The sequence below is a fragment of the Lontra canadensis genome, unplaced genomic scaffold, assembly GCF_010015895.1.
Source record: "Lontra canadensis isolate GAN:19392208 unplaced genomic scaffold, GSC_riverotter_1.0 scaffold56, whole genome shotgun sequence".
Lineage (NCBI taxonomy): Eukaryota > Metazoa > Chordata > Mammalia > Carnivora > Mustelidae > Lontra > Lontra canadensis.
In genome coordinates, this window is record NW_022631050.1 from 2,699,660 (window position 1) to 2,843,838 (window position 144,179).

General features: G+C 35.9%; 1 long non-coding RNA gene across 1 annotated transcript; it reads right to left on the bottom strand.

The window, feature by feature from the left end:
• Window positions 1–26,951: 26,951 nt before the first annotated feature.
• Window positions 26,952–117,197, bottom strand: LOC116878190. Its single transcript, XR_004384788.1, has 3 exons — window positions 117,154–117,197; window positions 95,826–95,911; window positions 26,952–26,999 (listed from the first exon to the last, which is right to left on the bottom strand). It is a non-coding gene; the product is annotated as an uncharacterized LOC116878190 (long non-coding RNA).
• Between the last annotated feature and the right edge of the window lie 26,982 nt (window positions 117,198–144,179).

The following is a 144,179-nucleotide window of genomic DNA, read 5'->3' on the forward strand; positions in this document are numbered from 1 at the left end:
AGTAAGAAAGTCTCTTGCAAGAGGCTACTTGCTGCTCCAGCAGGACACTTGACCCTTCTCTTCTACATGCTGCAATAACTCTTGGACCCTATGAGCTGAGGCAAAAATAACCCAGATTAGCTCTCCACCTCTAATGCAGGGTGGCTGTCTCCATCCAGTCTTTCCTTCACTTGGCACTGCAGCAGCTGGAAGGTAACTGACATGCCTTTGGCTGCTTTGTAACTTCCAACCACACCCTACAAGTTCATTAAATTCAATGCCCCCAGCCCCACTCATTCCCTAGAACTAGCCAGAAGAAAGCTGCTACCAGTCGATGAGTAGATTCATTACCGTATCCAGAAAGAGAAAGGCTGAATTTAAAAATGTTAGCGTGAACTTTGGGCAATGTTATGAGAAAGAATTACTCTTCTTAGACTCCCCAAGAGCTGCTGAGGAAGAAGAATGAGGTCTTTGAAATGTTTGTTTTAGAACTTAAAATTAAACTCATTGCTTGGTCACTCAGCTGTTACTTTCTTTAGTCTAGAATATCATCCCAAATGAAGATTAAAACCAAACACAACTTGTCACAGGGATTGATTTGAAATAATATAATACCTAACATGATTTCACATTAACCTTAGTAGTTATTTTAAAAATACAGGCACTGGTTTTCTTAAATAAGAAACATTTCAAAAAAATTGAAAATAATCTCTGAGTACATATACACTGATTTGTTTGTTTTCATTCATCCTATATCCATGTATTGAACATTTACAGCAGCCTCACATCACTAAGTCAAGAATAGTGTGGTATAGAGAATCTTCCTATTCAAAGTGTGGCTCCAAACCAAAATATGGGCATCAGCAGAGAGTTTGTTTAAAATGTAGAATCTGAACTAGTATTTACCAAAATTCCCAGGTGATTTATATGCATGTTAATGTTCATAAAGCACCAGTGTAGAACAGCAGTCTCTAGGTTTTTTTTTAAGCTTGTATCCTTATCCATTTTCTAAAAGTAATATTCTCCAATACACGTGTATATATTTACAAATTACATATGTACTACTATAACAAAGCATATTGTATATATTATAAAGATTGCACAAAAATAAAAATTAAAGTATTAAGTTAAAAATAGGTATTCTAGTAATTTCTTGCCATTGTCTCAATGGATTGTCTTGAGCACACACCCATTTGCAGATCTCTGGCCATGAGGTCAGGGTACTTGGGCTTAAGATATGAAAACTTGGGTTTGACTCCTGAATTTATCACTTCTTAGCTCTAGTTCTCATGAGGACTTGGGATAATCCACAGCACAACTCTAGTTGCACAGCATTTGGGGTTACTGAAGGAATAGGTGAGAAAGAAGGGAAGCTAGCTGGAAGAGGAGTCATGGTTAAGAAGAGGCTGATAATCATAAATCAAGTCCCAGCAAGAGAAAGGCATCCCTAGTTTGGTTATAAGTGGGTTTGCAATCTAAGGGCAGTCCACACCTTTAGAAGTTGTGAGTAGTAGTGGGTGGTGTTGAAAGGCAGGTATCAACTGGGAGACTAAACAGGAAATAGAAAACTAGTGAGAAATAGAAGCAGGTGCCTCATGGGAAGAATGGAAAAAGTGAAAGTTTGAAGACTAGTAGAACTGAGTTTAAATGCTAGGTCCGTCCTTTATAATCCTGGCAAGTTACTTAAACTCTCAGAGTCTCCACTTATTATCAAGGCTAGTAAGAGGCTACCTTGGACTGTGGAGAAGTTTCAGTAACCTCAAGTCACTCCAAAGAGACCCACCTTGGCTTGAGGTCTTTCATGAGAAAATAGACAGAAAAGGCAAACCATTCTTTTTTTTTTTTTTTTTTTTTTTAATAAACATATAATATATTTTTTCCCCAGGGGTACAGGTCTGTGAATCACCAGGTTTACACACTTCACAGCACTCACCATAGCACATACCCTACCCAATGTCCATAACCCCACCCCCCCTCTCCCAAGGCCCTTCCCCCAGCAACCCTCAGTTTGTTTTGTGAGATTAAGAGTCACTTATGGTTTATCTCCCTCCCAATCCCATCTTGCTTCATTTACTCTTCTCCTACCCCCTTAACCCCCCATGTTGCATCTCCTCTCCCTCATATCAGGGAGATCATATGATAGTTGTCTTTCTCCGATTGACTTATTTCGCTAAGCATGATACCCTCTAGTTCCATCCACGTTGTCACAAATGGCAAGATTTCATTTCTTTTGATGGCTGCATAGTACACCATTGTGTATATATACCACATCTTCTTTATCCATTCGTCTGTTGATGGACATCTAGGTTCTTTCCATAGTTTGGCTATTGTAGACATTGCTGCTATAAACATTTGGGTGCACGTGCCCCTTCGGATCACTACGTTTGTATCTTTAGGGTAAATACCCAGCAGTGCAATTGCTGGGTCATAGGGTAGTTCTATTTTCAACATTTTGAGGAACCTCCATGCTGTTTTCCAGAGTGGTTGCACCAGCTAAGGCAAACCATTCTTAATTAGAACAACCTATTTTTCCCAAACCATCCCAAATATGATAGTTAATTTTATATGTAAACTTGCCTAGGCCATAAGATGCCCAGATATTTGGTCAAATATTATTCTGGGTATTTCTGTGAAGTTGTTTTGGATGAGCATAACATTTAACTAGCTAGATTGAGTTAAGCAGATTGCACTTCCCAGTAGGGGTGGCCCTATCCAATTAGTTAAAGGCCTGAATAGAATAAAAAGGCTGACTCTCCCATTAATAAGAAGTAATTCTTCCTGCCTGACTTTGAGCTGGGATATTCACTTTTTTCTGACTTTGGACTCAAACTGAAACATCCCTTCTTCTTGAGTCCCAAGCCAGCTGACCTTAGAGACAGAACTACACTATCAGCTCTCCTGGCTCTCCAGCTCCAGATCATGGAACTTGTCAGCCATCATAATTACACAGGGCAATTCCTTACAATAAATTTATATTTACATGTATACACACACACACACGAGACATATGTATATATAGCACATGTATATATAAACTATAATTATTATATATTAAATATGTATATAAATATATAACTAAATAAACAGGGTATTTTTGTTTTTGTTAACTCAGGGCACAGGGTCCTTTCCCAAAAAAGCAGAATGGAAAGGCAGTCCCTCCCTGATCGGGATTAAGACCTCTGACTTGCAAGGTGTTAGAAATCCATTCTCATGGTCTTGGTGCCCCCTGCTTTCACCTGGTGATCATGAATCCAACTGTTATGTGGCCACTTCATGATTAATAATCTACTTTGCACTCCTGTCCCCACATCCTCTTAGAAACTGTAGAGTGGAGTAGATAAGAGTGCCCATTTGGAGACAGACAGATGTGGGCTTGAGTGCTTGAAAATGCTTAACACACAGCGCCCAAAGATGGGTTGCACTTTTTTCAGAGTCATAAATGAATTTGGCAGGTCCCAGCTATAGCTGACCAGAGAGTTAGTTCCTGCTGGTACCACATTCCTGAGAGAACAGAGCAGTTCCAAGTTGTTGAGATACTAGGACAGGAGGAGAGCAGAGGGAAAAGGCTTGATGGGAAGGAGGAGATGTAGGGTTGGGCTTAGATTTGTGAAATTGCAAGCGTATAGGGTCCTTAAAATGTTCAAGCCATCAAACAGTTCCCCATGTTCTTTAATCCCTTAGAAGCAGAGTATCAGACCATTTCCAAATTCCCTCAGTTAATGAAGCAAAAGTGATTGTCCTCCTGCTCAGTGGTTTTTCATTAGCTCTGACAGAGAGTTGCCCAACCCTCTTCTTTCTTTCATCTACTGGGTATTAACAGCATTCACATGGGCAGGGGCTGACAATGAGAATGTGCCACTTTAATTCTCAGAGAAGTAATACAACACTGGTGGATTGCACTAGATTCTGGTCTCAGTCAGATACTCCTTTGACTTGTAGCCCCACCACTTACTAACTGTGTGATCTTGACAAAGTAATTAACCTGTCTGAGCCTCAGGTTTTATTCTGTACAGTGGAGATCATTATAATAGTTAATCTTCATGGATAGTTTCCTAGGTGCCAGATACAGTGTTATTTGCTTTATGTGAATTATCTCCCTTTATTCTTCTGGCAATTCTGAGTTCTGTACTAAAACAACTCTCCTATTTTATGGATTGGGAAATCGAAGCTAAGAGAAGTTTAAAAATTATTCAAGGTTACATCTACAAAGTGATGAAGTTAAGATTCTTTCTCAGATGGTAAAACCATATAAACAAGATGATGTCTAAAAGCACTTAGTGCCTTACAAGTGTAAAATTGGAACTACCATAATGAAAGCCTCAGTTTCCTCCTCGGTGTTTCCTCCTCGGTGTTGTGAGGAAGACGGGGCAGGGAAAGTACTTTGTAAACAATAAAGTGCTAAAGCCATGTGAAGGATTCTTGCTAAAACAACATGTTGCATTCTGCATTTCTCCCCTGACCCTGAGAGCAGAGAGGACAGTCCAGGAGAGGTCAGTGGGGGAGACAGCCAGTGAAGATAAGAAAACTGATCTAGGCCTTGAAAAAGTGGGTTTGGGTTTGTCTCAGCCAACTTTATGTAATCTACCTGTGCATCAGCTTCATGGTGTCATGCAAATTGTTGAAATGTTTCATTCATTCGCAGAGAAGCTCTATGTTTCCTTACAACACAAAAGCAAATTGGTGATGAGGTTCTATTAGCACAAAGAGAATCTTTCTGAATTAATGACTGGGTTGAACAATTCTCAGAATTGGAATTGTCGATGTTCCTTGAATATGAGAGAAAGTCTCTAAATGGGGAAAGCAAATGTTAATTAGCCTCATCTATGCCTAGTGAGGAAAGCATGATCATTCTATTTCCAAAACAAGGGGAAGGATGAAAACACAACTTTATTTACAGAACTGAAAAATTACTTTTAAGAGACTAGTTTGCTTTATTTGTGAATCACTTGTTCATTCTTTCATTCATTCAAAGAACATTTACTAAGTATCTTACATGTGCCAGGCTCTGTGGTAGTCTAGTGCTCAGTTTCTGTTTTTCTTGAATTTTGCAGAAATTCCAGTGAGAAGCATTGTGAGAAACAAAATATAAAAGAGTTTTAATCTGTCACAAAACAGGCTTAACTGGTCATTTCCAAGTCATGGTCTGAAAATTACCAATCAAATGTAACACGTTAGTATGTTGGGTGAAATGCCTCTACTGCAACAAAGCTAGGGGGACACACCTTAGGGCTCATAGGAAATGTGTGTATGTCACAGCAGATTTGCTGCTGTAGTCTCCTATGAAGAACCACACTAACATAAAATTAGGTGTTTAAATAGCTGTTCTGAAGCAGAAAAGTCCTTTGACTTAAACTTCCAGAATAGAAGATCTGTGGGAGATTTTCTACATTTCCAACCTGCTTTGCATTTATATAGGACAAATCAGAATCTCCTCTTTAAGTTAATATCTTAAGTTACTTTTAGGAAATCTAGGATAGATAAGTAACAGTACCACTTTTCTAAGGTCACCTTACTAGTAGAAGGCATTTTGTGCTCTCCAGACATTTGTCTATATGGTTGTTGTTGTTGTTGTTGTTATTATTATTATTTTAGCAGTCATATATCTCATGCAGTGTATGAAGGCAGTTGTCCATTGAAGAAACATTCTGAGCTGAAGTCAGGCTGTGTATCATTTTCACATTTGAAAACAATGCTTCAGAATACACTAAACCTAAGATCAAGTAAATTGTGAGTGGCAGAACATTATATACAGTATATAATCTGTGATGACATTTTGACAAGAACACATAAAATCTCAAAAACCAATACTATATATTTTTTGTGGGTGCACGTAAATCTACAGGACAAGTATGAAGTTTCTACAGCAAACCATAGACAGTGTTACCTTGAGATGAGAGTGGGATAGCTCACAGATGGGATCTAAATAGTGATGATAATCTTTCAGGGTTGGTTTTAGCATTATGTGACAGAAAATCTATTTAATAGTGACTTATTCTCTCATATAAGGGAAGTCCAGAGATGGACAGTACAAGTATGAAGATTCCATAAAGCTAAGGAGAGTGGCTATTTTCAGTGTTCTTCTCTCTCATCCTTAGGGTGTGACCTCATTCTCATGCCCAAAATGACTGCTCAAGTGCCAGCCACCACTTCTAAATTCCAGGACATATAATGGAGGAATGAAGAAAAAAAAAAAAAGAATACAGACATGTATCAGCTTTCCTTTAAGGCAATTTCACAGATACCATGATATAATATTTTCATCTACTTTATCAGCCTGAATTTTGTCATTTGGTAGATTCTAGTTACAAGAGAGGCTGGACAATGCTGTTGATATTTTACCTGGTCATGTCTCCAGGTCAAATGAGGGATTTCATTACTAAGTCAAAAAGGGAGGATGAATGTTGGAGTAGGCACCTGAGGTCTAATTGCCTCAGTCATCGAAGGTCTTTGACCTAATCTGTAATATCTTAATGTTTTACAAGGGCATAATTTACCCATTACTTGCATAACTAAAAATCATTTCACAGTTAAAAAAAAAAGAGGGGTAATTCCTTTATTTTGAGATACTACTAACCTGAAAATGTTTATGACCCATTCAAGATGTGTCTAATTGACCAAGACTAATTTTGCACAGGAGGAAAATCAAGTATTCTTTTTTTTTTTAAATGAACTATAATGTATTATTTGCCCCAGGGGTACAGGTCTGTGAATTGTCAGGCTTACACATTTCACAGCACTCACCATAGCACATACCATCCCCAATGTCCATAACCCAGCCACCCTATCCCCCCCTATCTCCCAGGAACCCTCAGATTGCTTTGTGAGATTAAGAGTCTTTTATGGTTTGTCTCCCTCCTGATCCCATCTTGTTTCACTTTTTCCTTCCCTATCCCCCAAAACCCCTCTGCCCTGCCTCTCAAATTCCTCATATCAGAGAGATCACATGATAATTGTCTTTCTCTGATTGACTTATTTTGCTCAGCATAATACCCTCAAGTTCCATCCACGTCATTGCAAATGGCAAGATTTCATTTCTTTTGATGGCTGCATAGTATATCATTATATATATATACACCACACCTTCTTCATTCTTCCATCTGTTGATGGAAATCTAGGTTCCTTCCATAGTTTGGCTATTGTGGACATTGCTGCTATAAACATTCGGGTGCCAGAGGAATGTCGAAGAAGAAAACCAAAGTTTGTGGCATTACAATTCCAGACTTCAAGCTTTATTACAAAGCTATAATCATCAAGACAGTATGGTACTGGCACAAAAACAGACATATAGATCAATGGAACAGAAGAGAAAGCCCAGAAATAGACCCTCAACTCTATGGTCAACTAATCTTTGACAAAGCAGGAAAGAATGTCTAACGGAAAAAAGACAGTCTCGTCAACAAATGATGTTGGGAAAACTGGACAGCCACATGCAGAAGAATGAAACTGGACCATTTCCTTACACCACACACAAAAATAGATTCAAAATGGATGAAAGACCTCAATGTGAGACAGGAATCCATCAAAATCCTTGAGAAGAACGCAGGCAGCAACCTTTTCGACGTCAGCCATAGCAACTTCTTCCTAGGAACGTCACCAAAGTCAAGGGAAGCAAGGGCAAAAATGAACTGTTGAGATTTGATCAAGATCAAAAGCTTTTGCACAGCAAAGGAAACAGTCAACAAAACCAAAAGACAACTGGCAGAATGGGAGAAGATACGTCACAAATGACATATCAGATTAAGGGCTAGTATCCAAATTCTATAAAGAACTTTCCAACTCAACACCCAAAGAACAAATAATCCAATCAAGAAATGGGCAGATGACATGAACAGACATTTCTGCAAAGAAGACATTCAGATGGCCAACAGACACATGAAAAATTGCTCAATATCACTTGTCATCAAGGAAATACATATCAAAACCACAATGAGATACCATCTCACATCAGTCAGAATGACTAAAATTAATAAGTCGGGAAATGACAGATGTTGGCGAGGATGGGGAGAAAGGGGAAATCAAGTATTCTTCTTGAGTCCTCTGTGATTAGGTGGAGTGAGAGAAGCCTTGGAGACTGAAATGGAGATTAGCTTTGGGGCTCAGGATTATAAACTCCTGAGTTGCACTTCACTTTGACAACCTGACCACGTTCTATTCTTCCCTGTCTTGTGTGTTTTTTTCAAACTGTAGTCAAATACACATAAAAGTTTCCCTCTTAATCATTTTTAAAGTATACTGTTCCATAGTACTAAGTACATTCACATTGTTGTGCAGCCCTGATTTTTAGAACTCTTTTCATCTTGCAAAACTTAAACTCTATACCCATTAAACAACTACTTCTTATTGCTCCCTTCCCTCAGCCTCTGGAAACTACCATTTTACTTTCTATCTCCATGATTTTGACTACTCTAGATACCTTATATAAGTAGAATCACACAGCATTTCTTTTTGTGACTGGCTTATCACACTTAGCATATTGTCCTCAAGGTTCATTCATGTTGTAGCATGTGTCAGAATTCCTTTTTTAAGGCTAATATTTCGTTGTATGTATATCCCGCTTTTGTTTATCCATTCATCCAACAATGGACACTTGGGTTGCTTCTATCTTTTAGCTCTTGTAAATAATGCTATTATAAACATGGTGTGCAAATATCTCTTTGAGATACTGCTTTCAGTTCTTTTGGATATATACCCAGAAGTGGAATTGGAAGATCATATGGTAATTCTGCTTTTAAATTTTTTAGGAACTTCCATACTGTTTTCCATAGTGACTACACCATTTTACATTCTCACCAACAGTGCACAGGGACCCGATTTCTCTACATCCTTGTAAAACTTCTTTTCTTTCTTTCTTTATTTTAAAATCTTTTGACTATTTCTTAATCAGGTTTTTTCTTCTTTTTCTTTTTTTAAAAAGATTTTATTTATTTATTTGAGAAAGAGTGAGAGAGCATGAGCAGCGGGAGGAGCAGAGAGAGAAGCAGCCTTCCAGCCAAGCAGGGAGCCTGACATGGGCTTTGATCCCAGGGCTTTGAGGACCTGAGTCAGAGGAAGAGGCCTAACTGACTGAGCCACCCAGGCGCCCCTAGGTTGAATTTTTCATGTTGAGTTATGAGTTCTTTATATATTCAAGATATTAATTCTTTTTCAAGTACACAGTTTACAGATATTTTCCCCCATTCTGTGGCTGTCTTTTTACTCTGTTGACTGTGTCCTTTGATAACTCTGCCTGTTGTTTTGCTACCATGACTGACCTCACCCTAAGATGGCTCTTTTTTGCTTTCTACTGATTCTTACTTCAGTTTTAAAACAATGAGCTCAGGCTTCTATAATAATACCCCAGATTTCCCATCTGATTTCAGTCTTGGATCCCCCCCTTTCTTATCTTTTAATGAAGACCTTGAAACTAACTTAGGAGCGTGTTTTGTCTTTAAATTCTCCATGCTTTTAGTTACTGCAATTAATTTTAAAGATTAAAAATGTGTCATTACTGGTAAATTATTATGTGTATTTTACCAACACAAAAACATACAGATGAAAAGATGTCTTATGTACACAGTATTATATAAAAGAACTGTACTACATTTGTAAAAAAATCTGTAGAAAGTGAAGCCATAAAATGTATCATCATTCTGTTCATTCTGAGATGATATTTGACTTTTTAACTTTTAAAAGACACCTAAAATAAATAAAATAAAATGACATTCAAGAGCCATGTAATCTAGGGAAGGAAAGAATCACATCAGAAACCTAGATTAGGATTTTGAATATAAGAATATGAAGGCCTGTCAAGAGTCTGAGGTTTTAACCTACTTGGCTGGATAATAATTAGCCTGCCACAGTTTCATGTATGTTGGGGGAATTCATGAAACTCCTCAGTCAGAGAAAAGTACTCTTACTCACAGGATTTGTAGTAGCCAAGTTACCTACATTTTCCTGCACTAGTCCTTGAGCCTCAGCTGCCACAAGGTGGTGCAAAGAAAGCCAGGTGATACCTACACAGACAATGGGTTACATGGCAGGACAGGAACTCTGTGCTCAGAGAACCCAAATCTTTTATAATGGGCAAAAGTCTGCCTGTACTTTGCTCCAGAGGGAAGAAAGATGTCTATCTTTCAAGGGTGTTCAGTATAAAAACATCCTTAAAAAAATAACCTAGGACAATGAGTAGTTAGTGCCTCACCTGAATGAAAGACATGCAGAAACATGAGAAAGCCATGGAATTGTCTTCTAACAATGAGCCTTACCTTTTATTTTGTTTGTCAGAGCTTCCTAGCTACCAACCCAAGAGGTTCATATTCCTACAAATAAATACATAGCTCTCCTTAAAAATAGAGCGTGGCAGGTAACTGATATAAGCTTTTATTCTAGCCTGAAGTTATAAGGTAAAACAGGCATTTGGAATCTTACCTAGAACATAAATGAAACAACATAATAGTGCATCCAGAGTTTTACACAATATGGAGAATTTTTTTCATGCAGCCATTTCTTACACTGGTGTGAGAAAAAAACAAGGAAAAAATTAAATCAAATCTCTGTTAAGATATCTTTATGAAGACATTCTATGCATTTCAACATTTTTAAATGCCTATATTTCCAACATAGTAATATTTATCAGTATGTATGAATAGCCAAAGTTTAGTCCAATGCAAATCACGGACAAGAGAACATAGTCAACTGTTTTTTGTTTGTTTAATATTTGTGGACTTCAGATGTTTGGATTTGTCCCTAATTTTGACAAATAGAGACATACCTTATTCAAAATATTAAAAGTAAACATTGACCACTTATTCTATTCTGGGAACAGCACTACTTACTGCATATATGAGATGAATAATATGCAACACTCACATTCAAGAAACAATCCTAAACATCTCAAATACCTTGTGTGTCTTCCACTCATTATCTTTCCTGTCACCAATCCATGTGGATGGCTTACTTCTGTACAAGGGAAGTGAAGCTCAGCTTGTTCATATGCCAGCAGTAGATAAGCAAATGGAGTCTTTCCAACTTGTATTGCATTCCATCATTATCATCTCCTGAGCTTCCTTACTTTAAAGCTGTACTGCCCTATATGGTGGTAATAGATAACAGTTAATTTTGATTAAAATTAAAGAAAATATATTAAATTAGTTTTTCAGTCACACTCACCATATGTTTTTATTGTTTTGTTTTGGTTTTGCATTTCCAACATGTTTCAAAGGCTCAATAGCTACATGTGGCTAGTGGCTAAGGGGTTGAATGGTGCAGACAGAATAATTCCATCACTGCAGAATGTTCTATTAAGCAGAACTGTTGTAGAGTATGGCTTTGCTTGATAAGGTGTAGTCATTGGTTATAAACTGGATACTCTTCAGAAATGGCAGTCTTCACAATTTTCCGTAGCAACAGATTATTCAATTTGTCAGTCTGCAGCCCAAATTTTACTTACATGCAGATATACAAATATATGTACAGATATAGATATTGATATTTATTCTACACAGATACCCAACTTCTCACATTCATTCTAAGGAGGAAAAGATCAGTCAGTCTTTATCAGCAGAATTTTACATCTGAGTAGGAGATGGTTTCAGTAATTCTTTGTGGCTTTTCCCCCATGATTGAAATTTTCCTGGCTGCTATATTCTCAATGCTGATTTTGTTGGAAAGTGTAACATCTGTAATTACTGTATTAGCTCACAGAAGGGTATGTGCTTTTGTAAATGTCATTTGATATTTGCATGTAGCATTTAAATTCCTCCTAGTGTTAATGCATCACAGAGATTTTTGCATTATTTCTGGGTTGTTTCTTTTGCTAATTTTGATTCTCCCTGCAGCAGGCATTTTAGGAATTAGTGGAAAAGTTAGACTTTTTGTTTTATAATGCCATTGACACTCAATAAGCTTAATAAAGAAATGAGAATTCAAGAATTACGTGAGGAGATTTTTAATCTCTGGTTTACTGTTTCCTTGAATTAATTATTGGAGAAATAGAATGGGGTCCCAAATATCTGATCCTCAGAGTTCAAGGGAGGGCAAGAATGAAGACAAGTGCAGGCAGACATAGTAAACTGCAATACAAGTTGATTAAATATCATAACAAATACATCTTACCATGCAATCTCTTTTGAATTTCACATTTAGTTTTTATAGTTTCTATGAATGATGTCACTGGGATGGCTAATTTCCCCAGACTTAGAAGTGAAAGCATGTGGGGTACATGAAGTTTCACTTACATGTGGAATCTTCCTTATATTTGTATATCATCTATTTTGGCATTTGGCACAATTTCTTACTAGTATCTTCAGTGACCAGGTGTTTATTTCCATGAATGGAGTTGTTCATCTTACAAATCTTATCCGACTTTAAATATTTTTAATTTTATTTTTGATTTTTTGAGGAACCTCCATAGTGTTTTCCACAGTGGCTACACCAGTTTATATTCCTACTCACAGTGCTGGGGTGTTCCCTTTTCTCCACATCCTCACCAACACTTGTTATTTTTTGTCTTTTTTGGGAATTAGTCTGAGTCACTCCAACAATTCTGAGGTGATATCTCAATGTGGTTTTGATTTGCATTTTTCTGATGATGAGTGATGTTGAGCATCTTTTCATATGGCTGTTGGCCATCTGGATATCTTCTTTGAAGAAATGTCTGTTCATGTCTTCTGCCCATTTTTTAACTGGGTTATTTGTTTTTGTTTTCATCTTGTTTTTGTCTTAAGTTGTAGAAGTTTTCTTACACATTTTGGATACTAACCCTTTATTGGATGTGTCATTTGCAAATACCTTCTCCTATTCGGTATGTTGTCCTTTAGTCTTGTCCTTTAGTCTTTTCCCTCGCTGCACAGAAGGTCTTTATTTTACTGTAGTCTGATAGTTTATTTTTGCATTTGTTTCCCTTGCCTCAGGAGATATATCCAGCAAAATGTTACTACGGTCATTGTGAGAGAAGTCACAGGCAGTCCTGTGCCCTCTTCTAGGATTTTTATGGTTTCAGGTCTCATGTTAAACCTTTATCCATTTTGGGTTTATTATTGTATATGGTATGAGAAAATCAACTAGTTTCATTCTTTTCCATGTAGTTGTCCACTTTTCCCAACACCACTTGTTGAAGAGACTCTTTTCCCACATTGCATATTCTTGGCTCCTTAGTCAAGGATTAATTGACCATATAAATATAGGTTTATTTCTGGGCTCTCTATTCTGTTCTGTCAATCTATGTGTCTACTTCTGTGCCAATACCATACTTTTTTTTAAATTTTTTAAATTTATTTTCAGCGTAACAGTATTTATTGTTTTGCACTACACCCAGTGCTCCATGCAATCTGTGCCCTCTCCAATACCCACCACCTGGTTCCCCCAACCTCCCACCCCCCACCCATTCAAAACCCTCAGATTGTTTTTCAGAGTCCATAGTCTCTCATGGTTCACCTCCCCTTCCAATTTCCCCCAACTCCCTTCTCCTCTCTAACTCCCCTTGTCCTCCATGCTATTTGTTATGCTCCACAAATCAGTGAAACCATATGATAATTGACTCTCTCTGCTTGACTTATTTCACTCAGCATACTGTTTTGATGACTACAGCTTTGCAGTACATCTTGATATCTGGGATGTGATACCTCCAGCTTTTTTTCTTCTTTTTGAAGATTATTTTGTTTCTTCTTTTTGAAGATTATTTTGGTGGTTCTATACGTATTTTAAGATTATTTGTTCTAGTTCTATGAAAAATACTGTTGGTATTTTGACATGGATTGAGTTAAATCTGTAGATTGCTTTGGGCACTAGGGGCATTTTAACAATATTTGTTCTTCCAGTTCATCTGCATGGAATATCTTTCCATTTATACTCATGTCATCTTCAGTTTCTTTCATCAGTATTTTAGTTTTCAAAGTACAGGTCTTTTACCTCCTTAGTTAAATGTATTCCTAGGTATTTTATTATTTTGGTGCAATTATAAATGGGATTGTTTTCTTAATTTCCCTTTTGTTATCCCATTTTTAGTTAATAACAAATTTCTGTATATTGATTTTGTATCCTGCAACCTTACAGAATTCATTTATCAGTTCTAGTCACTTTTTGGTGGAGTCTTTGGGGTTTTCTATAAATAGTATCATGTCATCTGCAAATAGTGAACATTTTACTTCTTCCTTACCATTTTGGATACCTATTATTCCTTTTTCTTGACTGACTGCTGTGGCTAGGGCTTCCAGTACTATGTCGATTAAAAGTTATGAGCGTGCACAACCCTGTGTTTTTCCTGATCTTAGGGGAAAAGCTCTCAATGTTTCACCATTGAGGGTGATGGTAGCTGTGGGTGTTTCCTATATGGCCTTTATTATGTTGGGGGATATTCCTGCTACATCAGCTTTATTAAGGGTTTTTATCATGAATGGATGTTGTACTTTGTCTAATACTTTTTCTGCATCTATTGAAATGATCATATGGTTTTTATCCTTTCTCTTGTTTATGTAATGTATCATGCTGATTTGTGAATACTGAACCACACTTGCAGCCCAGGAATAAATCCCATTCGATTATCTGAATGATTTATTAAAATCTATTATTGGATTCAGTTTGCTAATATTTTGTTGAGGATTTTTGCATCTATGTTCATCAGAGAGAGATATTGACCTGGAGTTCTTTTTGTTGCAGTGTCTTTATCTCACTTTATAATCAGGGCAATGCTGGTTCACAGAATGAATTTGGAAACTTTTCTTCCTCTTCTATTTTGTGGAAGAGTTTGAAAAGAATAGGTATTAACTCTTCTTTTAAATGTTTGGTAGAATTCCCCTGTGAAGCCACTTAGTCCTGAACTATTTTCTGTTGGAATATTTTTTTATCATGATTTAATTTTATTGCTGGTAATTGGTCTGTTCAAATTTTCTATTTCTTCTTGATTTGGTTTTGGGAGCTCTTCTGTTTCTAGATATTTATCCATTTCTTCTAGGTTGTCTAATTTGTTGGCATACAATTTTTCATAATATTTTCTTATAATCCTTTTTATTTCTGCAGTGTTGGTTGCTATTTCTCCTCTTTCATTTCTGATTTTGTTTACTTGGTCCTCTCTCTTTTTTCTGATGAATCTGGCTAAAGGTTTATCAGTTTTGTTGATTTTTTCAAAAAACTAACTCCTGGTTTCATTGATCTTATCTACTGTATTTTTTTAGTTTCTATTTCATTTAATCCTTGCTCTAATCTTTATTATTTCCTTAATTTTATTGTTTTTGGGTTTACCATATAATTCAGTAGTTCCACTACTGGGTATTTACCCAAAGAATATAAAACACTAATTTAAAAAGATGAATTCACCTCTATGTTTATTGCAGCATTATTTACAATAGCCAAATTATAGAAGCAGATTCACTGTCCATTGATAGATGAAAAGTAAAGAAGTGGTATATAAGTATAATGGAATATTACTCAGCCAAAAAAAGGAATGAAATCTTGCCCTTTGCAACAACATGGATGGATCTAGAGCATAATGCTAAGTGAAATAAATCAGTTAGAGAGACAAATACCACATGATTTCATTCATATGTGGAATTTAAGAAACAAAACAAAGAAAAAAAAGAGAGACAAACCAAAAAACAGACTCTTAACTATAGAGAACAAACTGATGGTTACCAGAGGAGAGGTGGGAGGGATGGGTAAAATAGGTGAAAGGGATTAAGAGTACACCTATCATAATGAGCACTGAGTAATGTTTAGAATTGAGGAATCACTATGTTATACACCTGAAACTAATACAAAACTGTATGTTAACTACATTGGAATTAAAATTTAAAAATATTAAAAATAAGTAAAAAAGTATTTTAAGATTATGTGGATGAATCTGTTTGTTTTTGTCATATAAAGGATCTTGCATAGTAATCCTTTGACCAACTTTGACACTTCTGTTCTTTGTGAAACCTCACTGGGGCTCTTAGTCAGGTACTCATTAAGACATTCACCCTCATATCCCCTTAAAATTAATAATTCAATGTGATCTTACAGAATGCCTTAGGATTTTATAACTTCTAACTGGACTTCCTTTAAAAAGCTTATAAAATTTTAAAATTGTAATTCAAAAAAAATCAAAGAACATAGATAAAAAATTTTATCTGTTTAAAATGAATGTTCATAGTTTCTTTCCCCAATTCGTGCAAAGATATGCACTATCAGTACCAGGGTTAGATCTTTTTTCTATAAATATAGATATATTCTATAAACATGTATTTATGTATATATGCATTATATATTATACAAATATTTATTTGTATATATACTAATATTTGTAGAAAAGTTATATTTATATATTTAAACATATATTATATATAAATATATGCATATTTATATACATCTTTGTAGAGATACATATATATTTATATATGTATATATATATACATATACACATGTTTTTCACAAATCTAGGATCATATATGTATTTTATTTTACTTAATTTATTTATTTACTTATTTTATTTATTTATTTTTATTTTTTCAACATAACAGTATTCATTGTTTTTGTACCACACCCAGTGCTCCATGCAATCCGTGCCCTCTCCAATACCCACCACCTGGTTCCCCCAACCTCCCACCCCCTGCCCCTTCAAAACCTTCAGATTGTTTTTCAGAGTCCATAGTCTCTCATGGTTCACCTCCCCTTCCAATTTCCCTCAACTCCCTTCTCCTCTCCATCTCCCCCTTGTCCTCCATGCTATTTGTTATGCTCCACAAATAAGTGAAACCATATGATAATTGAGTCTCTCTGCTTGACTTATTTCACTCAGCATAATCTCTTCCAGTCCTGTCCATGTTGATACAAAAGTTGGGTATTCATCCTTTCTGATGGAGGCATAATACTCCATAGTGTATATGGACCACATCTTCCTTATCCATTTGTCCGTTGAAGGACATCTTGGTTCTTTCCACAGTTTGGCGACTGTCGCCATTGCTGCTATAAACATTGGGGTACAGATGGCCCTTCTTTTCACTACATCTGTATCTTTGGGGTAAATACCCAGTAGTGCAATGGCAGGGTCATAGGGAAGCTCTATTTTTTTATTTCTTGAGGAATCTCCACACTGTACTTTGTTTTATTTTTAAAGAAGAAGAGGTAAAGAATCTCCAGCAGACTCCCTGCTGAGCATGGAGCCTGATGTGGGGCTCAATCTTATGACCCTGAGATCATGACCTGAGCTGAAACCAAGAGTCGGACACTTAGACTGACCCACCCAGGTGCCCCAATATACGTTACTTTATAAGATGAATTTTTTACTCTACTATTTATCCTGAATATATTTCCTATCTTATAACAACTTAAGAACTTAGACTGTCCTAGAACATCATTCGTACTAGTTGCAAAGAAGTCCACTGTTTGTAAATATCATAATTTAATTGAACTACTCCCATCATTGGATAATTTGGTTGTCTCTAACATAGTGGTTTTATCACAAATGACCTTTTGATTTGCTTACTTTACTACTTTCTATATTAGGACAGAAATTTTTGAAAATTATTAGAAATAGCCAACTTTTAGTATTCTTTGATTCTTACATTACAGACCACATTAATTATGCTCATCCTAAACAATAATCCATAACTCATTTGAGTAGACCCTTGTGGAATCACCTGTTTGCTCAGTATTCAACTCAACTTTTTGCCTACACGCCAATGCCTCTTTTCTACACTCCCTCTTGCTCTTATCCTCTATCTTCCTAAAAAATCTACTCCTATGAATTTCATTAATAAAAAAGCATATTTAATGAATAATAACTTACTGTTTTTCTTCCTGAGGTTATTTGCATTTTAACAGGGATCAGACCCCTATATTAATATGATGACACTCTACTGGAGGAATTGTAGGCATCTGCCAGAAGGCTGGGAAACAAACCTTATAAACACATCATATAATGTATTGCTTATTCTTCTTATTTTAAGATTTCGGGAGCAAATGTTAGCTGCTTTCTATTTATTCATTAGTTAAGTTTTAAATATGTTTCTTATGTGGGTCAAGGTGGCAAACTAGAAAGTTAACATCTTAGGCAAAAATTATATGATGTTGTAATGCTGGAATGTCCATTATGGTGCCATTAATAGAACAGATACATAATAAATACCTGTTGTTTAATTGATCAATTAATTGTACTTCAAGCTATGCTCATCAATCTCTAGATTGTTGACTTTATTTACTTTTGCTGCCAATCTTGCAATTCCATTACAGATCACATGCAGGAGATGCCCTTGAGCTAAGTTAATGGTTCCTTCATGTACAGGAGAAAGCATGGTCTTACAAAATCAGGAAAATTTGTACTGGGTCCAAATAGGGGAAATGAGAAATCATGGTAAACAGGAAAAATTTCATTTCCATTATGCAAAAAAAAAAAATAAAACAAAAAAAGATGAACGTAATAAGACCCTACCAATAGTCCAATATGAAGCCCATTATTTAAGTGATTTATTAGTATAAATATAATGATAGAATAATATACATAGTAAAATGGAACCAGAATCGTCTTGAAGAGGTCAGTTAAATCCTCACACAAGGGACACTGCTTGATCATGGTATTGAAGGATAAATGAGTTTGCTAGTTATCTGGGAAGAGAGAAGGAATACAATGTGCAAAAGGGTGAAAGAATGTATCAAGTTCAACTAACTGCAATATAACGATCTTCAAGTACAAAGTGTCAGGCACAGAGTAGCAGAGGATCATATTGGAGATGTGGGCCTGGCATTATCACACGGATTCTGTGTACTGTGTTTAAGGAGCTGGGGTTCAATTCTCTAGTCCAGTGCTTCATCATCTTAGCTACATGTCAATAATGTGCAGGGAGATTCTAAAAATACAGATGTCCACCCCCACCTACATGTGTTTGAGGGTGGGGAGCAGAGATGTTAGTTCAAGTTTGGATGTGGCAAGCTGGGGATACCTATGAGGCAATAAATGTGGAGATGGAGAAATCTCATGAGTAGTTGGATATATGTCTGGAGCTTTGCAAAAGTCTATGAGATCTGAATTTCTGTGGATACAGAGAATGCATGGTTCATTAGCCCAAGTATAGGTAAAGCTATATTTGAGCCCCATTATAACAAAATATTAGTTCTGTGATCTTGGGAAATTTCCTTCTTCTTTGAGCCTCTGTTTCCTAATTTGGAAAGGCAGATGCTTGGGAACCAAATGAGATCATAAATAAGAGAATGCTTTATAAAGTTTTATGCGGCCATTTAGCCTTATTATTATCTTTAACAACTTATATGTATATATACGCAGAAGAAAATATCAGACCGGTATCAAGTGATCTGTCTTCAAGTCTCATTGTCATTCTCTACCCTGGTGCTTGACATCATTCCTTACATTCATAAATGAAAGCTGAACAAGATCAGAGGTTTTGAAACTTTGCTCAATGGAGCATTAGCATTTTTCAGCGAGATATCTCAGGGCTCCCAAGAGATGGAAGAGTAGCGCATGAGGAAACTGTAGTAGTCTTACTTTTAGTTGGCTTATTATATATTGGACTTTTTTGTAAAGTTCTTTAAAAGAAAATGTTCTGAAGCTAAAAACAAAATTCTGAAAACTTCAGAGTTAGGTACTCTCAAGAAAACCTCCTTTCTGGAACATCCTATGGTTCTACAGTTTTCTAAATGATCTGCTCTCTCCAAATCCAGGCTCTCAACACAATGTTGTTTGAATGAATATTTATGAAAAGGCTCCCAAAGCTATGAGATGATTTTCTAAAGTTGTTTCCTGACCGTATCCAGAAACCAGATAATATTATACCTACATCTATATTCTGCCACACTATTGAATATTTTGTTTGTTATGTTTTATGTAGAAATATTATAGGTCAGGGATGGCAAACATTCATCACACATGCCAACTTTAGTGGTTGTACAGGCTCTGTGATGATCTGATATCTGCTCCTGCATTTGGCCCAGTTCCCTGGGAAAGAATGCTTGATTGACTATTAATTTCTACCATAAGCATAGAAAGAAGAACACAGGCATGTGTATCAATTTTTTTCCATTCCTCTCACAGAAGCAAAAATTTGATTCCAGAGTCACCAGTATAGCTTGATTCCATACATGCTTCCAACTTTCACTTTTGTATATATAGTTCTATGACTGTGGGGAATGCTAATGTTACAGATAAGATCTCTCCTACGGCACAAGGGAATTCTGTTCTAGTATTAAAAAAAAGAAGTTGTATTAAATAAATGTAAGGGAACTTCCTTGACTTGATAAATGGTATCACCTTGGGGGTGAAAGGCTTATCCCTAAGGTCAAGAAGAAGGTAAGGATGTCTGATCTCATCACTTGCATTCAACAGTGTATTGGAAGTTTTTGCTAGCATGAGAAAGCAAAATAAAGTTTCTGACAAAAGCCTTTTATCCAGAATATGTAATGAATTCTTACAATTCAATAATAAGTACATAACCTAATTAAACATTGGGCAAAAGATCATAACAGACATTTTGTTAAAGAAGATATATAGATGGCAAATAAGCACAAGAAAATATGCTCAATATCACTGAGAAATGCAAATAAAAACTGCAATGACATACCCCTATACATCAACTAGGATGGCTAAAATAAAAAAAGATTGGCTGGGACGCCTGGGTGGCTCAGTTGGTTAAGCAGCTGCCTTCGGCTCAGGTCACGATCCCAGCGTCCTGGGATCGAGTCCCACATCGGGCTCCTTGCTCGGCGGGGAGCCTGCTTCTCCCTCTGCCTCTGCCTGCCATTCTGTCTGCCTGTGCTCATTCTCTCTCCCTCTCTCTCTCTGACAAATAAATAAAATCTTTAAAAAAAAAAAAAGATTGGCTATACAAAATATTGGTGAAGACATGGAGCTACTGGATGTCTCATATGCTGTTGGGAAAGGTATAACAACAGTGGGAGACAGTTTGGCAGTTTCTTAAAAAGTTAAACACATACCTATCATTTGACTCAAATATATCACCCAGTCCTAGGTATTTACCCAAGAAAAGCAAAAGCAAGGTTGACTCAAAGACTTGTATACAATGCTCATGGCTACTTTATTTTTAACAGCCCAAAACTGGAAAAAACCCCAAATGTCTACCATCACCACTTGTGCACTAGGTAAATGAATAATAAATTGTAGTACATTCACAGAATGAGATACTTCTCAGTAATAAAAGGGTACAAAAATGATATATGCAAAACCAGAGATAAATCTCAAAATAATTTCTTGAGGTGAAAGAAGACAAAATATGGATACTATGAAATTATTCATAAGAATTCTAGAAAATGCAAATTAAACTGTAATAATAGATCAATTGTTGCCTTGGAACAAAAGGGGTGGGGGGATGGCAAGGAGCAAAGAAGAACAGCAGGAAAGGATTAAAAAAAAGACATGAGAAATTTTGGGGGAATTTGATGGATTTTGATGGGTATGTTCATTGTTTCTATTGTGGTGATGGCTTTATTAGTCTATACATATATAAAAACTAATCAAAATATTACCTTTATATATATGCAGTTTGCTATATGTCAATTAGTTCTCAATAAAGTTGTAACACAAATTAATTACCCATCGTTCTTGGTGACCATATTAATCTTCTACTTTTATTTCATTAGAAAGAAGCCCATAACTTGCTATGGAACTTGAGCAAATTACTAACATCACTGGGATTCAATTTTCTCAATTTGAAGAAAGAGTTCACTTCTACCCTGAGAAAAAATATTTTTCATCATCTCTAGTCTATGATATGTAAGCCACACTCAGGAAGATGGAGGAAGTCCTAAACTCTAATACTTACATCTTGATGATGAAAATTTTCCAGGGTAAAGTTAAGAGTGGCAACATTACCTATTCGACACACAGACTATGATTTAGGCTCTTGTACCGTTAGTTCCCATGGGTTCTTCCAGTAATTCCTCAGTTTGTAAGGCATCTGTAAAAGGTTATGTCCCAACCTGGCCAACTCAGTCCCAAGATGAAAATCCAATTGGCAGGAGGGTAAGAGGGGATCTGAGGTCCTTGGGTCATTTGAGATTTCTGTTTAGGCTTCATACGTTACTATATATTTTTAGTATTCATGAGATTGACATTGATGTGGGCTGAAAAATCTAAAGGTTTTAAAATTCTGTTCCAAAAATCTTTCTCAAAATTTAAAGACAATGCCCTTAGGAATGATGACAATAAAAAGGAATGTGAATAATTTTACTAATATTAGTTTATTCTCCGAATAATAATTTTAAAGCCAAACAAATAAATAATGCTAGCATTCACTGAATGCTTACTTCGTTCCAGGCACTGTGCTTAACATTTTGCATGTCATGTTATTTAATCCTCAAAACTATTCAAGGTTATTATTTACTGTCTTAACAAACAAAAACAACAACAAAACAAAACTTGAAGCATTACACTGCTGAAATCCATGCCTAGAATTACACAACTAGTGAAACACCAGGCATGAACAAGTCTTACTACAGTATTTACAGATCTTGACCTAACCCAACCATGGCTTTTGGATTCTTTTCCATTCCACATCCCAGTGCCAGCACACATATCCACAGAGGACATAAAAAATATGTCATAGGGACACCTGGGTGGCTCAGTGGGTTAAAGCCTCTGCCTTCCACTCAGGTCATGATCCTAACGTCCTGGGATCGAGCCCGGCATCCGGCTCTCCGCTCTGTGGGGAGCCTGCTTCCTCCTCTCTCTCTGCCTGCTTCTCTGCTTACTTGTGATCTCTGTCTGTCAAATAAATAAATAAAGTCATATCAGATGACAAAGTCATTTTTTTTTTAAAGTCATTTTTTTTAAAAAGTCATTTTTTTAAAAAAAGTCATAATCAGATGACAAAGAAAACACCTGCATTGATAGTGCCACCTTCCATAAAAGTTTCAAAAATAATTTTTATAGGTCTTGTACTTATCATTTATAGGTATAGCCCAAATGTCAACCAAATTAATATTGATTTTTTAAGATCAACATAATATTGACTCAACACTTCTATCCCTTCAGGAAGTGGGAAATCCATGCCCTTTCTCCACCTCCCCACCTTCTGGGAGATGTTTATTAACTGGTGCTTTCATGTAGGTCAGCAGTTCTCATTTTCTATTCTTGCTGGACTCTGAGTCTTACTGTTTTCTCATCCCCAGTAATGATTCTTTTTGCTCTGTATTACAAAAAACAGGAAGCGGTAAAGTCTTTTCCTTGATTTCTTCAAAATCATTCAGTTATTTGTGTAGATGATTTCTCTGAAGTTTTAAGGCAATGGAAGAAGGCAGGTACAGCACAAAGTTGCATAGAAAACATTTTAAAACTGAGTATTAGATAATCCCTTCCTTAAAATTCCTTCAGTTGCCCTAAGAAATTATTCATCGACTAGCTCTCGTCAGGCTCCAGTCTCTGCCATATAATTTGGGCACTTCCCTTGTGTGACTAATCCCTCTCTTACTTTTCTCATCCTCATTGAAACTCCTTAATTTGTGATAACTCTTCAAGCTGAACAGTTAGCTAATACTTCCACATATTTCCTTTCAGAGTATAAGCCTTGGTCCTCATCTTCTACACCACAGGCAGTTTCCTTTTCAAAAACATTTAGTTCCCTAAGAAAAATTCAGATGCCTACCACTAATATACACTTTTAAAAAATCTCATTTCATATTTAATTTACTAATACTGTGCTAATTTTGAAGTTACTTGTTTGGTGACCTTAAAACAAACCAGAAAGTAAGCATAAATGGCCCCTGGGAAGCCAAAGTTACCACCTCAGGCAATTTACTCATAAAATTAAAATGGTAGGAGAAGTACAAGGAATGATCAAAATGATAATAAAAACATTTAAAGAGTTTGTCTTAAATGAAAAAAAAAAAACCTCAAGAGCCGAAGTTCCTTTAGTAAAAATGAATAACTTCCATTTTTTAAAAAACAGCTGTAACAAAGAACTATAAGAAAAGGTCCTGGATATGACATGCTCTCAAATATGATAATACATCAGTGGATTAACCTATCATATGATGAATCTTGGAAAATAGCAATCATGATAAAATAAGATGCACACAAAGATAAGTCTGCTATAGAAAGTAATAGGAAAGAAAAAGGAAACTAAGACATTACTGTGGAAAAAAAGAAAAAAGCAACCATCATTGGAATAAAAGAGCCTAGATTTCTTTTTTTAACTAGTAAGTAGCAGAGGCACTATGAAATTTTTAATTCAAATCTTTGAAATTCACTGCTGGTTTTATTTTTTGTTTTAAAGATTTTATTTATTTGTCAGTAAGAGACAGCACAAACAGGGAGAATAGCAAGCAGAGGGAGAGGGGGAAGACTCCCCACAGAGAGCAGAGAGCTGGATGTGGGGCTCCATCCATCCTAGGACCCCAGGATCATGACCTGAGCTGAACTGAGTTTAACCAACTGAGCCACCCAGGCACCCCAATATTAGTTTAAAATCCTGCACCACCATCTATAAATCAGCAACTATATGATGTAAATTTTGGGGGAAAAAATCTGGTTGATTTACATATTTGGCCACACATTTTAATAAACATAAACATTAATTATTGACTGCCTACTCTGCACAGCAAAATCTTTAAGAAGAAGATGTCATTGAATAACATTTACTATGTTTAGAGCCATGGGCATTCCAGGAGGAGGGAGCACACTAGGAAAGGCATAAATGCGCCAATTTTTATTCCATCAGGAGGACACAAGATCACCATAAATGGGTAGAGTATAGCTCCTATAATGAAAAGCCAAGGGGTCACTTCTCCAAATGAACAAGTGATTGAACAATTCATTTAAATTAAAATAAGTACTTCTTAGGAATCCTTATAGAGTAGATAAAAGATGAATTTTCTCTCTCTCTCTCTTTTTTTTTCTTTTTTTTTTTTTTTTTGAGCATGTTAGGTTTGCAGGAGGATTCAACACGCAGGCCAGTTACTAACAAAGGTATGTACAAAGACATCTAAACAAATTTACAGGTATGTCTTGTGATATGAGTAATATCATTGTCTAATAAAATATCCAGAACACATTTTTCTTTATGTATTTATACGAATAATTATTATTTACTATATGCATGTTATATTACTTATGTTACTTATCAAGTAACTCCAGATACCTGCATCATCTAGACTTAGTACACAAGGAAATAAATAATCCTCAAGTAGTCTAGTGCCCATTCCCACAAAGCATACATGCACCATATCCCTAAAATTTCAGTTGCTCTTTCCATTCTCCTTCAGCTGAAAGACCTTGTTTAGCCAGACTTTAGAACTAGAAGTGGTCTAGGGAATTTTATTCTTAGCAACTCACCTTAGTGCTCTGTCTATCCCACTTATTTTTAAGTAATATGCTAATGTTTGAATGTTGATGTTTCAAAACAATAGCTTTCTACAAATGATGTAGGCACAAGTACACAAAGTATCAGCAATCTGTTATATTTCATTTTGACTCAAGAGTGCTTTATACCAAGTCCTAATAATTTATTCTGAAAAGTATTGTAGTCTACCTTTTGATATTTTAAGAGTGCATTCCTTTCTCTTATGAATTCAAATGCTGTACTCTCTGGGCTTAACCTCTATCTCAAGCTGTCAAGATGATAACCATCTGTTTGATTGGTAACTGTTCTTTTTATTATGTTTGACACACTTTTAATTGTTTATATTGACTTATTCTTCCTAGCAACTGTTTGTGGTGATCAGAATATTTAATAAATGACTTTCCTTCTTTGTCTTTGAGGAGATGGTGTAAATCAAGTTCAAAATGTATTTAAAAAAATCATTACCAAGACAGTATAGTGAACTTTGTACATGAAAAATGTAAAAAGTTTTTTGTAAATTTGCCCTTGCTCCCATATAGAAACTTTAAGAACAGGATTTAAAATAGATAGTAATCTAAAAAACACACACACAAACAAAATCAACTGAACAAGCAATAGAGAAAGATAAAAATGTGATGATCAACAAAAATTTCCATAGTGAGCTCAGAAAATTAGTGACCAGTTTGCTGAATTAAACAAACTTGTAAGGCAATTATGTTTTCCACTTGGATTGTCCCATCTATCACTTTCTGCTTCCCCCCTTTTTCTCAGCCAGGAACGGAACAATAGTGGAAACTCTGCCAAAATTCTTACACATTGCAAAAATTGCCAAAACAGCTTTCTAGAAGCTGTAGAATCCCAATTACCATCAGATATCTATAGGTTTTAGACACATATTTACACAAATTTTATCTAGTTGCCACTTACAGCAAAACCGGACAAGTTTCTGTCCTCAACTATACATCTGAGTTTTTGTACCACAAAAATGTACACTATATCAGGTTCTTTTCTAGAACATTTTCCTGAAACCCAGTGATGTTCTTCCCTCTCCCACCACAATATCCCACTGCTATGTGATGTGACTGTCTCCTTTAATCCCCCAGCACAGCAGTGCCAATAGGACTTTTCATGGAGGAAGTACATGGGAAACTCTTGAAGAACCAACTCTCCTGCAGACTGACTTATTGAAACTGAGGAAGAAGATCAAACCCCTCAATCTTTTTTATAGAACTAAAAACATATAATGTGTGTATGCTTACCTAATGTCAGTCAGTAATGCTCTCTCTGTGCAATGAAATTAATCTCAAAGCTGGTGGGAACTATGCCTGACTTCAGAACACCAGTTCCTTCTGCTGTTGTCTGCTATAATAGCCCTTCAGAGATTCTTCTGGCTTTGTGCTGTGGACATTTGCTTCCTGTAAAGATGGTTGAATACATGGCTTTCTTTTGTGAAGGTTGGGCAATTTTAATCATATTGTGTTTTCATAAAACATGAAACATAAAACAGTTTCATGTGAAACTGAAATTGGACATAATTAAGAGAATCACTTTCTACCCATTTACTTACCCTTTGCATCATAGAGCAGGTGCTGATATCTCAGGATCAGAGGTACTCTACATTTTAAGTCATTTGGGATGTTGAAGTAAGTCCTGAGTGAACAGGAAGGTTGGATGAGTCAACTAGAATTTCAGAATTGTCTGGACTTACTTTGGAGTGAGGACTTGCAGCTGGCAACTGGGCAGTGATTCAGGAGATAGCTACTGCTAAAAGAAAAAAATAAAATAAAGTATGAGACTTACATGCTTATAATCAGCTTCTAACCTTTTTAAAGACAACCTTCATCCCTTGTGGTGGTTTCTTTTTCCATCCAGAGGGTTTCTGGATGTTAATTTTAACCTGATCTCATCAGGACACAAATGTGGGATGAATAAAGGGCAAAACAGATGAGTAGCAGAGGGATTTTATCTGAACCTCAATCACTCACTGGTGTCTCTGGCTGAAAATACCAGAAAAATGAAAGTGACAGAAATAGCTAAGAGCAGATTTAAGAAGAGATGCTGGAATGCTCAAATCTAAAGACAGTTATTAGAGGAAGGAGAAACTTAGAAATCAGTAAATGTAATGTGAGAAGAAGTTTGTAGAAGAGGAGGTGGAGGAGAGAGGAGGGAATCATGGAGAGAGGAGAAGAGACATAAGAGGAAAAGGTATGGATTTAATTACTTGATTAGAGCTAGGTCCTCAGCTCTGATTAGAGCAATGTCCTAAGCTGTTTGCTGTCATAAAATGACCCCAGTATCTCAGTATGCTACAATAACATTTTTTTCTCTTATGCTACATGTCTATGGCAGGTTAACTGCCAAAGGGCAATTCGTTGACTTCATCTAGGATTTGGACTGAATGAAAAAGAGGCCTTCGCAGAGGTTTCAGAGGGGAACAGCATGATAAAAATCACAGTACAGAAAGCACTGAAAGACATACTTCACAACTGCTCACATTTCATTTGTCAAAGCAAATCACATGGCCAAACCTAATGTCGTTAGGGTGGGAATGTATATTTTGAACAATATATAATTGTCTAACATTATGCAATATCTAAAAATGTTTTGATTTTCATAATAAGATAAATAAATGCCACTTCCCTCTAGGGTGGTCTTGGCTGGGCATTTTGTACAATGTCCTAGAGTTTAGGTTTTTCTGGTGATTTTCTCATAATTAGACTGGGGTTATGGGTTTTGTGGGGAGGAAGATCACAGAGGAAAAGTGTCATTCTTATCACATGATATCAGGGTATGTTTTATCAACATGACTCATCATTGTTGATGTTAACCTTGGGGGAAGCCTTGTCAGATTTTTCCGCTGTAAAGTCCTTGGTTTTTCCTCTTTTCTACGCTGCACTCTGGATGGAAAAAGAAACCACCATAAGGGAAATGACCACTATGCACAGCCCACACTTAAGGAGTGTGGAGTTATGTTGCACCTACTTGGGGGCATTTCCCCCTCTTCACAGGTGAGGATTTAAGATTTAAAGAGTTTAAGAGCAAGTTGACATAATTAAGTTGCATCAAGATTGAAACCCACATCTATCTGACTTATAAAATTATTCTTTTTTCAGTACAGTGCAAAAAAGAAGCCTAAGAATCGGGAAATGGTTAGAAAAGCAGAAGGATACATCTATGAGTTGTTTCAGTGAAGCATGTTGAAAGGCATGGCCCCTTGATACTAGAGACATTCAGATAATGATTCCTTAAATTGCTACTCACTAGCACTGGACTGGAGAGTTATATTCATTGATATTTATAGCACTATGCCATTATTGTGCTGATATGGCCTTCTAGTCTTTCTACAAATATACCCTGACTCCATTCTAATCACTAAACCACTTTTCAAAGGGAAACCAAGTCCTTGCAGCACTGTGAGGGGGAGCAGAGGATAAAAGTGATTTTATCTTCACTTTGTAGGGCCAGAGGATATCTTCTAAGCTTCTAAATAATTTTTTTAAAGAGAGTTATAACCCTAGATCTGTCTAATAAAGAGAAGGAATATTTCTGTCACAGAAATAGTTTTTAGACAAATGAGAAAATGTCACTGAGGCTGAGAAGCAGACCAATAGCATATTGGGGGCGGGTGAAAATTCTGTGAAGTTTTTCCTTTTTATGTGGAGATACAACATAATGTTGACATTTTCATGTATGTGTCAGGTTCCATACCCAGTTTCTTATGAAGTGTCATTGACAACAACTGCATAACAGTATTGAATTGTGTTTTCTGAACTAGGATAATATGCCTCTTCTGACAAAAACTAAGTTACAGAGAATGTACAAAGATAAAACAGAGTTTGGGGAGATTTTCTATATTTCATATGATGAAAAGTCTTTTTTTCTATCAATTTTCATAAACAGAATAGAAAGTACGTGGTGTCTGAGTCATAAGTGCACATTATATATTTAACTGTAATATTGTTACAGGATTTTTTTTCTCTGTCTGTGCCCATGGCTCTTGGTCAAGCTGCTTGGAAGAACAAAGAGATAGACCAGCAATGGTGGGCAGCCAAGCAAGGTTTATTGAACAATAGCAAAATGATAGTACAAAGCTCCAGGAGAGGGAGGGGACCCAAGAGGGTTCCACTGGAGTTTCTACACACAGGGGTTTTTATAGGCTTGTTGGGGGACTGTTTTAATCTGATTAACCCTCCATGCACTTGTCATCCAAGCAACATTTTGTCACATGGGAAAGAGTGGAAGGCTCCTTCCAGGGTAGTATAAAATCCTTTTAAAGGTGGTTTCCTCTTGGTTGGGGGGGAGGGTTGGTCCTTGTCACTGCCTGCTTGTCTTCCAACTATCCTTCACCAATATGATACTTCTGTATATGATTAGTTTAAATATTCTAAAGTGCAGTAATTTCCAAGTGAACTGAGATTTCGGCAGACAATAAGAAGTCTGTTTCTTATACTATAGAGACATTTATACTTTCAGAAATAATTTTCTTCTTCAATTGCCAAGATTATATGGACTTTCTAAGGTTACATTAATCCTATACAAGCATTGAGGTTTTAGGGCAGTGACTGTTTTGTTTATCATTGTGTCCCAGCACTTGGTACATTCTAGAACACTATACACTTAAATGTTTGTTAAATGAATATTGCATAAATATTTTCAAGAGAAAAGCACTGTGTAAATTTAAGATAGTCTTAAAATTCACAACTACATCTAATATGAAAGGCTAAAGGCTAGATCATTAATTTTCCTCAGATCAGACCAGAACTTATTTTTATGAGACTGAAGTGGTACAGGGTGAGACAACCCATAATGTGCCACTTGGCATAAAGATTATTTTGAGTTAAAAGTAATAAATACTCAGCAGATGCAGGAAAAGCTGTCTGCCTCCCCCATAACTGCCTAAATTTAAGTTGGAAAAGCAGAGCCTGCAACAGGAAGAGAGCTATTAATGGAGACTCTCTGCTTAAGGAACCTATCTGCAGAACAGGGCAACCTGGTTTTTCCAAACATCTCTTTCCGCTTTCTTGCTAATAAGATTTCTCCCTTCTGTGTCCTCAGAACTTCCACCTCTCCGTAGCTCCAGTAAACTTCCTGTGGCCTCATTGTCTTTGGAATTTCTTCTCTGTGTAGATTCCCCATACATATGTGATTACACTGGATTTTCTCCTGTCAATCTGTCTCATGTCAAGTTAATTCTAAGTCCAGCAAGAAGGACAACATGGCAGAGGAGGGTCTTTGTCCCCTACGAGACCAAGTATAACAGAGTCTGTATCACATAACTTGTGTGACAACATGTCTTCTTCCAAATATCCTGACCAATGGCAAGAATCCCAAAGGTAAATACTGATTGATGTGGGAAAGAAAAGCAAAAGAAAAAAATTGTATTTTCTTATTACTTATAAGCCATTGTCAAGTCTTAGAAACAGGCAGAGTGATCTTCCTCTGGGAGCTCAGCTGCCTTGATGTTGACAGTTTACCAAGGGCAAAAGGCAATCTTAGCCTGATCCCTCCCAGGATCCTGTAAATCTACTTCAAACATAGAAATTCCTTTGGAAACTTCCTTTATCTTCCCCCTCCAAGACATATGTTAGTAAGCATCCTCCAAGCATACGGCCCACTGATACACATCTGAAGGATCTCAAGAGTGAGTTTTTACTAAACAGTGATAACTTCTAGATATTTATCAAAAATAAATAATCAGGGGTGCCTGGGTGGCTCAGTGGGTTAAGGCCTCAGTGGGTTAAGGCTCAGGTCATGATCCCAGGGTCCTGGGATCGAGCCCTACATTGGGCTCTCAGCTCAGCAGGGAGCCTTCTTCCTCCTCTCTCTCTCTGCCTCTCTCTCTGCCTGTCTTTCCAGTTACTTGTGATCTCTGTATGTCAAATAAATAAATAAAATCTTTAATAAATAAATAAATAAATAATCAGAGATTTTGTCAGTGATTAACATTTGAAGATATAAGGGTGTTTGTTACATAATACTGAAGATTTTGAATAAAACATAAATGGTTAATAATAGGGGATTGCCTAAATAAATTAGGAAATATTCATTCAATAGGTTATTATCCACCCCTTAAAATGAAGTATCTGTATATGCAGAGGAGTGGTGTTGAATCCTTGTTTTTCCACTTTCAGGTTCTATGACTTTGAACAAATGTCTTAACTTGATTGTGCTCTAATCAAATTCACACACAATCATAATTTTAAGAATCAAATTGTTTTATAGGCTTATTACAGAAGAATTCTGTTCTTATTCTTATTACAGAAGAATTCTGACTGACTTTTTCCAATTTTTATTCCTTAGAGGCACCACTTTCAGCTCTTTTAACTGATTCTTTGGGTATTTGCCTCCATACTTCCACCACTCTAAAGGCAAAGAAAGAAACAAACAAGCTTGATTTTTTAGTTTAAGGCATTATCTACTGACTTCCTACTATGGAAACAAAATTTAGCTCTCCTTCACTGCCTCTATTCCCAGCATGCACACACACACACACACACACACACACACTCACTCTCTCTACCCTTTACTCTCTACCCTTTATTCCCAACAGAGCTTTATCATAATTTTGATTACATCACTGCATCACTGTATATAGCATTATGACATAAACATGAGCCTTAATGAGTCATACTGGGTATTATTATTACTTTCATTTTTCTAAGCAAGTTTTGGTTTTCTTAGTTGCCTTTAATTTTTTTTTTCTTTTTGGGGTGTTGTTTATTCTTAGCTTCCTATTTATTTGCAATTCTTTTATTCACAAATATTTCCCCAGTTATGCAAGTCTTTTTTTGATACACACATATACATTAAGCATTAATTCCATCCTCCTAGAGTCCCATGCGCCTTCTGACTTCCCACATCTGGACCAGCTAACTCTCAGCTGTTTTTCTGGGGCCTCCCTTCACCATAAGCCTAGGAATTCTCTTTCTATCTTTTGCATGAGATTTCCTTTTTTCCTGGATCCCATGTCTTCCTCTCTTAGTTTTCCTTGTTATGTCAGAGCACAGATCCCCCAAAGATGCTCATAGAAGATAAACTTTTTAACACCACATGTATCTGAAATATAAAAAACTTCACTCATATTTAACTAATAGTTGGCTGGGAGTGGAATACTAGACAAGAAATCACATATCCTCAGAATTATGAAGGCTTTGATATATTGCTTTCTAATGTCTAGAGTTGCAAATAAGAGATTCAATAACAAAGACTAACATTTTATCAGCACTATGTGTCAGTTACACTTCTGTATATATTGATGGTTATTATCTTATGTAATCCTCACAGCAAATGTTTAAGGTAGGTGATATGTTTAATCTCCATTTTACAGATAATGGAACCTGAGACACAAGTTTAGAGTAACTTTACCAGGGTTTTAGAGCTACTGAGTCTGGGATTAGAATCCAGGTAAACCAGGTGGAAAGTTAATGCTCTTAATCATGATTTACTGACAATTAATTAGTGAACTTTTCAATGAAACGTGAACCTTTAATTTGAATATTTTTATTATTATTTTGCAGTCAGTGTCCCGAAATGTCACAATGCTATGTCTTGTGGTAGGTCTTTTCTCATTCATTATCACATGCATGTAGTGAGCCATTTCAATCTGGAAATGCTGTGTGCTTCGATGCTGGAGAAAGTTCTTGAATTATTTCTATATTCTATTTTCTCTATTCTCTGTTCCTAGATTCATGGACTGGTCCCCCTAATTTTCCTGTACTCTGTTCTATTTTATATAGCTTTACCTTTTTGCTCTACCCTGTACAATATTTCTCTGACTTTATCTTCCAAAATTTCTTATGAATTTCTTAAATTCTCCTATTATATATTAATATCCAAGAACTTTTCTTTGTGTTCTCTGAATGTACTTCTTTAAAGCATTCAAGTTTATTTTCCCTCATAGGTTTATTATCTCATGGATATATCTCATATTATTCATATTCACAGCAATCAGAATATTTTGAGTTTTTAAAAGCATTTCACCCAAGTTGCTGATCTTATTTCCATCTGTGTTTTATTTGCGTAATACCTGGTGTCCATAGACTATTTGTAATAGAAATGTGACCAGAAGCTTTGTGCAGGTGGGTGAAACTTGTTGGCAGGACATCTGTGTAGTGAAATGACTGGGCTGTTTCATTAGACTATTTTTGATGTCTGTGTCTTTCAGTTTTTCTCTTGGGCTTGGCTGATTCTTTTTTTTTTTTTTTTTAGATTTTATTTATTTGACAGACAGAGACACAGTGAGAGAGGGGGAACATAAGTAGGGAGTGGGAGAGGGAGAAGCAGGCTTCCCACCAAGCAGGGAGCCCTAGCAGAGAGCCCGATGCAGGGCATGATCCCAGGACCTGGGATCATGACCTGAGCTGAAGGGAGATGCTTAATGACCAAGCCACCTAGGCACCCAGGTCTTGACTGATTCCTAAGTGATAAGTATTCTAGTCACCTACCCACATGGTTAAGTGTCTGGCTGCTAGCATTTTGGAAGGCAAGTAGGTAAAGAGAGCCTTGGCATACACAAGGTATCCATTTCCCTGCTTATAACATAGCCCCCTACCTTAAATGTAGTAGTGTTTCCCATTTGAGGGATCCTCTGTTTTACCCTTTCCCTGGACTTAACATTCAGTATATTTCTGGGGAGGGGTTAGGGAAAGGAGAGGGAGAAGCAGGTATCTCCATGTATGGACCAGGAGTCCATGTCCGGGGCTTGAAATGCTGCTTCAACACTATCACCCATTTCTCCAGGCTTTTTTGCTGCATCTTCCCTTCTTTTTGTTGTCTCCCCTGAGTTTTGAGGTCAGTTACAAAAGGCAAAATAAACTGCTTTTCTAATTTTCTCTCTACCAGGTTGACATTCAGCTTTCTGAATTTATGCAGATCAATTACACTTGTTCATCTTCCTTTTACTGCTCTCATATTCTTGGTCATGGTGTATATAAGCATTTTCAAAAACTCCCCTTTTGGGGCGCCTGGGTGGTTCCGTGGGTTAAAGCCTCTGCCTTCGGCTCAGGTCGTGATCCCAGGGTCCTGGGCTCAAGCCCCGCATCGGGCTTGCTGCTCCTGGGCTCAAGCCCCATCGGGCTCTCTCTCAGCAGGGAGCCTGCTTCCTCCTCTCTCTCTGCCTGCCTCTCTGCCTACTTGTGATCACTCTGTCAAATAAATAAATAAAATCTTAAAAAAAAAACCTCCCCTTTTGTCATTTTAGTCAGGTGTGAAGAGGTGACAAAGGCAAAAAGTGTATGTGTGTGTGTGTGTGTGTGTGTGCATGTGCGTTAGGGGGGAGGACAGTAAACCTGCTATTCCTAAATAGTACTCTCTGTTTAAGTGCTTTAAGCTTTGTTTCCTCATATGAAAATGAAGACAATACCTTTTAGGGTTGATAAGAAAATTAAGAGACATTAAATGAGAGAAATGAGCAAAAACAGACTAATGCCTTTTATGTAGCAAGTTGGTCATTATTAATATACTCTGACAAGGTATTCTAAGGATAGACACTTATTTATTTATATATCTATCTATTTATTATTTTTTTAACTGAAACTTATTTAAATTAAAAATGTGTTCAAAGTAAAGATACGGAGAAGAGTTTGGGTATCCATTTGGAAGAACATAGCAGGATCTTCCTGCAACTGGAGATGCCTCTAGGCTGTTATTCTATTCTATCCTATTCTATCCCCCTCTCTCCCTGGACACAAGAATGTCCAATTTCTCTAGCTTCTTTTCATCTCTGGGCGTCTCCTCTATTCTCTTCTTTCTCCCTCCAGACAAGCTTTCTCTTCTTAAGGTGCTTACAGTTGAAAATGGCCTCAAGCTTCAGCATAGATCTTAACCTGCCTGCCTCTTTCTGTTCCTCAATTCCATTTTCTCGGGCAGCATTGGTGGATTGGTCCTACTTGGCAAAGAGTTCATTCTTGTTCAGTTAGCCAGAAGTTGGGACCAGGTCATAGTGCTACCCCTTCAGGCTATGGAATGAGGGTACCATGGAGTAACGGGTACCTGAGATACTGTAATTTATAAGAAAAATAAATATTTGGTCGTTCAGATGACCAAAATAGATTTCTCATATATTTGGTCTTTCTCCATAGTCCCTCACTTATGGCTCCCAAAACTCTGGGTATTTTCTAAGTGTTGAATGTGATAAAGGTGTCTTTTCTTAAGTTTATAAGGTGACTTTGGAAAACCGCCTAATGGGAACTTGTTGCCAGTGAACCTAACCAAGTGATTAGAGACTGGAACTTCTAGTCCCCAACCCCAGATCTCCTTGGAGGAGAGACAGGCTAGAGATTGAGTCGAATTTTCCATGGCCAATGATGTTTATCAATCATGGCTGTGTAATGAAGCCTCCATGAAAATTCAGAAAGCTTCTGGGTTGGTAAATACGTGGAGATTTGGGGAGAATGGTGCACCTGGAGAGGGCATGGAAGCTCCATGCTCTTTCCATATACCATACCTTGCCATGTGCGTCTCTTGCATCTGGCTGTTCCTGAGTTATTTGATTTTATAATACATTCATGATATAGTAAATAAAACATTTCTCTGAGTTCTGTGAGCCACTCTAGCAAATTAATTAAACCTGAGGAGGGGTTCATGGGAGCCTCTGATTTACAGTCAGTCAGTCAGTCAGAAGTATAGTAACAATCTAGGCTTATGACTGGCTTCCTGAAATGGGGAGAGCAATTTTGTAGGATGGAATACTTAACCTGTGGAATCTAATGCTATCTCTGGGTAGATAGTGTCAGAATTGAGTCTAATTGAGTTAAATTCTTGGACATCCTGCTGGTGTCTGAGCATTGTCTGTCAAAGGTATAGGGAACTACCTTCCCCAAACGTTAGAAATTTGGATTCCAGAGCACCAAAAGAGTACCTTTAGTGCTGCTCATAATATAATCTTAAGAAAAAAGAGAAGAATTTAAAATGAAATTAAATTAAATTGGTACATATGGTACATTACATGTTTAGTATGTATATGTGTATATATATATGTGCATATATATAATAATAAATACACACTCATGAGATTGTCAAAAGAGTTAAATGAGAGAATGCATACAAAGTATTTAGCATAATTTGTGACACATTATAAATATGATAAGTGTTTTATGTTATTTAAAAAGTGCTAGAGGGAAGATAGTATTCGTGATTCCCCCCCCCAGGAAGTATAGATATGGATTTTTATTTTCTTATTTGTACTTCTTTCCAATTTCTTTTACAATGAACATGTATTTTTTTATAATCAGAAAAATAACTTTATAAACCTATTGATATAAAAAAAAGAAATGGATATATAAAAGTATAGCAGTTGTCTTTAATTTTATCTTCGAACTACTAGATCATTTACTTATTTGACAGCTTGAAAACACTTTCTAAAATAACTCATTTCTTGCTATTTTCTTATTTTTTCCAGTTTTTGAAGTTTTTATGGTAAGGTGAGGGAACTTGAGAGTATGTGAGCTTTGTGATATTTGTGATAGGATAATTTACAAAGTTTGATTTTTCAGTTCTATGTATCAGTTTCCCAGTTAATAAAGCTTTGAGCAAATATTCAAAAATAAAGAGTTGCAACATAGGAAGAACTATGTCTAAAATCTTTTTACCAAAATTATGTATTTTAAAACATGACAGAATTAATACATTAATACATATAATGAATCAGTGTTATCTTTTTTCTGTTACTCTGGCATTCATTATCATCTTGAATATTATTTTCCTTCTTCAAGACAACCTACCTTGTTTATCCAATTCCAGAGTATAATTATAAACTCAGAGTCTCAGAAAGGTAGATTAAATCTCATCTCTGAAAATCAGAAATTTTCTGATGAAAAAGTTCAGGCTAAGAATCCCCCCCCACCTTTTCTTGGTAATAAAACTAATAATAAGCAATGGTATCAAATATAAAACCATGGTTTCAGATTTTAGCTTGATACCCTTTCCGTTGTAAGCCTCTCCTACTTCCCTGTGGTTTGTTCATCATAAATTTCCAGGTCATTACAGACTTTGCTAAGTTAGATTGCTTTTTGAAATGTTTACTAAGGCACAGGTGATCTTTGTGGCACCAGTGGATTGTACAGGTTGATTCTAAATTTCAAAACTCATAACCAAGTGGGTAACCACAGCATTTTATGAGAAAAGGAAATGTTAGCCTATACCATTCAAGTTGTATCTACTTACCCAAATATGTTTCTTTTGGGGAAAACAAAACACAGTAACAACAAAAATCCCCACATTAAAGCAGATTGCTTTGGGGTGCCTGGGTGGCTCAGTTGGTTGAAGGATTGACTCTTGGTTTCTGCTGAGGTCATGATCTCATGATCTCATAGGATCATGGGATCAAGCCCCACTTGGGGCTCCATGCTCAGTGGGAAATCTGCTTGGAAATCTGCCTCTCCTATGCACACACACATTCTTTCTCTCTCATAAATAAATCTTTAAAAAATTTATAAAAAATAAAGCAAATTGATTTGCTTTCATAAAATTGACTCTGTGACTCATAACTCATGCTTCCTTTTATGCTGGGCCTTCCAGGAAGCTCAGAACTAATCAAATCCCTAGTGAGGTATTTGGGCTTTAGTGTTTTTTTAGTAATGTGGCCTCCCAGCTTCATATTCTTTTCTTACCTTCATTTTCTCTGTTCCTTGACCATATCATTTTTACTGACATTGTTTCATAAAAAATTTCAAGTACTTTTCTGGAATAAGGCATTATCTAAACAAACAATTGAAATAATTTCCATATGTTTTTTCCAATGTACCTGCTGATATAGGTGTATACAATTTTTTAAAAACCCATTACACTTTATTAAATAATAAGTGTATCTTCACGCCTTACTCAGTGTTCACTATAGAAAGGTTCTATATTACCTTTTGTGAGGTTATGAAATAAAATGAATAATTTTAAGACTTAAAGTTCTTTAGCTGTATAAATCAGCATTGCCCTTGAATCTTTGTTCAGTTCAATTTTATCCATAAGGCATATCTCTTTCTATAGTTCTTGATAGATATTTATAATTCAAGATAGAATATATATGAAGTTATATAAATATCAGATATACAAACATGCCCTCAAAGATTATTTTAATTTATCTTGAACAGAAATTATATAATTTGTATTTATGCAGATATCTCACAGAAAAATTAACAAGGGTATCCAGAAAATCTTTTGGTTAAATTAAATCACCCACTGAGCCTTTTTTTTTTAACCCACATGTTCTTCTAATAGAGGCTCATTAATTGTTGTCGTGTTTACTTGTGTCAGCAAATCATACTAGATAAGGTATATCACAGGTCATTTTATTCTAATTATAATTATATGTATTGTGATATTAAGATATATGAAAATTATAGCTTTAATTCTCACTAATGTGTGAGTATACAGCTCTTACTGTTAAGAAAACTGTTTTATGTATGTAATTCCACCATTAGCATATTTGTATGATACAATATAATAAAAAATGTGATTCCTCTATAACTCATAGGCCATATATATATATATATATAATCTATAGTTTCATTTGCCTAAAAGTATTTTCATATATATTATGAATATTATTCACACATATACATAATACATATTATTGTTGAATCCTCAAAACAGTCCTATAAGCTATATAAGCAAAATAGTGTAAACACAACTTCAGAAGTATAGACACTGAATGCCAGAGCAATCATGTGACTGATGGCCACGCAATAGTAAAGTGACAGTTCCAGAACTGGAAGGCAGGTCTCTTCACTCCGGGTCCAGGATGTTTCCACTGTAAACCACTATAGCTAGCTTCTATGCTTCTAAAAACCACATTCTCCTTAAAATGACACAGAACTTCTTATGACCTCATCCTGTTCTTTCTCTTGTTAATACTAAACAGGAATAACTAAGGAAATGGAGAGAGGTTTATATATCTGTCCATCACTACCAATCTTCCCACATTGCATTTACACTGGGAGAAGACTAGTCATTTTTTAAAATTAAGGCCTGGACTTTCTTGGAGTCTTCTCAGCCATGTATATTTAAATCCTGTACAGAAACTTTCAGTTTGCATACAATGAAACTTTTCATAGAATTCCCTCCAAACATCAAAACATCATCTAATATAGTGTCATACATGAGTTCAAAGAACATAATTCTTTTGAAATAAGGTAGATTCAAAGCTAAATCAATCATATGAAGTGCATATATTCAGAAAGAAAAAAAAACTATAATGCTAATAGGTGTAAGGGCCTACTTAGCCAGAGGGAGCCGTTTTGTGTTTATGCAGTGAACTTAGATTGACCCTGCCCCTCCCAGAGGAACTTACTTGCAAAGCCCAGATACAAGGGCGGGTCAGGCCAGGTGGAGACATCCAATCAGTGTGGCGCACATATATCTACTAGGGTAAATTGAAATTCAATTGGCCACCCGTGTGTGACCTAGCATGACTGTGCAGTTTTCTCTGTGTGTTGCTGACCTAGCATGACTGTGCAGTTTTCTCTGTGTATTGCAATCTCATTGGCCACCTGTGTATAGCCAGGCTCAACCACCTCTATAAAAGTTAGTCTGTAAGGCTGGGAGCGGTCCCCTCTTTGTAAGACACGGCCCTGATGGGTCAGTTTGATTCTCAATGCTTGGCGTGAAATAAAGCTTTGCTTGACCTTTGCTTTGCATCAGTCTCGCTCCTTTGATTATGGACCCTAACAATAGGTATTTGAGATTCTTTTTTTATTTGTTTATTTGGTTTGTTTTTGTTTTGAGATTCTTTAAATGTTTTTTCATTCTTTTGAATTTTCCAAGCCTAGCATCTCAAATTTACATGTAATCAGAACTCTTGAATTTCTTCCCTGCCACCACACAAACCAGGTATGTGCAGCCTTCCAGGCTTCTACAAATTGTCAATGTCCTCTCCATCCTCTTGCTCAGTCTGAAAACCTAATCTCATTCTTGACTCTTCTTTTTAGAGGAGTACACATTAGAGAAAATACATCCTGAATTTGACCACTTCTGATAACCTGTACTGCCATCCTTCAAATTTTACCTAAATTTTACCTCACTAGCCACCTATTTGGCTTCCCTCTTTCCATTCTTGCCTATTCCTGTTTTCCCACAAACCCCAGCCAGTTCCCCGTGCAGCAGCTGGAAGAGTCGTATTGTTACATAATTCAGATCATATCATTCTGTTCTTCTTCTCCAGTGGCTTCTTAAATTTTTCCCCAGGGCTGTATAAGATCTGGCCTTGGCCAGCATCTCCACCTTTCTACCACTCCCCTCTTGCACCATTCCTCAGTCACAGTGGCCTTCCTGTTCAACATTTCTCAGCCTCTCTTCCTGGCATATACTTCCCCAGGTCTTTACAGAGTCCATTTCCTCAATTTATTCCTATCTCTGCTCAATTTAGAGAGTTTCTCCTGACTCTACTCAAAATATTGCTCTTTCACCTTTCTGTTCTTGTCTGTTCTCTGCCTTGCTTTGTTTTTCTTCATTGCACTATCACTACCTCACTTCTATTGAATGTACATTAATTTATAATCTGCTGTCCCCTCGAGGATGTTAGTGCCACTGAGGATAGGGACAACATTGCTCAGTGCTCCATCCATAATGCTTACAGCAGTTCCTACTCAACAAATATTTTCTTTCCAGTTATAAAGTAGTACTTTCTAATTAGAAATAACATGCATACTTTTGCTAAGCATAAACCAAAACTCAAATTATAGACTGGAAACATTCTGCAAAGTGCAGCTTTGACAAAGGAAAAGAATGAGCTGTCAGTAGAATTGAGAGGTTAAGTGAAGAAAGTGGAAGCTGAGCAGAGCTTGACCTGAAACAAGGCATTATAGAAGCTAAGGAGAACAGAAATAATGGAAGAAGGAAAATAAGACTTCAATTAAAAATAGAAAGGTCACTGAAGGCCAATTTCTGTGTTAGGAGTGACTGAGTTCCAGAGAGGACCAAATCTATAACAGGCTGTGGAAAGGGTTTTGAAACTAGGCACAGACTGCCAAGGTTATTACTCTGTAACAGAGCTCTGTGGACCCTTTAATGATGATGGCAGCCACTCAGTTGAAAGGTTAGCTGCAGAGGACACCTGAGATGGAAAGTGAACAGCAAAGTGCATGACATGATTCGGCTTAAATCTAGTAACTGCACGGCAGAAGACTGAAATGTTCATTGCATAGATAGAGATTTCAATTAGAACAGGCACATGAGATAGGGCCCCAACTGTTTTTAAAGATCAGGTTTACTGGAATCTAAAAGGAGGTTAAATCCAAAATATCCACAAAAAGAAACTATTCAAAGAGAAATGGAACTGGTAAAGGAAGGAAGGTAAGGGAGAGGTGGTTCACACACATATGTATATTGAGTTGACTATCCGTGGGCAAATGGTGTTGTGAGGGGAGAATAATAAGAAATCTGAAAATGGCATCAGAAATACTGCACATGCGTGCACATACACACACACACACTCTCTCACACATGGTGTGAAACAGATGAACCAGTTTAAGATCTCTTGATAACTATTTGGCAGCACTGTGAATTCAAAGCCAGAATTCCTGGGGTCTAAAACAGGTCAGATTACAAATTAGTTGAGAGATCTTATGTGAGTCATTTCATTCCTCTAAGCTTAACTCTTCTCATGGGTAAAATAAGAGGATTTAATTACATGATTCCTAAAGTCTATTGCAATTCTAACAATCCCTGTAATTATAACCATTGGCATTGATTTGAGGTAGGTGAAGTAAATCACAAGTGTAACACAGCTCCTAAGGATTAACTCTTTTCCTTATTCTGCTTGTAGTCAATCAAATAATCATTCACCATCCACCTATCCTTCATTCAACAAACATTTTCTCGTAACTCCTATAAGCCAAGTACCACTCTAGGAGTTTCAACAAGGTCCCTGACCTTAAAGACCTTAATATAATAATCCTCTACCAAAGGAGTTTAACACTGTAGTTTTTAAAAGTTAATTGTTTTCAACACTTAGGTAAGACTCATTTGGTCAACTGATAAATTTGTTTTTTTGCCAACATGCAGATTTACATATATATATGTGTGTTTGCATCTGTGTCATCTCGTGAATCATACCGTAATTTTATCTGCCAAGTTTATGCATATGTGTGTATGTGTGTGTGTGTGTGTGTATACACATGCATATATATGTATATATATACACAAGACTATATATGTGCATGTGTGTGTGTATATATATATATATATATATATATATACATACAAAGTATATATACACATGGATATATGTCCACATTTTTCCATAGTATTTATAGCTTAGTCCTACTGACTTATACAAAGGACTCTAGCCCCCATTGCATTCCATACTTGGGTATGGACAAAAGAATACTATTACTTGAGCAAGAAACCTCTGTGTCCTCATTGAGTTGAGTCTATTGGGTGGCTCGTGTAGAGCAAAGCCCCCTCCCAGGGTCTTAAGTTGTGCATTAGCCTCTCTTAAGAGTCTATTCATTTCTGCCACAGTTGCCCATATATTGAAGAATGAACTCATTTCTCATTCCTTCCTCATCTTGAGAATGGCTCCTATGACTTGGAGATTTTTTAACAGTCCTCTCTGGCAAGTTGTCTTCTCATTATTCTGATTTGCCACATACCTAGCATTCACTCAATTTTACCAGGACTCTGTTTCACTTTGAAGTTTTTATTATCAGAAAAATAACTGATTCCTAAACATCTAGACAAGACTATTTTGTTTATGGGATTTATGCCTCTTTTTTAAGGAATGAAGAAAGACACCTCTCTTTATGTAAAACCACCTGCTAAATAAAAAACTCATACTTATTTAAGAGTCAGATAGTCATTTCCTCCTGTTCTGTTCTATCTGGTAATCCAGAGATGTCTGGTTTTAAAGATAAATCTAAAATTTTGAATAAGAAACATTATTATTTGCTTTACTTAAAAATAAATATATGAATACCAGGTAATAGACAAATTACTATTCCAACATAAATTATATTTTTCTTATCCTTTTGTGGAAGGTGCTTAATACCACTGTTCAATGGCAGACATGGAAATGCACTGCTCAGATCTGCCTTCAAAGAAGGACTTGCTGTAAATGTAGAGAACGTGGTCAGCTGACAGCCTCCATGCCCTGGGTCTGGGTTGTGCTACCAGGCAGCTGTGGAGAAGAGCAGATCTGGAAGCTAAGGATGAGGGGACTCTGGAAAGTTGAGTGGAGGAGCAGTTGTTTTCCTGAGACCAACGTTACCTGTGGCAGCTACAGCCTATCCTACTAACCTCTGTTTTCTAAGCTTCTTTTAGGAAAAGAAGTCCACCAGAATACCAGAGGATATGCTGCCAAAAGAAGCGGAGAAGGAGATGGAGGGAGTATACAAATGGACTGTGGTAGACACAGAAACGTACTGTCCATCCTTCCTCAAGAAATATATTTCTGCCCAGGTACAAGGAAGCAGAGGATAGCAGACAGCCCCTCTTCATTGGCTTCTTCAGAATTTGCCTCAACTTCAGGGAACCAGGGCCTCAGTATTTGAGTGGTTGGCAACCAGTGATTGAACAACATGAAGGTATAAGCACCTGTCCATTTCAGCCCATTGCAAATTCCTTTGATGGTCAATATTTGCTCTGGACTTCCCATTAGGTGTGCAGAGGCCCTGACAGACCTGCATCATGATCTGAAGCCCTCCCCAATCTTGCTTCCTGCCCACCCTCACCCCCCACCCACTTCTTTCTTGAAGAGGTTTTGCTTGTCTTATTCCATCTCAGGACCTGCTTTCAGGGGACACAACCTATGGCACTCACCCCCTCTCTCACTCACATGTGACAGTGTCTCTTTGCATCCTCACTTCTTAGGCTAGAGGAACAAGGAATGTTCAAGGTAGCCAACAGCACAGAGCTCTGATGGTCAGAGTCTGGCAGAGTGGGAAAAGGCAAAGGGCAGGAATAAAATCATTTCAGTACTTTTTTACTTTTTATCTCAGTCACCAGGTACAGATACCATTGTTAGTGGCATGGAGATTTTTGATGGTCTGAAGTATAGATACCTTGCTGCTTGGGGTAATAGACAAATCTTTAAGAAATTGACCCATCTTCAAATGTTCTGAGGGTACTGGTTGGTTAAAAAAATTTGCAGTGACTCCTTTAGTTAAACAAACAAAAAAAAAAGATGGCCTTTTAATCTATCTGTTTTACAAATCTAAAATTTCATATGTCAGAATTACATAAATTATATTTAAAAAAAACTAAAATAAAGCGACTATTCTAATTAATGCTATCTCAAGGTTTGGGGAGTGGGGGTTGTAAGAAAACAACTTTTACTGTTAGCCAAAATGTATTTTTAAAAATACATGAACTTAATGTCTTCACATTGAAGATAACGTTCCTTCCTCTTCTCCAACCTCTTAAGTAGCTCCTGCTCCCACACCTGTTACTGGTGTTTACTCTTTTTCATGGAACTTAGCACTGCTCCCTTGGCCTACCACACACAATTCTGGAGAGTGGCTTACAGTGCCTGCTTTGCCCAGGACCAGCCCAAGAAGGAAAGGAGACAGGCCAGTTGGTTCAAGCACTTCTGTAGCTGAGAACCACACAGATGGAGCACAGCTTCTCTCCACTCTGGGCTTTTCCACTTTTCCAAAAAACATTCCAAGTGAGAGCTGAATAGGCTGATCTTTTCTCCATGTTTATTTCTTCATCTGTGTATTGAGGACTTTCACAGGCACAGGCTTGCTTAACTGAGACGGCAGGTCCCACACAATGCCTGGCACACAAAAGCTGCTCAAAAAGTGTGTGTGCTTGTTTAATTATTCTTGGCCTTCTATCAGGAATGTATGAAGATATAATGCATGTTCCTATCTGAGCCCATGTACCAGTCACAGCTAACAAGGAAAGGGAAGGGAACCAATCCTTACGGAGATTTCCTTTTGGACTTAAGCTATCGTGCCTTTGCTTTAAAACTGCCCCACCCCATTCCCATCCTTTCTGATTACAAGCTCTCCATTATAATAATTCCAAGGAGCTCTCAGCTCAAGGGGATGGTAAAAAGTGGCCTACCCTAACTGTCTTAAAAAGAAAACCAAAAAACGTTCACAGCCTGTAAGAGTTTGGATAGCACCTACTATAATCAAATACATAAAATGGCACTGGTTTACAAAGTGTAATAATTATTTTTTATTTGCCATTTATTATTCATTGTACACTAGGCACTGACATTTTATTTCCATTCTTTCATCTTCCTTATAAGCCTGTGCACTGGAGAAATGGTTGCTAGAGAAGTGAGGTATATAGCGTGAGGTCACACAACCAGTCTGCTATCGATTTTCTGTAAAGCTAATGCTGTTTAGGTTGCATTTTGTTCCTTTCATCTTCTCTTGTTATCTTTCTTTATTATTTGAAAATTTTTTATAGTGATTTGCTTTGGTTCTTTTGTCTTTTTTTTTTGTCTCTATTATAGGTTTTTCCTGATGGTTCATTCATGGCTTGCATAAATTATTTTATAGTAGTTACGTCTTTCTATTTAAGTTGATACCAAGTTAACTTCAGTTGTACTGCAGATGTTCAGTGGTGGCTGCTGGGATATTCCTGGTCTCTTCTCCTCCCCATCCCACCCTGTGAACCAGTCATGCCTGAGGGGATCCCTCTTGGTGTCAAGACCAGGAGCATAGGTACCTGCACGGCAGCAGCAGTACCAGTCTGGGGGCATGGACACCCACGCTGTGGCACCAGGACTTAGGGGAAGTAGGTGAGAAAGGGAAAGGTGTGGCCCTGAGGGGGATGAGGAACAGCTCCTGCTTAGGGAGCACACAGTGGCATGGACTGTGGGCAGCTCTGTCAGCTGAAGTCCCTGGTAGTGAAAGTCATAGGTGCCCATGGTGGTGGTGAGAGCTTTTGGGGTCCTCAGTGGTGAAGGCTGTTGAAGTTCTTCTGGTCTCCTTTTCCCCTATTGGAGATATTTGGTAAGGGGATCCCTCTTGGCCCCAAGCTGTGCCAGCCTGTGGGAGGGGGGTGTGCAGATAAAAGTCTTCTCATAGTTTTCTAGGTAGTCATCTTCTATTTTTTGTGTTCCACTGGGTTCCCACAGCTTTGCAATTGTTCACTAGAACTATTCTCATCAGTGAGTAGTTATAATATTGTGGGGATTTTTGAGAGGAGGCATGAGGGCTAGGACCTCCTAGTCTGCCATCTTTCCAGTGTCACTCCTCATGTTATTTTTCTTAAAGTGAGCATCTAAAATTGGATCAACTCCTACAGCAGTAAGTGGCAAAGCTGATTCAAACCCAGATCTGTGATTTCAAAGCTACTCCTTGCAGTTTTTTTCTTCTCATTTGTTTATAGCTTTGTTCTGTTCCTCCCCTATTATCACTCCCATGAGCCCCTGCTCTCTTTTCATTGAAACCCTTCCCCCATTGCCAGAAAACATTACGGAGTCACTCGTTTTATCTTCTCACCAAAAATGAGATGTGATGCTTCACTGACAATTCCTTTTTCCTGATAATACTCTCTTCTGGAAGCAACACCTTATACCATTTGTCAAAATTCTCAGAATATGAATAGTAAGCTCCTTGCTCCCTACGACCATCCACAGACAAAGCTGACCTCCAGAATAACCCCCTACCTTCTGCAAATAGCATTTGTCTCCAGTGTCTTCTACAGCTACATTTCTTAGTAATTTTAACCTCTTCCCCTACTGGCGTCACAGTTTGACGACCTTCTGAATACATATGGTCTGCTTCTCTACTCCATTTAAGCCACCCACAGGCATGACCACATCCTGAAACTTGGCATGCCTCGGAATAACTCTATATTCCAGTTCTTCAAAACAAAATTTTCCCTCCTCCCACCCTAGGCTCTTTTTCATTCTTCAATTATCCTAAAGCTACTAATTATCTTCCTATAGAAAGGCAATAAGCTGGTTCATTTTGTTCCACAGTGGGTTCTTGCTGCCTCAAATGTATTAAATCTTAAATCTACTTGGTATTTTTAAAAATAATCTACATTTGTCTACTTATGACATTTTTTAAAAAACCTTTTTCTCGATTTTTTTTCTCCCTCCTCAAAGATTAGCTAACTGGTATTAACTTTCTAAATAAAACCTCAGCTCCTACTTTACAGGAAAGATTGAAAGCAACAGGCTATATAATCTTCTCTCTCCTTCTCAACAGTTTGGCTTTACAAGCTTTTATTTTCCCATCCATCTCAGAGGAAGAGATTCTGTTTCAAGGCATCCCTTCAACTGTGGCCCCTATCCCCTCCTTTGTCACCCCATTCTGACAACTTGCTCCATCCATTATTTTTGTATTTTCTATTACTCTCCTCCCTGAATCATTCTCCTATGTCCTAGATTGTGCTTTCTACCATTCACTTGAAATGACTTTTAATGGCATCCTCTAGGATTGACGGTGTAACCTGGGCTTCAAATATGTCAATCTCTTCAGTCCTAATGAAAGATCAAGGAGGGTACAAGGTGTTAGGGGGGACTTCAACAAGGTTCCAGAGTGCACAAGAATACAGGGACCTACCTAATCTTTAAGGTAACCAACATTATGATAAGTAATAGAAGTTTATCCAAAATTGGGATGATTATTTCCATTAATTTTTAGATTTTAAGACATAAGCCAGGTAATCAGGAAAGAGTGCTAAAGCTGCTGAAGAATTTCCTGGCTAAGGAAGGTTACTGGTAACTGCCCTGGACCTCAGCCAAGGTACATAAATCCCTTCAGGCAAGAAAGCAGGTGTAGGAAAAGGAGCAGCACTACGCACAGGTGTCTCAGTCTTAGAAGCACAACTGTGCCTCCATATATCATTTTCAAAAGGTGAATAACTGAAAGGACATTTGAGATTCATCCAGCCCAGAAGTGAGTAATAACCTGTGGGCTATATTCTGCCGATAGCTGATAAGCTTCCTTTGGCCTGCATTGTGTCTCTCAGAATAATTGTACCAATACATTAAGATTTGGAGAATTCACATAAATGTCATCTTTTGGTTCTTAGGAAATGTTGGGAGATTTCACAGGCTAAGAGTGAAATTTCAGCCAGAAAACCATTGGTTGGATCTGAGTAATGACTGCCTCATTTGATGGGATATGTGCTCTTCTGTTCACCCTCATCCTTATCATTCATTCAGGAGGCATCAACATCTGGATTTCCAATTTCTGACTAAGTCCAATGTCCTAATATTACAAATGATGAAATTAGAACCCAAGGAATTTTTGTGGTAACTCCAAAGCCATATAAGCTAGTCAGAGGTAGTGTCATGCCTGCTTCCTAGTGCTGTGTTCACATTCTACATTGGTTCAAAAGCTTATTTAGCCTAACATTTTTGATGTATAGAGCAATGAACCTAATGCTATTGGAGGTACAGAATTCAGGTGACACTTTTTGCCATTATTAGCTTTCAAGCCATCCATTTGGAATAATGCAATTCACTCAGGAAGTCTTGTCACTGGGCAGATCAATAGCTCTGACCTACTTGATTATGTAACTTGCAATTGTGTTTCCATTATAAAACTCATTACCTAGTACAGAGAGAAAAAAAAAATCCTCACTTATCTTTTTTAGAATCTTTTCTCAAGCAACGTATGCTAAAGGTCAGGGTTCCTTATCAGCTTTATAGCAACTTCCTGGTTTTCGATTGGGCAAAGAAAAAGTAAGACCGTAAGTCTGATTCAACGATTTATTCTCATACTGAATACTTAAATTCATATTTAGATGGCTTTATGTATGTCATCCTGGGAATTCTTTATTTCTTTAGCAGCTTTATACATTTTATTTGTTGTTGCTGTAAGAAGTAAAAAGAAGGGAGACTTCTCCATTCCAAATAATGATATAGGATTCATCCTTATCTTTCCCTTCCCTCCACTCCCTTCCATGCATTTCTCTTTCTCTCCTTCCTCTCCCTTTCTTTCTTTTTCTTTCTTTTTAAAATTCTCTTCCCTCCCCTTCCTTCTTTAATCATTTATTGGTTGCTCACTGCATGGTAGTCATTGTGCAAGAAAATCTAAGGTGAAAGGAGACTGATAAAGAACAAGGTCAGATGAATGAATCCACAAAAAAGGTAATACATTTAATTAATGAAAAAATATTTAAGACCTATATAGCAGACATTCTCAGTGTTCCACTCCTATTCTCTCAGATCCTCTTACTATGCATCAGCTTGACTTGCAAAGGCAGCACTGATATCTTTGTTGGTGGGCTGCCCACAGAAGCCAAAAATGCCTATACTGGTACAGGGGTAGCTTGTAACCAATGACTAATCAGTGTAGGAATAAAAATACCCAGATCCCACCTTCCTGGATAAATTTTGCGGTTTTCCAGAGTTTCCCAATGGGATAGTAATTTTCAGTTACCCACAATAGTTGACTTAATAACATACCTCTTAAAGGCTGTCTTCCTTCCCTGACTGCTTCCTTCCTTATCTGTACATGCCTCTTGCACCTCTCAAAAGACTGCTTAACTCAAATCCTTGTCCCAGACTGCTTTGGAGGACCACCCAACTAAAGTCCTATGGGAACTTAGGAGAAAACAATTCTGCGTGGAAGAGTTGGAGAAGATGCCAATTTAGGAGGTGACATTTGAACTAGGTTTTAAAAAATAAGTGGAGGGGCGCCTGGGTGGCTCAGTGGGTTAAGCCTCTGCCTTTGGCTCAGGTCATGATCTCGGGGGTCCTGGGATCCAGCCCCACATAGGGCTCTCTGCTCAGCAGGGAGCCTGCTTCCCCCTCCCCGCTGCTTGCCTCTGTCTACTTGTGATCTCTCTCTCTCTGTCTGTCAAATAAATAAATAAAATCTTTAAAAAAAAATAAGTGGAGTTTGCCAAGTACAGGTTATGAGATTAATAATACTAGCAGCTAAAACACTTTATATCTGCTTTCCCCTTTGTTTCCCAGAAAAGTTTGGGTTTTTTTTGTTTTTTGTTTTTTGGTTGTTTTTTTGTTTTGTTTTGTTTTTGTTTGTTTGTTTGTTTTGTGGTTTTTTTTTTTTTTGTAAAAATTCTCCATTTTTACAAATGAGGAAACTGGGGTTTAGAGAGATTAATCAAGTTACATAAGGTTATTCTGTCTATAAATGTCAGGGCTAAGATTTAAACACAGTATCATATGGGTCCAAAGGCATAGCTCTTTGTGACAATATACTACCTAGAAGAAAGAAAGCAGGCTTTCAAAGCAGACACATTTGAACTTCAATCCTCTTTTGTATTAGCTGTGGGTCCTTAAGTGAAAATTAACCTCTAAATCTGTTTTCTCCACTTAAATTTGAGATTACTCGGAAATACTCTGAAGAATGTTTTCATAAAGTTTAATGGAAGTATAACATGTAAAGTACTTACTAAAATGCTTGACATAAGAAGGCACTCAGTAAATATAGTAGTAGTTGTTATCATGATATATGACTATTATAAGCAGATGAAACTATAATACAAAATAAAAAACAAAATCTTTTTAAAATTAAAAAACAAAACAATAAACTAAATCTTTTAAAAAATGATGATTCCAATTTGAAAAATAGTGTGTGCAAAATTTAAATATGGATGCTAAATGTGTGTGCATGTGCACGCACCTGTGTGTGTGTATGTGTGTGAGTCTGTGTGTGTGTGTGTGAGATAGAGAGAGAGAGAGAGAGAACAAAGGAGGTAAAGAGAGGAAGGTTAGGCTTAGGTAGCCCAAAAAGGAATACTTTAAGGTGAAAGAGGAAAGCAGTCCAGTTAGTTTGACTGAAGTGTATGTGGTCAGCATTTTCTCTGAGGAAATCAATATCTAACTGTGATAGCCAGCAATAAAGTTTTGAGGTCGCCTGACTCCCGTCCAGTGCTCCTTCCACTGAGTTAAATTTTGATTGAGGAAACAGAACAAGGAGAGGCTGGGGGCAGAACTGGCAAGGACAAAATGGCAAAGACTTCATAAATACTATCTTTTTTGGGGAGGTGGGTAAGAGAAGGTAGGACTGAGAGAAGGAATAAAGTAGGATAAAGAAAAAAGAAAACCCACTATTTGGATGAGAATTGGTGAAGAGCTTTAAAGCAAAAATGGAATTGCCATGAGAGGCAACTGGAAGCTAGTGCCAACTAGTAATTTATTACTGAGGGCTTTTAAATGTCCAGCCCCACCATGTGAAGTTTAGGAACACTCAAAAAACAATGCTCTGTTGGCGTATGTGTGACTGGATTAAGCTGGATAGAAAGAATAGGTAATGATGAACCAGCTGCTGTCTGGAATCTGATGGCAGTTATAAAAATATATCTCTGTTCCTAAAAAAGTTGTTTATTAGTTTTTTAAATTAAATTTAATTTTTTTTTCAGTTTTCTAAGATTCACTGTTTATGCACCACACTCAGTGCTCCATGCAATACGTGCCCTCCTTAATACCCACCACTGGTTGTTTATTAAATTTAAGAGTTTGCTCCTTCTTAAAACTTTCACTAAGAAGACTTCTGCCTTTCCTTACGAAGAATTCTTATTCATGTTATTTGCAAACCTCTAAGGTTTCATAAATATTCACATATACAAACTGAGTACTGATAGAGTGATAAAACTGCACGCATGAGTCAACACCTTGGAATTTATTTCCATATTCTACAATTTGTAAACCAGAAAACAGCTTGATTTCTCATCTGCACCTTCTAAGGTTTCAGAAGCATGACTGATTAACTCCTTGATAAGAGAATCATGGTTTGGTACCAATAGCAAACATGTTTCTAGTTTAAAAAGGAAAAGCATGATTGAAAAGCAAAAGCTCCTCATATTGACAATTATACTATAATCTATAATCATATTTCTGGAGAAAACTTCTTTCTGATATATTATTTTCCTTTAGTTAGTAAATATCTAAAGAAATAAATCCATGTGGTCATGAAAGGACAAACCAATATATATTTTCATCACTTAGACAACTGGCCATGTGTCTTTTAAAAAAAAATATTTAAGTGTAGTTGACACACAATATTACATTAATTTTAAGAATACAACATAGTGATTCAACATTTCTATATACAGCATGCCTCTCTATGCTATGCTCACCACAAGTATAGCTACCTTCTGTCACCATATGAAGCAATTATGATATCATTCAGTATATTCCTTATGCTGCACCTTTTATTCCTGTGACTTATTCATTTCACAACTGGAAGCCTGTATCTCCCAATTTCCTTTGCCCATTTTGCCCATCTCTCCAACCCCCTTCCCTGTGGCAACCATTAGTCTGTTCTCTGTATTTATAGGTCAGATTCTGCTTTTTGTATGTTTATTCATTTGTTTTGCTTTTTTAGATCCACATATGAGTGAAGTCATAGGGTGTTTTTTTTCTCAGTCTGACTTATTTCACTTAGTGTAATACCTGCCAGGTCCATCTATGTTTTCGCAAATGGCACGATATCGTTCCTTTTTATGCTTGCATAATATTCCTCTGTGTGTGTGTGTGTGTGTGTGTGTGTGTGTGTCTGTACCACATATTCTTTATTCATTCATTTCTTTTTAAGATTTTATTTATTCATTTGACAGATAGAGATTACAAGTAGGCAGACAGGCAGGCAGGGAGAGAGGAGGAAGCAGGCTCCCTGCTGAGCAGAGAGCCCGATGTGGGGCTTGATCCCAGGACCCTGAGCTCATGACCTGAGCATAAGGCAGCGGCTTTAACCCACTGAGCCACCCAGGCGCCCCTCATCTTTTGATCACATGTCCTTTTCCCCCCATTTTATTTTATTTTATTTTCAGTGTTCCAAAATTCATTTTTTAAGCACCACACCCAGTGCTCCATACAATACATGCCCTCCATAAGACTCACCAATTTTGAAAATTATGTATAAGAGGCTTTATGGACAAGTTCTAAAAGGATATACATCACCTTTAATCTCATTCTATTGGCCAAAGTTTACTCACAAGGCCCCATCTAGCTGCAAGGAGGCTGGGAGATATAGTCTCCTGAATATCCAGCAAGAAAAGGAAAGATGTGGTGGTATCACCCAGCAATTTTTGCCTCAACAGCCAACTTCTTTATACTTCAATGCTGGAGTCTAAATGAATAGAAAATTTGTATTTACCAATATTTTAGGTGAAGAAATATAAAACCACCAGCTGATTTTTCCAAGTGCTTTGATTTGTCATTGTCTGGTTTTCAGGAATGAGAATGAGACCACTTCTCAGACTTTATATTACTATTGATGGAATTACTTAGATTTACTTATTTTAGTTTGCCTAAACCATATAATCATGAGCTCTTAATTTGTAAAGTGATTTCCATTATTGATCTGAGTAGAAATCAAAAAGTAGTTTATGATACCAAATTATCTCATTTATGTTGGCTGCGGAAACTCTTCAATCATAATAGCACCAAAACAAGAAAACTTCTGACCCCTCCTTTCTAAAAAATACTCTAAGAGTTTTCTTTCTTCTTTTTTTTTTTTTTTTGTCTCTAAGTTACTCTCTGAAATCTGTACTATGCTATAATTAAAAGAAGCAGCATTCTTTGGTAATGGGAATCATGGGAGTGTTCTCAGACCAATTTATTTCTCAGCTCAAGTTTACCGTAAGAGATGTTTTTGGTTCAGGGACTCTCAAGGGAAATCAAGAGAACCTCAGGAACTTGTTCAGAATTTCCAGGTTAAGTGGAATGGGAAGGCTGTGACAAGTGACTGTGCCACCTGCAATCTGATGAGCAGCCAGGGGCCCAAACCAGAAGCATCTTCCCGGATATCTGCTAATTGCTCCTCTAAGCACACACATAAGTCTTATTTCAACTTGGCCCACCAGTGAGCCAGAACTTTAGATGGTCTATTTCATTAAGATGTTATCATTACTGTCATTAAAAAATTTCAAAACTATCATTGGAAAATAAACTACAGAAGAAAAATGTTTGTTATGTACTATGTCAATAATTCTTTGTCCACTGAATGCCTTGAGTAACAGAAGTTAGTCTTCTCAGACTACAATGGCCATAAAATATGTCCTTCTGGGAAGTGTCACAGAACATTTTGTCATAGCACTCAACTCATAATTTTCATTTACTGTTTCTAAATTAATGATAATTAAAGAATTTTTCAACAGAAAACACACAATCTTACCATCCTAACTATTAACTATTTCTAATTTTTCTAATTTATTTCTCATCCTTATTTATATGTATTTAAGTTCTTGTTAGTGTTGTTGGTGGAGCTGGTGTTCCTGTTGATATCTGCCAACCTTGTGTTTTGTTTTGTTTTACCATTTAGTATACTACAAAAGCCTAGTTTTGAACAGAGTAAGTATTTTTGTTGACAACTATTTATTGAGCTCCTGCTATGTGCTAGGCATTATGTCAAGTCCTGGGAGACAACAATAACAAATATAAATCTTGCCTCATGTAGCTTACATTCTAGGAGTAGGGATGCAGAGATAGTCAATAAGATGTAAAGATGTAAATAAGACAGTGCCAAGTGTGGAGAATTGAGACTTGAATGATGAAAAAGATGTAGCTATGTGAAGACCCAGGGAAGAGTGGTTGGTCCATGCAGAAAATAACACTGAAAAAGGTGCAGGTTTGGTATGCTCCAGGTGCAGAACAAAGGCCATAGTAAAAAAATAACATAAATGAAGAGACAAGAACAGACAAAGTGGAAGAAGTCAATGAGGGATTTTGGAGTCCTTGTAGATGATACTAAAGAATTTATTAAGAAGCCACAGAAAGTTATTAAGCAGAGGCATGGTAAGATTCAAATTATGCTTTGATCACTCCAGTGTCCATGTTTCTATGCAGACATAGAGAAAGGCAAGAAGAGGAAAGCCTGAGTAGACAGATAAGTCTGGTCTTAAGCCAGGAATGTATTAGGGGAGATACTGAGAAATGCTGGGACTCTGGGTATATTTTGAAAGTAGAGACAAAAGGGTTACCATGAATTAAATGTGTGCTGTGAGAAATAAAATGGAATCAAGGAATATTCCTAAGCATGTGGGAATGTGGTACCATTTATTATAATAGAGATGATTTGATGATATTCATTCATTCAAACATTTATTAAATGATTATTTTGTGTCAGTTACTATGCTAGGTTCTGTGGGCAGGAAGAATCCCCTAAGGAATCTTAATCTCAGTAAGAAGTGACAAGGGATGGCAATAAGGCAGAGGGAGAAGGATAAAGAGGAAATGACAAATTTAAGAAGTATGTGGGAGGTGGATTTGGCAGACTATGGTGCCTGATGTTCAGAGTGGTAAGAGATTCTGGGATGACTGGAAATTTATGATTTAAGTAGGTAGATGACAATGCCATTAACAAAGTTGGGGAATTTATAATAAGAAATTAGTTTGTGGAGGAAGTCCTTATTAAATTAAAAATGGAAGTTAATGTTACTGATCACTTCTTATATACCAGGTACTGTGCTTCCTGCTTAACATAAACAACCTCATTTAATTCTCAAAACACTTCTTTTACATTATTGTATCAGTATTGATATACTATTTCTGGCACTATTTTAATAGAGAGGTGATCTGAAAATTACCTCTGGAGGTTAAATAACTTGCTCAGTGCTACATACGTAGTAAGTGGGAGGACCTTTGAATCCATGACACCAGTATTTGTAGATGTTGGGTTTGAGATGCCATAGATATTTGGCTAGGGGCATTTAGTAGACTTAGAAATAAAGACCTGTATAATTTGGGAATGACCTAGAGATACAGATTTGAGGACAAGCAGCCTAAAAGGGAGTGATTACACACTGTGGATCAGCATTCTTCTCTTCCACATTATGCTTTCTTCTACCCCTAATGTGTTGTCTGCAATCAACTTGCAAAGAATCTGTTTGCACTTGCATCCTTGTCTCAGAGTCTGCTTTTGAAGGAACTCAAACCCAGACAGAACAAGTTAAAAAAATATATAGAAGGTGAGGAAGAAAAAACAACAAACTCTTTCTTAGGAGCTTCACCATGAAAGGAGGGAATTCATAGGTAAGCAACCATAAGAGAACATACAACTACGTTTTAAGAAGGGAAAACAACCAAATATATGCTGAGAGGAAAGTTAGTCAATAGGGAAACACTGAAGAGGTCTGAGTAAAAAAAAATCTATTATTTTCTGTGAGGTTGAAAAAGTTTTCTGTTCAGCAGAAGGAGTGAGAGAGAGAAGGTAGAGTGGGGTTTTGGGAGACTGATGAAGGATTGAGAGCACAGGACTTTGCTGATATCAGTTTGAGTGTTTGCATGATTTTTACCCTCAGAATTTGGCACCACAGAATAGAATTGAAGATGATTGGAGTAATATGAAACTGGGTTAAAACTTCCAGGGCTGACTTATTTGAGTAATACAAGCGTCTAGGGTAGAAACAACAGTGGCCAGGTGAAAGTGAAAACAGCCCAGGCATTTTTTAGCAATTCTAGTTCTTGCTGACCTGGTTGGTCACAGACCACTTGACTGAGACCTCAAACCCCCAACCGTCCTTGCTTTCTTTGTCTTCTTAAATCCTTTTTGCCTGACTACTTTCTGACCTATGACTTCCCTGATCTTCAGATTTCATGAATAGTCTTTTTTTTTTTTTTAAATAAAAGGAGTTATGGAGTCACTGAGTTGAAGAGTTGCTAAAGTTAGAAACACTTTTGCATACAACAAAAAAGTGCCAGAGAGTTTCTCACTTGCCAAGGTTATAAAAAACAGTTATGGGAAAACCAAGAGACTGCTTTTTCTACTACACTGAGATGTCTATGGTAAAGGTAGGAACAATGAGACAAAAGCAGAGAAGGTAATATGCAAAAAGGAAAGTATATGGACTTTGTCCTTTTTTAAATATTAGAATTTGCATTTTTTTTCTTAATTTTTGCTAGCTATTTTTATTTCCGTGATTTATTACTTTGATTTTCATCAGGGATAAGATACAGTCACCTCATAACCCTGTTTCTCACCAGAATCATCATCACTTTGTCTTTCAAGGAATGACCTTCCTTCAGCTAAAAAGGAGGGGTAATAAAGTGGCTAAGACTGTCGAGGTCAGTTGAAGAGCTGGCATCCGTGACTGAGGATCTCTTTCTCTCCCATAAGGAAACACCTCTGCACCCATCTCTGTCCCAGAAGGCAAAGGGGGCAAGAGATCAGGCAAGCTAATTAACTCAGATCTCTCCCTTTGGCTATGGAAATCATTAATCATAGAGCCACCACATGGCCACTGATCTTTTAATGGTAATTTTAATTTGCATACTAAGCAAACAGTCTCAAAATGTTGTTTTGGATAGAATTTGTGAGCCATGCCTAGCCAGGTTATTTCAAAGTCAATTGCACTTTAATACTCTTTTCCAAAAAGTCACTCTTTCATTTTGACAACTTCATTTTGTAATTACTGTCACTGAGCTGCAGTTTGTTTGGTGCTGGGTGAATTAATCCCAACCATGCATTTATTAGTTTTAATAAAAGGGGAAAACATTTCAGCTTAAAATTGCTTTTAAAATTGTAATGGTTGTGAAATAGTCTGGGTTTTAGAATTAGAAGGGATTTTAGATAGTATCTACTCCAAGTGATTTGCAAATTTTTAAAATGAAGATCTAGACGTGTTTAGTGACTCACCAGAGGTCACAGAGAACTGATTGGTAGAGCTGAATTGGATCAAAAATCTAGTATTTTCCCCTCAAACTATTAATGAAATTAGACACATTAAGATACCACAGTGCTTCAAAACAATGTACTCTTTTCTTCAGAATCAATTAAATCCTACATAGTTGAGTGTATCTGCATTCCAAATTAGACAGCTTGGCTCACTAGCATTATTGCTGTCAAAAGCCATATCATCTCAAGCTAATTTTCTTAATTTGAAAAGCAAAATCCATTTACTTCTTTTTCATTAAGTAATAATACTTGTCTTGAAATAATGTGGCCCAAAAATTGGGATCATGAAAAGAAACAGCTTAACTGCACTCAGAACAGTGCTTAAAAGAAACAAAGACTTCAGAATATAACATATAGGGAATAAAGTGCCCTGCTTTAACAGTAGAGGACAGGATGTTTGAGGTGATTTACAGTTTAACAAGTGATTCTACATCTACTCTCACTATTATAAAGTACTCAATGATTGTTATTGTTTTGTATAACTCAAGACACAGAGTTGTTATGTGACAGTTGGTGACTCTACCTAAATTAGATCCGGGGCTCAAGGTCTTCTAGCTCTCAGTTCAGAGTTTCCCTGACAAAATACTAACAGCCCTTCATTAAACTGTATGTGATATAATGGTCACTGTGTTCTTGTTGGATGCTGACTTATCAGCTGCTCACCAAGTGAGTGTGAAGGCTACTTCGATCTCCTCATTTGAGGTCCTGTCTCTAGGAGAGCTGAGACAGAAAGCATTTCTCCTTACTTCATCAGAGTCCTCTTGACTCCAATGTGGACCCTGTGATTTCTCTGACTCATCTAAATTCCTGGTCTACCCACAGCAAGGCTGCCTCTGCCGGAGAATACTGTACCCCTTTTTGGAAAATGCTTTCCTTCATACTCCATGGGCAATACCACTGATGGCCCCAAAACATGCTCACTTAGGATTTGAAGAGAGGGTGGAATAAAACCTTTTAAAACAGTCACTCAACATTAACAGATAAGGAGAGAGGAGGGTGGAAACAGAAAGATGCAAATAGATGTGAAGTCTACAGCTTAAGTAATGTAATATTTTTGACTATTATCTCTTGAGGAATGAGAATTTCAGAGGAGGCTTTCTTTTCTCACAAATAGCTTTTCCTTTACAATTAACAATTAACAACTGAGAAGTTCTGGAAAGAGAGAAGAAAGTTAAGGCAAGGGTTTTATATTTCAGAGGTAGCACATTTCACTGCCTAGGGACAATTCCCCCATTACACTACTGTTCAACATAGCAGGCAAATTTAAAACATTCTGCTTGTACTCATTTCATATCTGTAGTCTGATCAACTCGGACTAATATCAAGGACCTTCAAACTCTATACATATTGCAGTTGCACCTATTAGTACTCTTCCATATATTTTTTTAAAGATTTTATTTATTTATTTGACAGAGCAAGATCACAAGTAGGCAGAGAGGCAGGCAGAGAGAGAGAGGAGAAAGCAGACTCCCTGCCAAGGAGAGAGCCCAATGCGAGACTTGATCCCAGGACCCTGAGATCATGACCTGAGCCGAAGGCAGAGGCTTAACCCACTGAGCCACCCAGGCGCCCAGTACTCCTCCATATTTTAAAAATTTGATCATACCTGATCTTCTCTCTGTAAATGGGTAGATTTCATGATGGCAAAAGGGAAAAAGTAATATAATTTGGATTATCTTTGCAATATTTAGCTGTGTTTTCATGAAGTTTTCTTTTGCCATGATGACTCTACATTCCAGTGTGTTCCTGATAATATAATTACCCATAACATCCTCTTTTACTTTCAAAGTATCCCCATTTGGAACAATATGTTATGTGGTAACCATAGCCATATTTTAAAACATAAATTTGCAATATGTTGCAAACAACTTTGCTTTTCTTATGCCATACCTTCAACAGATATTTACTGAGTGTTTGATATATACAAAATATTTTAGTAGTTCCAATGCTAAAGTAGAAATATAGTTTCTGTTGCCTAAAAGTTCACTATCATGATGAAAAGATAGACAACGACAGAAAAAAATTAACACTACTATAAAGTAGAATGATATGACTTATAAACAGGATTTCAATATTGTGCTGAAGAGAGGATTTTTAGAATTGAGGAGTTTTAAAGAAGTATAAGACCTGAGCAGGCATTCCAGGCAGAGATAGTAAGCAACAATAACACTAAAAGCAAAAACAGCAGTAGCAGATATAATTTATTAATGACTGCTATTTTCCAGGAATGATGCAAGATGCTTTAGAGATATTTCTAATCACAGTTTAATCAAATCTAATTGAATCATAATTTCTATTAATTCTCATCTGCATTATTGATGTTAGAATCTAAGCAGAGCATATGACAAGGAAGGTTGGGAGATGTCTTGCTATGCAGGACCTTGAAAACCAAACTACAGACAGCAGAAGTCATTTCACGTTTTGACTGTCAGTGAGAACAAGATTAGATGGCAATGGTGGAAGGATGGTCAGAAGGGAAACACACAGGGAACTCGTTAGAAGGCTATAGAAATATTGCAGACATAATGAGGGATTGAAGTAGGTGAGGGACAATGGAAACTAGGGTACAAATTTGAGAGCAACTGCAGAAATGATGTTAATATTATTTTTTACATTTAGTAAGTTATGAGATTTTCTTGTTTGTCCTGATAAACTCTACTGAATCTCTAATTCTTAGGATAAACTGTTGATATGTGTGGATGAATGGATTGTTGTATTTGAAATTACTCTGAATTTTTATCCCTTTCCCCCTTCATTCCTGCTTAGCCCATTATATTTTAAGTTATCTTTAACTCATTGAATAATTTCAGTAACTTGCAGAAAAAGAATATTTACTCTACAAATTACTTACCTCCTCTTTTTTTTTTTTAAATAACTTTTAAATCCTGTGCAGTATCATGTAAATGAAGTTTCAGGGCCATGTCAAAAATAGATTTGGGAAATCCATTCCCCAGGAAATTTAGAAAATAAAATAAATGAAAAGAAAAGATTATCTGGCTTAAGAGTGAATTTGTGGGGCACCTAGGTGGCTTAGTCAGTTAAGCAGCTGACTCTTGGTTTTGCTTGGTCATGATCTCAGAGTTGTATGATTGAGCCCTGAGTCAGACTCTGTGCTGAATGCTCAGCACAGTCTGGTTGAGATTCTCTCTCTCCCTCTCTCTCAGCCCCTCCCCCCTCCCACTTCGGCTCTCTCTCACTCTCTCTCTTAAATTAAAAGGAAAATAAAGAGTGAATCTGTGCATAGCAAGGTGATTTTAATAATCATGATCTGTAGGAAATTCATTTTGAATTGTTTTTCCATCTATGGTGCTTACCCATTCATATTCTTTCAACTAGTTCCTTGATTAAGAAGTAACTGTGATCAAGTCCAGAGATCAGACTCTTCACTTCAATCTCATTAGGAATGTTTTCACATCAACAAGAACTATGGGCTCAGCTAAAATACGTAGACTCAAAAATGACAAAATGAGAGTTATATTAATGACTTTAAGTCATTAGGATATCATTTGCCCTATTAATGGTAATGAAATAGAAGTAGGAATAAAATGAAAAAAATTATTCCAAGAATTTGTCTTTAGCTTAAGTTAAATGTAGGATTTTTCATAATGTGTATTTTGTCTTAAAATTTGTATCAGGTACAAATCTGCAGGTGACATTCAAGTTCACATCCATAAGGCAGCCACTCATATTCTTTGCATCCAGAAAAGAAGTTACTTTTAAGAAGTTACTTAATATGAGGTGTTTATGAAGAATGTCTACAGTTCCCATAATTAGCTGCAAACAAGATTCTAAGCACTAATAACTTACAGTGAGCCCCTTTAAATTATGTGTTCATCTCAAGTTGTAAATAGATTCCTAAATAATTTCACTTAAAAAGTAGGTATCTCCTAATATACTCTATCAAGATGTATTGCTATTACTTCAAGGATCACTTAACATTTTCTACAAAGTTATTTGGACCATCTCTGTAATATCATTCACCTAGAAATGCCCATACAAAGAACTTCTCAATGCTTTCTCTTTCAGTTGGCTAATGCTTCTCTCTTAATCCTGTCTTCTCTGTTCCTCACCTGATGTCAAAAAATACTAAGCTTTTAGTGAGAAGAAAATGACTTCGCCATATGTAATATTTTTGACTATTATCTCTTGAGGAATGAGAATTTCAGAGGAGGCTTTCTTTTCTCACAAATAGCTTTTCCTTTACAATTAACAACAATAGTACAAAAAGAATTTATTCAAATTTTATATTACTTTATGCTTTCTTTTTTGTTGTTGTTTTTTTTAGTAATTTAAAATAACTTTCTACTTTATGCTTTCTAATACACTTTCACAAATATTATCTTACTTGATCCTTAAAAGAAAACTCCAATGGAAGTTGGGCAGGTGTTACTCTTTTGTATATATAAATGAGAGGATACTGAGGCCCACTTAAGGAGCAGGTGGTGGAGTGAAGATTTTCATGTTAGTCTCATTTCCTATCTAGTGAATCCTGCACTGTATCCTAAGGACAATATTTGTGCCAATAAGAAGGAATAACAGAAGACTGGTAAATAGGTACAGAACTTCTCTGCCAATTGAAAATTATACAAAAAGAAAGAATCTTACATTGCTAATGCCTGCTGGATTGTATACTGCAGCTTTGTATAGGCAACAATGGTACTTAGGACAAATGGTGAGATCTCACCTTGGCAGGGCAGAGCTTTTACCTATCTGCAGAGAACAGTGGGAGAAGGGTGGCAGAACTTGGGGCCAGGTGAGGGAGGCCTGTTTATAAGGGTCCCACAGCTGCGATGTATGTTACAGTATTTAGTGTGATGGTACATGCAGAGCTTCACCCCTGGACATGCTGTCCAAGAATTTGAATAATGTCCTAGTCAAGTACTAAGCATCATGCCTAGCTCAGAACCACTACTCTTTTTGTCCAGATCCCATTCTTCAGTTGAATAAACATACCCAAATCCTCTTTCCTTTTGATGGGTGCTGGAGGTCTGAGGGGGCAGTTCACTGTTCCTGGCAATTTGGACTCCATCAGGTCATCTCTTCTGGGAGACACTGTATAAATGCTTCCTTTTCCTATGTCAATCATCAGCTGACTGAATTATAGAGATGAGAGGAGTGGAGTTCAGCCAGCCCAATCCACCAGCTGTAGCTAATTTTTAGCTCTGCCTCAATCAGGACATCCTTGATATTTAGAAGTCACAATACCAAAAAATACTAAATTAAGAATCTGACACAGAAAACAATGTATATACCATTTTTCAAATCTGTACAAGATTTATAAATTTGCTTTGGAAGTTGTGCCCAGAGTTAAGGGATGAAGTTTATGTAGAGCAGGCAGGAGCTTGAAGCCAGTAAGAGTCAAAACTGCCTTTCAGAAGTTTATAGGGGTAAATGTGGCAAAGAAATACGCCCCTCCCAAAAGAACTCTGCCCACTTTTCTAAAAGTAACGCAAGAGCATGGATGGGGTTTTATATTTCTTTTTATTTCCAGCCCTAGGTCTCCGGATTCTCAACACATAATATGTGTTCAGTACATATTTCGTATAAAAATGAATCAACTTGGGGTGCTTGGGTGTCTTAGGCAGTTAAGCCTCCAACTCTTGATTTTGGCTCAGGTCATGATCTTGGAGTTGAGCTATCAAGACCTGCTTTGGGTTCCATGGTAGATATGGAGCTTGCTTGGGATTGTCTCTCTCCCTCTCCTTCTACCCCTTCCTAACCCTCCCCTCTCCCCCAGCTCACAGGTGTACAGGGTTTCTCTTGTTCTTAAGAAAAAAATGAATTAACTTTTTCTTACTATAGTCATCTTCAGTTTCTAAAAGTGATTAATTTACTGAAATAAGGAAAGCTGAAGTACTATAAAGTAATTTCAATGTATTTCCTCATTTCAATTTTGCATAGTTTGGATTCTCAGATACAAAGGACTTTTGTGTCTCGAGTCCATAATTGACAATAGTGCTACCTCCTGACAAAGTGTGTGTTTGTAGCTTAGTTCTAATGCAAACTGGGGGAGAAACATTTTACCTGTTTAATCAAACTCAGTGCTCCCTCTTTCTTAGTGGAAAGCTGTGGCTGGGAAGCAGCTAACCCACTGGCAATTAGTCTACTTTCCCCTTGCATTTGGGCTGGGCTATAGGAAAGTTCTTGTCAATGCAAAGGAGAAATGTTATGACACACTTCCTGTTGAGGCCCTTGAGAAGAAAATGTACCTCCTCCATGGGAGGGGATGACAGACCATAATGGAATAGCCCAGGTTTTTGAACCTCATTGTAGAAGTCTACCCTCCAACCAAGGAACACACACATTAGACTATTAAATGAACATAGAATAACCTACTATTGTGTAAAACTCCTGAAATTTTGGGATTTGCTTGCTAAATGGCTAGAGTTACTTAACACAGTACACATCGGAAGCAATGTAAGCAAAAACTGGAAAAAGTAGCTATGCAACAATTTCAAATATTCTCGAATGCAACGCTAAGGAAATCCCAGATACAACAGGGAGAATATATAGACAAGTGGGGAGAGAATGGCAAAGAAATCCCTTAAACTTGTAAAAGAAAGAAGAAAAATAATTTGGTTTAAAAACACGTGCGAGTTGCTAGGTAAGAACTTTATCTTTCCACACATCTTTGCTATTGTAAAACATGACAGTGAGCAGAGCATGGATTTGACCACTAGATTCTGTTTTTTCATCAAACATGTTTAACTCAAGTCTTCAGAATTACTATTTTTAACTCCAAAAGGAAATATACTTTAATTTTAAAGAGATGCCAAAAATAAGATTCTCTAAAAATTTTTAAAAATCTGATCTTATTTAAATTCAGCTGTCCTTGAAAGTGAAGATTATCTATTAGTGGGCTACATGTTAATTGATAATCTGCATAGATGACTTAAGGTATTTAAATAGCTATATTAGTTATTTTGGAGTCCAGTAGAAGAAATTCATTTAATAGTTTCCTTTCAAAAATATTATTGCTATTAATTTTTTCTTGCTAGAAAAACCTAAGGCCTTTCTTGTGAAGCTATGATATATTACAAAAATCTTCTGTGATGCCACTTCAAAGACCTAATCATTTCCATGGGATAGCAATTCTTGTTTATGATCTTGAAGAAATTCTTCTTCCTAACAACTTTACTTATGATATAACCGTCATTTCTCTCAGAATGACCCAATACTGTCATAACTCATTTGATAAAAATATAGTTTTAAAGTTATGGCCGCAAATTTTAGTAATAAACTGATACTTCTCAGATTTTTGCTCAACTTTAAAAATGTGTATCTTTGATTTTGCTTTTCCTCTAGTTACAACAATTTCCTGAGGCCAAATAAATGTGGACTTGTGTGCTGAATATCAGCTGAGTTATAGAAAGATGCTGTTAATTCAGTTCTTAAAATACTATATATCATTTTTCACTCCTTCTGGAATACTGAGTGTCCTAAATCCTTTGTCTTCAGCTTGCTATTAGCTAAAGGCTGAAAAAGGTTATATTACAAAGTTTAAAATAACATGGCCAGCACACAGAATGGAATCAATGCTGTTGAAGGCAATGAATAATGCACAGATTAACTTGGTTATGATGATTTTCATTTTTATTTTGTCTATCATCCAATTATTGCCACGTTCACATCTAATTTCAATCCCATGGTGATTTATTTAGTAACTCTTCTGTTACATTACCTATGCTTTTTAGAACCATGCTTAATATACAATAGATTCCCAATAAATATAGATTCCTAATAAATACAGTTAGCTTTCTGAATTTTTAAAATAAAGCAGATATACTATTTGGTTCTTGTTGATTTAGTTGAAGATTCTGAATTTTTGTAACAAGCTCAAGTCAGGACTTATCCTGTGGTGATTTGATATATTCTGTTGAGAGCTATGCTCATTCCTTTCAGGCCTGCAGGCAGAAACACTCACACCAAGAGAGCTAGCCCCAGCAGTCCAGCAGATTTCCCTCCGGGTTTTGTAGATGCCCTCTTTCTCCCTGCTCTGCATTTCTCCTATGATTTCAACTTACTTAAAACTAGATTGTGGAGCATGTCAACCCAGACAACTGCCCAGGATGTCAGTCTTTAAAAAGTCCTAAGAAACCAACAGGATAAATGAGAAACAGGTGCAAGTTAACTCAGATTCCCACCCGCAGTTGCTATTAACTAGCAAAATGCAAATTGGTATTGCTTCTATCAAAAGGAAATATAAACAATCCTGTTTCATGGTGCCTATCTATTCTATTGAGTATTCTGAGGAACATGAAATCAGCAATCATAGCTGAAAGTTCTGATGTAAAGGAATGAATGGCAAAAGGTTATTTAGAGTGAACACATGACATATTTTATCATCCAAATATTAAATCCTTTAATATAGTTCACATAAAACACTCTATTTCAGAATATGGACAAAGAAAACTGAAGAGAGAACATGAATGATAGAAAAGGAAGAAATGGTTTTCTCATTTTTCGCCTTGAAAAGATTGAATCTGCTTTAGTCAGTAGAAGTGAATTTATTAGCATGTTACCTCTTTTTGGTATGTAATCTTTCTTAATAGATAATCAGTTTCTCTTCATCTCTAGTAAATAAATATTGAATAGGTAGTTGAATCTTGTTGGTTTGAGAGAAACAATATATTAGCGTATCTCTGTCCAGTCCTAAAACATTTCTGGCAACTGGATCTCCAGTTTCATGGGAGTTGCTGCTGTGTAGACGTGACTCATTTCTGCTCTCTGATTCTAGTAAATATTTACCCTGTACCTTGAGAATATGCACTTTGGTGCTTGCTCACTATTATATTCTCTCCTTTTGAACCACATGAGCAATAGGAACATCAGCAAGACTACTATACCAAAAAATGATGCCCAGTGAAGGTAGAAGTTAGGCTTAAAGAAGGCAAGAGTGGTCAGTGATGCAGAGGCCATGTCTATTCAGTATCAGCAACCTGCAAAGATTCTGATGTCCAACAAGAGGTGGTGAGGCATTTCCCACAGTTTTTCAGGCAGAGGAGACCAAAATGACCTATGTTATTATTGTTAGTGGGATTGGTTGCAAATTAGAGAAAACTTGATTAATGGTAGTTAAACAGATGTTTTTCTTTTCTTTTTTTTTTCATTTTTTCATTTTTTAATTAACATACAATGTATTTTTAGCCCCAGGGGTATAGGCCTATGAATCGCCAGGTTTACACACTTCACAGCACTCACCATAGCACATACCCTCCCCAATGTCCATAACCCCACCACCCTCTCCCTACCCACTGCCCCGCAGCAACCCTCAGTTTGTTTTGTGAGATTAAGAGTCTCTTATGGTTTGTCTCCCTCCAATCCCATTTTGTCTCATTTATTCCTTTCCTACCTCCCAAGCCCCCCACATTGCCTCTCCACTTCCTCATATCAGGGAGATCATATGATAGTTGTCATTCTTCAATTGACTTATTTCGCTAAGCATAATACCCTCTAGTTCCATCCATGTTGCCACAAATGGCAAGATTTCATTTCTTTTGAAGGCTGCATAGTATTCCATTGTATATATCTACCACATCTTCTTCATCCATTCATCTGTTGACGGACTTCTAGGTTCTTTCCATAGTTTGGCTATTAAACAAATGTTTTTCTGACATGCCAAGAAATATAGCATAAAATCTAGCTGCTACATTGATTCAGCCACTCACCAATGACATCAAGGACATAGGCTTTTCCAACTTTATACTCTGCTATTCAAACAACCTAGCTTTCATATTCATGTCCATAGCTCATGATTATAATAAGGATGCTGCTGTTTAGACATCAACTTCATTTCTAAGCCAGGAAGAAGGAAAAGGTAAAAGAGACCATAACAGAGTCTCTTTTCACCAGGAAAACAAGAGCTTTCCTAGAACCACCCAAGAACAAAATTGTTCTTTAGTCTCACCAGCCATAATGGTGTCAGATGACCACCTCTTGCTACTGCAAAACTGAGATATCTGGGAAGAGGTCAGCCATAATTTAGACTAACCAACTACCTATCCCTATGACTGAGTACACTGCCATCCTGAACAAAGGATTCTGTTAGCAAGGGAGAAAGGGAAAATTGGAGCCAGTAAGTAATTAAAGGTGTCTTCCACTGCCAGGTGCCTTGAGATGAGAGGCAAAGTGGGAAGCAAGAGAGGAAATAAACAGTGGCCAGCATCTCAAAGATGACACAGATACCCACTGGAAGTATATAGGGGAAAATGTGGGGAAGAGGAAAGACTTAGACAATGACTGATCCTATAATATGGGTTGGGCAAGATCCCTGAATATAATAGTTCTTACCATTACTGGCCCATATTTTAAACTCATACTATACAAATAAATAAACAAACAAAAACCAAAACAAAACATTTTACATAGAAGTAAGAGAAGAGCCTCTAATTTTATCCATGGCAGGGATAATAGTCACATTTCCTCCTTCACACCACACCACTGTGCCCCACCAAGATTTTTCAGTTTCACTTTGGTTTGAATTTTGGATCCAAAGACTGCTGGTAATTTTAGGATATTTAGAGTACTCATTTTGAGTTTGGGCTATTTTGGAGATCAACAGAAAGAGGAAAGACCCATTTATTCCATTTGTAAATCTGGGATAGAAAAAAAAAATACCAAATTTAGAGAATAAACAACATAGCCAAGTTCTTTTTTTTCTAATAGCAGAGACACTCTCTATAAATATATTCTTCATATCTTGAAACAAACAAAAAGAATTGATATTTATGAATTTTTCATTTCCTAGGGGAGGTGCACTCTTTTGTAGCTATTTGAGGATGCATATTAGTAAAATTGAAAGTGTTATGAAATATGAACATTTTGATCAGGAATAGTTGTAGTGACCAGCAAGGTTTTAGTTTTACTTTTATCTCCTACTGCATCAGTTTTCTGATGCTTTGAGGTATGTAAGTAGGGACCCCGTCTACTGCAAATTATATAAGCACTATTTATAGCTTAAGTGCAAGAGAAAAAGAATATATTGCCTCACACAAAGGGAAATTCCATGGCTTGGCCCAGAGTGTATCTTTATTTATCCAGCTCTCATCTCTGTTTTACATTATGTTTTGACTTCATTTTCTCCTCCTTCAGATGACCCCTTTCATGTAACCAAAGGAGATATGTGAAAGCAGCTCTAGTTTATATTATCTTCACAACTCCTGACCTGAAAGGAGGAGAGTTGTATTTTCTCCTAATGTGCCCATATCATGTTATAGGGAAGGTTCTGATTGGCCCTGTTTGGATTATGAATCCATCACTGAAGGACAAGACATAATAGTCTTATTGAATGAATCTGGATATTGAGCTCAGATCTGTGGGTAAAGTGTTCAGCCTACCTAAACATATGAAAAGGGAGAGTTTCTCAAAGGAAGGAATACATGTTAGATTAAAAACAAAGTAAAAGAGGGGCACCTGGGTGGCTAAGTGGGTTAAGCCTCTGCCTTCAGCTCAGGTCATGATCTCAGGGTCCTGGGATCGAGCCCCGCATCAGGCTCTCTGCTCAATGGGGAGCCTGCTTCCACCTCTCTCTCTCTGCCTGCTTCTCTGCCTACTTGTGATCTGTCAAATAAAGAAAATCTTAAAAATAAAAAAAAGAAGCAAAAGAATAACAGCAACAAACAGATGACTGTTCATGGGGGCAATTTGCTATTTCATGGAATCTAATACTTAAATATATAAAAGTATTGTTTAACTTTTGCCTACCTTGAAGAGAATTGCAATCCTTATCAGGAGGTACTAGAAAAATTTTGAAGATATAAAAGACTCTCACTAACGTAGATCAGGTAATAATAATAATAATGTCTACTAGCACTGAATGGTATGCTGAGCCAAGCATTATATTAAGCACATTTTTTTTCCATGTAATCCTTAGGGCAAATTTTTTAAATGGGGAAATTGAGGCTTAGAGAGGCTGAATAAGTTGCTTAAAGTCATGCAGCTAGCTCATGGCCAAGATCTGGCTTGAAAGGCCTACTCTTTATAATAAGATTCATTATCATGAACTGGTTGAAATCTGTTCATGTTGTCTGAGATTTTCTGAAACATTCTGAAATAGTTCTGTTGCTTTCAAGAATATAAGCTAATACATAGAAAAATGTTATTTAGCAGAAATATTTGGTCTCCCTCCTTATTCTATAAATTTAATCTAGCATTTACAATTTATAAATTTAGTAAATATGTGAGAATGACTAGTAACCACTATATGAATTTCCTTTCTCTAAATTAGTACTTAAATCATGCGTTTCCTTGAATAATGTAAACATTCTTGCTTACAATATAAGGGAAATTATACCATCTTTGAAAACATATTTGTTAAACGTGAAGTTCAGTCTTTGTCTACATTTTTACAAATTTTGAAGTTAATGGAAAGCAAATTAATGTGCATTTCTCTATTAAATAAAGGTTAAAAAAAAAAAAGCAATTTCTTCCTCTACTAGGATGTGAAGTGTTAGCAGTCCTGAGAGGGAGATATCTGAAAAGATCCAAAATGAAATTACAAATTATGTAGGAAGAGTTCAATATTGATCTGTAAGCCATTCTGTTGTTTTTTCAGGGCTTGTTCTCTTGAGTCATCATTCAACAATCAACACATCTATTTTGCTAGTTGTGTATCAGGCCTTACCACAGGAGTCGGGAAACTAACAACTAAAATATGAGATTCCTGGCCCAAAGGAACTCAGAATCTAGTATGGGAGACAGATGAATAGCCACATATCTAAACAGAGTGTGAGGAGTGCCAAGCTGGGGTGCACACAATGAGCTATGGAGAGCCATAGAAAAGGCTCCCAAGACAACATAGGTGATCAAGATTGGGTTGGAAAAGTAATTAGGAAAGCTTCCTGGAAGGCTGATGCCTCAAGCGAGTTGTGAAGAATAAATGTAAGCTGCATACAATAAGAGCGGATAGAGACAGAAAAGGTTCAAAGCAGAAGAGGCAGCATACACTAGGGATCCATTGCCTGAAGGAAGACAGATGGAAGAAGGGGTGGGGTGGGGGAGGTATTTGGAAGCCTAAAAATAGTTCGCTATAATTTAGGATGGAATGTGAAGAGAGACAGATGAGAATTGATGGGAAAGAAGCATTTGAATTCCATCCCACCAACACAGATAGCATTTTTGAACCTCGCTTGTCTATAAGTAGATTCCACTTACATATAAGTAGATTCCACTATAAAGAAAAAGTAGACAGCACAGCATGCAATCCATGAGGTGAGATTCCTAGAGCAGCCAAAGCCCATAATAAGAGGACACTAACTGATACCGGGAGGTGCCCAAAGCTGTAACTGAGGACAAGAAATGAATGAAAACTTGAAGACAATTACGGGAATGAGACTGAAAAGTACAAGGAGCAGTTGGCAGAGCATTCTGACCAATAGTACCAGACAGTTCTTTGACATATTTTTATTTTGGAGGCCTACATACTCATGAAATCTCTGTCTTTCACCTGATAAAATGTACATAAGATATATTTGGCTACCAATGTGTAGGATGACTGGCAACTACACCAAGCAGGACTACAAAACCACTTCCTTACAGGGGAACAATGTTCTGCATAAAGCCAACAGCAGGGAAATGCAGAGCTTTTTAGACTCCTTGGCCTTCTCCTCTCTGACAAGAAATTTTGTTAGTATCACTGGAAGCCCGTTAATAGCAATTTCTAATGAAGAAAGTTTTTTAAAAAAGAATCATAGATATCCCCACTGTACTTAGGGAACAGCAAGCTGATGTCTTCTTGACATAAACAGAACTCTCAGAAATAAAAAGTACTTTCTTATTTATGGGAGATTGTTGAAGAGAATCATACATCTTTAAGATTATGGTTATCTCTACTAGTAGATTAAATTTTAAGATGATTTTATTAATATAGGAATGTCTAACATGTAAAGAAAGAAAATATGTGGGAAAAAGTATCTGACAATGAGTACTTCCAATTCTTTGCCCTTGTTTCATTCATGTGACTTATTCCAGAAACATTTAAACCAGTCACAAGAAATTATAGCCACTGTCTCTTGGGTTGGCCCAAACCATATTTTAGTTCTGCAACAAGGTTCCTGATATTCAACCCAGGTCCACTCTGCTCTGAAAACATGAATGGATATGCACTCCCCCTGCCTTTGGCTAATATCCTTGACACTCTTCCTTGGATGTCATTTTTATACTTGGTGCCTGTCTTGCATACTCCACTGCTGGTGAGAGTGTGAAAAATGACCGTGTCAAGGGATTTATTCTGGATAAGCAAAACCCTTTCTTTTTCCCCTTCTTTCTCAAGAGGAGGATAAGACAATTAGATAGAACTAAAGGTTTCACCATTGGGAGGGTTGAGAAGGTAGCATTAATAGACCAAATGGCTACAGAGAGTCCCTGGTTCTCAAAAGATTGAGTTCAGACCCAAAACATTCTTTAAAGAAACAAATCAATCTGAGTTGATTAGTTCCCATACCCTTAAAAATGCCTTGCCCATATTAATCTCCATTAGTTACAAATAACAAAGAAAGTAAGTAAGCTTTCTGAGGATAAAACAAACTTTCATTGCTCCCTTTCAAGTACACAGATAGGGTGTGAAAAGTGTTCTTATGGAATATAAAAAATACTAACCATAAAAGAAAAGACTGATGAGCTGTGTTACATTAAAATTAAGAATTTCTATTCATCTAAAACTCTGAAATTAAAAAGAAAATTCTGTTCATCAAATGACACCATCATGGAATGCCTGTGTGGCTCAGTCAGTTACACATCTGCCTTCTGCTCAGGGTCATGATCCCACAGTCCTGAGTTCGAGTTCCACATCTGGAGCCTGCTTCTTCCTCTGCCTGCCACTACCCCTGCTTATGCTCTCTCTCTCTCTCTCTTTGACAAATAAATAAATAAAATCTAAAAAAAAAAAGTAAATCACATTCTGGGAGAAGATTTTTGCAAAACATGTAATCAGCAAAAAGCTAGTACTCAGAATTTATAAAATACCCTCACAACTCAGTAAGTAAAAGGATAGATAATGAAATTAAAAAAAAATGGACAAGACACTTCAATGGACATTTCACTAAAAAGGATATACAAAGAACGAATAAACATATGAAAAGATGTTCAGCTTAGGCATCATAAAAATGTAAACTAAAACCAAGTGAGATAGGTGCGCCTGGGTGGCTCAGTGGGTTAAGCCTTTGCCTTCGGCTCAGGTCATGATTCCAGGGTCCTGGGATCGAGCCCCGCATTGGGCTCTCCGCTCAGCGGGGCACCTGCTTCCCTTCCTCTCTCTCTGCCTTCCTCTCTGCCTACTTGTGATCCCTGTCTGACAAATAAAATCTTTAAAAAGAAAAACAAAAAACCAAATGAGATACCATTACACACATTCTAGAGGGCTAAAATTAAAAGAACTGATAATAACATGTGTTGGTAAGGATGAAGTGCAGATACATACACTTCTGATAAGAACAAATATCGTATAACCACTTTGGAATGCTATTCAGTAGTATCTGTTAGTATATTACCAATATAAGTACACTATATAATCTAATAAGTCCACTCCTAGATATATATCCAATATATATACACATATATGCACACCAAAAATGTCTGTATGTATGTCTATAGCACAATCATTAGTAATAACCCTAAACTCAAAACATCCCCAAAGCTTATAAAAAATAAAGTGAATTTAGAAATTGTGGTATGTTTATAACGATATGGTTAAAATGGAATAATATGCTGAGATAAAGAAAGCCCAACACAGACCAATAATTTTTTTTAAAACCACCACATGGGGAAAAAGTTATCTATAGCATTAGAAATTAGGATAATGGTTGCTATAGTATGAGTAGATATGAGAGAGGCTTTTGGGCTGCTGGTGTTATTTTGTGACCTGATGGTGCTTATAATGGGGTGCTTATTTTGTAATAACTCAGCTAGCTATATACTTATTTGCATTTTTTTCTATATGTATATTGCTTTTCAGTAAAAGTTATTTTAAAGACGTGCATGGAAGTCCCTGACCCTCACTTAATATTTAAATAATTTTCTGCACCTCTGCCACTCAGTGTTCACTTGCCAAATACAGTTGTGTTTATAGTGCTGACAGAACTAGAGCAGGAGAGAGGATACCTACATAGTTTGGCCTGAGGCTAGTTGGGACTCCTTGACCTTCAGGGGGAAGGTGAAGGTTAGCTGTCTAATTAACATCTATACTTGTAAACTTAACATATAAAAAGGGAAGTACTGTGTAATTTTATCACTAAATGAAAAGTCACACAAAGGCTTGGTAAAGACATGGATGTTGAATATTCATAAAATGAAAATTGCTTGATGATTTTAAAATATGTATCATTTTGTTGTGGCATGAAAAGTGTCACAGTTCCTCAGAATTAAGTAGATAAAGGATGTGTGTGATATCTGGAAATAATTGGGCCCTGGTGGGAATGTACTATGGACAAGGCAATCAGTCTGTTACCTAAAATAATTCTCATGTCTCCAAGGTAACATCACATAATCAGTGTTGTTTTTTCCACAGCATGTTTAGCATAGCAAAATATAAACAGACTGTTCTAGCTTACAGATGAGACATTTTAAAAGCTTAAATTTCTATTTATTTAGTTATGAAATTGTAAATTATTAGATAAAAGGCTGAATTCAGAAGATACACATCACCTTCAGGGTCAAGTCACTCTGCTTAGCATGAAATGTGAGGTTCTCAAGATCTACTTCTTGCAAATTTCTCCATCGTCCCATCATCACCTCTTCCCATTCCATCCTCTCTTGAACCATTTTATACTCCAGTTATTGCTAAGTACTTTTAGTTCCTGAATATTTGCTCTTCCAAACTTCCATAGTTTTTGCAACTCACTGCACTAAAGAGTCCTATCCCTAATTATCTGCCTAAAAAATTTCTATTCATCTTTCAAGAACTTCCTCAAAGATTAATCACTCTATATTCTAATTGCAAACTGTTTTGTTTCCATTGTTCATCTTATTTTTGTCTTTCTCTTCTTTGACACTTAGAATTTCTAGAAGATAGAGATTACATTTTATGCATCTCTATCCACTAACTCCTGTTGTTCCAACATCTAGAGCAGAAAATTCTAAAGAAATATTTACTGAATGGGAATAATGTACATTATTTTTTCCATAGAGTTAAATAGTTAAAAAAAATTGTAATATCTGTGCCACTGCTGATACACTAAGTTAGGTAGTTTTTAACAAGTGCTTTAAAAATATGTATGAATTTGACCTATAAATATATGACTAGCTGCCTATTCTGATGAAACAATCCAACAATGTGGGTATATACTGAAGTGCTAACATATTTACAATGTTATTTATAATTAAAAAAAATGGAACTTAAACAAAGGGCCTGACATTAAGAGAATAATTTAATCCCCCTAAATAATTGTGATACATACCTATAATGAGACATTGTGCTTTACAGTGTGTTTAATGGCATGGAAAAAGGCTTATAACATAATGTTATCCAAAAAAGTGAGATAGCACAATGCATATGCATATATAGTTTTATTTTTAAAAGAATTTATTTGTTTATTTATTTGGGAGAGAGAATAAGCAAGGGAGGAGCAGAGGGAAAGGAAGAAGCAGGTTCCCTGATGAGCAGGGAGAGATTGGGCTGGAACTGAGGACGCTGGCATCATGACCTGAGCTGAAGAGAGCCGCTTAACCAACTGAGCAACCCAGGCACCCTGATATAATAGCATTCTAATGACATAAAACTGTTGATGAGAGATTAAAGGGAGGGGCACCTGGGTGGCTCAGTCCTTGGGCATCTGCCTTCTGATCAGGTCATGGTCCCAGGTCCTGGGATTGAGCCCTGCATTGGGCTCCTTGCTGAGGCTCCTTGCTCTGCGGGAAGCCTGCTTCTTCCTCTCCCACTTCCCCTACTTGTGTCCCCTCTCTTGCTCTGTCTCTTTCTGTCAAATAAATAAAATCTTAAAAAAAATTAAAGGGAAAATACACTGAAAAGATAGCAGTTGTGTCTCTAAGGAAGGAAGTTAAAATTTTTTTCTTCTTCCACATATTTTCATCGAGTGCCTAAATTCCTGTTACAATATGGTAATCAGGAGAAAAGCTGATCCCTCCCATAATGTTTTCTTATATATAAGTTAAAACACAAAACAAAACACTTTTAAATGCAAGCAAACTCTGGATAGGGCATGACTGATTATTAATAAAATTCTAAAACACAGAAAACATTTTTAAATCATTTTTTATTACTCTCTAGTGACTGGATAACTAGAATTGGTCACTAAAAAAGTAGAGCATTTCCCAAAGAAAGGAAGACCAGGAATCATCAAATATTACTTAAGAATGTGGAACCAGGTGATGGGCCAAATCCTCTTATACACTTCCTTAGTAGTTAATTGCCATGGAAATACTACAGAGCAGATAGTATTATCCACAAAATTGATGGTTTGTCCAAAATCAATCTAGTGTGTTACAGTCAGATTTTGATCCCAGGACTATCTGCTAAAAAAAAAAGTCTTGTTCGGTCTATTACAATTAAGTAACACTCTAAGCAAAATAAGAGTTCACAGCCCAACTTAATGAAGAGATACAAATTATTTGTAGTGATTTATACAATTTACTAAAAGCTTTTCATTAAATAGATTAAGTTTACTCCCTAATCATAATTTACTCTAACTTTCCACCAAGGGAAACTCTACCAGACAAAGAATGCCTTAAAAGTAGGGACAGGGTATAAGTGTTGTTGAGTTTGTTGTCCTGAGCCCAGCCCTGGGGCAAAAGCAACTCAGCAAAATCTTCATGAATTAAATTAATTAGATCATTAAGTAGGGACTTAAATCTTTTCAAGACCAAGGTTACCCCAAATTTCACATTAGGACAAACTAAATAAATGCAATTTTACTGTTTCCTCATGCACACTTTCTTAAGCATGTTTTTTTTTTTTAACTTTGGCAGTGGGTTTTACTGTCGGCAGATAAATCTCCTTTAAGATTTTAGTGCACTCATTAAAAAAGCCTCTCTTTCAAGATCTATGAAAAATTACAACATTTTATTTTAGCAGCAAGAATTAAGGGCTATTGACTTTAGTCTCTTCTAGAAACACTTGTTCATTGATTTTTGTGGCCATTACTACAAATGCTGTCTTGTCAGGGGCATGTGGGAATGACCAAGAATTCAATGACATAATTCTAGATAAATGTGAGCTTTGAGAACTGCCCCTTTCAGTCAGTTTTGGATTTTGTGCTAATTTGATGAAGATTATTGAAATTAAAGCAGAGCCAAATGTATGATTCAGTGGCTTAATCCTCTTCAGAATCTTCCTTTCTTCATCTTTCTAGGGAAACAATTCTTTGAGGACTATTTCTAAATGGGAAAGGGGGGAAACATATCCTGAGCTCCCACTATGAACTAAGCACCCTATATGCATTATTGCATTTGTAATCACAAAACTCCTCTAAGGCAGGTATCCCTCTTCTCATACTGCTGATGAAGAGACTGAGACTCTAAATGTTAAAGCAAGGTCTCACAGCTAATAAAAGGTTGAAAGGATTTTTGAGCTATTTCTTTGCTCTCAGATATCCTCTGCTCTCTCACTGAGCCTGCTCTCTATTGGAAGGAACTACACTTTTCTAAACTCCTTTGTTGTGACTTCTGGATATATTTGGCCAAGGGATGGGAAAGTTGGGAGCAGGTGGATACTGGGAGGCCACAGAAAAGAAGACTGGGTAGTCCACCTCCTCCTAGCAGCATTAGCCTTAGGGGTTGCTGCTTCATGTTCTTGCTAATCTCTGAATTACCCAACCAAACCCCTTCCCAAGAGCTTCTCAGTCCTTTCCTCAACTGTATAAACATTTTTTTTTTTTTAACATTCAGAATCTCTAGAAGGGAGGAGGAGGGAAAAGGGGAGGAAGGTGAGAAGGGAAAGGGGAAACCTGGATTGGTTTCTCTGTTCCTGAATCATCTGATGGATAAAGATTCAAATTTGAGTTTATTTGATTACTTTGCCTAGCTCTCTTTCTATTGATTCACAACAGCACACTGCCAACAAAAAAGTGATAGTTTTTTTTTTTAAGGATGAATGTGTGGTCACACATTAAAATATGACAATAATTTCTGTCTCTGACTCATTTATATGTCCCCGATGTCACTTTATGCATTTTTAATAGTTTTATATAACTGGAAACTGTTATTGACACAGCTATGTTCAAAAAACATTGGTGTATAAGTTAGTTACTGCAGCATGGCCTGGATTCTGGCAGAGAAGCATATGAAGCTTAAAAAGTAAGCCACACAACCACGAATTTTAATATTTTATTAAGACTCATTTCCCTTTGGCTACCAGTCATATAATTTGTCATACTGTCAGACTGTTGAACCTGAAGTTCAACATGTAAAAAAGACTCAACATTCATAACTATCTAACCCATAAGAAGTCTAAAACTATTTTTTCCAAGCTTTAGAATGCTTTCAGGTAAGTGAAGATATTCCTTTTCCTAAAACTTATGAAGTATTATCACCAATTTGTTGAATTGTAAGGGCCTATTTAGCCAGAGCGGCTCTACCTTGGTTGAACAGCCATTTTGCTGTTTATGCAGTAAAACTTAAACTGACCCTGCCCCCCCCCCCAGGGGAACTTCCTTAAAAGCAAGTCTGGGAAACCAGTAAAATAGGGTCAACCAGTCCCTGATAACAGAGCCCAAATAAAAGGGTAGGTCAGGTCAAGTGGAGATAACAGAGCCCGAATGCAGGGATGAGTCGGGTCAGGTGGAGACATCCAATCAGTGGAGTATGCATATTGTCTCCCTAGCTACCAAGGAGTGTGGGCCCTGCCTTTTGGGTGCCAATTCTGACCAAGGTGATAGGCTAGTTCAAATAGCTACTGTGGGGTGAATTGTAATTCAATTGGCCACCCGTGTGTGACCTAGCATGACTGTGCAGCTTTCTCTGTGTATTACAATCTCATTGGCCACCTGTGTGTGGCCAGGCTCAACCACATGGCCTTTGCTCTATAAAAATTAGTCTGTAAGGCTGGGAGAGGTCGCCCTCTCTGTAAGAGGCAGCCCAGAACGGTCAGTTTGATTCTCGATGCTTGGCGCGAAATAAAGCTTTGCTTGACCTTCACTTTGTATCAGTCTCGCTCCTTTGATTACAGACCTAACAGAATGAGCTAGACTCAGGAGGGTACCTGCAGGGACTAACCTTAGTCTTCTCACCACTCAGCCAGGTTTTTCTCCCACTGTTAGGACGATATGTACGCAAGTCCCATAGCTTTTTCAGTCACTCCTGTATTATGCATGGATGCTTCCGTTGTTTTTGTATTAAAATTCCCCCTCCACCTTTAATAATAACTTCATAATAATAAAACCTTCTATTAATTAATTTAACAAGTATCTAATGAATACCTGTTTAGTATTCTAAACTCTGCAGTTACGGCAGTAAACACATGAAACATAAAACCTTATTCTCATGGGTTTACACTCTGGTGGGGAAATAGACAATACATATAATAAGGAAGCAAAATACAGAGTATGCTAGTGATAAGTACAAGGAGATAAACTGTAGATAGACTGATGAGAAGAGGACTTTGCAGTTTTTACTCCCTCATACATGGCTGATGACCTTGCTTTCTATTTGCCTGAGGAAACTGAAGCACTCAGAAGAGAACTTTAGATGCCCCACCACTATACCCATCCATCTATCAGCATCTATGCCCATATATTCTGCCTTTTGTCCTGTTAATTTGGAAGAACTACCTATTCAATAAATCCAGCACCTCCATTTGTGCACCAGATCCAATCCCCTCTTGCTTAAACGAGAACATTGCCTCAGTCACTCTCCTCTCCCTTTCTAGTGCCACCAATTTTCTCTTGCTCAGTGGCATGTAAATATCTCTAATCTTAAAAATCCACTTCTGCTTCCATCAGCCACCCCATTTTCATGTAGATCCAAACTCCTCCCTTTGTTTATACTCTCTACCCTCTATAATTCTCTTGTTTTCTCTAGTCTGTTCAAATCAGGCCTTTGTCTCTACGACTTCCCTGAAACTGAAAGCTCACTGACAAACTTCATGTTGCTAACTACAATGGTTAGTTGTCAAAAGTCATTTTGTGACTTTTCATCACCATTTCACAAAGGCCAATAGTCCAACTCCTTGAAACACACTGTTTGCCTGACTTCTAAGATGCCACACTGATCTGGTTTTCCTTCCACATCTCTGGAAGCATCTGCTCAGTCTCTGTTATATCCTCCTTATCAAACCATCATTTAAACATTGGAAGGCCCCAGGTCTCAGTCTCTGAATCTCTCATTTTTTCTATTTATACTTATCCCCTCATGATCTCATTTAGCCTCATGGCTTTTAATATCAGTAGAATCTTGAAGACTCCCAAATCTATGTATCACCAGGCTTAAATTGATTTTATTTTTGTGGAGTTAAAACTTTTTTCATTTTCACTTATGTTTCTTCCAGATTTATTGAAACACAATTAACAAAAAATTTGTATAAATTTAAGGTGTACACATAATGATCTGTTCTATGTATGTATTGTGAAACAACTACCACAATAAAGTTAGTTAACACATCCATCATCTCACATAAATACCGTTATGTGTTTTGATGAGAACATTTAAGATTTACTCATAGTAAATTCATTTACTCATAACCTCATAAATGAGGTTTTTTTTACTAATTTATTGATTTATTATGAAATTTACAAATAGTAAATTTCAAGTATACAGTGTATTATTAACTTTAATCACTATACTGTACATTAGACCTCCAGAACTTAGTCATCTTATCCTAAGTTTATACCTTTTGACTAATATCCCTTTATTTCTCCCAACCCTCTGGGCCCTACTAACCACTATTCTATTCTGTTTCTATAAGACTGACTTTTTCAGATTCCAATATAAGTGAGATCCTACAGTATTTGTTGTTCTGTGTCTGGTTTCTTTCACTTACCATAATGCATTTGTTTCATCCATGCTGTCTCAAATGGCAAGATTTCCTCTTTTTTATGGCTAAATAGTACTCCATTCCACATTTTCTTCATCCATTCATCAGTTGACAGACACTTAGGTTGTTTCCATATCTTCATTATCGTGAATAATGCTGCAATAAACATGGGGTGCCAATATCTCCTCAAGAAAATGATTTTGTTTCCTTTGGCTTTATATCCAGAAGAAGCATTGCTAGGTCATATGGTAGTTCTATTTTTATTTATTTATTTATTTTTAGAAAACTCCATATTGTTTTGCATGGTTTCAGACCAATTCACATTCCCAACAGGGGTCCCTTTTCTCCATATCCTTGCCAACATTGTTATCTCTTGTTTTTTGTTTTGTTTTATAATAACTACTCTAACAGGTGTGAAGTGATATCTCATTGGGGTTTTGATTATTGATGATGATTAGTGATGTTAACCACTTCTTCACTTGTTCACTATCCCTATGTCCTTTTTGGAAAAATGTTTATTCAGGTCTTTTGTCCATTTTTTTAATAGGATTATTTGGTTTTTTGCTATTGACTTAAATGAATTCTTAATATATTTTGGACATTAACCCCTATCAGATATATATTTGCAAATATTGTCTCCTATTCAGTAGGTTGCCATTTCATTTTGTTGATTGTTTCCTTTGTAATGTAGAAGCTTTTTAATTTGATGTAGCCCCATTTATTTATTTTTTGCTTTTCTTGTCTTTGTCTTTGGAATCACATCCAAAAAAATCAAGACCAATATTAAGGAGATTTTTTCCATGTTTTCTTCTAGATTTATGGTTTCAAGCAGGTCTTACATTCAAGTCATTTTTAAAGATTTATTTATCTATTTTGAGAGAGAGAGAGAGTGAGAGAGAGAGAGCGCACAAAAGAGCTGGGGGAGGAACAGAGTAAGCGGGAGAGAGAGAATCAATGTGGGGCTCCATCTCACGATACTGAGGTCATGATCTGAGCTGAAATCAAGAGTCGGATGCTGAACCGACTGAGCCACCCAGGTACCCTGAATTCAACTCTTCAGTGAATTTGAGTTAATTTTTGTGTATGGTATAAGATAGCAGTCTAATTTTATTCTTTTGCATGTTGATATCCAGTTTTCCCAACACCATTTATTAAAGAGATTTTCCTTTCCCCATTGTACATTCTTGGAACCCTTATCATACATGCAGGGGTTTACTTCTGGGCTTTCTAATCTGTTTCATTGGTCTATATGTCTGTTTTTATACCAATACCATACTGTTTTGATTACCATACTTTATAATATAGTTTGAAATCAGGAAGTGTGATACTTCCAAATTTTGTTCTTCTCTCTTAAAAATTGCTGGTTATTCAGGATTTTTGTGGTAACTTACAGGTTTATTATTGCTTTTTTTTGTTTGTTTTTATCTGTAAGGAATGCCATTGTAGCTTTGACAGGCATTACACTGAATCTGCAGATGGCTTTGGGTAATATGGACATTTTAATAATGTTAATTCTTCTGATCTGTGAAAATGGGATGTTTTTTCATTTATCTATGTCTTCTTCTATTTAATTCATCAACATCTTATAGTTTTCAGTGTAGAGAACTTTCACCTCATTGGTTAAATTTATCCCCATGTATTTTATTGTTTTTGATACTATCATAAATGGGATTATTTTATTTCTTCTTTTTTTCCTCTTTAAAGATTTTATTTTTATTTATTTGACAGAGATCACAAATAGGCAGAAAGGCAGGCAGAGAGAGTGAGAGAGAGAGGAAAGGAAGCAGGTTCCCTGACGAGTAGAGAACCCGATGCGGGGCTTGATCCCAGGACCCTGGGATCATGACCTGAGTCAAAGGTAGAGGCTTTAACCCACTGAGCCACCCAGGTGCCCCTATTTCTTTTTCAGACAGTACATTGTTAGTATATAAGAAAACAACTGACTTATGTTTGTTGATTTTGTATCCTATAGCTTTACTGAACTTGTTTATTAGTTCTAACAGTTTTTTTTGCAAAGTCTTTAGGGTTTTCCAGATATAAGATCATGTTATCTCCAAACAGAGACAATTTGACTTCCTTGTTTCTGATTTGGATTCCTTTTACTACTTTTTCTTGACTGAATGCTTTGGCTAGAACTTCCTGTAGTATATTGACTAGAAGTGGTGAGAATGGACATCCTTCAATCTTAAAGTTTAGATTCCTAAATCCAACTGCCTATTCAACATCTCCACCCAAATGCCCAATATCTTTTTTTTTTTTTAAGATTTCATTTATTTATTTGAGAGAGAGAGAGATAACAAGAGAGAGTACAAGCCTGGGGCACAGAGAGAAGCAGACTCCCTGCTAAGCAGGGAGCCCTATATGGGGCTTGATCCCAGGACCTCGAGATCATGACCCCAGCTGAAGGCAGATGCTTAACTGACTGAGCCATCCAGGTGCCCCCCCAAATGCCTAATATTTTAAAGTTAACATGTCTATATCAGACTTTCCTTCTCCATCCCAAAATGTTCCAATTAAACTTTGCCTCTCACCCTACCACAGGCCTGGTTGAGGGGATAACTGGCTTCTTTTCTTTCCTCATTATACCTTCTCCTCTCTCCCTAGTTTCTCTGCAGGATTAAATAGGATAGGGAGGAGAGGGAAAGTGGCAGAAAAGATCTTCAGTGACCATCATGTGTCTCTTGCTCTGTATTCTGAAAATTTAGTGCAATATTTCATGATAATTTTTTAAAAAAATGAATTAAAGGATAGAAGATGAGAAAAAGAGGGACCAGCCAAGAAGTTATTTCCACAATTCATGTAAGAAATCATGATGGCATAAACTAAGGAATAGTAACAGGAAGAGAAAAAGTGTACAAGGTGATAAAGTTTTCAGGCAGTAAGTTAGCCAGGAGTTGATGACTGACTGTAATAAAGAGTGAAGAAGTGGGAAAAGTCAGAATGATTTCAGATTCTGACCTTGGGATCTGGGTTGATACTGGTGGCATTGAGATAGAGAATACATGGAAAGCACATGATTTTTGAGAAAGAGTTCAATAGCTCAATTTCAGTCAGATTACAAGCTGATGCTTAATTGATTATACACACCCACAACAGGCAAAGCGGGCCATAGCAACCAACTGAACTGAAGGTGAATGTGGCTCACCCACATAAGAGACACTTCTAAAGTGCTTGGTTCTGGTAAATAGGGGGCATTGTGCTGCAGGGTACCACAGGACCTCTTCTTCGTAAGGCCACTACTTTTTTTTTTTTTGAAAGATACCTTTATTGGCTTTTTAAAAGACAAATGCAAATGAGAATATCTTATTCAGAAAATTAATTTTCAAAAGTGTCTTAAATGAAATAAATGTAATATCTAATACAATCTCTTCCTGCAAGACTCTCTAAGATGGCAATCTTAAAAACCAAGCTCCTTGACTGGGAATCCCTAAACCTGGCCTGTCTCTTAAAAAGAAAACAACAAAAAGATGTTCTTCTAAAGGACATGTGGAATACCCATATCTTCTTAAAATCTGTCCTTAAATAAACTATCTTTAACACCCAAATTTTCTCTATATATTAAGTTCACTTAATTTTAAATTAATTGAAAAGATATACCGACACAGCTTCTAAGAAAACAATGCAGAAAGTAATTTATGTGTGGTTATTTACAGAAAGAGTTTGCTAAATAATAATGTAAATATCATGCTCAAAAATCTGACAAAGCTTTTCTATAATCAGCACTGCAGTTTTCAAAAAACTATATATAACAAAGGGCATTTCATGTGTAGAGTTACTAGATGAATCTAGGAGCCAGAAACTAAAGCATTTGACATGGTTAATAATTTCATTTTTATTATACTAAATGTCAGGTCAGAAATCAATGGCATTTACATGCTGGAAGATGGTTTCTCACTCATCCCTTTCAATTATATCAAACACTAATTAACCAAATGTGACTGGACTTTACTGCTACAACTTTATAGTTTCTTTCAAGTATATGCAAATCTTTAACATGGGCACATATGCAAATGTGCAAAACAAATGAAATTTAAATATTTAAGAGATTGAAAAGAAATGGCTTTTAAGCATAAACCATCCTGCCATTCAATTTTGAAGATATATCTTTTCTTCACTAATTTGTCTTCTGCTTTTAGTAGTCTTCTATCCTATTAAAGTTGTAGGTTTACAGATGATCTGGAAATTTCACATTGGTTTAAGAAAAGAATGTCTGGTTGATGCAGTCTCTATAATAAGAAGAAATATCTTGTTCTATGAGCAGCTGTCATACTTTCAGACATGTTTCTGACTTTTAGATAATTAACAAATCCTCTGAAGAAAAGCAGCAGGCCAAGTACAAGAAATATCCACCAAAGCCAATACTGTCCATTAAAATAATCAGAAAACCTAACAATAAGAATCCATTTGATCAACGAAAGTCCAAATCCACTCATGGCACCACACCTTCTAGCTATGGTACTGGTGATACAGAAGGATAAACAAAATCCAAGCCAGTTGAAAATAAATGCCATGAAAAATGCCAGCATGAAAATCCCATCATTACCCACTCTGAGCTGATCTGCATCACTAAAGTCATTTCTTGGTTGACACTCTTCCTCCTGAATTCTCTGGGCTGTCTCTGCTTCTGTGGCTGCCATGGAAGCAGCTTTGAAGGCCACTACTTTTAAAAGCAAGAGATCTAGATGATGTTCCTAATACAGAGAAAAAATAAAGAGTTAGACAAAATGAAAATGAGGAGATAGAGAAATATGCCAAAATGAAAGAATAGGACAAAATCATAGGAAAAAAAAAAAAGCTAAATTAAATAGAGATAAGCAGTATGCTTGATAAAGAATTTAAAGTAATGGTCATAAAGATACTCACTAGACTTGAGAAAAGAGTAGAAGTTCTCAGTGAAACCTTTAACAGATAAAAAGAAAATATTAACAAGAACCAATCAGAGATGAAGAACTCTACTGAAATAAAAAATACAGTAGAGGGACTCAGTAGCAGATTAGAGGAGGCAGAAGAATGGATCAGCGACCTGGAAGACAGAGCAATGGAAAACCACAAAAGTGAAGAGCAAAAGGAAAGAAGAATAATAAAAAAATGAGAATAGGTTAAGGGAATTCAGCAACATTGTCAAACAAAATAACATTCACCTTGTAGAGATCCCAGAAGGGGGAAAAGGTAAAAGGGAGCAGAAAAATTATTTGAAGAAACATTAACTGAAAATTTCCCTAATTTGGGTAAGGAAACAGACGTCCAGATCCAGAGGGACAGATAGCCCTCAATAAAATTAACCCAAAGAACTCCACACCAAGACACATTGTAATTAAAATGGCAAAAAGTGGTGATAAAGAGAGCTTTTTAAAGCAACAAAAGAAAATAGTTACACATGAGGGAAACCCCATAAGGCTGTAAGATGATTTTTCATCAGAAACTTTACAGGCCTGAAGTAAGTGGCAAGATATATTCAAAGTGCTGAAAGAGAAAACCTGCAACCAAGAATACTCTGCCTGCAAGATTATCATTCAAAATGGAAGGAGAGATAGATTTTCCCAGACAACAGTTAAAGAGTTCATCACTACTAAACCTCTGATTTCCTGAAACTCACTTCTCTCCTTCACCCAATGTGAAGTGAAAACTGCTCATCATCATTAGCCATCAGGAAGATTCAAATCAAAAACCACATTGTGATACCACCCCACACCAGTTAGAATGGCCAAAATTAACAAGACAGTAAACAACACGTGTTGGAGGGGATGTGGAGAAAGGGGAACACTCTTACACTGTTGGTGGGAATGAAAGTTGGTACAGCCACTTTGGAAAACAGTGTGGAGATTCCTTAAGAAATTAAAAATAGAGCTTCCCTATGACCCTGCAATTGCACAATTGAGTATTTACCCCAAAGATACAGATGTAGTGAAAAGAAGGGCCATCTGTACCCCAATGTTCATAACAGCAATGGCCACAGTCGCCAAACTGTGGAAAGAGCCAAGATGCCCTTCAACAGATGAATGGATAAAGAAGATATGGTCCATATATACTACGGAGTATTGTACCTCCATCAGAAAGGATGAATACCCAACTTTTGTATCAACATGGATGGGACTGGAAGTGATTATGCTGAGTGAAATAATTCAAGCAGAGAGAGTAAATTATCATATGGCTTTGCTTATTTGTGGAGCATAAGGAATAACACAGAGGACATAGGGAGATAGAGAGGAGAAGTGAGTTGGGGGAAACTGGAGGGGGAGATGAATGATGAGAGACTGTGGACTCTGAGAAACAAACTGAGGGCTTGGGTGGGGAGGTTGGGTAAGCCGGGTGGTGGGTATTATGGAGGGCACATATTGCATGGAGCACTGGATGTGGTGCATAAACTATGAATTCTGGAACAGTGAAAAGAAATTTTAAAAAAGCAACTGATTTCTGTACATTGATTTTGTATCCTGCCACATTACTGAATTGCTGTATGAGTTCTAATAGATTGGGGGTGGAGTCTTTTGAGTTTTCCATATAAAGTATCTTGTCATCTGCAAAGAGAGTTTGACTTCTTCTTTGCCAATCTGAATATCTTTTATTTCTTTTTGTTGTCTGATTGCTGTTGCTAGGACTTCTAGTACTCTGTTGAACAACAGTGGCAAGAGTGGACATCCTTGTCCTATTCCTAATCTCAAAGGGAAGGCTGCCAGCTTTTCCCCATTGAGAATGATATTCGCTGTGGGTTTTTCACAGATAGATTTTAAGAAGTTGAGGAATGTTCCCTCTATCTCTATACCTTGAAGCATTTTAACCAGGAACGGATGCTGTATCTTGTTAAATGCTTTTTGTGCATCCATTGAGAGGACCATGTGGTTCTTCTCTTTTCTCTTATTGATTTGTTCTATCTCATTGGTTGATTTGTGAATGTTGAACCACCCTATATCCCAGAGATAAATCCCACCTGGTCTTGGTACATAATCTTTTTTTTTTTTTTTAAGATTTTTATTTATTTGACAGACAGATCACAAGTAGGCAGAGAGGCAGGCAGAGAGAGAGGAGGAGGAGGCAGGCTCCCTGCTGAGCAGAGAGCCCGATGTGAGGCTTGATCCCAGGACCCTGGGATCATGACCTGAGCCGAAGGCAGAGGCTTTAACCACTGAGCCACCCAGGCGCCCCAGTACATAATCTTTTTAATGTATTGTTGGATCCTATTAGCTAGGATCTTGTTGAGAATCTTGGCATCCATATTCATCAAAGATATTGGATTGAAATTCTCCTTTTTGATGGGGCCTTTGCCTGGTTTGGGGATCAGGGCAATGCTGGCTTCATAAAAAGAGTCTGGAAGTTTTCCTTCTGTTTCTATTTTTTTGAAACAGCTTCAGCAGAATACATATTATTTCTTCTTTGAATGTTTTGTAGAATTCCCCAGGGAATCCATCAGGCCCCAGACTCTTGTTTTTTGAGAGGTTTTTGATCATTGCTTCAAACTCACTACTGGCTATTGGTCTATTCAGGTTATCAATTTCTTCCTCTTTCAGACTTAGAAGTTTAAAGGTTTCCAGGAAGGCATCCATTTCTTCTAGGCTGCTTGACTTATTGGCATATAGTCATTGATAATAATTTCTGATGATTGTCTCTATATCCTTAGTGTTAGTGATCTCTCCCCTTTCATTCATAATTTTATTAATTTGGGTCCTTTCCCTTTCATTTTGGGTAAGCCTGGCCAGTGGTTTATCAATCTTATTAATTCTTTCAAAGAACCAGCTTCCAGTTTTGTTGATGTGTTCTACTGTGTTTCCTGTTTCTAATTCTTTGATGCAGCAAAAGCAGTCATTAGAGGGAAGAACATAGCAGTACAGGCCTACCTTAAGTAGCAAGAAAAATCTCCCATATGCAGCCTAGCCTTACACCTAAAAGAGGTAGAAAAAGAACAACAAAGAAAGCCTAAAACTAGCAGAAGAAGGGAAATAATAACAATTAGAGCTGAAATAAATGATAGGAAAACAAACAAAAAACCCAGTGGAACAGATCAATGAACTCAGGAGCTGATTCTTTGAAAAAATTAATAAAATTGATAAACCTCTAGCCAGACTTATCAAAAGGAAAAGAGAAAGGACCCAAATAAATAAAATCACAAATGAGAGGAGAAATCACAACCAACACCACAGAAATATAAATAATTTTAAGAGAATATTATGAAAATTTATATGCCAACAAATCTGGCAATCTGGAAAAAAAGTGGATAAATTCCTAGAAATAAACAACCAAAGTTGAACAGACTGATAACCAGCAAGTTAATTGAACAAGTAATCAAGAGTTTCCCCAAAAACAGAAGTCCAGAGACAGACGGCTTCACAGGGGAATTCTTCCAAACATTTAAAAAGAGTTAATACCTATTCTTCTCAAACTATTCTAAAAAACAGAAGTGGAAGGAAAACTTCCAAACTCATTCTATGAGGCCAGCATTACCCTGATTACATAACCAGACAAAGACTCCACTAAAAAAGAGAACTACAGGCCAATATCCCTGATGAACATGGACACAAAAATTCTCAACAGAATACCAGCAAATTGAATTCAACAGGACACTAAAAGAATTGTTCACCAAAAGCAAGTGGGATTTATTTCTGGATTGCAAGTGTGGTTCAAAATCAATCAATGAGATACACCACATTAAAAAAAAAAAAAAAGGATAAGGATCATATGATCCTTTCAATAGAATGCAGAAAAAACATTTGACAAAGTACAACATTCACTCTTGATAAAAACCTTATAAAGTAGGGGTAAAGGAAACATACCTCAAGATCATAAAGGCCATATACAAAAAACACACACAGCTAATCTTATCCTCAATGGGGAAATATTGAGAGCTTTTCTTCTAAGGTCAGGAACAATACAGGGATGCCCACTCTCACCACTGTTAGTTAACATAGTACTGAAAGTCCTAGCCACAGCAATCAGACAATGAAAAGAAATAAAAGGTATCCAAATTGGTGAGGAAGAAATCAAACTTTGACTCTTTGCAGACAACATGATACTCTATGTAGAAAACCCAAGAGACTCCACCAAAAAACTGCTAGAACTGATACACTAATTCAGTAAAGTCACAGGATACAAAGTCAACGTATAGATATCTGTTGCATTTCTATATACTAATAATGAAGCAGCAGAAAGAGAAATCCAGGAACTGATCCCATTTACGATTGCATCAAAACCCATAAGGAATAAACCTAGGAATAAACCTAAGCAAAGAAGTAAAAAATCTGTACTCTGAAAACTACTAAAGACTTATGAAAGAAATTGAAGATGGCACAAAGAAATGGAAAAACTTTCCATGCTTATGGATTAGAAGAACAAATGTTGGATTAGAAGAACAAATTTTGTTTAAAGTCTATACTACCTAAAGCAATTTACACATTTAATACAATTCCTAAAAAAATACCACTTGCATTTTTCACAGAGCTGGAACAAACAATCCTAGAATTTGTATGACACAAAAGACCCCAAAGACTGCCAAAGTAGTCTTGAAATAAAAAAAGCAAAGCTGGTAGCATCACAATTCTGGACTTCAAGTTATATTACAAAGCTGTAGTGATTAAGGCAGTATGATACTAGCACAGAAACAGACACATAGATCAATGGAACAGAACAGAAAGCCCAGAAATGGGCCCACAACTATATGGTCAACTAATTTTCAACAAAGCAAGAAAGAATAACCAATGGAAAAAAGACAGTCTCTTCAACAAATGGTATTGGGAAAACTAGATAGCAACATGCAGAGGAATGAAACTGGGCCACTTACTTGTACCATATACAAAAATAAATTCTAAATGGATGAAAGACCTAAATGTGAGACAGGAAATCATCAAAATCCTGGGAAAGATAGGCAGGAACCTCTTTGACATTGGCTGTAGCAACTTCTTACTAGCTACATCTTCAGAGGCAAGGGAAACAAAAGCAAAAATGAACTATTGGGACTTAAGATAAAAAGATTCAGCACAGTGAAGGAAATAATCAAGAAAACTAAGGCATATTTTAGAATAAGAGATGGTATTTCAAATGACATATGTGATTTAGAGTTAGTATCCAAAATCTATAAAGATCTTACCAAACTCAACATCCAAAAAACAATGCAGTTAAAAAAATGGGCAGAAGAAATGATAGATAGGTTTCCAAAGACGACATCCAGATGGCTAACAGACACATGAAAAGATGCTCAACATCACTCATCATCAGGGAAATAACAAATAAAAATTAAAATGAGATAGCAGCTCACACCTGTCAGAATGGCTAAAATTGACAACACAGAAAACAACAGATGTTGGCAAGGATGTGGAGAAAGGGTCACCCTTTATATATATACATATATATAAATATATAAATATATATATGTATATATATACCCTTTTAACAGTTACAACCTTTTAACATTTACATGAGGCTTCACACCTTTCTGTAATTCAAACCCTTCCATAAACCTAACATCTCCTCCTAATAAGTCCCACCGACTCCAACCCATTCTCCCACAACTGACTTCCAAAGAAAATGATATGTATTTAGGGTACTCAGTGAATAACACCAAAGTAATACCAGTGTATCTTCCTGACAACAGCAGTTTTGGGGACTTTAGGGCCAGTGAAGCCACAGGGAAGCTGAGCTACAGTTTTGTATCATGAATCATTATCAAAATTCTGAGCTCAATTCTGATTACAAAATGCTTATTACTGTGATGTTACAACAACCCCAAAAGAACACAGCTGGATTCTCAGATGACAGGTTGATCTTAAAATTTCTGACTGAAGACAACCTAATTTTGTGGTAATAAATTGTGCAAATTTGATGGGGACATCACTGTAATAGGATACATGTGGAACCTCACTAGATTATTATTACTTTTTTCTGGCAGTAACACTCACTTTATGATTAGAATTTAGCAGCATATGGAGACCCCCTATAGGGAAACCTCTCTACACAGAAACTTTCTGGTATTTGATTAGCTTAATTTATTGAAAGTTTAGCTTTTTGTTTTATGGTAAACAGCAGCATTAAAACCCTACAGTTTGTTCCCTGTCTACATTTCCAGTTTTAACTCTTTACTTAACTTTTTCAAATTCACACTTCAGTCAAGGTATTCTGCTTACTGCCCTCTGGCCCTGGGTTGTATTTTCCTTATTTTGTTCTGTTTTTTCTCCTCTCCTGAGCCCTTTGAGAGCCAGGTTAACATCCTGACTCTTCTTCCTTGTTCAGCCTCTATGGTTTGAAGTGATTCTCACTCCTCTGAATACTTATAATAAATTATGAGAAATTTTTGTAATGGTAACACACTTAATAAACATGTGATCTATTATTATGACACTGAGTATCTCATAATTGTACTGGCAACTTTTTTTTGTTTATGAACTTTTATTCACCTTTTGTTTCATGAGACCCCAAGATACCCTCAGCTATAATGATTTCCTAGAAGAACTTATAGAATTCAGAAAAACTGTTATATTCGTGGTACAATTTATTACAGTGAAAGGATATAGATTAAAATCAGCAAAAAACAAAAGATGGATAGTACAAAGTCCAAGAGAAACCAGGCACAAGCTTCCAGTTACCTTCTCCTATTGGAGTGTCACAGACAATACTTAATTCTTCCAGGAAAAATGTGTGACAACATCTACAACGTATTATTAACCAGAGATGCTCTCTAGAATCTTGGGATCCTAGGTTTTTATTGGGAGTCACTCATGTAGCAACTCTATGCTTATGTGACTGACCTATTTACTCTCCAACCCTCTCCACTGTCACGAGAGGTCAAACTAATATAGCATGGCTGAGGAAGGATGAAAACATGCATTCACCATAAATTTCACTATTAGCATAAACCATCTCCTGTGTTCCAAGATCTCAGGTATACAAAGATACTCCTTTCAGGCATGATATTCCAAGGACTCAGAGATTGTCTCCCAGGAACTAGTTGAGTGCCATTTCCTTCTGGGGTATGCAGGATTTGAGGACAACAAGCCCACTAAGTTAACTCTCTATTATACACCTCATTTGGTGATATTCAGCTGTCTAGACATACTTCATGATTCTTAGGTGTCAGTGTAGAGCAGAATCAACATTTTCTCCTTTTTATTTAGTTATTACTCAATAAATATTTGAATTTTTGCATCATTATATATCTTCTATTCATTATAGTTCAAATACCAAATATACCATTCAGCTCTTGTTAATAGCTTTTCTCTGAAGAGTAACATAAAAAATGTCAATTCTTGGCCAAATTCTCCTCTTTATCACAATGACATATTTCCATTGATATTTCATCTAAGATCATACAACTAGACCTGCAGCTGGCGTGATATTTTTCAATGTGAAGTGGGGAAATGGAATGCGTACAGTGCCCACTTACATTATAAAACTAGAAGAAATAAATGTGAAACCTGAGTTGTTTCTATGAGACCTGATGAGTTCCCCATCTACTTTGAATAAGGGACTTATGGGGAAATGTTGCCTATTTTTTTTTGTTTTTATTTTTGTTCTCACTTTACTACATTTCTTATGCTGTGCCTTTTACCCCTATGAAATATTCATTCCATAACTAGATGCCTGTATCACCCACTTCCCTTCACCTATTTTGCCCATTTGAAATTTGTGTCAAATGGGAATTTGTTAAAAAAATTTTTCACTCATTATAAGCAGCCATGATTAATATTCTTAAAACAAGAAAAAAATTAATGGAATGACCAGCTTTTAGGGAAACAAATATGATTTAGCTAAGAATACTATTATTAAAGAATATCAAACCAGCTTCAAAGCTGGAGAGTTTCTGGGGTGAAAAGCAGAATAATATCATAATAAGAGTGACTGATTATCAGGACTTCTGATGATAGGGACAATGTTGTATGTTTGCCACATCTGTATGAAGCCCATATTTTCCAGCTGTCCTGGCAGTTAAGTTGAGGTTATTTGATTAATTCTTTTGCATGAAATCTAAAAAATCACTTTCAGACCCAGGCCATTAAAAGTGAGTAGAGGCTAAGTGTAATTGGTTAAAAATGGAGGTCCTGGGGCGCCTGGGTGGCTCAGTGGGTTAAAGCCTCTGCTTTTGGCTCAGGTCATGATCCCAGGGTGCTGGGATCGAGCCCCACTTCGGGCTCTCTGCTCTGCGGGGAGCCTGCTTCCTCCTCTCTCTCTGCCTGCCTCTCTGCCTACTTGTGATCTCTCTCTGTCAAATAAATAAATAAAATCTTTAAAAAAATTTTTAATGCTTAACAAATAGCATACAAGATGATCTGTGGTCTCCTAGACATCACTGTCCACTCCTTTCTACATCTCCTGTGCATCACAAATAAGAGGTCAAAACTATGTTTTCCAGAATACCTAACAATCTGAGTCGATTTTGATGATGAGAAGCACGTAGGCTAGATTTGGAAGGTTGAAGAGAAGCCAAGCATCTCTGCTAGCAATGTGAGCAGATGGACAAACTCTAGAGAAACATCCTCTTTGAGACCCCAGATGGAATACTTAAAGTAATATCCATTTTTCTGATTGGAACCAATATAGACAGTATTGGTAATATTAGTAAAGATTTTCTTGGAACTGCTTACAATAATGGATTAAGAACAAAAAATTAAAGCCTATTAAAAGATTAAAACATTTTTGACCCTTTCTCTTGAAATTCATTTCAAACAATACTCCAGAGATTTTGAGGGGCACTTGAGTGGTTCAGTTGGTTGAGCATCTGCCTTTAGTTCAAGTAATGATCCCAGGGACCTGGGATTGAGCCCCACATTGGGCTTCCTGCTCAGTGGGGAGCCTGCTTCTCCCTCTGCCTATCATTTCCACTGCTTGTGCTATCTCTGCCAAATAAATAAATAAAATCTAAAAAAAAAAAAAGAAATTTTATTTGATTGTCATTTAATTCCCTTTTAATGCCACATAATGTTCTTTTTCTTTCTCTTTAGGCCCAGTGTTATTTTGGTACTAGTGTATGGGCTTCTAAAATGAAGCTGGAAAATTTAAATTTTCTGTTACAAATTGTATTTGGCCTGTCTTTACCAATTCTGAAAGGTGCCTTAGCAGAGACAGAATACCAAAGAGACATTTTTAAAATAGTTGCACAAGGTCCCTTAGATCTACAAATTAAGATCTTAAAAACATGTACTGAACACCTATACTGCTTGTGCTGTCTAGAAACTCAAAATTTAGCATGAAAAATGCAAGTGTGTAAATGTAGAAAATAATAAAACATATTTAAATAACATTTTAAGACAACAGTAGATGACATATTGCAAAGTAATGGAGAATTCACTACTTACATTATTTACCAGAAGACTCAGAAACACTGTGGGACCCTTCCATGAACACTTTCTCTGCCTTGCTGTTTGCTTTAAATATTCTATGTCTTGTCTTTAAAAGTTCTGCTCAATGTCTTGGTATAGGGTACTAGCTGAGCCCATCATGCTAAAAGATGCAAAATCAGCCAGGCTCATAGCAGGATTTGTTAGTTAATGATATGATGAGCTTTGTTGTGACTAACTTACCTCTCTTTCTATACCTTGTTATGAAGGTATATTAAAGGATCTCTAATTCTTATTTCAGCTGTTAATTATAGGCAAAGACTGAATAGGTAAGAAACTTCAATTATCAACATAGAAGGAAATTAACCTGTTTGCTTAGTTTGGGTGTTAAATATTGCAAAAGAAACCAAGATTGAGGAAACATGATTCCCCATGGAAATATTTCCAACTGGTGTGAGATGTTACTAAGGAAAGTTCTTCAGGTTTGACAATGGGCTGTATATCAATGATAAATTAAGTCAAACCTGTTCAAGACAGAGAAACCACCTACCTATTAAAATCCTCTCTCATAGTTCCTCTTTTACCTTTAACACTTCTATTTGGGACTTTGTACTGAGTGAGCCTTGGCTTTAGGCTCAGAAATTCACTCATTAGTAGACTGCAGAAATCTCTCTCAGTGCATTACAGGCTGAGAGAAAGGATTGAATTAAAAGAGAAGGTAAACAAAGAAGGTCACAAAGCCTGCCCTGATTACTCCTATTCACCTGATCTTCTTTTATCCATACACTCAAGGCATTTTATATCTATTATATGTCATTTATCCTTTTTAAGATTTAATGGTATGGAGTATATTTATTCACTGAGTGTAAGGACAAACACTAAAGTTTCTTGAGTTTTTCTTCAGTTTTGTATTCCTCCCACCTACTAGTTCCATCCTTAAGTCAAACTTCAAAATTTCAGATTCAGGAAGGAGGGAATTTGGCTTGCTTCCAATCTTCTGGGTCTCATCACCTGGAAAATAAATAATTAAAATGATTTGCAATTCACTCTCCTCAATTAACAGGGGACATCTCCAGGAAAGAAAAGATGACCTGGTCAAATATCCTCATAAATGTGGTAAGGCTAATGACTCCCAGAAAACAAACAAATGGTATTTGTTAGCCATATAGTCCTCATGGATAGCAATATGTACCTGTTATAAAATTATTTTTTAATTTAGAAATGCCTAGAATCTATGGATTTATAGACAGCTTCCTGGAAAAATGTCACATAAACTACGTAACTATTTGAGTTTAAAATAGAGATGTTTTAGAACCCAAACAGCTCTTCCTCCATAATTAACTACACACTTCATTCGAGACTTCATATATTAATCAGGGAACATCCTGCTGCAGAGAGGGGAAAAAAAAAAAAGGAAGGACCCAGTAAGTTGCACTATTTCAGATCTTTCCTTCCTTCCCCTATGTCTCCTGATTGTGTCCCTGAAATCCTTATTAAAACTTGTTCCTAGGGGCACCTGGGTGGCTCAGTGGGTTAAAGCCTCTGCCTTTGGCTCAGGTCATGATCTCAGGGTCCTGGGATCGAGCCCCACATCGGGTTCTCTGCTCAGTGGGGAGCCTGCTTCCTCCTCTCTCTCTCTGCCTGCCTCTCTGCTTACTTATGATCTCTCTCTGTCAAATAAATAAATAAATAAAATCTTAAAAAAAAAAAAAAAACTTGTTCCTAGTCCAAATTTCTCATTTGTGTGTCTGATTTTGGTAATCCTATTTTTTTTAAATTTTCAGTTATCCACTGTATAGTACATCATTAGTTTTTCATGTATTGTTCAATGATTCATTAGTTATGCATAATACCCAGTGCACATCACAACATGTGCCCTCTTTAACACCCATCACCCCCTGACCCCACTCCCTTTCCTTCTGAGATCCTCAAGATCATTTCCTAGGGTCTATAATATCTCATGGTTCATCTCCCTCTCAGATAATCCTATTCTTTGAATTATCTCACCATCCAATCATACTTACTACTTATCTGCCTTAAAAGCCCTGCCTTAAAAAGAAGTGTTCTACTTAGTTCTTGAGACTCGGTCCCTGCTCTGTATCCCAGCTCTGCTAAGCAGCTCTTCCCTAGCTTCTGTCTTCTGAAACATTCTCTTGATAAACTTAAGGATTTCAGAATTTGTAGGACCAATTTCTACATTTTTAATGACAATTTCTACCACAGATTTGAATTTTGTCCCACAACGTGGCACAATGACCATAGATTTTGTGTTTGTGGAAAGATGTGATTGATTTGGATTATGTGCTTGACTTTAAGAATATCACCCACTCCTGGGCTCTTGTCATCTTTATATCACATGTTGTAACTGCAATGGATCCAAGCTGAATCCTCTATAAGACTCTGCAAAACTGTAGATTCTATGTTCTGCTGTCTTTTTAACAACTGTGGCTGGCCTTCTTCCCACCTAGATTGTAGGAGTAATTCCAAGATCAGCCTTCCTTAATTTGACTGCCATGCCCTTATGTGTGACAGGTACTGTAACTTACAATTCATTTATATCCTACTTAGTCCACAGGACACATAATAGATACTCAGTAATTTTTTGTAGATACAGAGAGGAGAAAGAACCCACATAATGACTACAGATTATTTATACTCACTATGCACCAGGCACAGTGTGAGGAATATTACTGTATATAATTTCAGCTTTCCCAAAAATACACTGAAAAAAAAAACCCATCATTTTAGTGATGCAGAACATGAAACTTAGAAAAATTAACTTTGTTTAAGGCTTTCTAGCTAGTAGAGCTGAGATAGAGAGATAGGCCTTTCCTGGTTCAAAACCTATCCTAGTCCATGATACCACAGTGCCTCTTTTTGCATACTTTCTTTAATTATCCTCCAGTTTTTTTCCAGGAGCTAAGGTAAAGTAAAGGAACTTAATCAACTGAACATTGAATTCAACAGAAACAAGCAAAAATCTGATTTAGGGTATGAAGAAAATGGCACAAAAATCCAGGGACTTAGCCGCAACAGAAGAAGGAAAATCACGTGACAGAAATAACTTCATATTAATTTATTTCCTATTTCATTTAAATTCCTTCCAGAGAGGTTCTTATCATTATTCCCATTGCTTTGTTTCCTCTTTACTGTTTTCTAATACATAATGAAAAATTCAATTTAGTCATGGGCTACATGGTTTTCATTTGGAGGGTCCAAATTGGAAGAAGTCACATAGCTCTAGACCTATCCTTGAAAAATTACTTACAATTATTTACACTGCAATTCTGTCAATAATAGTTTTTCACACTTATATGCAGAACCTAATTCAGAGGCTCCTCAAGCAAGAAGTTCTATTTTTACATTTAACCCTTGAAGAGAAAGCATACTTAGCAGAAACATCTTTAAAAATGAACATGGAAATGTACTGATCATTAATCAAACAAGAATATCTACCTTTTAAGGCAGATGAATGTAAAAACCAACTTATGCCAACCCTTCTGGGGTCTTTGGATAATCTCAGTTGATTTCTTGAGTCACCATACAATACATTTGGGCACTAGATCTTAACATCCTGTGTAACATCTGTATTTTAGTGCCCAGGAAATATGCATTAGGTGTTTTAATAACTGTCTCTTAACAAATGTTTGTCAACTAAACAGAAAACATCTCTGCCTCTGGAAGAGGAAAGGAAAAGGCTGGAATAGTGAGAGGGAAAAGAAAGGTAACCAACAACCTTTTATAATTCCTCCTTTTTCTACATTCCTGTAACAACTATTAGAATTCTTTATCCAATGAACATTTATTTCATACCAACTATGTGTTCAGAGGGGAATAGGAGATTATATGAGAGACATTATCTCTGTTTTGAAACTTATGGCATATTGGAAAGATAGCAAATAACAAATATTAAAGACAAAAAGTCCTACACAGGAAAAGAAGAGAATCCCATGAGATCATCTAACAAACAAACCTAACCTAACATGGACAGTGTGGAAAGGCATCTATTAGAAAGTAATACCTAAGTTTAAAAAAAGAGTAGAAATTATCCAGACTTCAAAATTTGGTAGGAAGGCTGAAAGAAGATATAAAAATATCTAAGTAACTTTTGAATTTTGTAAACAGTTTAACTACATATCCTTAATCCAAAGAAAATAAAAATTGAAACAAATATTAAACCTTTCTTAGATTTGTTTTTAGAAGTATAACAATTCTGAAACTTTTTTGTATGTACTGTAGACGAGAACAACAAAAAATTTTTAAAAAGAGAACAATTAAATAAGCACATTGATGTGAGGATCCCAGGATCTCACTGCAAAAGGAAATATAAATGGAATAGGGTAATAAAGAAAGAGCTCTATGGAATGGGACTGAAATAGGAAGTATCAGTATATAAATGTGTGTGTGTGTTTGTGTGTGTGTTAATAGGGGGTGAGAATGTGTTTTCTAGATTTCTTTGCCAAAGGAAACAATGAAATCTATCAGCAAGGGGCACAACTAGCATACAAGTCTCTATTTCTAAATATCTTTCCACACGAAAAGCATCCAAACATCCTTGGAAAACAAGGAAGTGCTCCAAAAAATGGGGGCATGATAAACCAGGAACCACTTTAAAGAAGCCCTCACTGGCCACATCTAGAGCGATTTAAACAATGAAACTAAAGACAATAACTCACTGAATAAAAAAAAGAATCCATGACTCCATAATGCTGCTCAGATAGATAGATAAATGATAGATAGACAGATAGACAGATGATATAGGTAGATAGGATAGATATAGATAGATGAATGAGAAGGAAAAGTTCCTTAGGTAGACTACCAGCTAACGGGAACAATGGAGTTAGAAAATTATGATTTTTACATTAATAATATATACAAAAAATTGATTCAGACAGAATTAAATACTGCTAAATATAAAGATTTTGAAGGTATAGCTAACTGAAAAGAGCAAGAAGCAGCACAGGATCTTGCATCTGGTAAAATTTTTATATATTTGTAAATATGAAAATATGTATTTATAAAATTTAAAGTTATCTGTCAAAAGAAAATCCTCCAAAAGAACCACTTGGTTTTCATCCATGAGCTGACACAGAAGGAATGTGTCTCTCTTCACATGCCACACTTCAGTGCAATCCCAATTGCCAAGTACCAAGCATGACCATTTGTTCTGTTACACAATATAGGCACAGAGCCCAGGGCCTCTGAGCTTTTCAAGGGCTTACCAAACACTAGAGACATGAAAAATATACATGCATCAGTTTCAAAATATGAAAAGGAGCAAGTCTAAATCTATAAACATTTAAATATTTAAATAAATTATACATGTCAATTTCATTCTTAGAATTTGCAAACCTTGTCTTTATATTAGAAAATAATTTTTAGGTTAGACTTCTTATTTCATTAATAATTTCCTAATATATATTATTATTGTGAAGAAATATAAACTGATTTTATTTAAATAAATTATTTAAAACTCTTACTGTCTTCTACCACTTTCTGTAGAGTTGTACATGCAATGATATATCAATTAAGCCAGGTGAGGTAGCATGGATGAATGAACATTTCAGTCATGCACAGCTAAGTCAGTAGAGAATACAATGTCTTTAGCAGCCAAGAATTTTCCAAGCAGGCAGGCCCCAATTTAACCCCCAATTTTAATATACTCTCCCAAATTATTACCCTTATCCTTTGCTGCATAAAGTCCCTCCAAAAGCCCAAGATCTCCAGATTGGAAAAGGGGAGGTTCCTGTTATTTCACCTTTGATTATTAATTATCTAATTATTAATTTTTTTATTTTCATTTTAATTTCTTGCTATAATAACATTATCATGATACAGGATTTAGTTACTAAGGTAGCAAGAAAGGTCATTGTGTAGCTTATTCTTAATTAAACCTTTTCCTCCATTTAGTCAAAATTCAGCTGTGTTCTTGGTTCACCCTTACTGTGATAGCAAAAACACTACAGTTTTCAGTTTCCTTCTTATTTTGTGTGCTGTTAACAGATTTTTATTTTATTTCCTGTTAACAGATATTTCTAAACTATATATTTTTTCTTGAATTTGTTAATAATGGATTTAATTTTACCTATGTACTCTTGATACTCCTCTCTTCTTCGATGTAATAGATATTCTTTTTGATCAATTTTGCCATTTGATAGTAGTAGTCACATAATTTCAAAATCAGTAATGTTTTTCAAATCTTACTGGTAAAATTATATTTAATATTGGATGTAAGTATACACTGATATTTTGATATAATGTATGTTTGGGTTTCTAAATAAGAGTGACTAGCGGGGCACCTGGGTGGCTCAGGGGGTTAAAGCCTTTGCCTTCAGCTAGGGTCATGATCCCAGGGTCTTGGGATTGAGCCCCACGTCAGGCTCTCTGCTCTGCAGGGAGCCTGCTTTCTCCTCTCTCTCTCTGCCTGCCTCTCTGCCTACTTCTGATCTCTGTCAAATAAATAAATAAAATCTTAAAAAAAAAAAAAGAGTGACTAGAGCCTATGAAGGTCTTTAAATGGCCCTGAAGCTAAGAAGTGAGCTAGAGAGTTCACACATTTATTCAACAATTAGTTGAGAATCTATCACATTCCATAAATTCTGTTAAGGTGCTATGGGGCATACAAATAACTAGAAAGTACTATTTATGTCTGTTAGGAACTAACAATATAGCTGGGGAGTATGCAAGTGACTAATTGTTCACCGATCTTTGTTCTAATTCTTTGGCATATCACCAAGCTACTATTAGAGTTTCCCTACAGTTAGAGCATGGGACTGACTTCGTCTGTCTAGTGGAACGTGGGTAGAAGTGACGCACACCACCACCATACTTGGCCATTAAAACCTCATGTAAATATCCTTACTCTCTCTCCACTTTGTAAAAAATGCTGCTTAAACAATATAGAAGTTCAAAGTGCTAGGAATAATTTCAGTTTGGAAGGGTAAAATGAGGGATGGTCATTCTAACAGGGAATAGTACCGAAGCCAATTGCCGATGGATTGTCACAATCCACAATGCACACAAATTTTCCTCTTCTTTTTGTTTTTGTACTCTTTTCTTGAATGTGCACATTCCCATTTCATTTTTCTTTCCTTTTAGACTTAGTTTTCCAAGTGTACATATATCATCCTTTATAGTGCACATTTTATCTACCACTTTAGGCTTAGCTTTTAAAATTTATAATCCTCTTTTATGCATACAATATTATTCTGTTAATACATATTGTTCCCATTTCCATTTATTCTCAACTACTAAAGCAAGTCCTCCAGGATCAATGAAATTTTGTTCACATGTATTGTTTGAGTTATTTTATGTATTTAAAAGACAAGCATTTATTTAACATTAACTCTGTACTGTGCACCAATCTAAGGGAGAGATATGTTATAGGAATTAATTTAATAGTTAAGGATGTAAGCTTCTAGGGCACATTTATTTGAGTTTAAATCTCTGCTCTACCCCTTACTATGTGATCTTGGATGAATTATTTAAGGTGGAAATAATGATGCCTATCTGCTCCACAGAATTGATATATGTCTTCAATGAAATAATATATATGAATACTAATATTAACTGTACATGGTTATAATATAAAATATATCTGTATTTTATTTATTTTTTTAGATTTTATTTATTTATTTATCTGACAGAGAGAGATCACAAGTAGGCAGAGAGGCAGGTAGAGAGAGAGAGGAGGAAGCAGACTCCCTGCTGAGCAGAGAGCCCAATGCGGGACTCGATCCCAGGACCCTGAGATCATGACCTGAGCCAAAGGCAGAGACTTAACCCACTGAGCCACCCAGGCACCCATATCTGTATTTTAAAACCCTGCTCACAAGGAGGCCAGCATCTAGTATAGCCCTGTAATTGGTCATAATCAATAAAACATCATTACTCCTATTTCTTGACTAAATATTATATCCAAATCTTTATAAAGCTCTCTGTAATATTATACTCTTAGAGCAAATCAACAAAGTTGAAATGATTTTTTTCATAAACAATTCATTTTAAATCTGTAATTCTGCAAAAATTTTTTGTAGTGCTGGTCTATTGTATTATTTTTCTTCCTGATGACATTGTGATTTTAAGTGAAGAATTGCAGCGGATGACATTTTTATCATTGTTTTGCTTCTTCATAGATAATAAAAATGGTAGGCATAGACAGATTAATATTAGAGTGTGCTTAAATTATGATGAAAAATTCTCAAGTTGTCTCCCTGGCTTCTTTCAATCCATCCTTCACTCTGCCTTCTTGGTCTATAAATAGGCAAATCTAATCGCATGATTCCCCTGTTCAATCTTTCCCTCCTCAGTCATAAAATTCTTGTAACTTTCAGTGGCTTCTAAGGCCTTCTATTAGGTAATCTCACTCAACTTTTTAGTCGTTTTTCTCCGTATTCACCCCATGCCTCAACCAGATGAAACTATTTGCAATTCCTAGAATATACAAGGCTTTTGCTCAAAATGTTTCCTCTACCTAGAAGGCATTTTCCTTTTGTTTGCTATACACCTGCCAGGAGTATAGGACTCAACTTAAGGCTTTCTTCTTCCTCTATAGTTCTACTCCTTTCATCAAGTAGAATTGCTCTCTGAATTATTTGTGCCCAATTATTCCCTGTAATAATTTATCACATCCACTTGTGTTTATTATCAGTCTTGCCTACTAGACTGTTGGTTCTATGAAGGTAAGGCTAGTGGGGATTTCTCCAAGGAATGAATCCTAGTAGATCCACATAGATGATCATTTTATGGCTCTAAATTGCACCTAGTTAATCATGCTAAATATGAAATAGCAAAAGGAAGAGACTTGGTGCTTAAAGGCAAGACCTTTGAATCAGACCTGGGTTCCAGACCTGCCATTTATTAATTGAATGGCCTTCACCAAATTACTTAAGATCACATCATTTTTTCATCTGTAAAATCAAGACTATATTAATAATTCATGCCTCACAGAATTTTAGGTAGGATGAAATGAGGCAATGCCTAGCACTCAATCAATATTATTATTATTCTTTATGTAGCTATGCATTTGTTTTAGAAAAGTAAGAAAGTGCATATCTTGTTTAAAGAGTGACATATATACCAATTTGGAAGAGTAAAGTTGTTTCCTATTTGAAATATAACAAAGAAAAACCTAGGAATTTTCTGATAATTTTTCTAACGTAAAGGATTTGATTTTTCTATATGGGCTTAAAGTAAGGCATATATCCCTATTGATGTAAGTTTATATTATAAAATATATTCATTCAACTGATGCTAGATTTCCAGTCTACTAATTTGGTCACTTCAAGACATATTTCTTTTTTCCTCTGGCTGTCTCTGCAGCTTCATCCAATGCTCCTCCAAGTGGAATGGCTGCGGTTCCCTAGATGTGATCTACCAGTCCCCGACCCGAACTTCCGCAAAGCTTTTTCCTCTGCTTAGAATTACCTTTCCCTCTATAGCTAACACTCCATGTCCATATTCAGCCTACTAGTTATTTCAGATAGAATATTTTCTCACCACCTTCATCTTTCTTATTTTTCTGCATACTCTTATTATAACATTTATTACTGCATTGAAATTGTCTGATTGCTTTTCTCTTCCTAACTAGCTACCTATTCTTAGGGCCAGGGCCATAATCATATTTCCAGAGCAGCAGCCTCAACATAACTCTCATAGACTTGTTAGAAAGGCAAATTCTTGGGCCATACCCCAGACCTACGGGAAAACAAATTTGGGGTGGAGCCCAGGAATCTGTTTTCACAAGCCCACCAGGTACTTCTGATGCACACAAAAGTGAAAATTAAGGCTCTACAATAATGAAAGTGAAAAATCTATAACTACACACAACAATATAGAGGAATTTAGAAATTCACTGTTAAACAAAAAAAGCCAGACACAAGAAGAGTACGTCCTGTGTATGTATCTCAATTTATATGCATTGTAAAAACAGGCAAAATTAATCATTGCTATTACAGTATAAAAGGCTACCCTTCACCAGTCAGACTACATAATTTGCAGGGCCCAGTACAAAAAGAAAATGCAGGAATCCTTGTTTTAAATGCAGTCTTTAAATACTTTCCACACATCTTAACCTCTAGAACTTTTACTATCCCAATGTCTACGTTTGGACGTATTTATTTTTAGCATCAAAAATTGTCCGAGGTACATTGATACAACATGAAAAGAACCTGTAATCATGGAAGGAAACTGGTCCTTGAACAAGGAAGAATTTGGTAGAAATTAGTAAGCGCTCAAGAAATGGCAAATCAAATTTTATTGGAAAAAAAAAAAACAGAGTATAAAGCAATTTATCCAGAAATACATTAAATACAGGCAGCCCCTTGATTTTTTGCTATCACGGCATAATATATTATTATACAGGGCTTAATAAACTTAGTCTTGTCTTTCTTGTGCCAGACATCTAGGACAAACAGAAGCTTCAAGAACTGGAATCCTGAGTGTGAAAGTTAGCAAGAAATACAGACCTGTTTCCAGTAGAAAATATGTCAGTAATCAGTATTATCTAGAAAACAGGTTTTGTGAGGGAGATGATGGAAAACCACATAAACATGGGCACCATGTAAGTGTAAAAGAAGATGCCAAATGGAGCAAAAAGGACATGAATGAGCTTCTTCTACCTTATATTTTTGTATAAGGCCTTTCTGTATTTAAGCATCCTAATATGCCCCAGGCTCAAAGGGTAAATTACTTTTGAAGTTATAAACACAGACAGCTGTTTGCATCTGAAAGAAACCTGACACACAGCGATCTGAGGTATGACATATTTTTCTGAGACTGGTGTTGCTTCAGGGGAATAAAAAAGATGCTATATTTGTGAGAATTAAGAACACATCAGTCTCTTTTGAACAGACAGCTCTAGTTTGGTGTCTTTTGGGGCAAGGTAGGGAGAACCTTCATATTCTCTGAAATATAAAGTGTATTAAAAATAGGAAGTATATAGTCTCTTGGATGGTCCTTAAGGCCCTTAATTAAGTAACATAGCGTGTTCAGAAAAGACATGTGACTGGAAAGTAATAACTATATTTTTCATCCTAATGTAATAAAAATACGACCATTAAGTCCTGCAGTTTAGAAACATTGCTTATATTATCTCATGAGATATATTGTTCATCAACATAACTCAATGACATCTTTCTTCATCATTGTCATCATAATTATCAATCAAGTGGTACATACTACAAATACAAATTGTTCCCTGAAGAAGATGACAGTCTACATAGACACACACATTTAATGTATTTTAAACAAGTTTTGGACAACCAAATCGGTTTATGCCAATAGTTGCAAAAATACAATGTCATGATCCCTGCCCTTTTCAAACTGTGAAGGTAAGATACTAGAATTCTAACAAATGGATAGAATTCTGTGAAAAAGAACTCCTCAGTAAAATGAAAGCATCATGTCTCAATTTTCATGGCTATAATAATTTTCTCCTTTAGTTAAAAAAAAAAAAACCTCTTTAAAATACTAATTCAGTGTTTTTACAGTACTGGGTATATAGGATTAATTTAATAAATCTCCAAAAGTCCTTTGCACATCTAGTGACAAACTCATAATTATTTGTACTTTAATGTTCAATTTATTAAAATCATGTATCTGATAAACAAAACTTTGGAAACCATTTTTTTCTTGAGCAATTAAACACTGATTACAATTTGATTGTTTTTGTACAAAACTGCAACTACAATTTACCATAACTGATTCTTTGAGTATATCAAACACACACAGATGCAATAATTACAAAATGTGTTACTAAGTATACAATTAAACTTATTATAAAATATCAATACATGGTTTAGTTCATTTCTTCACTTTATGTTTTTAGAGCTTCTTATTGTACTTATTGTAATAACTTCCCTGAGTTTTGGCTTATTTTGACACCTTTCCAGGTTTGCTACAGCTTCCCTGGAATTGGCATGGTATTCTTGTACCCAGAATAGAGTACAAGTTTTTGAAGGATTGTTTAAGGGACTTGTTTTCTTCTTTCAATGTGTTTCACAACTCTAAACTTTAAAACTCCATATCTTTCACATAGGTTTTACTTTTGAACAACTTGGTGTCTTTTACTAAAAGGTGTTTTTTTAAAAAATTTTATTGTGAAAATTTCACACAAAAAATGTAGCAAGTACAAGCAAACTTTCACATAGTCACTCCTTATCTTCAACATCCATCAATATTTTGCCATAATTATTTCATCTTTCATCTGTTCCCTTTCTCTCTTTTTCTTGAATATTTTAAAGCAAATACAAGATACAATGTCATTTCCCCTTTAACTACTTCAACATGCATCTAAAACGGGGGTGGGGTAATATCACCTCAATGTTATCTTCACAGCTAACAAAATAAAAATTCTTTGCTATGGTCAATTTCCAGCCCGTATTCAAATTATCTATTATTTCATTTTATTAAGCTTTTTCAAATAAGTACCTAAACAAATCCACTCACTGTATTTTTTAGGTCTTTTAAGTTGTTTTTAAGTTGTTTTTAAGTCTCTCTGAATCTAGAGTAGTATCTTTTTATTTTCATTACTCTGATTTGTTGGAGAAACCAGTGAATTGTCCTCTAAAACATCTGCAACATGTATGTGTTTGATTGCTTTCTTGCTCAAGAACTGGCTGGTTCCTTATCTTCAGATATTTCCTATTGATTACAAAATGGTAGTAAAGGCTTTAAAGAACTGGCTGGTTCCTTATTTTCAGGTATTTCCTGTTGATTACAAAATGGTGCTAAAGGCTTTATTTGGCTCACATTCAATATTTAGGGGAAGAGGTTTAAGAACACTACATAGAAGGTGTAGCCTCCTTAACATCCCACCACATGTGAAGACATATAGGTTATTTCACTTTTAATAGTGCTGCGATTAATCAGTGTGTGTAAGGGATTGGCCAGCTTAATTTCCTTTGTTGTAAGTTCTCTATCAACATTTCGCCTGATCGTTCTAGCATTTATTAATGAGCCCTGTCTCAATAATATATTTCATTAGTGTTTGCAAACTGGTGATTCTATAATTCTTTTATCCTTCTGTATTAATTAGCTAGAATACTCTAACTTCCTTTATTCACAGAACTATGCCATTGAACCAAAATAAAGTTTATAAAGAAAGTCGAGATAAATGCTTAATTCTTTCTTTATAATTGCCAATACTTAAAGTACTGTGTTGATGTCCTGGCAACATCCAATGGTCTCCATGAGCTTTGTTTGTTTCTTTTTTTCAGTCCTCCTTCTCCTCCCTCTCCTCCTTCTCATACCATTAGGAACACAGCCTTTTTCCATTAAATATGATATAACCAACTGCAGTCTTTGGCTAAAAGGAGTCTCCTTATGTTATCTCCTATTTCCTTTATGACCCCACTCAGTCTTTGTTAGCTCCTTACTTTCTGGCACAATGATATATCACAGACTTATCTTGAACATTCTAACCCCACATATGAAATCAGCCATCTCCCCCAAAGAGCTCTGATTCCTTTTAGAAGAGAAATTTCAATACTATAATTTGGCATTCTGCGTGCTCATCACCCCTGCATTGTCATACTTCCACACCTTTTCAGTGGACAAAGTTGGGAAATATTTATTTTTTATAAAAGGAGATAAAGTGTCACAAATTCTGCCTAATAGTTCCAACTGAAATTTAAAGTCATAAGATTTTTACTTAACATCATTGGCTCTTTCTCAATCTCTCTCTCTCTCTGAAAATCTTGATTCCTAACATAAACATAATTATTTGTTTTTTTATATAATATAAACTTATAAGTATATGCATATATCTAAAATAACGTCATTGATACTATTACCAACAATAAAAATCTTGACTGTAGATTAAGGTGTCTTTGTATTTCACAATCCATGATCAAAATGCTGCATTTAAGGTTGGTGCGATAATCATTTTTTTTGGATGGTTATGTTACAAGATATACTTTAAAATTCTCACTTGGCAAGATTTATTATAATCCACTGTCCTGTCCTAGGATATTGATTTATGTTGTTAACATTATTAAAGTTTTATATACTTAACATTATTATTTTTATTAGTAGGGCCAGCTGAAGTTGTATCTCCCAGGAGACTGGGATTGTGTGAGCCTCAGCCCTTAGTTCTCTTCTTTAGTTCATTAGGCTAATTTATCATCTTGAATACACAGTTAAGCCCTGTTCCTCCTTAGTTATTGTTGTGATCACTGATGCTGATTCACAGCTCAATTCCCTTCCTGGCTGGTTATTATGTGTGACCACTAGTACTAATCAGTCCTTGGTGTAACTGCTAATTTTGCTAGGACTATACTCATATTTCCCTACGTTTATATGGAGTCAAGTACCTATCTATGCTTCATTAGCATATGTACATTAAGTAGAAGTAACAACACACCCAAATATATTAGCATTAGCATTCCCTTGTTTCTTTAAATAAAAATTAAATATGCCTTATTGCCTTCAGTCTTTTTTTTTTTTGTTACAACTATGTTTTGCATACTTTATATTATTATGAACTCCTGGACCAATACAGATTCAACTTATTCAAATTGATCACAATTATCATCATTATTATTGTGATCCTTACATCATCACAACTTTGTCCTTTTAGCATTGCCACAACATCCTTTAAAATGAACTTGGTTTCTAGCAACAACAATTTTTTCCCTATTTATTTAAATTGCTCTTGCCTAAAACCTGGAATAAGCTATCCTAAAATCTTGGTTCCTTTTAGAGGAGAATAATAGTTGTACAATCTCTGCCCCACACTTTCCCCTTTGCTTTACCATTCTAGTTACTGCTAGCACCCTTTCTGAAATGCCAGCATTCTGCTCCTCTGTTCCTAAGGCCTTTGTCTAGCAGCTGGGTTCTACTTTCCGATTGGCAGGCTGTAAGTTCCAGGGAAGTGGCACCACCTGGGAGCCACACTCAACTAATGATTCATGAAAGCTGGATATAAATACTCCCAACTCCATCATCCACAGGAGGGATAATTCTGAGGCTTGAGTTTCACATTAATTCCCAGAGTTCCAAGTTACCAGCAATTATAACATGCAAGGTATATATCTTCTATCAGCTTCATTCCCTTCCCTATCTCATTTTTAAATTCCTCTCTTTGCACTGGAATCTTTTGCCTCATTGTCTGCTTCTGGAGCAAGCTAGATTACATAAGAAGGATCAAAACATGATCCTGGAGTGCTGACAGTGGGCAAAAAAGTCCTGCAGCTGGAGCTGCAGTGACACAAGCTGGAAACTTCATGTCCTTTTTCACTGATTAACCATGATTTTATTTTTCAGATGAAACGATTATGTTGCTAAACTCTACCTTTTTTAAAGGATACGATTTCACTGACTGGTAAGACTTTTTTCTGCTTTAACGAAGGGCTGTTAATAAATGTCTGATGATGGCAATACACAAGAGTGATAGAGATGAGCTCTGTGTTCTAAAGAACTGAACTTTCTCAAAGAATTTATTTAGATTCTACTAGTATTTATGAGGGATTTATGTGTCAACCACTAGGCTAAGAGCTAGGAATGAAAAAGTACAAAAGCTGACATTAGTAAATAAATTAAATATTTGCCTGTCAGAAATTTGAAGAATTAAAAAGGCCATGTTTTGACATTTAAAATCCTATAAAGGTCATATTTTCACACAAAAATTATTCTTTTGTATTAAAGAAAATAGGACAGTCATATGAGACAAAGACATGGTATTTTTTCCATACTTAAGGATAATTTGTGGTAAGAGACTTTCTTGCCCTGCCTCAAATCTTTTTAAAATCCTCATTAACCTTAGAAAAAATATTTTTTACACAAAATGTTAAATTGAATTCATAATTAACAGCAATACATGACTTCTGTTAGCATTTCCAAAAATTTAAATCCTATCAAAGTGTCTTCTCTGATTGAGGGTTCTGTATTTTAAAGACCACTGACAAGCAAGTTTTAGACTAGACTGAATTGTATGGTATACAGAGCAACTGTAAATTCAACACTGGGGTATTTAAAAATATATATCTGTGCTTATTACTTATAAGAGAAAAAGCACACATTTCTATTAGCTTATTTCTAATCAGCCATGCATAATTCACTAAAAAAAATATTCAAAATGAAATGTCAGACTAGGAGAAAGTCCTGGTTTTCCTATCTTAGGTCTTAAACTTCTTTTTATATTTACAACGAATTCTTCTAATTATTGGAATCTTCTGTGGTGGTTATTTTTCAGGAAAACATCACTTATTGCTGAAATGCTTTAATTCCTGTTCCTTTCCTATTCCCAAGAGATACTCCTCTTACTTTATTCCCTTATCATTTCAGTACTTTGGGAAATAATATATGCCAGTAACAATTTAGAATTATCTTATGTCCCTCTCCCAAAGATGATGCTTAAACATGCCAGTTTAAATAAATTTGACTGAGGTATTTGGCAATAGCAACAAATTCATGTGCCACTGCATGGACTGATTTCACCAGAAAATATAGTGTATACTTGTGTTTTCATGCCACTAGTCAGCACTAAAAAGTGGTAAGATCTTGTTTTTTGTTTTTGTTGTTCTCATTTTTCACAGTGACATTCATGGGTCTATACCTAGTGTCCTGGTAAATACATGGGCTTGATATTACATATTCAATACAGAAATGTAGAAACAGGAGAGGTATAGAGGAGACATTTTACTATTTATCAGGATTTTGAGTACCCATGCCTCATTTTTTTTACATTTACTCTTTTTCCTCTAGCATTACTTATTTTTTCTTAAATAAAAGTAATTTTTTAGAGCAGTTTTATATTCACATCAAAACTAGGTGGAAGGTATAGGCATTTCTCATTTACTCCCTGCCTCCACACATACACAGCCTCCATAATTATCAACAACACTCACCAGAGTGGTACACTGGTTGCAAGTGATAAACCTACACTGACACATCATTATCATCATCACCCAGACTCCATAATTTACATTAGATTTCACTCTTGGTGTTGTCTATTCTATGGGTTTGGACAAATTTATAATGCCTTTTTCAGAATGTCATATAGTTGGAATCATTCAGTATGTAGCCTTTATAGACTGGCTTCTTTTAGGTAGTAATATGCATTTAAGTTTCCTCCATGTCCTTTTATGGCTTAACAGCTCATTTATTTTTAGTATTGAATAATATTCCATTGTCTGGAGGGAACGTACCTACTGAAGGCCATGTTCATTGCTTCCGAGTTTTGACAATTATGAATAAAGCTGCTATAAATATCTGAACATAGGTTTTTGTGTGAGTATGTTTTCAACTCCTTTGGATAAATACCAAGGAATATGGTAAGAAACTGCCAAACTTCTTCCAAAGTGGCTAAAACATTTTGCATTTCCACCAGCAATGAATGACAGTCCCTGTTACTCCACACCCTTCAGTATTTGGTGTTGTGTTGTGAATTTTGGCCATATTCTAATAGGTGTGTAGTGGTATCTCACTGTTGTCTTAATTTGTATTACCAGATGACATATAATGTGGAACATCTCTTCATATTCTTATTTGCCATCCATATATCTTCTTTGGTGAGGAGTCTATTAAAGAATTTGGCCCATTTTTTAACCAGGTTATTTTCTTACTATTGAGATTTAAGGGTTCTTTGTATATTTTAGATAATAGTCCTTTATTAGATGTGTCTTGCAAATATTTCCTCCCAGTTTGTGTCTTGTCTTTTCATTCTCTCAATAGGGTCTTTTGCAGAGCAGAAAATTTTTAATGTTATTCAACTTATCAATTGTTTCTTTCATGGATTATGCCCTTAGTTTTGTCATTTGACTAAAGTCACCACCAAACTCAAGATCATCTAGATTTTCTCCTATGTTATCTTCTAAGAGCTTTATAGTTTTGTGTTTTACATTTAGGTCCATGATCCATTTTTTAACTAATTGTTGTGAAGAATGTAAAGTCAGTGTCCAAATTCATTTTTTTCCATATATGAATGTCCGGTTGTTCCAGCACCATTTGTTGAAAAGACAATTTATGCTCCATTTTACCTTTATTCCTTTGTTAAAGATCAGTTGACTGTATCTTTATGACCTTCTTTTGAGCTCTCTATAGTCTATTCTAATGATTTCTTTGTCTATTGTTTCACCAATACCATACTATCTTGATTACTATAGTTTTCTAGTAAGTTAGAAGTCAGGTAGTGTCAGTCTTCCAACTTTGTTCTTCTCCTTCAACACTGCATTGGCTATTCTGGGTCTTTCACATCTCCATATAAACTTCAGAATCAATATGCTGATATGCAGAAAATAACTTACTGAGATTTTGACTGGGATTGTGTGGAATCTATAGATCAAGTTGGAAAAAACTAATATTTTGACAATATTGAGTCTTCTGTCCAGGAAGATGGAATATCTTCCCATTTATGCAATTCTCTTGATTTCTTTCATTGGTTTGTAGTTTTCTTCATACAGATCTCATCCATATTTTGTTAAATTTTTTTCTAAGTATTTCATTTTTGAGGGTGCTAATGTAAATACCATTGTTTTTAATTTCAAATTCTACATAGATGAATTTGTTCGTTTTTGGTACATTGGAAAACAATCAACTTTTATATATTAACCTTGTATCCCACAACCTTGCTATAATTGTTTATTAGCTCTAGGAGGATTTTTTGTTTTTGTTTTTTGTTTTTTTTTGTGGTCAATTGTTTTGTATTTTCTACATAGACAATCATATGACCTGTGAACAATGATAGTTTTATTCTTCCTTCCCAAACTATCTCCCTTTTATTTCTTTTTCTAGCCTTTCTGCATTAACTAGGGATTCCTCTTTACTTCATCTATCCTTTCTCCTTTCTAAAGATCAATTTGGTGAGAAGAGAATTGGACTTCTTTAGACTTTTGATATAAGAGAAGAAAAATCTAAAATTTCATTTCAGATCTGAAAAGTTTTTTGAAGTTCTTATTCTCCAAAAATATTTCTAAGATCATATTAGACAGAAACTTAAACTGAGACCGAGCTATAATACAAATTAGAATAACTAGATGAATGCTGAACACAAGTCTGTTGAATACATCTATGAATCTAGAACTTTAGGGATAGTAAATATATAGTTTGCAGGCTGTCACTTCTCCATTCTGAACTCCTGGCAGACACTGCTAATCAAAATCATCACTCTCACCTGTTAGGCTAGGCTTCTTGCACAATCTTCCTAGCAGCACCATTCCTATCTCAAGGTCGGTTCACGGAATAAAATTATTTACCATCTTTGAAGTATAATATAAATAGTTTGTAAAATAAATAGATTTTTCTTAATTCTCAGGATGTACTTCAACCAGAATAAGATGAAAGGTGAAAGAATTATAAAAGTTGTGACTCTTTTCCCCCTAGCTTCTAAAATTGTACAGATAGCTGCAGCTTTTGCATAAATCAGAGTTTCTTCTATCCTAATGATGATAGTAAGTAATTACATATATGTGTGTATATATACATACACACATATGTGTGTGTGTATATATACACACACATATATAGAGAAAACAGATAAATTCCTTTTATTAATAATCAATCGTAATGACCATGTATCTATGGTAATGACCATAAATAATGTTATCTCAAGCCAAGTTTAAATCTTTGGACACTGCAAGATGTTCAGCATCATTAATCATTAGAGAAATGAAAATCAAAACTACAGTGAGATAATCACCTCGCATCTGTCAGAATGGCTAGAATCAAAAAGACAAGAAATAACAAGTGTTGGTGAGGATGTAGAGAAAAAGGAACCCTTCTGTACTGTCAGTGGGAATGCAAATTGGTGCAGTCACTGTGGAAAACAGTATGGAGCTTCTTCAAAAAAACTTAAAATCAGAAATACCATATGATCCAGTAATTTCATTAGTGGGTATTTACCCAAAGAAAATTAAAACACTAGTTCAAGAAGACATACATACCCTTATGTTTATTGCAGCATTATTTACAATAGCCAAGATATGAAACAACCTGTGTCCATCCATAGATGAATGGGTAAAGAAAATATGGTATATAAAAATAGTGGAATATTACTCAGCCATTAAAAAAGAATGAGATCTTGCCATTTGTGACAACAGGATAAACCTAGAGGGTATTATATTAAGTGAAATAAATCTGACAAAACAAGATAAGTACTGTATGATTTCACCTATATGTAGAATCTAAAAAATAAAACAAACAAACAAACAAAAAGGAGAAATAGACCCATAAATACAGAGAACAAATGGTTGGTTGCCAGATGGGAGAAGAGTGGCAGGATGGGAAAAAGGGTAAAGGAATAATGGGAGATACAGATTTCCAGTTATGACTTATGAATAAGTCATGAGGATAAAAGGTACATCATAGGGAATGGTATAATAGCATTGTATGGTAACATGGTAACTACACTTGTGGTGAGCACAGCATAATGGATAGAAATCTCAAATAACTATGTTGTACACCTGAAACTTATGTAACATTATGTATGAACAATACTTCAATGAAAAAAAAACTTTATTTAAATAAATAAATAAATATCTGGGTACTGTAGATCATTCTGAGCAGAGCTAAAATGATGTTCCCATTTTTCTTCTCAGGTTTCTATGGAAACACTTTTTGAGATGAAGTTTGCCAGCAGAAAATATTTAATTTTTAAGTAAAATGATAACAAGTACTTTTTATCTATGCAAAACAAAAATTCTTTATAGATGTCTGAACTCAAGCTAAAATGTGATTTCATTATTTGTCTCCCAAGACAACCAAATCATAGAACCAACACTACTTAGGGTTTCCTGGTATGCATGTGAGAAGAAAATTATGCCTTATTCTTCAGTTCAGGAAATGTATTATTTGTTATACTTATGAAACCATTTTATATTCTCATGCAAAATCCAAGATAATACACATTTTAAGGCATGATAAATTTAACAGATGCTGATAAAATTTTCAATTCAATTAAGTTTTAATGGGTCTTTAATGTGAACTCTGTCTTTAATAAAAATAAAACATAACATAAACATACACACATGCCCACAAACAGCTGTCTATCCCTGCTATAAAATAAGGGCTTCTTCTAAGGGTATAAATGGAGCACCTATGTAAAGTAGGCTTGTTCTCTTTTTTTAAAAAATGCACTTTCAGAATAAAGAGCTTATGTTTATTCAAAATTTTACTTCCTAGAATTTTAAAAGTGTACTAAGAACTCTGTGTCTACATTATGCATGGTGTTTATATATTTTTAAATATTAATCCTGGCCAGTATCAGCCTTGGTCTGTTCTCCCTAAAAGATCTTGTTGGTCAGTCTACAAGCAGCATTCCTCTACCTTTCTGATCATTTTTGTTGTCTTTTTTGTGAGGTTCATTTACTACACTTGTATATAATATCCCAGATGCAAATGGACAATTGTTTTATCCTAGAATTAGGGCAACTTACCAGACACTCTTTTTTGTTAAGAAAACAAAAAAGAGTGTCTGGTAAGAGACACAGAAGCCTGCATCTACATTATTATGTCTAACATTGAAAATGTCTACAACTGATCAATCAAGAATAGCAGAATAATTTCATTGCTTAAATATTTTAAAGTATACCAGAGGGACACATATAGATGGCCAGAAGATGGCTACCTTTTAGTCAGGAGCAGAAAGAAGAGTTGAGTCAGAAATAGCTATTATTATAAGCTTTTTAGTAGTACTGTACTTTTTAGATTAGGTCCATATATTGTTTTGCTAATAACTTTTTTAAAATATTGGAAAATTAAAAGTAGGGGAGGAAACTCATTTGTTAATTAACAAACAGATATGTTAGGATATATGTCCACTGACCAGGATATTTAATTCATAAATAACACAAGGTCAAATGTAAAACAGGTATTTACATTGTCCTCCTCCTCTCATTTACTTTTTATCTCTTAATTTGGAAATGTTGAATAAAACAAGTTTTCTCAAGAAGAAATCTTACTATATCTTTCTCTAAGCAGAAAAATATTCACCTGTTCCTCCTCTGGATTTTGTCCCAAGCCATCTTTCATAGCAAACGTTTGTCATTCACCTTGAAATCCTATGGTAATTCATTTTCCATAAATCCATTTGAGTCCTCAGAAAACTCCAAAAAATAAGGCTTAAGTTCTCCTTATGACTGTATTTATTTAAATTTGTACATAAAATATTCCTCCCAATTGGCCATACTTATTTAAATTCTTTTAAACTAATCCTAACTATAGACCCTACCATCTTGCTCAATGACATGCCGCTGTCTTTCCTTCACCATTTTTGTTCAGTAAGAATGCTTCTCTCATTTGCCTGTATGATGTTCTACCTCATCCGTCTGCTCTCTTTGCAGCCAGGTCTTGTCTGACTCTGGTCCACTTCTGTGCACACTTTCAAAGCCTCTGTGCCCAGATCACTGACCTAGAGCTCCTGTGACAATGTCTTCAGTCTTCTGCTGAGGGCTGTTCCTCTGGATAATGTAAACTGTCACCATCCATTGTAACTTCACAGTAGGTAGCAAAAAAGAATCAAAATAAATTAACCTCAGCTGCTATGTGCTGCAGTACATTGTCTTTTCATAAAGTTAAGACAGCATGACACCAACAGAACAAACCCCTTCACCTTTATACCTACAGCTAAAAATACATCTCCCAAATGTAGGTTTAAAGTGACAAACTTTTTTTCATCTGGGATGGTTGACATTTTTAAGACATAATAACTAGTTCTAAAAATTTCGAACATGAGATGAGAGGTCAAAGTCCTTTATAAAATAACAATTTTTATTATAGAAACAATCTGGTAATATATGAGATGTATATGTAATATAATACTGATATGTAATATATAAGAAATGTATTGAGAAAATGTAATATATGAGAAGCCAGATTTACAAAATCAATTAGGTGCTTTTTTCAGTACAAAAAACTTTCATCATCTGAAAATTTTTACCATAAAAATTTTAGAAAATAGTTTCCAGACATTTAAGATTTTTTCTCTCCATAGATCATTTACTATTTGACTTCTCTGACCAAGAAAAAAAACAGATACTTTTAAGCCTAGCCTATTCTATTGTGAACCATTGCCAGCTAAAGGCATTTTTTAAAAAATGATGCCACTATCAAATTTATGTAAAATTTTCAAAATATGACTTATTGTATAAAGCATATGTTCACAGATGTGTCCAAAAGCAGGTAACTAGTCTTTTTTTCCTCTTCTTTCCTCCTTTTTCCTTTTCCTTTTAAAAAAATTTTTGTTTTTGCTTTATTTTTTGAGACAACATATAAAACTTCAGGACTATTACATAAAATCTAGACTCCTTGCTTCTCCTCAGAAAAACCCGAGGATCTGGCAACTCACATTTCCACTGGCAACAAGCAGCTAGAGTTGAAGAGCTAAGTTCTCTTTCATGCGCAGCATGAATACCCTATGTCATAAAGGCCCCATTCACATACTGTTGCATACCACATCCAGCCAAATCCACACATTTAAATTACCTGCTTAATGTCTATAGGCATTTGTTTGATTTTGTGAATATTTAGTTTCTTAAATAAACTAGTTATGGTACTCATTAGTTAATTATGGTACCCATAAATGATGATCTTAATAGTTACAGGAAGTCTCAATAGTTGTAAGATATTCTATTTAATGGCTAGTTTTCATGAATAAAATAATCTTACATTTAAATTAATAGTGATAGAAATAGGACTCTTCTGTGGAATAAAAATACATTTTTAAAAAATTGAGCTTTTTTCCATTTTATTTCTTTTTTTAAAAATTGAGCTTTTGTGTAACTCAGTTGAAAACTGAAACCAGACAAACAGTAATTTTTCTTGTTTTGCTACTAATTTGATATAATATATATTAGTCTTCTCAGGCTGCATAACAAATTATCATAAACTTGGTGTCTTAAAATAACAAGAGATTTATTTTCTCACAATTGTGGAGACTAGAGGTCTGAAATCAAAACACTGGCAGGGTTGCTCCCTGGAAACCTATACAAGAGAATCCTTCCTTTCTGCTTCCAACTTCTGGTATTCTTTGGTTTGTGGCAATAGAATTCCAGTCTCTGACTTCATGTTCACATGATCTTCCCTTCACTAAGTCTGCGTTCTGTGCCCTTTTTCCTATAGGGACACCAGCCATTGGATTTAGAACTGACTCTAAATCCATATCATGTCACTTTGAGATTCTTAACTTGATTATAACTGCAAAGATCTTATTTCCAAATAGGGTCACATTTATAGATATGGAGAGAGGGAGGAAAGGGTTAGAATTTGGACATTCCTTTTTCTGAGGAATAAAATTAAACTCACTACATACGAATTTTTCACAGATTCAAATAAATCTGTGGCCCAGTTTGGTTTAAGTATTTAAGCTCTAGTCATTTTCCAATTTAAATTCACATATTTAATAAAGTCAGACCATGAAAATGAAGTTTTCCTTTGGATTCAAAACTAGGATCTCTGCTGAACCATAATTAGTTGCATCTAATGAGCCAGTTCTAAGCTACAAGACTAAATGGAGGTACAGGAAGTCTTACAATTTAAGCCACTTTTAAAATCAGAGTAGTTAACCACTTTTCTTTCTTTGATTAGGGATTTTCAAGATCGGTGCTTGGCCCCTGCAATGGATGCTGGAACAGGCTAATTCCACTTTGATCTTGTAAGAACCAACTTCTTAAGCTTCCGGGAATTTTGAAAGCTAGTAGTAGTTTGAAATTGTCCATAGTGGGAGTGTTTACACCACAAAAGTTGGCAAATGCTACAAATCAAGGGCCTTCCAGAGAGCCTGGAGAGCCTGCTGTTAAACAGTTACCAAGACACCACTGCCTGCGCTTTATCAAGTGGTTCAAAGGTGGTTTGGCAATTTCATAAATGTGAAATGCAAGATTAATTTTTTAAGGTTTTATTTATTTATTTATTCGTTTATTTGAGAAAGAGAGAGAGATACAAGCAGGGGGTGGGGGAGGAGCAGAGGGAGAGGGAGAAGCAGACCCCCAGCTGAGCAGGGAAATTGATGTGGGGCTCAATCCCAGGATCCTGAGATCATGACCTGAGCCGAAGGCAGACATGGGGCTCAATCACAAGACCCCAAAATCATGACCTGAGCTGAAGGCAGAAGCTTAACCAACTGAGCCGCCCAGGTGTCCCAAGATTAATCATTACCATTACACAAATATTGGTGCTTCTTTATCATCATTTCTTCTAAAGATTTTCAGGAGCAGCAAGGATCACTCCCGTCAAAGCTAACAAGGTGAATTAGTCTCAGCTAGTGAATTCTCACATTTATGCCTTGCATAAAGCAGGCATTCCAAATTGTTATAGTGTGTTACATCTACTAAAATAGATCAGTGACTCACAATAATTCAGAAAAGCATAAAAGTAATGACAGAAAGGGGTAAAGAAATATATATACATACATATATATGTATATAAAATAGTATTCCAGTGCAAATGTGGAAATCGAATGTTGCTCTGACAAAGATTCTATGACTGTATTGATTATTTGCAAATAATACAGCTACAAATATCTAAAAAGTAGATTTTGTTGGCCAAGAGATACTAGTCTCTTCTATCCCACAGTGTATTGTATGCTATGAGACAATGAAATAATAATGAGGTAAAGAAGTTCTTTCATTTGCAAACATAGCAGTGACCTTTTTAGTAAACCAATTACATATTTCCAGAATGAATGCATAATATATGTTTCCAGCATGAAGTTGATCAACTTTGTTATCAACTTTTGTTAACTTTGTTAATCAATTTAGGGTGATGTAACCAAAACCGAGGAGACCCTCTTCATAGTTTACTGCTCACAGAAAAAGGGGTAGACATTCTGTTATTACTGAAACACTTGCTAAATGAGCTACAAAGTTGATAAGTATCACATTCACAAGAAAAGCAGAATGAGCTAAAGATAAATTCCTTTACCAAATGGCATTATTTATTTAATATAAGTTACACACAATGTGTAAGCAAGTGTAAGTTACACACTTGTGTAAGCAAGTGCTGTGACATGTTTATTGTAAGAAAATGTGCACTTAGAAGTGGTAGTGCAAGCCGTGTGTGTGTGTGTGTGTGTGTACAAGAAGCAGGAGTATTGCTGGACAAAGAAATTGCACCCAAATGCCAGGCCTCATACTGCCTCATTCATAGAGAACCATTAGCAGTCACCAACCTACCTCCTCATTGACTCCATATTGAAGGATATGATTCAATTTCAAATATGTTCTAATTGATTCAATAAACTTTTATTGTACATGATAGGGACTGGCTGGTGGGGTGGGAATATATCAGTAATGAAGCAGACAAAATAATCTGCTTCATTTTGCTGTGTGTGTTGGTGGGGAGGAGGACAGACAATAAACCAAATAAACTGAATTTCATAGTTGATATTTGATAGTTTTTGTCCTACAGAAATAATAAGTTCATACAGTTCAACTTAATATTTTTTAAAAAAAGATAAACACCATAGATATAAATAAAGCAGGGCAGAGGGAGAGGGAGTTTTGTAATGAGATAGGGGTCAAGGTAAGTGCACTGGGAGGTGAGGGAAGGTTTCACTAGTATGACTTTTTCAGTGAGCTGTGCAGAGAAAGTGGCAGAACAAGATGACTTTTCCCACTAAATAATGCTAGCTGTTGAAAGGACACCTGAGATTTTGAAAAGATAAGCAAGATAAAAGGATTTCTTCATGAATTGATAGATGGTTTCTTATTTCAAGTGATTTGCTCAAGCTCTGTGCCTCAAAGATAAATCCTGTATCTTAAACAGTCTGAAATTATCACTTTATGGCCAAAACACAAAATTTTGATATTGAGATTGAGGATATCAGGATTTTTCTCTTTCTTTCTTTTTTTGAGAAAGAGAGGCAGGTGAAGGGGCAGAGAGAAGAGGAGAGAGAGAATCCTAAGTAGTCTCCACACCCAGTTCAGAGCCCAGTGCCAGGTTCTGGTGAATGCCAACCCTGAGATCATGACCTGAGTCAAAATCTAGAGTTGGATGCTCAACGAACTGAGCCCCTCAGTTACCCTAGAGGATATCAGGATTTCTCTTTCTTTCTTTCTTTCTTTCTTTCTTTTTTTTTTTAAGATTTTAATTATTTATTTGACAGAGAGAGAGAGATCTCAAGTAGGCAGAGAGGCAGGCAGGGGGGTGGGGGGAAAGCAGGCTCCCTGCTCCGCCTGATGTGGGGCTCAATCCCAGGACCCTGAGACCATGACCTGAGCCGAAGGCAGCGGCTTAACCCACTGAGCCACCCAGGCGCCCCATCAGGATTTCTTAAAATAAGTGGTGGGACAGGAAACGTGGCTGCCAAGAGTTCAATGCTTGCCAGAGAAAGAAATTAAGCTTATTTGTAATCTGAATCAAAATCTTGCAACAGAACATGGGTTATACTTTCAAAGGTAAGCATTACCTAAAGAACGAATTGGAAAACCATTGGCTATTTCTCCCAAGTTGAAGCTTTTAGGATTAGTGTACATTAAGCTTGCCTACTTAGCATCCTTCAGAATAGTCAAAGTAGACTTCAGTGGAAAATTTCTTCATATTTTTGGATCCATATGCAGTCTGAAAATCTGAAACTATTATAACAGTGCCAACAAACACTTGCTGCCATTTCCAAGAACCTATAATTATGACAAAAGAATTTCTAATTTAGTAGAAATAAAGATAAAATAAAGGAACCAACTGCATATAGAACATGACATATAGCTACAGCCTTCATAGTGAATAAATCCATCCAAGTAAAATGTTACAAACAGCATCATCCATCTCACAGATATGATAAAGGGTTTACATACCAAAGTGTAAGACTGAGTCCCATTTAACTAGCTGCATGGCCTTGAACAAGTTACATAACCTTTCCATGCCTCAATTTCCATTTGGGAAAGATCATTATAATGCCAATCTTATAAGAGTTAATGTGACAATCATATGGGTTAATGTATGTAAAAAAAACTTAGTGCCTGGTATAAAGTAAAGTACCTTAGTGCCTGATCTTTCAGTAAAGGCTTTACAAGTAGTAAGATTTCTCAAGTTGTGATGACTTGATGGATTTGGAGAACTAACAACGAATGAGAAGCACTATGTGTATACAAAAATCTATTATAGTTTGAAAACTATACAGATCATTTAGTCCAGTATATCAACATCCTTCTAAAACCTAATGTGATCAGTTAAGCCTAAAGAAAATAAAAGGGTTAAGAAAACTTTGTCATATAAAAATAAAATAAAGTGCTTAAAAATAGCTTGTTCTCTTCTTTGCCCCTTTCTTCCCTTTTACCCTCATGGACCCTTCTCATCTGCTTAACAAGTAAGCCCCTTTGTCATGTCCTGAAATGTTTATAAACTCCAAACTTGTTAAGTCAAAGTTTATACTGTTTTATTAGGTGCTCATTTAGATCTTTACTGCTTTATGGGAATTCAAATAAGTTTTTCTTACAAGATAATGCCAATCCATTAAAATCTGGCTTTTCTTTCATTTTGTAATACAGATCTGAAAGATTTTGCTTTAATTAATAAATCTCAGACATGAAATGCAGTAAGGTATAGGGAAGAGAAGAGTAGAATCAAGCAATCTATGCCTGAATTCTGGTATTGAACTTTAGACCTCAGTGAAAATGAGCAAGTCACTGACGCTTTTAAAGTTTCCCTTTCCATATCAAGAAAAACAGGGATAATAATTTTGAAAAAAAAATAGGAAGATAATTTGTAAACTGATAATACTATACATAAAATCAGGGATACTTTCAAGTTTTGTGAGGCTTATACATATTGGGAGCCTTCTCAAGAAAAAATATAGTATTATAAATACAAAATTATATACAGAAGTAAATGTTAATTTAGAATAATTAAGTCACAACAAATTATAAATGTTAAGATACTGACAAATACAAGAGTGATGAAATCCAGCAATATAGCATAATATTTTTATTAATTAACTACCTGACAAGCAGTTAGAATAGGCTTTTTGTACATTTTTGGTTGCATACTCTTTAAACGCCTCTTGAATACGATAATGATTTTATAATATAATTATTCTGTAGTGACTAAGAAAAACAATTCGGGCCTTCCTCTAACATGATTGATTGAAATTTTATTAAAGTAACTGAGAATGGTTTCTTTTAGCTTTACAACTTGTTTTTGGCCATGTCATGTATATTTTTTGAGTTATTATAATATAACCTCTATCAAATGCCTTTCCTGTGTATGTTCTATGATTTCAGAGCATTTCATGTTTTCCTATCTAGGGACTAACCTAACATACTCATTGACTTAGTGACACCCATTAAGCTGTTTGTCCTAGAATTGTTATCTTCATCAGTTTCAGAACTCATATCAAATTAAAATATTAAAATATTTTCCAAATGTGTCCATTTGATGCATTCCTTTTCATTAGTTGGGTTATGAAAACAATCGAAAGCCTAATTCACTGTTTCTACTGCAAATGTATCCTGAAGTTAATTCCTATGGTGGGGTGACTAGCAATAACTTTATTATATAAGAGAGTGACTGCTAATCCCATAAATATAGTCCACAAAATACAAACTAAACTCAACTTCTCTTTAGTTGGATCCCAAAAATAACCCTGGCCATGTCGCTGTTTCCTAATACAAAAAGTGTAACAGATAAGAAGTAAGAGTAAAAAGACAGCAGTCTTGTCCAAGTCTTGACCAATTGCAGTCAAAATATTTCATTTTGGAAAAGTTTACCAAACTCCTGACTTTGTGAACAGCCCCCTAAATTTGGAAAGCTCCCAAGCTGATGACATGTAAGCTTCATTAGCTTCACAGCAAATCTGTCTCTGAACTTTTAACTCATTTACCCACTGTAAAAATACTACTCTCACCTTAGTACTCTCCAGTCTTGACAGCAAGTATACAAATGGGCTCTGGACACATGTTTGGTGAATGAATAAAATAGAATGCCCTATGATTAATATGATTAATGAGAATTCAATTAGCCAGGTAGTAATAACAATACAGAAAGAGATGGTCAATATACAAGAGAAAGCAATATGATGTAGTGGTATAGCATAAGCTGTGAAGTCAGGACTCCTGGATCCATCATATAAAAGCTATATATGTCAACCTTTTTTTGTATCTAATTTTCATCTTTTGAATTGAAGATAATAGTAGCCTACTATGTAGGGTTTAAGAATTAAACAGCACTAAAGCATGTAAAATGCTTAAAAGAGTTTTAACACATGGTAAGCATTTGGTAACTACAGCTATTTTTCTTTCACAAATAAAACATTCCCTCCCTCTTTCCAAAAATGTTTTAAGGTAGCATAAACAAAATATAATTCAAAAGGCTAAAATACAATTAATGCCTGGGGTCATCAAAATGATATGTAAATGAAGGATATGAAAAATAATAAAAGATAGAAATGAAATCAGCACATGAAATGAAATGTATCATATGAAAAAAATGTCCCTTATACTCGTTAGAATCAGGGAGCAAATCCAGGTCTATGAACTCTATAAAGTGGCCCAGGATGCTGAGGAAAACCTCTGGGATACTGTAGCACCAGACTTCTTCAATCTTTCCTGCTATTTGGCAAATATGCTGGTAAGAACTGTTAGTACTTAAGTCAAACATTTCTCCATCTTTCTCATCCTCTTCAGATTTTAAGACTTATTAAGCAGGTGCTGACAGTGATTGGGAAGGCTGGATGAGACTGAAAGAAATACAGCATTCCTAGGGCTTCTTGTGATCCTACAGGACCAGATGAATGTGAAGTCACAGCACCAGAAGAAATGCAGAAAAATGAGCATCCAAACCAATATCTCTCAACATTTTCCTTTGCAAAATAAAGATGAGAAACTTCAAAGATATTATTTGTGATAGACTAGCAAAGAGAGAGTTTTAAGTTTTATGAAGCCCTGTGGATTTCCATTGTGCTAACCCAAAGAATCTTGAAAAACTATAACATTATTTGCTCCCAAAATAATTCTCTGGTCTGAAAACGAAGTTGAGGCAAATCCTCAAGTATCCTTTTATTATTGTTGATATTGCAACTTTTCTTAAAAGCAAGTATCTAAATGTTAGTGCCTTCTCTAAGACAAAAATCCCCAAGTGGCACTTCAGATTTGATGTTTTCTACTAGAGCTTATAAAGCTTATATTCAACTTTCCACTTGAATTACTACTTCAGTTAAGCCTATTAATGTAAATTATGGGACTCTTTGGAACCATATAGATTTGATAAGTACTATTTAGCTGCGCAAAGAATATGAGACATTCTATAAGAATGGATCAATTAAAAATAATTTCATTATGTATGGTTTTGAATTCGTTATTGGTGTCACATGCCTATAATGAAAATCAATGCACCAATTCTGGATTTTTCAGTTGCGTTCATGGGTGTACTAAGAAAATGGTATTTTTAAAAAATTTTCAGAGGTAGTTTTCATATAGGAAGACTAAGGAAAAGTTGAATATAGGAACAAAAGTTTTAGGTTCGTTCTTTGGAGTTAATAGCCAGAAATACTAGTTTTTAACTAGCACACCATAAATTAAGCACATCTTTAATATAACTGACTTTTTTGAAATTTAAAAAATTCTTAAATTTCAGTAAAAAAATATATATATATCAAAATTAGTCATTTATTCATTTTTAAGTATACAATTCAGTGGCATTAAATATATTCACAATGTTAGGCAACTGTTACCAATATTTCCAAAATTTTTCATCTCCCAAAACAGAAACTTTGTAACCACTCCTTAAGTAATAACTCCTTATTCCAATCCTCCCCAATCCCCTGATAACCTCCAACCTACTTTCTGTCTCTAGGAGTTTGCCTATTCTAGAAATTTTGGTAAGTGCAGTCATTCAATATTTTTCCTTTAGTCTATTTCACAAAGCATATGTTTTCAAGGTTCATCCATGTCATAGCTTAAGAACTTCATTCCTTTTAATGGATGAGTAATATTTTGTTCTATGCATTACCACATTTTTTTATCCATTCATCTGTTGATGGACATTTGAGGTGTGTGAACATTTGGACATTTGGCTATTGTGAACAAGGCTGCAATAAACACTAGCATACATGTATGTATTTGAGTACCTTAATTTCAATTCTTTGTGGAGTATATATCTAGAAGTGGAATTGCTGAGTCATATAGTAATTCTGTTTAACTTTTTGGAAAAGAAACACAACCATTTTCCACAGCAGCTATAACATTTTACATTTCCATCAGCATTGTATGATGGTTCCAATTTCTCCATATTATTACAGTCATTCTAGAGGGTGTGAAGTAGTACCTCACAATGGTTTTGATGATTTGCATTTCTCTAATGATTAATGAAGTTGAGCATATTTTCCTGTATTTATTGGGCATTTATACGTCTTCTTTGGAGAAATGTCTATTCAAATCTTTTGTCCATTTTTAAATTAAGTTATTTGTCTTTTTGTGCTGAATTTTGGAGTTCATTGTGTATTTGGAGATTTTAAGTCCTTATCATATATGTGATTTATAGATATTTTCTTCCATTCTGTACATTGTCTTTTCACTTTCTTGATAATGTAACTTTGCCTTTTTAGGAAAAGTATTTAATTTTTTCTGCTTGAGATGAAAGAGAATATGAAGTATTTAAAATACTAATCATAGCAGTTATTGAAAGTGCTATAAAAGAAATCCTTTCGAATGATTCATTATTCTTAACATGGAATGTATTAACTTACCTTATTTCTTGTTTGTATAAAGAAAGGCTGGTTTTAATTAGTGTCATTTCTACAATAAAGAGTTTTTCAGAGTAAAAAAGATGACATCAGAGGAAAAACTGAACATGTTTCATTCATAGAATACTTTTCTCACCTATGCCTAAAGAATCCTTTACTTTACTGGAGTTAGAAAGTATTTATTAGAAGAGAGTCTATTATATTGGAAGAGGGAATTGTATAAGGTTATTTGAAAGAGAATATGTTAAGTCAGCCGTTTCAAGGGAATATGCATAGATTCATAATATATCGTGGAAAAAGAAAAAAGATAAATTGAGAGTATCCCCATTCTTGGGACCACAGAAGTTAGATGAGCCAAGAACACAGTTGGAATTACCTAAATGCACTGAGCATATAACTGAGAACAAGATGTGCAAGTTCCACTCCTGGTTTTTTGTTTTTTGGGTTTTTTTGCTATGAAAATTCCTCCTCATTAGTTTTATTATAAATGAGAAAAGTCACAAGCACTTAGAGTTTATAGGAAGCAGGGATGGAACTAGCTCAATATCAGGAAGACTAGGGAGGAGTTTAAAGAAGGATAAAAGACAGGAGTAAAGAAGAGACCCTTGATTGTAGACAGAAGATATTATATAGAGCCTGCATGCTAAAGAGCTTCATCTTTATTTGAAAATCTTCAGTAAAATCTTTTTGCCAGGATGGAAAAAAGAATTACCCATAAAGTATTATAAACTATATTAGGAAAACAAACCAATAAGACAGAAAGCTGATTAAGAATTATGAAAGCTTTCATAACATTATTCCAGAATCAAAGTCTCTTCCCAGTGAGTTTTGAGAGACAGAAATGCAATCAGTTTTAATAGAATCACTGATACCTACAGCTTTCAATCATCCCCAAGTGCAATGTACCACTGAAAAGTGCACAGCATGATAGTTTCCTAATACCATTGAAAAATGAATGTAACAGAACCTAACAATTTGCCACAGCATTTAAAATTGGAGAAGTGTTTTTGGAAAATAAACCTTTGTTCTTGGGGCACCTGGCTGGCTAAGTCATAGTAGCATACAGCTCTTGATTCTAGGGTTGTGAGTCTGAGCCCCAAGCTGGGTGTAGAGATTACTAAAAATAAATAAATAAAGTTCCAAATGTTCTTTTCTATAACAAATAAACTACCCCTTTTAAATAATTCTCTAAAAATATATATAAGGCATCTTTCAAATTATGTCTTAACTAAAGACAGGATAAGAAATAATATATACCCTGGGGTGCCTGGGTGGCTTAGTGGGTTGAAGCCTCTGCCTTCCGTCCCGGTTGTGATTCCAGGGTCCTGAGATCGAGCCCTGTATGGGGCTCTCTGCTCAGCGGGGAGCCTGCCTCCCCCTCTCTCTCTGCCTGCCTCTCTGCCTACTTGTGATCTCTGACTGTCAAATAAATAAATAAAATATTTTAAAGAAAGAAATAACATATATCTAACATTTTTTTCTTTGGGGGTCCTGAGGGCAAAATAGCATGTACACACAGGGCAAATAAACTCATGGTAAATCTCTTCACACGGTCAAAAAATATAGGTAACCCAAAGAAAGTGGAAGGAAGATGTTATTGATACCAGCAGGTTCTGAATCCAGCTAAGCCAGTCAAAATATCTTGTTACCAGTTATATGTATATGTAGCAAGTATGCATGTCATCTTAAGTAACAAATCTTAATATATCCCAGAATACATGAATTTTTGAGTCATGTTCTGTAAGAAGAAGAAAAATCTTTCCACACAATTGTGTACTTACCAATAAAATAAAAGGATAAAGCCAGCAACTAAATTAAAATATCATGCCTTTATGTGTATATGTGTACATGCAAGTATGTGATCAAATACTCCCATTCTTCCCATCACCACATTACTGCAATATGTGTATAGCACCAACATTTATTTTTGTTTACTGAGTATCATTGCTTACTTAAGGTTGCTGTGCTGAGATAATGGGAAAACATGACATAAATCCCTATGCGCAGTTGGTAAGTCTCTCTTACACTCCGAAAAGCAGTGAGACTATTTCTGAGATGTAAAGCTGATTTTTGCAAAGCATATCTTTTAGGTCACAATTTTCATTCTGACTTTCAAGAGTCAGTCAAGATTAAAGAAACTCCTACATGTTAGAGAAGAAACACCTGATGACATTTTGAGACAAAGACTAGTTAAGAACACTCTAAAGTAGTACATCAGCTAAGGAGAGAGAAGAGGCCAGATTTATGAGCAAAGTTATCAAATTATAAATTGCCAGCTCTATCTCTTTCCCTTGTGTTTTCCCAAATGTTTGGTAAACCTACTTTTAAATTTTACTTTCTGATCTACACTAGAATGCAAGCTCCACGTGAGCAGGGACGTTTGTCTGCTTTATTGACTGATGCGTTCCCCTAGGTGTAGAACAGTGCCAGGGCACACTCAACAATTAACAAATATTTGCTAAGAATGACTGGAATCAATGTTACTGGAAGATTAGTGCAAGTCTATATAGTCATACTTTGATCCACATTTTAGGGAAACAACATTCCTGCAACCAAGGTAAGGGAAGCACTACTGGTGAAAAATCTAAAAGAAAAAAAATCAATCTAGGGAGAAGAGATTATGGCTATAAGATACAGCTATTCCTACCTCTGTGAGGATGTTCTTCCATTGCCAGTCTAGAAAAATCTGGCTTTGATATGCTAGGTTAGCTTTGTGTTTGGAGGCAGGGTGAGGACAGCAAGTGGATGAGGCCCTAGAGCTGCATTATATAAGCATAATCAGTAGTATAAGTCATAGATAAGGGGATCAACAGGAGAATATAACAATTGGAAATATCTATGTACCTAAGTTAGGGGTACCTAAATATATAAAGCAAATATTATCACACAAAAAGGGAAAAGTGATAGTAATACAGTAATGGTATGGGACTTCAACATCCCACTTACATGAATGGATAGATCATAAAGACAGACAATAAGGAAAGAGTGGCTTTGAGTGTCACATCAAACCAGATGGATTTAACAGATAGAACAGAATGTTCTATCCATAAACAGCAAAATATACATTCTTTTCAAGTGCACATGCAACATTCTCCAGGACAGATTACATGTTAAGCCACAAAACAAATCTAATAAATTTAACAAGATGAAATCATATCTAGCACCTTTTCTCACCACAATGATATGTAACTAGAAAACAATTAGAAGAAAAAAATAAAGGAAAAAACCATAAACATGTGGAGGCTAAACAATATAGTACTACACAATCAATGAGTCAATAAAGAAATGGAAAAAAATTAAAAATACCTTGAGACAAATGAAAATGGAAACACAATGGTTCAAAACCTTTGGGACACAACAAAAGCAGTTATAAGAGGGAATTTCATAGTGATACAGGCCCATCTCAAGAAACAAGAAAAATCTCAAATAAATAATCTTACACATAAAGGAACTAGAGAGGGGTGCATTGGTGGCTCAGTGAGTTAGGCCTCTGCCTTCAGCTCAGGTTATGATCTCAGGGTCTTGGGATCAAGCCCTGTATCAGGATCTCTGCTCAGTGGGAAGCCTGTCTCCCCTCCTCTCTCTGACTGCCTCTCTGCCTACTTGTGATTTCTGTCTGTCAAATAAATAAATAAAATCTTTAAAAAAAAATGGAACTAGAGAAATAAGAACAAACGATGTCCAAAGTTAGTAGAAGGCAGGAAATAATAGAGACCTGAACAGAAATAAATGAAGAGAGAGAGGGAAAAAAAAAAAAAAAAAAGGAAAGAGAGAGAAGAGGTCAATGAAATCAAGAGCTGGTTCTTTGAAAAAAATACACAAAACTGATAAAACTTTAGGCAGATTCATTGAGAAAAGAATAGTACTCAAATAAGAAAATCAGAAATAAAAGAGAAGTTACAACAACACCACAGATATACAAAGAATTTTAAGAAACTATTACAAAAAGTTATAGCCAACAAATTGGACAATATAGAAAAAAATGGATAAACTCCTAGAAATACACAATTTTCTAAGACTGAATGAGAGAGAAATAGAAAATCTGAACAGACCAATTACTAGTAATGAAATTGAATCAGTAATCAAAAAGCTCCCACAAAGTCCAAAACCAGGTGAATTCTACTAATAATATAAAGAAGAGTTAATACCTATCCTCCTCAAACTATTCCAAAATACCAAAGAGGAAGAAAGGCTTCCAAATTCATTCTTTGAGGCGAGCATTACCGTGATACCAAAACCAAACAAAGATACTACACAAGAAAAGAAAAGGAAAGAAAAGAAAAGAAAAGAAAAGAAAAGAAAAGAAAAGAAAAGAAAGTTACAGGCCAATATCATTGATGTATTTATGTGCAAAAACCCTCAACAAAATATTAGCAAACAATTCAACAATATATTAAAAGGATCATTGTCCACAATCAACTGGGGCTTATCCCAGGGATTGAAGAATGGTTCAAAATCTACAAATCAATCAATGAGATACACTACATTAACAGAAGGAAGGATAAAGGTCATATGATCATCTTAGCAGATGCAGAAAAATTCAACATCCATTTGTGAGAAACTCTAACATACCTCAACATAATAAAGGCCATATATAACAAAATCACAGCTGATATCTCACTCAACAATGAAAAGCTGAAAATTTTTCTTCTAAGAACAGGAAAAGAATGTCCAGTCTCACCACTTTTATTCAAAATAGTACTGGACATTCTAACCACAGAAATCAGACAGGAAAAAGCAATAAAGACTTCCAAACTGGTAAGAAAGACGTACACCTAGCACTATTTGCAGATGACATGAAACTATATATAGAAAACCCTAAAGACTCCACCAAAAAACTATTAAAATATATGAATTCAGGAGGAGGAGCAAGATGGCAGAAGAGTAGGAGACCTAAATATCATCAGGTCCCAGGAGTTCAGCTGAACAGCTACAAACTGAACAGGAGAGAGAAGAGAAAAGGAGCAGCAATTCTAGCAACAGAAAATCGACCACTTTCTGGAATGTAGGATGTGAGGATAAGTGAATCCGAGGCAACATTTGGGAAGATAGACCAGGGGGGTCGGGGGAGGGATTGACTCCTGGTAAGTGAGAGAGCAGTGGAGCACAAAATCAGAACTTTCAGAAGTCTGCTCCACTGAGGCTAAGCTGGGGGTGAAGCCCTCATGGGAACAGTGTTGTCTCAGGACCCCTGGGGTCACAAAAAGACCAGGGGTGACTGAGTGTGGCAGAGCTCCCAGGTACTGGAGAGGGGAAGCCAGCTGCAGAAATGGAGCCAAGGAGTGGGCTCTCACCCTGGGATTACTTTAAATTGTGATCCATAGCACATTCAGGCTACTGGTCTTTGGTAGGGACCCATCAACCAGCAGATCCAGGAAGACTCACCTTCCTCCTCTGAGAGGCGTGGTGTGGGAGTGTGCTGCAGGAATCAGCTGGGTTTGGAGACTCCAAATGGGGCTGTGCGCCAGAGATAGAAACTCTTGGTCACAGGCTGGGTGAGCTCAGAGTGCAATGGGAGATCAGGGAGACAGAAGTGATTGACTGCTTTTCTCTGAAGGTGCACTGAATATTGGGCCCTGAGCTCTAGGCTTCTATGGGCTGGATATTGGGAGGCCACCATTTTCATTCCCATTCTGCAAAGCTCTACAGAAAGTGTTCAGGGAACAAAAGCTCCTGAGACCAAAACAAAGCAGATTGCTTAGCCTGGCCCCTGGCAAGGGCAGTGAAATTCCATCTTGGGCAAGACATTTGAGAAACACTGCAACAAGCCCTTTGCCAGAAGATTAGCAAGAACATCCAGCCAAGACCAAGTTTTCTGATCAATGAGAAATGCAGAACTCCAGAGCTAGAGGAAAGCAACACATAGAATTCATGGCTTTTTCCCCCATGACTCTTAAGTCTCTCAAAGTTAATTTTTTTTAATTTTATATTTTTCTTACTCTATTTTTTAAAGATTTTTCCTCTTTCCTATTTTAATGGTTTTTAACTATGTTATCTTATCAATACCTTTTTAAAAATCTTTTTAAATTTTCATTGTTACAGTCATATTTTATCCCTTCACTGTATTTACCCTTATTTTTTTTTGTATATTTATAGGTTTTTTTTTTCTTTAAAAATTTGGGATACAATATCTCCTAATAGATCAAAATATACCCTAATTCTAGCACATGGCTTTGTTCTAGTTTCCAGCCTGATCACATTCTTTCATTTTTTCTTTCCTTTCTTTTTTCAACCAACTTTTTATCTTATTAATTCCTTTTATAGACTCTTTAAATTTTCATCTTTACAGTTATATTCCATCCCTTCATCATGTTTACCCTTATTTTTGTGTATATATATTTTTCCTTCTTTAAAATTTTTGGAGGCAGTTTCTTCTAACAGACCAAAATACACCCAAAATCAAATGTGTGGCTCATTTCTATTCACCAGCCTAATATATATGTGTGTGTGTGTGTGTGTGTGTGTACATATATATACATATATATATGTACACACACACAATTTTCCGTTTTTTCCCCTTTCTCCCCTTTCTTCTTCTCCTGGTTTTAGGTTTCTTCTGATTTGGTTAGAGTATATTTTCCTGGGGTCATTTCTATCCTTTTAGTATTTTGTTCTGTCATTCATCTATTCTTATCTGGATAAAATGACAAGGTGGAAAAACTCACCACAAAAAAACAAAAAACAAACCAAAACAAACAAATAAACAAAACAGGAGGCAGTACCAATGGCTAGGGACTTAATCAATATGCACATTAGTAAGATGTCAGAACTAGAGTTCAGAATGATGATTATCAAGGTGCTACCTGGGCTCAAAAAAAGCATGGAAGATATTAGAGAATTCCTTCCTGGAGAAATAAAATCTCTTTCTGGAGAAATAAAAGGACTAAAATCTAACCAGGTTGAAATAAAGAAGCTATTAATGAGGTGCAATAAAAAACGGAGGCTCTTACTGATAGACTAAATGAGGCAGAAGAGAGAACTGGTGATATAGAAGACCAAAATGATGGAGAATAAAGAAGCTGAGTAAAAGAGAGACAAACAACTGCTGGCCCATGAGGGGAGAATTTGAGAGATAAGAGATACGATAAGATGAAACAATATTAGAATAATTGGGATCCCAGAAGAAGGAGAGAGAGGGGCAGAAGGTATATTGAAGCAACTTATAGCAGAGAATTTCCCTAATTTGGCTAAGAGAACCAGCATCAAAGTCCAGGAGGCACAGAGAACCTCCCCAAAATAAATAAAAATAAGTCTACACACTGTCATCTAATAGTAAATCTTATAAGTTTCAGTGACAAAGAGAAAATCCTGAAAGCAGCTTGGGACAAGAAATCTGTAACATACAATGGTAAAAATATTAGATTGGCAGCAGACCTATCCACAGAGACCTGGCAGGCCAGAAGGGATTGGCATGATATATTCAGAGCACTAAATGAGAAAAACATGCAACCAAGAATACTATATCCAGCTAGACTCTCATTGAAAATAGAAGGAGAGATTAAAAAGCTTCCAGGACAAACAAAAACTAAAAGAATTTGTAAGCAACAAACCAGCTCTACAGGAAATATTGAAAGGGGTCCTCTAAGCAAAGAGAGAGCCTAAAAGTAATAGATCAGAAAGGAACAGACACAATATACAGTAACAGTTACCTTATAGGCAATACAATGGCACTAAATTCATATCTCTTGATAGTTACCCTGAATGTAAATGGGTTAATGCTCCAATCAAAAGACACAGGGTATTAGAATGGATAAAAAAAACAAAACCCATCAATATGCTGTCTGCAAGAACCTCATTTTAGACCCAAAGACACCTCCAGATTTAAAGTGAGGGGGTGGAAAACAATTTACCATGCTAATGGACATCAAAAGGAAGCTGGGGTGGCAATCCTTATATCAGATAAATTAGATTTTAAGCCAAAGAGTATAATAAGGGATGAGGAAGTGGGGCGCCTGGGTGGCTCAGTGGGTTAAAGCCTCTGCCTTCGGCTCAGGTCATGATCCCAGGGTCCTGGGATCGAGCCCCACATCGGGCTCTCTGCTCAGCAGTGAGCCTGCTTTCTCCTCTCTCTCTCTCTCTGCCTGCCTCTCTGCCTACTTGTGATCTCTGTCTGTCAAATAAATAAATAAAATCTTTAAAAAAAAAAGAGAGAGAGATGAGGAAGGACACTATATCATAGTCAAACGGTCTGTCCAACAAGATCTAACAATTTTAAATATCTATGCCCCTAACATGGGAGCAGCCAACTATGTAAGCCAATTAATAACAGAATTAAAAAAAAAAAAACCCACATTGATAATAATACAATAATAGTAGAGGACTTTAACACTCCCCTCACTGAAAGGGACAGATATCCAAGCAAAAGATCAACAAGAAAATAAAGGCCTTAAATGACACACTGGACCAGATGGACATCATAGATATATTTAGAACATTCTACCCCAAAACAACAGAATATACATTTTTCTCTAGTGCACATGGAACATACTCCAGAATAGATCACATCCTGGGTCACAAACTGGTCTCAACTGGTACCAAAAGACTGGGATCATTCCCTGTATAATTTCAGACCACAATGCTTTGAAACTAAAACTCAATCACAAGAGGAAAGTTGGAAAAAACTCAAACACATGGAGGCTAAAGAGCATCCTTTTAAAGAATAAATGGGTCAACCAAGAAATTAAAGAAGAATTTAAAAAATTCTTGGAAACAAATGAAAACGAAAACACAACTCTTCAAAATCTTTGGGACACAACAAAGGCAGTCCTGAGAGGAAAGCATATAGTGATACAAGCCTTTCTCAAGAAACAAGAAAGTTCTCAAATATACAACCTAACCCTACACCTAAAGGAGCTGGAGAAAGAACAACAAAGAAAGCCTAAACCCAGCAGGAGAAAAGAAATAATAAAGATCAGAGCAGAAATCAATGAAATAGAAACCAAAAAAACAATAGAACAAATCAACAAAACTAGGAGCTCCTTCTTTGAAAGAATAAATAAGATTGATAAACCTCTAGCAGACTTATCAAAAAGAAAAGAGAAAGGACCCAAATAAATAAAATCATGAATGAAAGAGGAGAAATCACAACCAACACCAAAGAAATACAAACAATTATAAGAACATACTATGAGCAACTAAACCCAGCAATTTGACAATCTGGAAGAAATGGATGCATTTCTAGTGACATATAAACTACCACAACTGAAATAGGAAGAAATAGAAAACGTGAACAGACCCATAACCAGTAAGGAGATTGAAGCAGTCATCAAAAAATCTCCCAACAAACAAGATGGCTTCCCAGGGGACAGATGGCTTCCCAGGGGAATTCCACCAAACATTTAAAGAAGAATTAATTCCTATTCTCCTGAAACTGTTCCCAAAAAATAGAAATGGAAGGAAAACTTCCAAACTCATTTTATGAGGCCAGCATTACCTTGATCCCAAAACCAGACAAGGATCCCATCAAAAGAGGGAATTACAGACCAATATCCTTGATGAAAACAGATGCAAAAATTCTCACCAAAATACTAGCCAATAGGATCCAACAGTACATTAAAATGATTATTCACCATGACCAAGTGGGATTTATTCCTGGGCTGCAAGGTTGGTTCAACATCTGCAAATCAATCGATGTGATACAATACATTAATAAAAGAAAGAACAAGAACCATATGATACTCTCCATAGATGCTGAAAAAGCATTTGACAAAGTACAGCATTCTTTCTTGATCAAAACTCTTCAAATTGTAGGGACAGAGGGTACATACCTCAATATCATTAAAGCCATCTATGAAAACCCACCACAAATATCATTCTCAATGGAGAAAAACTGAGAGCTTTTCCGCTAAGGTCAGGAACACAGCAGGGATGTCCACTATCACCACTGCTATTCAACATAGTACTAGAAGTCCTAGCCTCAGCAATCAGACAACAAAAAGAAATTAAAGGCATCCAAATTGGCAAAGAAAAAGTCAAACTATCACTCTTTGCAGATGATATGATACTATATGTGGAAGACCCAAAAGACTGCACTCCAAATCTTCTAGAACTCAAACAGGAATTCAGTAAAGTGCCAGGATATAAAATCAATGCACAGAAATCAGTTCCATTTCTGTACACCAACAACAAGACAGAAGAAAGTGAAATTAAGGAGTTGATCCCATTTACAATTGCACCCACAACCATAAGATATCTAGGAATAAACATAACCAAAGAGGCAAAGAATCTGTACTCAGAAAACTATAAAGTACTCATGAAAGAAACTGAGGAAGACACAAAGAAATGGAAATATGTTCCATGCTCATGGATTCGAAGAATAAATATTGTGAAAATGTCTATGCTACTTAAAGCAATCTACACATTTAATGCAATCCTTCCCTATCAAAATACCATCACCTTTTTTAAAGAAATGGAACAAACATCCTAAAATTTATACGGAACCAGAAAAGATCTCAAATAGCCAGAGGAATACTGAAAAAGAAAGCCAAAGTTGGTGGCATCACAATTCCAGACTTCAAGCTCTATTACAAAGCTGTTATCATCAAGACAGTATGGTACTGGCACAAAAACAGACACATAGATCAGTGGAACAGAATAGAAAACCCAGAAATAGACCCTCAACTCTATGGTCAATTAATCTTTGACAAAGCAGGAAAGAATGTCCAATGGAAAAAAGACAGTCTCTTCAACAAATGATCTTGGGAAAATTGGACAGCCACATGCAGAAAAATGAAACTGGACCACTTCCTTACACCACACACGAAAATAGACTCAAAATGGATGAAGGACCTCAATGTGAGAAAGGAATCCATCAAAATCCTTGAGGAGAATACAGGCAGCAACTTCTTCGACCTCAGCCGCAGCAACTTCTTCCAAGGAACATCGCCAAAGGCAAGGGAAGCAAGGGCAAAAATGAACTACTGGGACTTCATCAAGATCAAAAGCCTTTGCACAGCAAAGGAAACAGTCAACAAAACCAAAAGACAACTGACAGTTTGGGAGAAGATATTTGCAAAGGACATATCAGATAAAGGGCTAGTATCAAAAATCTATAAAGAACTTAGCAAACTCAACACCCAAAGAACAAATAACCCAATCAAGAAATGGGCAGAAGACATGAACAAACATTTCTGCAAAGAAGACATCCAGATGGCCAACAGACACATGAAAAAGTGCTCCACATCACTCGGCATCAGGGAAATACAAATCAAAACCACAATGAGATACCACCTCACACCAGTCAGAATGGCTAAGATTAACAAGCCAGGAAATGACAGATGCTGGCAAGGATGCAGAGAAAGGGGAACCCTTCTACACTATTGGTGGGAATGCAAGCTGGTGCAACCACTCTGGAAAACAGCATGGAGATTCCTCAAAAAGTTGAAAATAGAGCTACCCTACAACCTAGCAATTGCACTACTGGGTATTTACCCTAAAGATACAAATGTAATGATCTGAAGGGTCACGTGCACCCGAATGTTTATAGCAGCAATGTCCACAATAGCCAAACTATGGAAAGAACCTAGATGTCCATCAACAGATGAATGGATAAAGAAGATGTAGTATATATATACAATGGAATACTATGCAGCCATCAAAAGAAATGAAATCTTGCCTTTTTCGATGATGTGGATGGAACTAGAGGGTATTATGCTTAGCTAAATAAGTCAGTCAGAGAAAAACAAATATCATATGCTCTCCCTGATATGAGGAAGTCAAGAAGCAATGTGGGGTGTTTGGGGGGTAGGAAAAGAATAAATGAAACAAGATGAGATTGGGAGGGAGACAAACCATAAGAGACTCTTAATCTCACAAAACAAACTGAGGGTTGCCGGGGGAAGGGGGGTAGTGAGAAGGTGGTGGGATTATGGACATTGGGGAAGGTATGTGCTATGGTGAGTGCTGTGAAGTGTGTACACCTGGTGATTCACAGACTTGTACCCCTGGGCTAATAATACATTAGATGTTAATAAAAAAATTTTTGAAAATTAAAAAAAAAAGAAGTCAGAGAGAAACACAAATACCATATGATTTCATTTGTGTGTGGAATCTAAAAACAATAACAACAACAAAATAACAAATAACAATAAAAGTAGAAACAGACCCATAAATACAGAGAACCAACTGGTGGTTACCAGAGGGGAGGGAATTGGGGGGATGAGAAAAATAGGTGAAGGGGATTTAGAGGTACTATCCTCCAGTTATAAAATAAATAAGTCTCAGGAATGAAACATCATAGGAATATAATCAATAATTTCTAATAACCATTTATGGTGACAGATAGTAATTACATTTACCATGATGAGGATTTTATAACATATAAATATCAAATTGTTATATTGTATACCTGAAACTAATACTATATAGTATATCAACTATTTTTCAACTGAAAAAATTACTACAGGTCAGAAAAACTAGAGAGGAGAGTAGGGAAAGCAGTTTAACTTAAGTGTCTTTTCAACGCAGGTGGCCTTAGATGTGTTTCCAATCCTAAGCCAGATTCTAGAGGAAAGTAAAGAGGCACTTGTTAGACACTTTGCACATGCCCTCTCACTTAATGCCACAGAAACTTGGTCAGGATAAATGAGATGGCACTTTCCTAAAAAGAACACTGATGTTGGTAGAGATTAAGTAGCTTTCTTTAGGGGGTAGAGCTAGAAAAAGACTGAGCCTGGATTCACATTTGGATCTGCTGAGTTTCAGATGTTACTTTTGTTACTCCAGGACTCAATATCTTCAGTCTGTCTAACTTCCAAATCTTACACTCAACATCTTGATCCTTTATTGCACTGATAACAGCAAAATAATTGTTTCAGCATAGTAATGTGCCATTTCTGAATTATTATTTTGTGTTTGTGTGAGGGATATGGATATCAACCTCTACACCAATGAAAATTACTACTTGGCAATGAAAGATTAGAAAACAAAACCAAAAATAGACTGTCTAGAGAACTGAATAGGTTGCCTCCAGTGTCCAGTTTAATTATGAGTGATCATTTCATTAACAAACTGTTCCTTTCTTATGCGGTTTCTAAAGTCTTTTTGCATAAATTCAGCCTCGGCTAAAAATCCAGAGAGATTTTTTTCCATGTATTTTTAAGTGGCCTTTGCTAACCTATAGAAAATATTTTCTGTGTTCATCAAAGATTCATTCTAGGTATAGCAAAATGTCTTGGGGCTATGTGCTTCTTCATAGGGTTATATCCTTTGGAAGCTGCTGATTAATATGAGGACATTCTGTGATGTGAATCATTAAAACAGGGAGGACTTTGTATAAACTTGCTATTCAATTGTTTGCATCCAATCTGTTTCATCCCTACACAAGGCTCCTATCCTCTATTTTGTTATATTTTTCTAACCTCTATTTTCATGTGCTTTGATAACAGCGAAAGTATCAGAGGCACTAAATTTTAAGGATATTGAAGGATAAAGCAATTGGGTATGTAATAACAATGGGACATCATGAGTAATTGTTGACTCTAAAATAAAAACAAAGCTCCAAGAAAGCTGTATTGAAGTAGCCTCTCATAATTAATACAAAGAATTTAATTTGGCTATGGATTTGACTTTTGTCTTTAATTGCTAAATACCAACAGAAATAAATTTGAGGGTGGGGGAGTTCGTGGACATACTTATTGAGAACCTACTGTGTACCAGATGCTATGCTAGGAAATATTTTATATATGCCAACTCATTACTCCTTACAACAGCTCTGTGAAGTAGTTACTTTTATAGTTGAAAAAATGGAATCTTGGAAAGATTAAATAATTTGCATCAAATAACACTACTAAATGTGTCAGAGGTAAAATATGTATACTGGTGGTTAAGGGTCCAAATGTTTGCTTTTTATTTCCATAGGTAAAGAGATTATTTTAATTAACTGCATCTTGGAATTTCATCATCAATAACTACTTGTTGACCAAGGTACTTCCTGAAAATAGACCATTGTCTTATTAAATATCTCTATCATATAAAGGTACAAAAAATCTAGTTCTGAAAATATACTGTCAAGAAAAAAAAGAATGTATATTTCTACTTGTCAGATTGATTATTCTCAACCCAAATACTTTCATATTTTTCTTTGTCAGAAAATTTGGAGCTGGATATAATGTATACTTATAGCAACTAAACTGTTGCTATCCATATTCTCTTTTTAAAAGCCTTTCTTCTGTGATTTTTTCCTCCATACTTCACATGTGTTTTATTTTAGAGACACTCCATAGCAGATGGTCTTTGGAGCTAACTAGACCTACTTAAGAATTTAATCCTTAGCCTTCTTTACTGTGTATTCCATCCCTTTGTGCCTATATTTTCTAATCTGTAAACTAAGGATAATAAGAATGCTCTTATCACCTATCTTGCAGCATTGTTGGAGGATTAAATTACAGAATGCATATAGAGACCATCCATCCTAGTACAGGGTAAGATCTCAGTTAATGCAGTCTATAGCTATTTAGTCATCTCAAACAATGGGAGTAGTTGTCATATAAAGCATAAATAACAACAATAATACTCATTCCAATGCAAAGAAAATATTTATTTTCAAGATACAGTAATATGGTAATTACGAAATTACTTAGACATTATCAATCCTTATCTCTAGAATAAATGCAGAAACAACATACATCATGGCCTGAAATGATCCACTAAATTTCTGAGCAATGGGAACAGTGCACACAGTGGATACAGCATTTGTTCATGGAATAATTGATAGAATGTTAGTGTAAACAGGACCATTGACATCTCTGGTTAAATCCTTCATTTTACTGCCTGGGAAATAACCAATTTTATATATTTTTTAATGCACTGGCTCTTTAACTTCATAATTTTTTTCATTTCAAGAGTTCCTCAGTACTTCTTGTGGATCCTAGACCCCAGTCTCCATTATCCAATTTTGGATAATGCTAAATCTGAAAGAAGTTGAGTATCTGTAAAACGGGAATAATAGTATCTTCCCTGCTTACTTCACAAGTTGTTTGGGTTATTAAACTGTGAATTATTTTAGGAAAAAATATATAGAAATTGGAAATTGTGATTCTTGTTATTTTCTTCTGTAGCATTTCTTTTCATCAGCAAACAAAATTCTGGTATTGATCTTCCCAGACAATTAAAGAATTTCTATTCCACAAAATATAAACTATTTACTTGGTTTTATTTTATTTTTTTAATTCAACTACAGCTGAATACCTGATTTGTTTTTAAAGGGAGAAAAAAAAGACTATCATGGAACATCTTTTACCTACATTTTCTTATAACATGAATTTGAAACAGCTACCTATTTAAAGTATGGGTGTGAGGAACAGTGCATAGAATGAACACAACATCTGACCTTTTACTAGAATAAAGGTATATTTTCTGGTGTCCAGGAAGACTGGTAAATAACAATAGCTCTGTTAATATAAAAAGAAACCAAGCTGATAACAATGATCCCATTGTGTTGAGAGTTTTTAGTTTTCTTTCTACATATAAATGGATTGCTTCTTGATCCATATTCTTTCCTTCTACCTTTCCAAAAATCTTTTATACCTCCATTGAACAACACTGTAAGATACTAAAAGAGAAGAAATGGATTAGCTTACTTTTAGATATAAGTATTATTTATGGTCAAGTACTTGCCAACACAAACATAAACCAACTTTTTTCTAAGTAAACTGCCATAATTTATTTATTAGATTTTAAAGATGTCCTTTATGATTCATATCATTTCAGAGCAAAGACATTTTTAAGAAAGAATGAGAAATTTTGTTGAGAGCTTCCACCTGTGAGCTATGGACTCTAAAACTGATAGTCCAGATTGTACTTTTTTAAAAAGAATTGGGCTCCACATCCAGCATGGAGCCTAACATGAGGCTTGAACTCACAACCCTGATATTAAGACCTGAGCTAAGATCAAGAGTGGGATGCTTAACTGACTGAGCCACCCAGCCACCTCCAAATTGCACTTTTGAGTGCTAGACCATTAGTGCTGTTTCAAATTCAACATACAAATATTAAATTCATCATCTCTTCCTCATCTTTCCTGTGCAAACCTGCTTTCTTCTCTGTATCTCCTATCTTGGAATATTCCCACTATTATTGTTGTGTTAATCTCTTCATAGAACTGTTACATTTTTTCAGTTTTATTAAGATATAGTTGACAAATAGGAATTGTATATAGTGAAAGTGCACAACTTGATATTTTGTATCACAATGTATTACAATGCATACATTGTAAAATGATCACCACAATCAAGCTAATTAACATACCCATCACCTCATAGTTACCATTTCCTTCCTCCCTCCCTCTCTCTCTCTCTTTCTGTCTCTCCCCTTTTTCTCTGGTGAGAACACTTTAAAAGATGTAACCTCTTAGCAAATTTCAAGTGTACATTACTGTATTGTTAACTATAGTCACCTTGCCATACATTAGATCTCCAGTATTTATTCTTCCTATATAACTGAAACTTTGTACCCTTTAACCAACATCTTCCCATTTCTCCTTCTACCCTGCCCTTGGTAACCACCATTCTATTTGCCTCTTCTATAAGTCTGAGTATTTTAGAATCCACATATAAGTAGATCATGTACTATTTGTCTTTCTGCGTCTGGCTTATTTTACTAGCATAACGTCCTCCAGGTTCACCCATGTCATTGCAAATGACAGGATTCCCTTCTTTTTCAAAGCAAAATACT